The sequence below is a fragment of the Panicum virgatum genome, chromosome 1K, assembly GCF_016808335.1.
Source record: "Panicum virgatum strain AP13 chromosome 1K, P.virgatum_v5, whole genome shotgun sequence".
NCBI classification, from domain to species: domain Eukaryota; kingdom Viridiplantae; phylum Streptophyta; class Magnoliopsida; order Poales; family Poaceae; genus Panicum; species Panicum virgatum.
Window position 1 is genome coordinate 7,476,715 of NC_053136.1, and position 126,113 is coordinate 7,602,827.

At 46.0% G+C, this 126,113-nt stretch overlaps 10 protein-coding genes, 4 long non-coding RNA genes and 2 pseudogenes across 20 annotated transcripts; 3 read left to right on the plus strand and 13 right to left on the minus strand.

Annotated features, from left to right (window-relative positions):
- Nucleotides 1–10,232: 10,232 nt before the first annotated feature.
- Nucleotides 10,233–11,557, minus strand: LOC120648363. Its single transcript, XR_005664931.1, has 2 exons — nt 10,670–11,557; nt 10,233–10,544 (listed from the first exon to the last, which is right to left on the minus strand). It is a non-coding gene; the product is annotated as an uncharacterized LOC120648363 (long non-coding RNA).
- A 9,232-nt stretch (nt 11,558–20,789) lies between these two features.
- On the plus strand, nt 20,790–27,109 carry LOC120648370 (protein STRUBBELIG-RECEPTOR FAMILY 8-like). 2 transcript variants are annotated; one of them, XM_039925135.1, is made up of 16 exons: nt 20,790–21,343; nt 21,469–21,601; nt 22,126–22,197; nt 22,278–22,343; nt 22,423–22,494; nt 22,589–22,660; nt 23,474–23,545; nt 23,636–23,707; nt 23,783–23,848; nt 23,934–24,262; nt 24,705–24,961; nt 25,312–25,583; nt 25,666–25,801; nt 25,911–26,050; nt 26,131–26,287; nt 26,602–27,109. In XM_039925135.1, exons 1-16 carry the CDS (start codon nt 21,256–21,258, stop codon nt 26,758–26,760), a joined length of 2,163 nt encoding a protein of 720 aa, XP_039781069.1. In that variant the 5' UTR covers nt 20,790–21,255; the 3' UTR covers nt 26,761–27,109. The 2 variants fall into 2 exon arrangements, with proteins under 2 accessions (XP_039781069.1, XP_039781074.1); XM_039925140.1 differs by lacking the exons at nt 20,790–21,343; nt 21,469–21,601 and adding an exon at nt 21,842–21,974 and having other exon boundaries at nt 26,602–27,102.
- A 161-nt stretch (nt 27,110–27,270) lies between these two features.
- Nucleotides 27,271–29,127, minus strand: LOC120648385 (lycopene beta cyclase, chloroplastic-like). The gene has a single exon (XM_039925151.1). It carries the CDS (start codon nt 29,033–29,035, stop codon nt 27,557–27,559), a length of 1,479 nt encoding a protein of 492 aa, XP_039781085.1. The 5' UTR covers nt 29,036–29,127; the 3' UTR covers nt 27,271–27,556.
- A 1,205-nt stretch (nt 29,128–30,332) lies between these two features.
- Nucleotides 30,333–31,140, minus strand: LOC120652130. The gene is made up of 2 exons (XM_039929853.1): nt 31,041–31,140; nt 30,333–30,864 (listed from the first exon to the last, which is right to left on the minus strand). The coding sequence occupies exons 1-2, from the start codon at nt 31,138–31,140 to the stop codon at nt 30,584–30,586; spliced, it is 381 nt and encodes a 126-aa protein (XP_039785787.1). The 3' UTR covers nt 30,333–30,583.
- Nucleotides 31,141–33,298: 2,158 nt separating this feature from the next.
- LOC120648396 (alpha/beta hydrolase domain-containing protein 17C-like) lies at nt 33,299–38,274 on the minus strand. Of its 3 annotated transcripts, none has more exons than XM_039925161.1 (6): nt 37,698–38,274; nt 35,603–35,639; nt 35,290–35,526; nt 35,168–35,215; nt 33,709–34,203; nt 33,299–33,624 (listed from the first exon to the last, which is right to left on the minus strand). In XM_039925161.1, the coding sequence occupies exons 1-6, from the start codon at nt 38,081–38,083 to the stop codon at nt 33,460–33,462; spliced, it is 1,368 nt and encodes a 455-aa protein (XP_039781095.1). In that variant the 5' UTR covers nt 38,084–38,274; the 3' UTR covers nt 33,299–33,459. The 3 variants fall into 3 exon arrangements, with proteins under 3 accessions (XP_039781095.1, XP_039781104.1, XP_039781113.1); XM_039925170.1 differs by having other exon boundaries at nt 33,761–34,203; nt 37,698–38,268; XM_039925179.1 differs by lacking the exon at nt 37,698–38,274 and adding an exon at nt 37,262–37,691.
- A 1,989-nt stretch (nt 38,275–40,263) lies between these two features.
- LOC120648411 (biogenesis of lysosome-related organelles complex 1 subunit 2) lies at nt 40,264–42,805 on the minus strand. The gene is made up of 2 exons (XM_039925191.1): nt 42,585–42,805; nt 40,264–41,054 (listed from the first exon to the last, which is right to left on the minus strand). Exons 1-2 carry the CDS (start codon nt 42,696–42,698, stop codon nt 40,782–40,784), a joined length of 387 nt encoding a protein of 128 aa, XP_039781125.1. The 5' UTR covers nt 42,699–42,805; the 3' UTR covers nt 40,264–40,781.
- Nucleotides 42,806–44,760: 1,955 nt separating this feature from the next.
- LOC120648420 (disease resistance protein RPM1-like) lies at nt 44,761–48,603 on the minus strand. The gene is made up of 2 exons (XM_039925201.1): nt 48,331–48,603; nt 44,761–47,780 (listed from the first exon to the last, which is right to left on the minus strand). Exon 2 carries the CDS (start codon nt 47,690–47,692, stop codon nt 44,945–44,947), a length of 2,748 nt encoding a protein of 915 aa, XP_039781135.1. The 5' UTR covers nt 47,693–47,780; nt 48,331–48,603; the 3' UTR covers nt 44,761–44,944.
- A 4,053-nt stretch (nt 48,604–52,656) lies between these two features.
- On the minus strand, nt 52,657–61,134 carry LOC120648429 (annotated as a pseudogene).
- Nucleotides 61,135–62,616: 1,482 nt separating this feature from the next.
- On the minus strand, nt 62,617–65,572 carry LOC120648439. 2 transcript variants are annotated; one of them, XR_005664947.1, is made up of 4 exons: nt 65,311–65,572; nt 64,956–65,098; nt 63,506–64,783; nt 62,617–62,941 (listed from the first exon to the last, which is right to left on the minus strand). It is a non-coding gene; the product is annotated as an uncharacterized LOC120648439 (long non-coding RNA). The 2 variants fall into 2 exon arrangements; XR_005664948.1 differs by having other exon boundaries at nt 64,956–65,028; nt 65,311–65,571.
- A 1,018-nt stretch (nt 65,573–66,590) lies between these two features.
- LOC120652134 lies at nt 66,591–72,420 on the plus strand (annotated as a pseudogene).
- A 1,206-nt stretch (nt 72,421–73,626) lies between these two features.
- Nucleotides 73,627–73,986, minus strand: LOC120652141 (basic leucine zipper 8-like). The gene has a single exon (XM_039929877.1). It carries the CDS (start codon nt 73,984–73,986, stop codon nt 73,627–73,629), a length of 360 nt encoding a protein of 119 aa, XP_039785811.1.
- Nucleotides 73,987–76,681: 2,695 nt separating this feature from the next.
- On the minus strand, nt 76,682–81,750 carry LOC120648448 (serine/threonine protein phosphatase 2A regulatory subunit B''beta-like). Of its 3 annotated transcripts, XR_005664951.1 has the most exons (12): nt 81,182–81,750; nt 80,961–81,066; nt 80,552–80,651; nt 80,371–80,476; nt 80,151–80,241; nt 79,921–80,062; nt 79,635–79,782; nt 79,412–79,521; nt 78,478–78,634; nt 78,270–78,395; nt 77,217–78,165; nt 76,682–77,066 (listed from the first exon to the last, which is right to left on the minus strand). XR_005664951.1 is itself a non-coding variant. In XM_039925235.1 (11 exons), the coding sequence occupies exons 1-11, from the start codon at nt 81,593–81,595 to the stop codon at nt 78,025–78,027; spliced, it is 1,641 nt and encodes a 546-aa protein (XP_039781169.1). In that variant the 5' UTR covers nt 81,596–81,726; the 3' UTR covers nt 76,682–78,024. The 3 variants fall into 3 exon arrangements, 1 of the variants encoding a protein (XP_039781169.1); XM_039925235.1 differs by having other exon boundaries at nt 76,682–78,165; nt 81,182–81,726; XR_005664954.1 differs by lacking the exons at nt 80,552–80,651; nt 81,182–81,750 and having other exon boundaries at nt 80,961–80,988.
- Nucleotides 81,751–87,704: 5,954 nt separating this feature from the next.
- On the minus strand, nt 87,705–88,575 carry LOC120648466 (protein GLUTAMINE DUMPER 4-like). The gene has a single exon (XM_039925244.1). It carries the CDS (start codon nt 88,464–88,466, stop codon nt 88,017–88,019), a length of 450 nt encoding a protein of 149 aa, XP_039781178.1. The 5' UTR covers nt 88,467–88,575; the 3' UTR covers nt 87,705–88,016.
- Nucleotides 88,576–89,663: 1,088 nt separating this feature from the next.
- Nucleotides 89,664–93,408, minus strand: LOC120648478. The gene is made up of 2 exons (XR_005664962.1): nt 90,134–93,408; nt 89,664–89,970 (listed from the first exon to the last, which is right to left on the minus strand). It is a non-coding gene; the product is annotated as an uncharacterized LOC120648478 (long non-coding RNA).
- A 10,342-nt stretch (nt 93,409–103,750) lies between these two features.
- LOC120648487 lies at nt 103,751–107,859 on the minus strand. The gene is made up of 3 exons (XR_005664965.1): nt 107,163–107,859; nt 106,034–106,107; nt 103,751–104,824 (listed from the first exon to the last, which is right to left on the minus strand). It is a non-coding gene; the product is annotated as an uncharacterized LOC120648487 (long non-coding RNA).
- Nucleotides 107,860–110,536: 2,677 nt separating this feature from the next.
- On the plus strand, nt 110,537–114,502 carry LOC120648495 (probable LRR receptor-like serine/threonine-protein kinase At1g14390). Its single transcript, XM_039925260.1, has 5 exons — nt 110,537–112,573; nt 112,667–112,876; nt 112,951–113,000; nt 113,205–113,325; nt 113,415–114,502. The coding sequence occupies exons 2-5, from the start codon at nt 112,850–112,852 to the stop codon at nt 113,634–113,636; spliced, it is 420 nt and encodes a 139-aa protein (XP_039781194.1). The 5' UTR covers nt 110,537–112,573; nt 112,667–112,849; the 3' UTR covers nt 113,637–114,502.
- The last annotated feature ends 11,611 nt before the right edge of the window (nt 114,503–126,113 follow it).

Here is a 126,113-nt window from a genome sequence, read left to right on the forward strand (position 1 = left end):
TCCTCCGGGACGCGTGGCGTCACCGGACCCTTCCCAAGCGGGGAGCGGGTCCGGGGGCGTTTGCCGGGAGAGTAGGGCTCCGGACCACAGGGGTTCGGCTGCTCGGCCGTCAGGGCGTAGTTAAGGATAACTACGAGACTCTTGCCTAGACACAGCAAGAGGGGGTACCCCAGTCCTGGGGTACCGACATGCACATATAAGATATAAATACTACACACAAAATTTATCATACACTCATACATATAAGTTGACACAAAACAAAAGTTGTTACTACAATAAACCAAAATACACATAAGTTGCTATAGAAAAAGAACAAATTGCCACATAAGTTACTACCATTTCACAAATATCGTCAAAACATATGCAAGTGGGGTCTAGTTTTGTTCGTCTCGTCGCACAGAGCACAACGATATAATCGGTTCTCCAAATAGAGATAACATGGAGTAGATAAAATATTTTTATGAACAAACATTATTCAAACAAAAACATGTATGCATAGGGAGGGAGGGGGAGTACGTGAGGGACACATGGGCCATGTGCACATAAAGCTTTGATACGCAAGGAAAGGCCGACGGCCTGTTGGGTTGAAGGGTCGCGCCGTAGCGCTCCAGCGCGACCGATCGTCGATTAGCTTTTTCCAATTCTATATGCCAATGTAGTCGTCCTTCCGGGGAGAAAAATAACTGACTTTTATATTAGGCACGTGGGAGAAGTAAGATTTGGATTGCTTAACTAAAAGTGTGATGGTCAAATGTGTTGCCTCAAAGGAAGGTAGACAAAGTTGAAGTCGAGGCTTGAGGGATACAGGAGATTGGTTAGGCCAGTCTCAATAGAGATTTTATGGAGAGTTTTATGAAATTACATATTATCAATTTTGCTGACATGATAAGGAAAAAAGGAATAGAACTTCATGAGATGTGAAGAGAGTTTTATCACTATAAAACTCATCCGACACAGTTATGTAATTCTAAATCTAAATCACTGTACATAAAACTCTCACCGAAACTCACGTTAACTGCATGCCAGCTTCCTGGTTCCTACTTGGATCCCTCGCGTTCAGTGTCATTAACTATCATGCATGCGTGATCCCCGAATGAGCCAACTATCTAGTGTGTCCCCGATCCGTGGGTCCCAGTCCCACAGTACCATAGGACGCCATTCATCCACACTATCAATCATTCAAGTTAGAAGTTGGCAGCACCCTCTTCGTCTTAACGAAAAACATGCTTACCCACACGCGGTCGTGAAAAAAGAAGTCGACAGCACCGTTTACATGTTTGAGGAGCACCCTAAGTGGACAATTCTTTTTTCACAAAAGGACCAAAACTAGTCAAAGATTGTAGATTGCCACTTAATCTCCGTCGTTGAAATGGTGGTTTGTTTAATTAGCGGCAGACAGGGACTGGTACGCATGCAGGAATGTGGAGCCACGACATAACTAAATTGACACGTGTCTCGACATCAGAAACCATCCTGTTCTGCCCTAAAAAAAACCATTCTGTTCATACTACCAGCCACTCCCTCTGTTCTAAATTATAAGTCATTCCAAAAATCTTGAAAAATCAAAAAAATTCAAATTTGACCAAATTTATATGATAAGATAATAACATTTATGATACCAATTAAATATCATTAGATTCTTTGTTAGCTATATTTCCATAGTGCACCTATTTGATGTCATAAATCTTTATATTTCTCTCTATAATTTTGGTTAAACTTTGAGATGATTTGACTCTCCAAAATTCTTGGAATGACTTATAATTAGGAACGGAGGGAGTAGTTTTCTTGGGTTGGCACCGAATTCCGATTGTATATATTAATAGAATCGTTAAAGACAAGAATGAACTGAAGAGAAGTTTCTGTTAATACAAATTTCTATTAATACGAGTCGGCGGATTATTTGATAAGTTTCTTTTGTAATACTAACTACTCAGTTACAATTCTAATAGAAAACTAATACTTCCATTCGTAAATATAAAAATGTTCTAGTTTTATCTTGAGTTGGATTCTTGATCAAAATTATGAAATCTATTTTGACAATGCATTTATTTAAAATAACAAATCGTAACTAGCAAAGTGCTCATGCGTTTCTACGGGTAATATAAATTTTACCCAGATCTACATAAGATTATCAATTTTAGACCTACATAAGATCACAAAGTTTATGCTCTGTCACTCCGTGTACAAGCTTTGTTGTGACTGCGCGAGGTGTTGATTGTCCGGTTCCGATTGGGATTCAAATTGATTTGCTAGGGTTCAAATTAGAATTCCGATTGATTATTCAGATTCCAATTAGGATTCTAATTGAAGGACCAAAGAATCATTGATTGCTTTAGAAATAATGGAGATAGAGATATATTTGATCAAAATTAGAAAAATATGACTTGGAACACGACTAGAACATCTTATGTATTTCAAAACGGTAAGAGTACGCAGGAAGTAACGGTTGACTTGGGGATGCACAGGGGCCGCATCCAAGACGTCACTAGTGACGACTGTGCTCCGCTGTGCCACGGCTCTCATGATCCTCTGATTCCTCTCCTCGGGGCGTGCAGAAGAAGAGGAGATGAATGCGACGCATGCCAATAGGCTGAAGTCACCGGCCGGCTCAGATCTGAATTGAAGCTCGGCAAGCCACACACGCGTCTGAAACTCTGAATCGATGTCGTTAGCTGCAGGACCATTCTGACCTACCCATGCACAGATTGTTAGTTTAAACAATCCTTGTAACTGATAAGCGCATGCTTAAGGCGAGGATTAGTCATCGTCGGTGGGTCCGGCACGCAAAGCACGGTCCACGCCTTCAGATCAGGTGCCTGCTGTTTCTCGTGCTTGTGATTTGACACGGGACGCTGAGTGGTTAGTCACGGGGAGGTAGTTGTGCTGGAAATCTTCACTCTTCTTGAATATCTTCCATATTTTTTTTGATAGTACATGTCTGTATTTCAATTTCGGAAAACATACATGTAGACATACGGATACAGCCATGTACGCATAGGATACGGTGTCACAGCTAAACATCACGAAAGCCCCTAAAAAGAAAAATTACATCGGTGCCCCTATATCTTTCATGAACCTCCGTTGGTTGCCTTCCTCGCCGCCCGCCACCGCCGCTGTCGAAGAAGATAAGTACCCCTTGAACTGGAGAAGACCCTTCACGTGCTGGCTTAACAGGAGTCGAAACAGAGAAAGCTGTCAGCTGTCGCCCATCGATCTTCGACCGAGGCCATGCCCCGCCCCCTCGAGCTCTTGGATCTGAGCTTGGTATCGACGACTACCGCCGCCAAGGAAGAAAGGAGCTAGATCCAACCGTCCACCGTCCACAGCACTAGCAGTCTGGTCCGCACCCTTGAGGAAGAAGGGTAGCAACAACATCACCTGAAGACGATGAAGCAGCGGTCCCGGACTCCCCTACAAAACAATGAAATGCATATTGTGTAGGATGCAAACAATGAAATGGACTCCACTTAGCTTAATTAGCTCAGTGTATCTTGTTGGAAACGCCCTAACTTGATCAAGAAATGGATGTAGACGTTCCTCCCTGAATGTTCATGACCGGAACTTTTCGGATCCTCGATCTAAAAATACTAAATAAAGGCACAAACTTTCTACTTGCCCGAGATTTAAGTGACAATAGCTAGTCCACGCAGGACACGCAGTAGAGGTTAATGCTCTAGATTTTTTAACCCCTACCTAAAGTATGTGGTTAGAGTAAGATCAAGTGCTAGAAGACTAGCAACACCAACTAAACTCGGCAGCAGGCTATTGGCAACACTTTCGGGGTGCACGCAAGGTTAAAGAAGCCGCCGGCCGGGATATAGGTCAGATGCTACGTGTAGGAGCTAATGATGCACCGTGCCAAAATAAAGAGAGGCACACAGAGCGTTGATAAAATCTATGCGAAAGACGTGTGATGGAAAGGCGGCGAAGAATCGATCCACCTAAACGTACAAAAGTGCATGTTCTCTGAAGATTCTGCCCAACTTGGGAGATTTTTTTATGCAGGCTTCAAAAGTGAAAGATTGGAACCTCATGCTTCCCATACTGCTGCTGGAACAGCAAATGAACAGGCTGGATTATCTCCTCATCTCCAGTGTAGTGGGATCACTGTGCTTCTGTTGTAGACTTATTCTTTGTAGTACACAGGCCCGGTCCTGTGTTTTTGGTGGCCTGGGGCGGAACTAAAAAGAGGGGCCCATAACAATACTAGGGCAGATGCTAACAGAGTAACAATTGAATTTTGATTCAACAAAGGAGGATTAATGAAGGGGCTTACGAGTGCATGGAGATTGGAATTCAATTTGCCTCCAATCCGGGCGAGTAGATGAACAGCCAGCAAACGAGTCGACGAGTAGGAGCGATGGCCGACGGCGCTGAATGCGAATCGTCAGATGGTCGGAGGCGTCATTAGCTTGTAGCCTTTAGCGCTGCCTCTCTGGGCTCTTGTTTGCTGCGCGGACCTAGTCCAGTTGCATGTATAATGTGTATATGTATTGGGATTTGGGAGGCCCCAACGTTTTGGGGGCCCGGGGCGGGGGCACAGGTCGACCCCCCTCAGGGCCGGGCCTGGTAGTACACCTACATAATAATTAAAACAATGAACATAGTCTCCCTATTTATTTTTTTTCCGGGACAAATTGGCAACCTAAACCAGGTGTAGTCTTATTTGAACGGTGCCCGAGGGCGGCCTGGCAAGTTGGCAACAAATTAGGTAGTAAGAATCCTAGCTTAGCAAATCAATAGAGTCTTCACAATACTAAATGACTCTAAAATAGTGTCTTATTGGACTAAAAACTCCTTAGCCTTGAAAAATTCATACACAAGAATGAGTTTCCGCATATGTGCACCAAAATTATTGCTTTTGTGCGCTTAATTAATATATGCCCTTATATATAATGTATTTAATTTAAAAATGTTATAGCAGGAACATGGTCTAGGCAGGGGGAAGCTAAGGTATAGGTTATGATCAATGTGTGCCGATGCACCCATGGAAGTTTTTAAAAGTTTATAATTAGATCTAATTTTTCACCATATATGCACCATCTATAGCTCAACTCACAAGGCAATGGCACCTCCTTCAATTTGCTCTAGCTTGGCCAATGGATTTAGGAGAATATACCAAACATTACTAAGCAAAGCAATATATCCACTGAGCCGATATGTGTCGCAATCGTCAGAAAATACGACTGCTATTAACTAACTATATTTTAGTCATCACAATCCATGGAGCACTCCCATACGTGGTTTGGGAGAACGAGGACCTGTACCACCAGGCATTGGTGTTCCAAGCTAGCCAAAAGGAAAATGAAATTAAAGTAGCCATGAAATGGAGACGGTTCAACAAGAGTTCAACAACAAATGATGTAACATGCCACCGGCAATAAGCATTACTTCACTATTCGCAAAAAAAACCATGCATTTTCACATCGCATTTGCTGGAAATTCAAACTATATGCAATACTATACTCTAATTGCTTATTTGCAACCAATTGGCTCAATAAACTTCTACCACCACAAAACAATCATTAACATAACTCTTTGTCCGCTTTAGGAAGGGCAAAAGCCAAACATGAACAGATGATTAATCGACTTTTTCCGTATCCTTTTCTTCGCAGCTACTTTCATCGTATCTATCCATCTATCGATGTGTAAATCAAGACCTTTGAAGTGGCAAAAGCAAAAGGGTCGGCTCATTGTTCCCCTCGGACCATACCCATTTCCACTTCAATTTACTTTGCAAGAAAGCCCTGCCTCTAGCAATGCTCTTGGCCGTCCGTTCTTCACACACTTGACTCTGCAAAAGGGCAATGGATATGTACCAAAGCTACTAGCAGCTAGTTAACTAGCTAGGGAGCCTTTCTTTTTTTTTCCTAGACAGAGGATGGTGATTATGAGCCTTTCTCTTCATCTCTCCTTTCATATCATTTTGATTTCCAGTTCTTTTTTGCTTTATTTAAATTGTTTGATCCAGGATTAGCCAATTATTAAAATTCAAGTGCATGTTGTCCTCCTCACCCTCCACCTATGATAAAATTCATTTTATGTTACATTGTACACATGCATGTACATAAATGTTATCATAATTTCCTCCATTGATGGAAACTAAATTTCCATGCATTATGACTATCATGCACTAGAGGGCGAGGAAATTTACAAAAACACACACACACACACTAGTAAATTAACCAAACAGGAATGCACGTAGATATGGTCAATCGTGAGGCACTAACCCTTAGCATACAGTTATAGGCTTATAGCTATCAAGGAATAAATACCATGACTACCGATACCGACATTATATATTCTTTGAAAAAGGTATATTCAAGACTAGGCAACTCATATTCCGGGTAGGGTGACTGTTTAGTAAATAGTGTCATGGAAATTTAGTCTAGGGACACTAGCCGTCAGAATAAAATGGACCTTATATAGGAATAATAATGTTATCATAATATCTTTATGTATTACATGTCACTCTCTACACATTTTATGGTCATATATATATGACACGTTTTTCAAAGAAATTGAATACTCCATCCGTCCCATAAAAAGTGCAATCCTGAGTTTGGAAAATATTCAACAAAGAGTGCAATTATATACCTGCCTTATTAAGTGGTCAGATTTGAATTGCATGTCAAAACTAACCATATGTGGCAAACAATTGAGGGCATAAGAGTCTTTTCATGCCACCACTAATTTGTCGGAAAAAACCTAGAATTGCACTCTTCATGGGACGGAGGGAGTACTCGTGTTGGTTTTAGGCCTCTTTACATTCCTTTGCTTGAGAATAATAGATACATGCCTGTTGGCTGTTGTAATCAGCGCGCCTGATATATATACGATTCCTTGCACTACGATTTTTTATCTATATTGTTATACCAATAGCTATATATATTAGCATCAGCATATGATTTATAAGGATGAGATTATTATTCTCATACAAATGGCATAGAATCCATTCTTGATGTCCATGAAAAGATCACATAGGATAGAGACTTATTAGACACTACTACAAAATTCTATTTTGCAAGGCACTTGAAAATCGGCTTGGAGACGGGCACAATTTTTAACAACCTCGGTTAACCGAGGCGGGCAATATTAATATGACTGCCTCGGTTAATGTATATTAACCGAGGCGGTCATCCTAACGTAACCGCCTCGGTTAAAAGTTAACCGAGATGGGACAGTGTAACTCAACCGCCTCCGTAAAATAAGCACAGCCCACTGACCCAAATAGCCCAGTTACGAGCACATGTATATATAGCTCTTAGGGTTTGAAGTCCACATTTCTTATCCTCTCCCTCTCCCTCTCCCTCCCCATCCCACTCTCCACAGCCGCCGCCGCCCATGTCCTCGCCCAGATCTCCACGGCGGCGGCGCTTGGAGCTCTACCTCCTCCCCCCTCCTGCTGTCCTTCTCCGTGCTCGCCATCGCCGACCAGCTCATCGATCTCCTCATCCTCGAGCACGCCATGGCCGCGCGGGGGGCCCGAGCGCGGCGACTCGGCGGGGGCCCTAAGTGGCGGCGGGGCGCCGCGGGGGGCGGCGCGGTGGGGGTCCCGAGCGGCGAAGGCGCGGAGGAGGCCTCGAGCGGCGGCGGCGGCCGCAACCCGCGGGGGCGGTGGACCGCGGGGGGGGGGGGGGGCACGGTGGCAGATCCGCGGCCGGCATGGCCAGATCCGGGGCCAGCGGGCCGGATCCGGCGAATGGCGGACGGCTGACGCGGCGGCGGGTTCGTGATGGGCTCGGCAGGCCCAGATGGGCTTGGCGGGCTTTGCTTTTTTTTTAATTTTTTACTCGATTAACCGAGGCGGGAAACAAACCGCCTCGGTTAATGCCCCATTAACCGTGGCGGCGACTTCGAGGCGGTTGCAAAAACCACCTCGGTTAATGTCTTTTGCCCGCCTTGGTTAAGGTTTTTTGTAGTAGTGAGAGACTAGAGAGGGGATTATATTGACGAGAATTCATAATGTTCTCAACATTTAGAGGCTGTGCATGCCACATCGTTCGATGGCATCCGTTTGTGACAGTAAATAGTATTACAATAAATAAATACTCCCTCCATCCAACGTAATTATTTTCTAGTAGTGTTTAAATTTATCCACAAATGAAACCATATATTTCTGGTATAATCTGCCCTCACTCTCCTCATCTTAATAGTTGCACTACTAAAGTGCATGTACTCCTATTTGGGAACTGGCGTCCCAGTTTTCCAACCATAACTACGTTTTTGTGACTAATGTCACATCCTGAAATTTTTGGATTTCAGGATGTGATTAAAATTAAAAATAAATCAATGTTTTTTCTCATAATTTTAACTCGTTCCCGTTCCCGAGCCGCCCGCCCCCGCCAGCCGCTCGCTTGTGTCTGGAGCCGCGAGCCGAGCCGCAGCCGAGCCACCAGTCGCGCGTCGAGCCGCTCCCACCCACTGCCGCTGTTGGATCGAGATCCAACGAAGCAGATCCGTCAGACCCGAGCCAAATCTGAGCCGCCCACCACCCTTTTTGCATAAGAGCCCCTCAGTTTATAGCAAATCAACCATCAGTCCTAACTTGTTCAAAAGTATTCACAAATCAGCCCTACTTCTTTTGTTTTAACCCCTACACTTTTACGAAATCCAACCCGCTGTCCAGGAGCTCTAGTTTTGCAAGCTAACCCCTGGATCTAAGGTTTAAATATGTGTTAGTCCTTGGTTTATTTCAGTTAGACCCTTTATCTTTCAACTCCTTTATAAACAAGTCCCTAGAACCTTATTTTAGCCATATCTTTCACGTTTTAACTCTGTTTTCATCGATTCTCGCGCTCACGTGATCCTTGCAACGTGTGCAATAGCTTTATGACCTTGTTATCCTATGTGAGCATAGTTTTCTGTGTCTTGCAAATCTTTTCTGCTAGCTCTTAACCCTTTAGTTAATCGCGACTAGATCCCTGAAGCATCGTTTATCCTATAGAATCGACGTTTTAGTTTCGTTTTCCATGTTTCTTGCGCTCTCGTAGCCATAGCAGCGAGCCCTATCCTTTAGTATGTTCTTTTAAAGACTTTCTTTTGTTATGGTGTATTGTTCTTAGTTGTATCTTTTTGTTTGCTTTGTATGGTTGCTCGTTGATTGCTTCGAGTAGAAGATCGTTGTTCAAAGATTGAAAAATCAAGTTTTCCAAGTGAGCAAAAGCTGAAGAGCAGTAAGAGTAGCTTTTCGTTGGAAAAAGGCAAGTGTCCCTAACCATCTTTCTATCTATGCTTATATACAAGAGTACTTGATTTAATTGGAACATGGAGAACCACCCAAAAAAACCGTACAACCACAATACTATATGGCTCTGGTCTTGGCTAAGTAATTAGATGATTTATATGTCGTGCCTGGGACGTTTGATTGGTGGATTTTGGGTTATCGAGCTTTGAGAAGCGGGTGAAGGAAGCTTCGTCTTCTGAGGTACCGCAGAAAAAGGGACCAATGCGTACATATAGTGATTCTTTGTAAACGCCTCGTAGCGTCCCTATGCAATCACACCTCGAAAGTGTGGTATTGTGCCTAGCTAGCACATTGCGTGGTTGGGTTCAAAGTTCTTCGGAACTTTTACGCGAATTGTGGTGAAAGTGTACAACCTCTGCAGAGTTAAAACTAACCGGTTAGCCGTGCTCACGGTCAAGAGCGGCTTGGACCCTCACATGATTAATAAACTTAAAGATGGATATAAATCACATTCTGGTTATTTCTTGTGGCCTTGCTGAGTACCAACCATAAGTGTACTCACCCTTGATTGCTGCTGCTCAGAAGGAGAAAGTTGTGGTGAAGTCTTTTGAAGATGATGCTGAGTTCTAGTCATGTGCAACCCCCAGTCGATTGCCTGTGAAGTTTGGAGCATTCGTTTCCAGGATAAGCTGTATAACTCTGATAATCTTCTATTTGTTGTAATTCTCTTTTACGTGATACTGTTACTGATTATTCACTTATGATGTCTCTATATGTATGAAATTTGATCCTGGCATACATATAGCTATACATTCGGTTTTGTCCTTAAAACCGGGTGTGACAACTAAAGGGCCTTTAGTCAAGGTTGCTGCACCTGGGACTAAAAGTAGCTTTTTATGTCCCGATTGGGGTTCCCAACCAGAATAAAATATAAAAAAAAAGTTGTATCTGCAAGTTCCGTCGCAGCTCCGCCTCGATCACCACCACCTCCCTCCTTGAGCTCCACCAACTCCATCACAAAGATTGCTCCAACAACTCCATCACAAAGATGCAATCACACCCAGAAGAAACTTTAAATTGAAGCAAGAAACATCCTCATCTCACACGATTGCTATGCCCGCTTTGACATCAATGACTTTAACCTCTGGGTGAGCGCAGGGGGCTCCATAGGTGCTAGTGGTGTGGAATCGGCGGGTACAGCCATGCTTCCCGCTGGCAACGATGCATCATCTGTTGTTTTCTCCTGTTCAGGGGTTGAAGTAGTCCAAGCAACCTGAGGCTGCGATGAAGGGTCTTGACTCCAAGTACCGGCTTAGGCGCCAGACTCTTTCAGGCCTAGAATAGAGAGGAGGAGAACCTGTTGAAAATAGAGCAAATGTCATAATTGATTCCATATCTACGGCTTTCAGGCCCAGAATAGAGAGGAGGAGAACCTGTTGAAAATAGCAAATGTCATAATTGATTCTATGTCTATGGGCTTACATAATACTACTCGGAGATCTTCTGCAAGGTAGTTTACTGAGTGGATCTTCATAATAAGTTTCTTCGGCACCTTCAAGGCCTTGAGTGCTGGAGCACTGCCCAAAGTACTGAAAGATACAGGTATGCTAGCTGTTGTTCGCATCGGGTCCACTGACACTGGGGACACGCTACCCAGTATAGTATCATCCCCGGCCACTCGTTTCTTCACCCCTTGCCTCGGGGACTCGAGGATCTTTTCAGTAGCACTAGAAATCTAGCTCCTCTGACTACATTGGGGTTGTCGGCTTCGGGTTGGGGTTTGAGATAAAAAAGATAACAAAGACTGAAGTGAAATTAGATACCCAGAAAGGCTTCACAGAAGTAGACAAAGATGGAAATATGGACATTAGAATTTGGATTCAGATGATTAAGTTTGAGCTTACATAAATGGAGGACACGAAAAAAGTTAGAGGGGGATCCCCATTCAATAAAATGCACAAAAAGTATAGCTTCATTGGTATTTTCAAAGGGAAAGGCATCTTTACCAGGTACATATGCCATTCGACTACATCCTGCTCTTGGAGAATGCCCTCTAGAACTAGTCGTTGCAGATCTGTGTTGATGCATTTTGACAGCTTCCAAACTCTACCGGCGGTAGGGTATATGATACCCTGAACTCTCCCAATTTTTGGCACCAGAAGCTGCACCTCTTCCTCATTGCAATCCTTCCTTTTCTCGCCAATCCTCGATGTGTTTGGTTTTTCCCTATTTCTAGCATGAACGTCACAAGACACTTCTCTCACATGTGCGTAGGGGCCTAGGCGAGAGTGGGACGAGTGCAACTTGGCTTGAATTTGGGAGGACGAGTGATGATCTAGTAGGAGGCAGATTTTGTAGAGGGGATTCAGATCTTGAAATGGCGGAGGTGTGTGGGTTCTCATTGGATCGAGGAAGGAAAAGGGATAGAGCAGTAAAAGTGAAAGTGTGGAGGATTTACCCTAAGTCACTATGTGGTTAAATAGTGAGCGGAGGGACGAAAATATTATTCTATGGAAGCTGAAACATTTTTTATGGGGTAATATCTTTTTTAAGCAGTAATTTAGAATGTTTCATGAAGTTATTTGTTTAACCTTTTTTAGGGATTCTATCCCGAAAAAAGGGGGGGTTCGAATTTCTAAACAAATAACCTATTTTAGTCATCAATTCAATTTCTTACAAATATTCTACAACGCATGCCACGTTCTTTTGGATCCTTTTTGCAAATCTGGGATTTGAATTCAAGGCTCAAGAGTTCGAGACACGTGTCATCAGCGACTTATTTTTTCAATTATATTTGTAAGACAAAGGAATGGATATTCAAATTTAAATTGGACCCTCATCTGGGCCTATCTTGCGGGTGGGATCTCCTTAAGTCATTAATTACTTTTTTCTGAAATTAATTATCATTTGTTGTTCTAATAACGCATGAGTTCCATTGGTATGTATATATCTTCAACAACATCGGGCAATATTTTATCCTTGCGCCAGCACAAAGATTGTACAGCACTGGTTGGGTTGTTCTTGCTTTTGGCCGTTCTCCTATATATGAATAAATGCCACTGCTTACATGCTGTAAGCATGATTCACACATCATCAAATTAGCTCTTTCTGTTAGCTGATAGTATTAAAACAAAGCCATTGCTTGTACTACTCTTCGTCTTAGAAGTTAATCAAGGGATCAGGAGGGCCAAGTGCGGACATGCATCTGAATGGCGTTGTTTACTTAATCAGGTGCACAGCACAGCTGTGGCTCTGATGATCAGACATTGGCAATCCTTTTATCATCACGTGATGCCATGCATATCCCGAGGAAGCCAGTTATACATGAGTCAGCTTCTGGAAGCAGACGATGTGTGTTAGAATATTTTCTAAAGAAATACACACACACACACACACACACACACACACACACACACACACACACACACACACACACACACACACACACACACACACACACACACCACACAAAACAGCTATACCGTACCAGCTGCGTATAAAAGCCGGCACTCGCTCTGGCGTCGTCTCCGAGCTAGGGACACGGATTTGCTGCAGCTGTTACAGGGTAGCACACACGTACGTACTCGTCGGTCACATGCTCTTTTTTTTTCCTCCTAGAAACCCCCAAGAACAAAGAGAGTTATTTTTCTATATGGGATCTATATATAAATGCTGCCAGGTTTTTATATATATGGATATTCGAGACAGGGCCGGCTCTATAATTTTAGCCCCCCTTGAGCAAGTAATATAAGAAAATAAGGGCTCGTTGAACAAATTTTTAGTATCAAAATTATATTATATAGTATGAATAATAATAAATACTTTGCAATATATATATGTAGCTCATAAAACATAACAATAGTGTAACAAAAAACTAAAATAATAACCATGATGATTACCTCAAATAAATATGTAATGCTTCAGTGCCTTGTAAAAAACCATCTTCGGGCATTTCTTGGTGCAAAATCTTCAAGAACTGTATCAAGATTAATGTCATCCAAATTAAAGTATCCTTCTCAATGCTACACATAACCAAGTCATTCAATCTTTCTTGTAACATAGTTGATCTTAAATAATTTCTCAACGGTTTCAATTTGGAGAAACTTTTTTCGACCGATGCCCTTGTCACTGGAATAGTTAGGAGAATCTGATATGCAATGGAGACATTCAGATATATAGCAATATGCGCCTTTAACAAATTGAAGAAACTCAGTTGCTGACATCTATTCTTCTGGCAAACATACTTGCAACACTTTTAATTAAAAAAATCATCCAAATCAACATCAGACTGGAAGACTTCCTATGGACGTACGTCATGGCCTCATGGGCTAATTTGTGAGGGGCTTCCAAAGGCTTATTATACTAAATAAAAAATTATATGTGCTAATTACCTATATGGTCTTGGATCTCCCAGCTCCATGGTCCCCCAACAGTCCCACTACCTGTCCCTCTCTCTGAGCCGGTCCTACTTCGAGAAGAACAAAAAAAAATATTACCATTTGAAATTTTATGGATGCTAATGCATGCATTTATCATTTGAACATTTTTAGTTAATTTTTGAAGAAGAACAAAAATTGATTGCCAAAGCATGTGAGCCAGTCCTGATTTGGCGACTGTGAGGTGTAGGATGTTGTGTTGGTGCAAAGACTGAAAGCTATATGCAATGCTTCCTTTTTAAAAAAATTTATTAGAGAAACACGGCCATATATAGTCCCAATGTATTGGTGCAGAGACCAAAAGTTCTAATTAATTCCTTCGTATAATTATAAAGAAATTAGAGGCGTCTAGCGACTTGTATGACTGAAGTATACATGCATACTCCCCGAGTAAGCGCCTACTCCTAAGTATGTGGTGTAGCATAGCATGCATCTCACTTGGTCGTTTGTCTCATCACTTGCTGCGCCTCATCATTCAAGAAAGAGCTTTTTTTTTTGAGAAATCATTCAAGAAAGAGCTGGATCATCGTCAGTTTATAGTAATTACCTTTTCCAAATTAAAACCTGCAGGGAGCAGGAAGAGCCGAAGAGGCATCTATGATGATGATGATAGGTACCCAGCCCGTTGACGCTCGTGTCTAGAACGAAGCTTATACGCGGGCCACCGAATATTAAAACCCTTATTATCTTATTGTTAATTACCAGCTTAATATTAAATTAGTTTAGCCAAATAAATAACAACTAGCTATTAGCTGCGATGAGCTAATAAGTGTCACCAGACTGCATGCATGCTGTATGTGTATAATCTATCCTAGATAGGTTATTATTCCTGTGTGTCATGCATGACATCAGTCACGTTATTTAGTTGCATCCTGCGTATGTATGTATAATTAATTAATTAATTAATTAATTAATACACATCCATCCATTGACTTGTCCTTCCTCTAGAAGAAACTGCCGTCACAAAATAAAGGCGGTATCTGTGTGCGAACCATTTTGGGTGATTAGGAATTAATGTGCGTTAGAATTAAGCTAATAGCTAGGTTCCAATTAGTCATTAACAAATTAAACTGGATGGATACTGCACCAGCTAGCACTACTGCGTACGTTTAGTCTGCATCCAGATTAAGAAGAAATCAAAATGGAAAAAGAAAACAAGAAGGCTAGATGTAGATAGCTAGACGGGACGGGAGTGGGACGGGGAGTGGGACGGGACGACCTGAAAGGCTGAAAGCTAGCAGTGGGCGCACACCCCGGCCGGCCGAACACCATGATTGCATGGACTCCTCCGTCGGCCCGGCCAGCCGGCTTGTTGCCCACTCCATGCATGTCGCTCTCCGATCCATATCTGCTAGTTGCATGAAATGCCATCGTTCTTCAGATCATCTAGGGTAGTAGTGGTGTGTAGAGTAGTGGAGAGATGGAAGGGGATCGGAGCGAGGATGGCGACCTCACCTCACCTGGAACTGGAATTGGAAAAAGGAGGGTCGCCACTCACGACGACGGGCCCTGGTGAGCTGGTGGCTGTGCTTCATAAATCATAACGACGACGAACGAGCGTATTCCAAAAGGGGAGAAGCCGGGGCTCCTGTCCCCCTTCGGGGAGATGGATAACAAATATATCTATAAAGCCCAATTATAAAGGTGTCACGCGACCGGCCCATCAGAGGCTCACATCCGGCCGCCTATCTGCCCAGCAGCAGTGGGCCGCGCGCCGCTGCTGCGCAAGCAAGTATGTGCTGATGTGCAGCTTGCATGTCGTGCAGGTGGTGCTAGGGTCCTTTTATTTTTTTTCTCTTCAAGCTGCATCAATAATTAATACTTTCACTAAACTACTACAGTCAATATTTTAAAATACAATATTCAACATTCACTCAAATTTAATACAACATTTCTTATAAACTAGTTAAACATTTTATATGAAAATGTTGAAAGTGTATGTCCAAAATGTTGAATATGTATACTCAGATGTTGCAATAGTATACTTTGAATGTTGATTTTTTTTAGAAAAAAAATAAAATTAATTAAAATATATGCATATGTGATCTTGTTTTGTTGCATAAATTTCAAATAATATCATGGTTCAAACGGAATCCAAAACGTATTTACGGTTTGGAAGAAAAATGGAATCAAAGTTTTGAATTTACATGGAATTTCCACATCCACCCACCAACATCCATGCACACTCCCAAGGCGGACATACGCACGACCCTATACTCCATTGCTCGAATATTATCCGCTCGATTGTATCGTACGGATCTCAAACACTGGAAGTTCAATGGTCTTCGCATCTTCCGGAAGATGTATATGATTCCTGGGAGAAGCCTCATTGCTATAATGGTCCATCCCGGGTCGGCCCGCGAGTCACGGCCCATACGTCACCGACTCTCTCTCTCTCTCTCAGTCCATGACCTCCCGCAGGCCCAGCGGACGGAAAACGCGTGCGGCCCATCTCATTCTGGACCCAGTGGCTGTTGCGTTTAGGACAGTAGGACTGTAGGTAGTGCCTGTTCGCCGCCGCCGCCGGCCGCCCGTCGCGTCTCCTCCCCGCACCCCGGGGGAAGCACAAGCACAAGCACAAACTGCCGAGATTGACGAGGAACCAGATTATGACGAAGAAGACGATCTGCCACCGCTAGAAGCAAACGGACAGGAATATAGACCCACCCATGGAGCATATGATGCTGCAAGTTGACACTCCGGTCGAGGATATTGTTCTAGTGGAAGATGCATCCAGTGATGATGATGCTGACTCATATGTAAGCATGGTGACTGAAGATCCCCTCCTTGTTGTTGCCGTTACAGATGGCTCCACCCTGTCTACTATTGAGATCAAGGAGGAAGAGCCACAACCGCCACCAGATACTTCGTGGTTGGAGGCAACGTCCCCTCAAGACATCAATAACTTGAAGGCGGACAATGTTAGATGTCCTCCTATACATCACTCACCATCAACGATAGCGACAGCAAGACACGTGCATAAGGGGTTGTTTGGTTTCAGAGCTAAATTTTAGTCCATGTCACATAAAATAAAAAATCTTAGTATTTAAAAGTATTAAATAAAAATTAATTACAAAACAAACTCCAGAACCCTATGGCTAAACTACGAGACGAACTTAATGAGGTATTTTAATCCATGATTAGCGGATGGTTACTGTAGCATCATTGTAGCAAATTATAGATTAATTAAGCTCATTAGATTCGTATCGTGAATTAGCACTCAGCTGTCAAAAAAATTTATAAACAAATTTTATTTGATACTTCTAAATAGTAAGATTTCTTTTGATGTGACAGAAACTTAAAAAAAGTCTCTAGAAACAAACAATGCCTAAGTCTTTCAACAGATCATCGCTTCCTCGAAGCGCTCGTCTTGCCCAACGTAAGGTGCTTAAAGACTTAGGCATAATTAGAGATGATGGAAAGCATGATGAGGATGCAATTCAAGACTGTATTGACTGTTTGAACGAATTGGTGCCACCAAACCTACTCAAGTCAATAATGTGTTTGAAAGGCCGTGACTTCTGAGATGTTGTGGTTGGGACATCTTTGGCTCTTTGTTAAGCTTTTTTGTTGTTGTGCTTTTTGGTGTTGCTTCATGGGTTTTTGAGGTTTTGTGTTGGTAGTTTAACCTTTGTAGTAGCCTTGATGTCTCTTTTTGTTGCTTTTGTTAGTTCTGTGTTGGCACGGCTTGCGTTGAGGACCCAATCTGACCGGACATGATGTGCAGAGGCTCTGGCCGACGACCCAATATGACCAAGTAGAGTGAGTTCTAGCCTAGGTTGAGGTCCCAATCTGACCTAGGCAGCTGGGTGTGGAGTCGAGTTGAGTTGCACAACCGTGTTGATGTCCTAATCTAATCGGTTATTGTTTGAGTCGAGCTCGATAGGAGTTGTGCGATCCTTTGGCGGGTGGTGATGTCGTTGGTTGTTGTGGTACTCAATCTGGATGTTGTTTTAATATAATCGGCAACTCTTCTGTCTGGTTTGTTTCCAAAAATATGAACTGTATTACAGATGACTGGATCAGACACCGGTTATAAAGATCTACAATTTAAATTGCCTCAATAGTCCATATCACGATTAATAGAATAATTAATATTTGATTTAAAAATTAAGAAAAAATAGGGTATAACCATATAATAAATAGCTAAATTCGGGAATACGAGAATTAGAATAATTAGTAAATAGCTAAATTTAGGATTATAAAAATGAAAAATAGCATTAGCACTTGATTACAAAATTACCTTTATCTCTATCTCTACTATTTATAAAGCCAGCAATGATTTCTTGTATGTCAATCAGAATTCTAATCGAATTTCGGATAAAGTAATCAGAATTTCAGTCGGGATCCGGACAACAATGCCTTGCGGTCATGGCACAGACCGTAAATGGAGTGAAAGAGCAAAATGCTGATAATTTTATATGGATCTGTGCAAAATTTATATTACAGTAACAACGGACAATGCGCTAGTTATTAGCAAAATAGCTAAATTCGAAATTGATCCACTTGAGGCACTGCACAAACTCGCTTCCATCAAATTCAGATTGATCACTGCGGATAACGCAAAACAGGGTCCGGGGCCCTGTAATAGTCGCGGGCCTCGCTGCTTTGCTCGCATTGCCGCTGTGTCTTGGCATTAGCATTTTCGTCTTCAAGTCTCCAGCTCATGGTATATTGCATTAACTGTTTTTTCTTATCGAAAAGTACAAATTTTTTGTTCTTTGAAACAAATGAATACCATTTTACTTGCTGAGACGAGTGCATGTGCTCTGATGGGGTCATGGGAGCAGATTCATGCCTTGTTCGGCTGGCTGGCTGGCTGGATGGCCGGCTGATTTCGCGTGAGAGGAAAATACTGTTGGTTGGCTGGTTGGCTGAATCCGCCAGCCGAACAAGGCGTCAGAGTTTGGCTGGACACCCTTGCCCTCACTCACACTAGTGACCAAATCCATGTGTAATAAACACAGCCTTTGGGCTTGGGGCCACCTGTCTCTAACCACAGGCTGGCAGGCGGTTCTCAGCCTTCTTGATCAACGGCCGTCCCGTGCGAAAAATAAAATTTGGCAGCGTGATCTTTTCTGCTGAAAATTCAGCCTGGCGCAAAATTTGGACAGGATTGAAATGGTCTCATTATGAAGTATGAACTGTGTTCGGCGAATCAGGAAAGATCCAGTTCCTTACCGGCACCGTGAGAAAATGATGGGACATCCTCTTGTGTTCTTGGATCCGGTGAGAGAGATTTCCACATGCTGCTAGCGTTTCTGCAGGCCCAACGTTCCATGATGCTACAGCACCAACAATGCGCCATGTCTCGATCATTGGATCAGCAGAGGGACCAGAAAAACAGCAGGCCTGCATTTTCATGGATCCCATCCATCCCAGATCCCAAGCTGCATCCATGATCCACCCATGCATATCCATGTTGCTGCCTGACTCGATCCATGTTCATCCCAATGACCCATCTGCCAGTACCAATGTACCATCATCAGCTTCAATCTCATGCCCCTCTCCTGTCCCGGCTAGACTGAACATGAGTGGATTCATTCAGAAACCATCACCTGAGCGGCTGAGCCTGCTGGAGTGCTGGTACAACCACAAAGTTGGTAAGTGAGCACTGAACAGCAGCACCAGCTTCAAGAATCCAATGTAGCAGCAGCAGCTAGCAATGATTCTGTGCTTAAGTTTTGGAGGTGAGTCAGTTGGATCGTCCACTTTCACATCTGAATTGATTTGCCGGGTCCCGGACAACAGCACGGCTGGATGCGTGAGGCCAGTGATCATGGGAGGAGGCAGCTGCGGATCGAGCGGAAAGAGCACGGGAGCAGCTACTCAACGACCGCGGTTGGTGAGCAGTTTGGGCCTCTGCTGGATCACCAGCTACGACACATCGTGGTGCCGCAAGATCACATGATGCTCGTGCTGCGGTTGATCGCTGAGGGATCATGGCTATGCCTTTTAGGTCTGGCTGAGATGGGGGGTTTTGCAAGATCAAATTTGCAAAAATTTGAGCCCTCTCAGTCTCAGTTTGGCTTGCAGTTACAAGATTAGAAAAATGTTGTCCATGCATCATGATTCGTCCAATCGTGGTTCTGATCGTACGTCAACAGTGAGAAACATGTCGCTGCAGCATTGACTTGCCCAGTTCGTTCTTGACTTTCTTCTCCCCCTTGGAGCTGTCAAGGCCGTATCATGCATCTCCGTTCATGAGGAGTTTCAAAATGCCCATTAATCTCCTGTTGACCCGCTGAGAGGACGCCCCAAGATTTTGTACAAAATCCAACGGAGTAGTACTTCGAATTTCATGAGCAAGCACGGCCTCCTCTTGGCAGACAACCTTAAGTCAGATAGTTAAACGCAAGTTGATGAACTCGCCTCATGCTTGCGCCAGGCAACACTACTACCTGACTGTAGTTTAGCACCGGTTAAGTGCAAGGGAACACGCCTAACAGCAGGCTGTAGAAATAATACAGAATAATGCTGTTGAATTGTACTTCGAAGTTGTAACGAACAGCTCGATTACTATTCGGCTATTCGCTAAGCTGTGTGTTGGTCAACGGTCAACGCCCAACTTGATTTGGGCAACTGGGCATGGACCATGATCTACCAAACATGGTTTGGAATCTAGCAGGAGACATGTTTTGGGCAAGAACATCAGTGTCAGCTCTCATTTTTCTTTCCTTTTGTGCCGAACTCCTAACCATATCATTTGATGATTGCAGATGTAGCACAGCTGCAGGTTTCCAGGCCATTCCAATTACAAGTGAGCTGATGCTGATGCGAGATGTAACGAACTGCTTTCTGATCTGATGAAAGATTCTTAAGAATCGACATGGCCATATTTTTATATAAGTATACAGTAATTCTATAACCTGCATTTCCATCCCTGATTCTACAACAGTTTCATGCAAAAGGAAACGGTGACTGTGGCAGATCTGTGCTCATGGCACCCAGGACCCAGCAAAAAAAATAAGAATGTAAGCTGGATTAGTAGATGCATCAAAGGTGTGGAAAGTTGGGGAATCAGGCAAAGTCACTGATTCAGGTGGCAAGGAAGAAGATAGAACATGGATGGTGAAAGTGTTGTCCTGCTCAGTCAAAACCACAGCTCATGGTTGACTATACTGGTATAAACCATTGCCCATTAGCAGAGCATGCCCCCTCACTTCGTACTTCATCACCTTTCACCTACTCCCATTGCTCCCCCATTAATTTACCGGATCAAAAGCTTCCTTCCTTCCTCTCCTTCGAGGAGGAGAGAGAAAGACTGTGTGCATAGGAGAGAGAAAGAGAGGCAAGAACAGCAAGCAGCCCAGAACCCAACAAAAATTTAAGAGGGGAGAGATAAAAAATTGCAGTCTTTTACCAGCACCATCTCTACCACGCCGCGTCCAATCTTCCTGCCGGAGGCAGCCGTGCCATCCGCCGTTTCTTCCTCGCTTCCTTTCTTGGTACCGCGTGCTGCCATCCTTGGTGAGTGAGGGAGCAGGAGAGAGAAGGGAGCCCATTGGCCGCGCCCGTGGTGATCCTCGTGCTGGCCACCATGGCCGTGTCCTAGTAGGGGAGCAAGTAGCCGAGGAAAGCAGCTATCCTTGTCGCGGAGAAGGATCAAGACCGAGAGTGTGGGGACCAAGCATGGAGGCGCTGGCTGCCGCATTGGCCGCCGGCCTCCTCCTTGTTCTCGCGGCGGCGCCGGCGGGAGCCGACACCGACTCGGCTGACGGTAAGAGCCATGCGCGCGCTTCGGGTTCCGGCTGGGGTTCTTGGTTTCTTGGGATGGTGTGGGTTTTCTCCGCCCCCCCCCCCCCCACATGTGTGATTGATGATTCATTGATTCGTTCCTTGCAGCTGCGGCGCTGGGGAATCTCTACACTTCCTGGAACAGCCCGTCGCAGTTGGCCGGCTGGTCGGCCGGCGGCGGCGACCCCTGCGGCGCGGCGTGGCAGGGCGTCACCTGCTCCGGCGCCGGCGTCACCGAAATGTAAGATTAAGATCCCCGTCCGCATCAAAGGAACCATCTTGACATCTCGCACAGCCGTGTAGATTGATTGCCTTTTGAGTTCCATGATTCCTCTTACAACTAGATGGGTTCAGTGATGGAGATGACCCGTGCTTTTTTGGCTGGTTTCTGGTGTTTGATCCTTGTTGGACTTGAGTTTGTGGCTTGTGGGAGTTGGTAGGAATCTGCTGTTTGGAAGCACCTGCTGTAATATTGTCTGTGCAGCCTCAAGCTGAGACCGTATTGCAAGCTCGTCACATTTGCATCACTTATAAGTTTATTTGATCTTTGCATTCGTTCTTTGTAATGAGTAATAACAATTTGGGGTTACTATGCTGTGCTGCCATCTAAATTGGTATTTCTCAGCTCATTTCCTATTTCTCTTGTTTTGTTCTTTGTAGTTCTTCTGTTCATTGGTATGCCAGCTCCTTCATTTACTTTCTGGCCATGGAAATTCATGAAGCAAAACTACCACACTAACACATTCTTCTACCCATCTTATACAGCAAGCTTCCAGGGATAGGGCTGGATGGCTCCCTGGGATATGAACTCTCCAACCTGTTTTCGTTGAAGACATTGTGAGAGCTTCAACCTGCCTTTTATTCTTCAGTTATATACTTTTACGCACTATCTTGATCCACAATTTCATAACATGCAGGGATTTGAGCAACAACAACTTGCATGGTTCGGTCCCTTATCAGTTGCCCCCTAATCTCACATATCTGTAAGTGTCTTGTGTCAATCCTGATATGATTTGTTCTTTAGCAACCGGTGTTTGCAGTTTCATAGTGGTGGTAATGCAGGAATCTGGCTAGCAACAATTTCTCTGGCAATCTCCCATACTCTATAACAAACATGGCTTCAATTGAGTACCTGTAAGCTGCTACCTGGGGCAAACCTTGCTATGTTTGTTTGCACAAGTGCATTTTATGCTGGCAAATTATTAATTCACTGAAACTTCTGATGCAGCAATCTCAGCCACAACTCACTTTCTAATCAAATGGGTGATCTATTTGGAAACCTCAATGCACTTTCAGAATTGTAAGAATCTTCAAAACCTTTATGCATTGCAAAATTTATCTTTATCTAGTTATTTTCTGTCTCATACACCTTCCCACTTTCATCCCAATGACCAACAAGCAGATAGATTTTATTTTCTAAAATGTAGCATACACTACATGATATAGGGAAGCATTAGGAAGAATGGAAGATGTAGTTGCCTTCTCTTGAAATCCTATGGCTGTATGACATCAAATAAGAATGAAGTGTTTCCCCTCGGAAAACACAGAATGAAAAAGAATTGAGTGTGTCATTAGGCAATCTTGCCGTTATCACACCTTTCAGATACCTTTTGCAACACTACTTTGACTCAATTTCATGTAAACCATCCACTTCATTACTTCTTTAAATGCTTCATGTAAAACTCCATAGAGTGCCAGTTTGCTTTATAGTCGATATGTAGCAATGTGATGTATAAGCTGACCAGAAGATGAAATGCATGACCAATGTCCTTGATGGTGACAATTGGAATTTCAGATAGTTTCTTGTGTCTTTGTACTGTACAAGATCTACCTCCATATATTGGATAGATCATGCATTTTTTTCATAATCTAAATCTTTAGAGGGTCTTAGTTATATAAAAGTAATACTTCCAGTATCCCTTCCTGCCCCAGTAAAGACTAGTGAGCCATGATAGATTAAGTGAGAATTTGATGTGTGCATTTCATGCAATTCCTCCTTGACAAATTTAATCTTGATAATGGTCATAAGAAGTTACTTTTTACATGATGCTAACAAAAGTACTGTCCATTTGGTTTCTTGAATCCATCTTATGCCTTCTGTACCCCTTGACAGAGATGTGTCTTTCAACAAATTGACAGGGGACCTTCCCAATTCTATGGGTTCTTTATCAAATCTTTCAAGCCTGTAAGTATCAAATAATCTCTTTAAAGAAAGGTTCTAGTTTTTCTGTGTTAGCTTTTCGGCATGATAGATTCATGCTTACCCACTTAGCAGTTATATGCAGAACAATCAATTCACAGGTTCTGTCAATGTTCTCCGTGGCCTAAGCCCTGCCCTTAATACATTGTAAGTGGATTTTCAGACAATAGTTTGACTTCTATTCTTACTTGCTTGATATCTAATAGCCTTTTTTCAAAACAGAGACATTGCAAACAACAATTTCAGTGGTTGGATACCTAAAGAATTCAGCTCCATCCCCGATCTATCGTATGTTCCAAACATGTTTAATTTAACTTTTCTGTGGAAATTATTGTTGACATATTGTAATGACTCTCTGTAAATGCAATTGTAGACTTGAAGGAAACTCATTTGCCAATGGACCTGCTCCCCCGCCACCACCTTTTATGCCACCTCCCCCTCAAAGGCCACGGAATCGCCCTAAGCATCCTCAGGGGCAAGGAGATGCTCCAAAAGGGTCCGAAAGCCCCACCATTCAAAGTGACAAGAAGCAAGGCCTTGGGACAGGTCTGCTTGTGGGGATAATTGCTGGCTCGATAGTTTCTGCCTTATGTGTGCTTCTGCTTTTGGTATGCTGCATGCGTAATGTTCAGAAAAGAAAGGATGATGCCAGCAGTGAAACAAAAGATTTTGTAGATCCACTAACAGTGAACATAGAGAGAGGTATGGCACTTCTTATGCTGTCATGCCTTTATGTTGCGGTACTCTTCTCAGTTGATGCTAGAGAAATATATATTGTTCTGTTAGCTAGGATCTTATTTGTTAAAGAGGTGAAGGTAACTTTTGATCGGTGCTGTTAATGCACTTATTGTAATTGAGTTATGGCACGAGCTTGAACAATCGGAATTTGCTCCCTTTGCATGCATGTGCCCGATCTCAAGATCGGTATAATTGTATAATATGGGTTTGTAGTTAGGAGAGACATAATTGAGTAGCAGAAAACTGGAAAACTTGGAATTTTATTAATAGATTTAATGGTCTGATTGAGCTATAATGATGCTAAGTTTCTTGTTCTAAAGATGTAACCAGCACAATTGCAGAACCCTGATGTGCCGGTCCCTTGATAATTGTTATTTTAATTATTGTCTATGTTTTGGCTTTGTAGCTTCTAGCAGGGAAACCCCGGAGCAGACTCTTCAAGATTCCTCCATAGCAGCTGTGAAACTGCCACAACCTGAGAAAATGACCCCTGAGAGGGTTTATGGTAAAAATGGTTCAATGAGAAAGACGAAGGTCCCCATAACTGCAACACCTTATACTGTTGCTTCTCTCCAAGTTGCTACTAATAGCTTCTGTCAAGATTCTCTTCTAGGAGAGGGTTCTCTTGGTCGAGTTTACAAGGCTGATTTCTCAAATGGAAAGGTACAGTGTGTTTTGTACTTTTGTCGTAACAAAAATCAAATCTATACTCCTTGGTCCTTGCAGAAAAAAGGGGGAAAGAATCAAATATATACAGTGGGTGTATTGTATCAAAATATCAAAACCATTGTTGCTAATACTCATTCACAAACTATTTAATGCATTATTAATCTTTTTGTTATCATTGCTCAATATCAGACTTGTTACTTCATTCAATGCATTATGAAGCCAAATCCTTGTGTTTTTGTTATATGTTGAGGTAGTGGTGTTTTATACAGTTTTAGACCCTGTACACCACTATTTTTTCGTACTCATGCTCTGCACTACACCTGAGCTGTGTGCCATGATTACAGGTTCTTGCTGTTAAGAAGATAGACAGCGCTGCCCTTTCTTTACAGGAAGAAGACAACTTCCTTGAGGCTGTGTCAAGCATGTCCCGACTAAGGCATCCAAATATCGTGCCACTAACAGGATATTGTGTTGAACATGGGCAAAGGCTTCTTGTTTACGAGTACATTGGAAATGGGACGCTGCATGATATGTTGCACTTCACTGATGAGATGAGCAGGAAGCTTACATGGAACATCCGCGTAAGGATAGCACTAGGCACTGCTCGGGCACTGGAGTAAGTTATTTAAATCTTACAGCACTATGTACTCCAAGATTATGGCAGAGGATGCATATAATGTCTTCCATATCTTCTGTAGATACCTGCATGAGGTGTGCTTGCCATCTGTTGTTCATAGAAACTTTAAGTCTTCAAACATCCTACTAGACAAGGAGCATAATCCACATCTATCTGACTGTGGACTTGCTGCCTTGACACCTAATACTGAAAGACAAGTAAGTGGTACACCACGTCTCTTTTATTGAAGTTGTTTGCAAATAGCCATGCTTGGAATCTGTGGTTTTTACTTTGTCCATGGATTAACTAATTAGCTTGTTGGTACAGGTTTCGACTGAAGTATTTGGATCATTTGGATATAGTGCCCCTGAGTTTGCTATGTCCGGAATTTATACTGTAAAGAGTGACGTGTACAGTTTTGGAGTAGTGATGTTAGAGCTATTGACAGGGCGGAAGCCACTAGACAGGTATGTTATCTAGCATATATCTGATCCTGGTGCATTGCGTCCTATAGTAAGTCGAAATGACCCTTGGATGGTTATCACAGTTCTAGGGAGAGGTCAGAACAGTCCCTTGTTAGATGGGCTACTCCGCAGCTTCACGATATTGATGCACTCGCTAAGATGGTTGATCCAGCATTAAATGGAATGTACCCAGCTAAATCGCTCTCCCGTTTTGCAGACATAATTGCACTTTGCGTTCAGGTATATTCTTGCTTTGTGACACATGTGCAGTTATTGATCTGTAATGGCCATTGAATACTCATGACGACTTTAAAGAAATCTAAAAAAATCATGTGTGGGAAAACTGTCATGTGGAGTAGTGACTAATTTGCTAATTTTTCAAATGCTCATTCTACCACTGATTTGCTAATATTTCAAATGCTCACTCTAACAAATATATGTGGGTGTTTAACCACCGCAAAATCATTTGCGGTAAAATTTAATTGGACCATTTTGGCACTTATCTTTCTTTACAGGAGCCATATATACTAAGAATGTATCATTTGTTTCTGCAGCCTGAGCCAGAGTTCCGTCCGCCTATGTCAGAGGTTGTTCAGCAACTTGTGCGCCTGATGCAGAGGGCTAGCATAGTGAGGCGGCAATCAGGAGAAGAGCTAGGATTCTCATACAGAGCCCCGGAACGTGAAGGAGACCTGAGAGACATATCATTCTGAGTTCGAAGCAAATACTTCCATGATACAAGCGCAAAGCAGCTCCAAGGCTCAATTTGCTTGGGCAAGATCTGGAACGTGCATATGAATTGGAGAAGTTGAGCTGATGATGAGAACTCAGAACCGGAAAAGTTTGAGAAGATAATTTTGTACTTATTGATCAAATTAGTTCATTCTTCTATGTTCCTTTCATTTTACAGTCACTGTACTGCTGCTGGATCTAAACTAAGGCTCAAATCGATGGCGGTGTATAGCTGTTTATTGGTAGAGACGAAGGAAAAGAAATGTAAATTGCTTCCTGCTCAGCTCTTTTGAGTTTTAATCACTAATCTGGTTGACCTCGCTGGAGCCATTCACATTTACAGGATAAATTGCTTTGGTTTTTTATCCCTACTATGGTACGAATCTTTATCCTCTCAGTTCATTCTAATTCCTACCTCCTGTTCTTGAACTATGAAGAACAGGGTACATATCACAACTGCCAGTTTCATATTTTGTGGGAAATCGACCTTGTATTTGAAGACCATGATATCTGATACGTGGATTGTCATAACATCCATGGGAAAATTGCAACTATACAACTCTCAATTGTGACTGCAAATTGTAATCACCAATACTAAAATAACGTTGCAGCAGCAATTCCTATATCTGACAGAAGCTCCTAGGCTGGTGTTTCGTGAATCTTTCTTCGCAAATCTTAAATACACGGAGCATCAGCAATGCCAAAATCAGAGATCCAATGGGCCAAAATCAGAGATCCAATGGAGATCTTCAGTGAGAAATGCAGGCGTACATACCCTCACCCATCTCTGTCCTGTATCAAGTTGCCAATCATCTTGCCCAGAGGCCCGGTGCCCTTGGCCATGATCTCCAGCCTCGACGTGTTGGAGGCGTTCCCGAACAGCGCGAGCCCGAACATCAAGAGCTCCGGCAGAAACAGCCTGGACGACAGGAAGCCGTGCCAGTAGTGCGGCTCGAGGTTGAAGAAGGCGTCGAAGAAGCGGCGCGTTCCGTCGAGGTCCAGCTTGAGCAGGACGTCCATGCCGAAGCAGAAGAACTCCCTCTGCCGCCGCCTGTTGGCCGGCCACAGCTGCTTCCACACCTCCGCGGAGAGCGCGTCCCCGGCGAGGCCGACCCTGCCGTCGCCGGTGTCGAGGAACCGCACGATGGCGTCCGCCACGATGGGCGCGGTCGCCAGCGTGCGCGCCACCATGTACCCCGTGGACGGGTGCACCATCCCGGCCGTGCCGCCGATGCCGACCACCCTCTGCGGCAGCACGGGCAGCGGCCCGCCCATGGGGATGACGCAGCGCTCGTCCTCCTCGACGCTCCGGACGCGTATCCCCAGGTGCCTGAGCCGCGCCGCCATGCGCTCCTGGATGTCGTCCATGGCGAGGCCCGGGCGCGCGACGAGCGACGTCTCCTCGAGGAAGATCCTCGTGGGCGAGAAGGGCATGGCGTAGAGGAACGTGGGGATGCGGCGGTTGCGCTCCCTGATCTCCGAGCCCTCGGCGAGGTGCGAGTCGCGCCAGTCCATGAAGAGCATCTTGTCGATGTCGAATGGGTGGCCGTCCACCTCGGCGAGGATGCCGTAGGCGACCTGGTAGCCGGGGTTGTAGGGCTTGTCGTACTGCACGAGGCAGCGCGAGAAGCCCGTGGCGTCGAGCACGATGGTGGCCGGGATGGAGACGCCGTCGTCGCAGATGAGGATGGAGGAGGCGTCGTAGTGGACGGCCTTGGCGACCTTGGCCTGGTGGAAGGCGACGCCGTTGGCGACGCAGCGGCCCATCATGGCGGACTTGAGCTCGCGGCGCGCGACGCGGGCGTAGGGGCGGTCGAGCGACTTGACGCGGCCGTCGTCGATGAAGACGGAGGCCGACGGCCAGACGGTGTCGAGGCAGTGGGAGAGGCCCATGGCCTCGAACTCGTCCACCCACACGCCGTAGTTGTTGGGCCACACCAGCGCCGGGGACGGGTCGACGGCGCACACCGACAGGCCGGCCTCCGCCACGCGCTGCGCCACGGCGAGGCCCGCGGGCCCGCCGCCCACCACGGCGAGGTCCACGGGGCGGGCGCGGGACGGGTCGTAGCGGGGCAGGTCGAGGGACAGCAGCTCCGGCCGAGTGGGCGGGGCCAGCGACCGCAGCGCCGCGGCCGACGCCGGCCCGGCCGACGTCCCCGCCGCGGCGCGGCAGAGGAGGGGCGCGCGCGCTGCGGGCGGCGGCGGCGGCTTGCAGGGGTGGTGGTGGGTGCGGAGGAGGAGGGCGGCGGCGGCCATGGGGCGGCGGGAGGTGGGGAATTCGGTCGCGGTGGAGCCGTGCAATCCTGAGCCTGAGGTGGTGGTGATAAGCTGCCGGCTGATTTGAGTGGGGGCACCACTGTCGAATGTGGCATTCTTCACCTCAAGCACCTCAAATGTTAGCATTTTTGCAAAGGATGGCAATCCTTAGCATTTCTCTAGGGTTTTAATTTTCTATTTTTGGACAAATCTCAATCCAAGATGCATTGCTTTATAGCCTATCAAAATCAATCATTCTAGGTTGTTTTGATCAATTCAAGTGATATTTCAAAATTGTAGGACGGTCATAGAATGTCTCATTCCAATCAAGAACTACTTTTTCAACGTTATGGTACTTTTTAACTATGTATTTGTGGAAATTGATCAGAACCAATTTAAAACCACCTATCTGAAGGGAGTACGATAAAATTGCTCCCTCTTTTCGCGCTTCTTTCTAGCAATTATTATATAAAACTAGTTTTTAAAGATATTGTGATCACTTGATTGGTGCGCAAATTACACTACATCATCTGTTCCTAGCACATGTAGTGCATGTAAAATTGTACCTAGCTAGAAAGTACATCCACCGGCAGCCTCTTTGTGTCGTGTAAAGTTTATCATTTTTCATAATTACAAATAGTAAAAAGACATTTGTGATAGAATTGCAATCTGATTTGCGCATTCATCTAATTCTAATCGTTTTTTTTCCCTCCTACGAAGAAACAGCACGTGTGCAAAGTTTTCAAATTGTAGCTTACAAAGGAGAAAAGACATCCTTCGTCCTGTTTTGCAATGTACAATTGTGTCCAAATCCGCACCTAACAGGCCTCGAGCATGATACAAGGAAAGGAGAAGGGCAGGTTTGTGAAAACGTTGCTGCTGATTCCACCCGGTCGATCCTGCGCCGGCCTCTCGAGGTAAGAGACAACAGGTGTTGGGAAGACATGGGTTCCGCAGCCACCAGCACAGCATCGAAGAGTACCCCCACTACTTGTCACTTTTCAAACCGTCCAAAATGGTAGCAATACCATAGTCCCCCATCCATAATGCTTATCCAGGCCTTTGACAGCGAGATCTGCCTGGGCTTATGTGAGCTAAAACTGGCCAGCATCCCATGTCAAGAACAAGAAAGGTTGTCAGTAGCATGGACGAGTTCATGTTCGTCAGAACCCACAAGTCAGTACTCAGCACACACATACAAAAGATGGAAGCCGAAGAGAACATTGGTCAGGTCGGCATTAGCAATGCCCCCTTTTCAGGAGAGAGCTCACCCTGACTGCATGTTCAGACAAAATGGCCCCAACGTACTAGTACAGCTGCTTGATTACTGCTAGTATATATGGTTACTAATAAGGATCTAATTTCTAAACCTAAAAAAAAGGAAAAGAAGAGTTGTACAGGTAGTATATATATGTCACTACAGAAGATCCAAACCTAAAAGCTACAGACAGAAAAAGAAAAGAGCTGAAGAAGATCCTAGTTGGTAGAAAAAATATTCAGAGACGGGCTTAGTACTGAAAGCAGCAGGCACATAGCGAGCTGCCTGTTCTAGTTGTGCGTGGGCGGGTGCCTGTGGACGGAGTGGTAGTCGGCGGTGAAGGGTATCCGGCCACCGAAATGAACCTGCGACTGCGAGGAGATCGCGGGGATCCTCCTGGTCCTGATGAAGCGGCGGTGGCTCCTCACCACCACCTCATCCTTCGGCCTCCTCCCGATCACATCTTCCCCGCCGTTCGCCGCCGCCGCTTCCGGCGCATTTCCTAAGGCGTTCACGGCTCCGGCACGGCCTCGCTGCCCTTCGTCGTCGCGGCTCGCCGCCATTACCATCTCTGAAACCAAAAAAAAAAAAAAGTTGCATCAGCAGTGATCAGACACGACGCCACAATGGCAGCAGGTAGCATCAAAGAAGCACTCGATCGATCTTCATTCAGACCACGCGCAAAACACAGAGCTGTCTGAACTGACGAAGAAGCACCCTGAGATGGGTATGGCGCCCGGCGATTACCTCTGCGAGCGGTGGCGGCGACGGCGACGGGGCTGACCGCGGCCAGCAGGACGCCGAGCAGGAGCATCATCATCAGGCCGGCGCAGCCCAAACGCCGCATAACTAACCGTCCTCTGAATACGACTGATGATGTCAGGCTAGCTGAACAAGTCCGAGTTCTGAGCTCCGAATGGAAGCGAGAGGGAGGTCGATCAGGAGCGGAGAAGGCATGCGGAGGCGGCTTTAAAGGCGGGGCTGAGCAGGGGCGCGCAGACGCCATTGGTCAAAGCTTCGGGTTTCTCCACGCATCATGGTGTGCGCCCCTGTACTTTTAAACCCTTGGCGCATGGGGCTCTGAGACTCTGATACCAGCTCGACCAGTTGGTCATTGGCCTGATGGTAAAGTCTGTCGAATCCCTTGGCACTTGTCATCTGGCAAGCTAGCCTGCGCCTTCCGATGGCGGTTCAGAGTTGTAAAAGAGCCCCGAGGAGGAGCTGCCGCTGCCATTGCTTGGGGGTTGATTGAAGATCGTGACGCCGACGAGAGCGATTCGGTTCGATGCTCCCCAGAAACGATGGTCCGTGCGCAGCGTCGTGGATGACCCGTGTGGATTGATCTGCGGCCACCGGCGACGAGCGCCGCCGCCGCCGCCGGCCGGATTCTGAAAGGGCCCCGGCCGTGGGTTCGATTGCGCGAGGCGAGGCCGGGCCGGTGTCCTCTGCGTGCTCGCGCCGCGCCACGCGTTGGTGTGGGGGGAGGGACACACGAGCGTGGCAACTCGCGCCAATCATGGCGGCATGATTCCGGAGGCGACGGGCGGCGACGCCGGGGACGGGGTGGTGCTCGTGCCTGTTCCTGGTTACGAGGAGAGGTTGTCCGGGCGACCTGGCCTGGAAGCAGCACAGGTGGGGGGCGACCGGCGAGGAGGGGCCCCGTCCGGTCGACCGATGCAAGGCATCGGGTGCACCGTGTACGGTACGGCCAACCGCCAAGATTTTATTTTTATTTTTATATATTCTTGGATTCCCATCAGACAGTCAACTCGGTCTTTTTGGGAGGGATCCCGGTTCCGAGACGTGCAAGTGCCCAGGGGTCTTCCTCTTCCCGGCCGTGGCACAGGCGGCGCCGCAGCAGCACGTGCACGTTCGCCTCGTGCTGCCACTCGCTTGTACCCCGTACTACGTGCGATAGCAGTAGCATGATGTGATTGCGTACACAATGAATCAAAGATCGTCCTCTGACCGTCCCGGGCAACAAAAGTTGCTTCTTTGATCGATTAATTGGCGACAGGGGAGCATGATTTTTGTTTGTCCCTGATTACAACGGGCAGATGGTCCGGGACGGACGGCCTTCGAGTGGCCGCAGGAGGGAACAGGGAACAGATGGTACGTGCTAGGAGTTCCACCTCCACGAGTACATGCTGCTGCTGCTGCACTTGGGTGCGTTAATGCCTAGTCGTACTTGCTTAACTACTTTCAAGTACAGGTAGTTAGTTATCCGTCTGTTTTAAATTATAGATCGGTTTGCTTAACTACTATACATTTAGACATAATATATATCTAGATGCCCATTAAAAAATATAATCTAAAAATACTAAAAAAAGCTTATAATTAGGAGAAAATACCAAGAAAAAGCTTATAATTTGGAGTAATTTGGAGGTTTGAAGGACTTCGCGTGTCCAGTCCGACGGTCCACGAGACCACAAGTCCCCCGCCACAGCACCGGCACGTGCCCGCCGCGCCACAGCGGCGCGGCCACCGGCGGGCAGGGCACCGCGCCTCCCACGTCCTAGAAGGACTACACGAACAGGCCGGCAGCCCGCGCGCGGCGGCTGGCGCTCCCGCACTCGCACGCCGCGCCGGCCGCCAACCCCGAGCGAGAACCGGGAGGCGCTGGAGGGACCGCCGCAACACGAACGTGCCCGCGTGCGACGCCGCGCCGGCACGGGGGGTGCGCGTGCGTGCGTGTTCGCCCTAGGTTCAACCAACGCGCTCGGGGGGCACGAGGGCGTGCGCGGCGATCCAAAAGTCCGTCCGGTTTCCTCCCTCCCGGGCCCCCACGTCCTCGCCGTCGGTCACCGCGCCCACACCTGGCGGTGGCCGCCGGGCAGAAACTGTCCGTCGACAGAGCCCACGGCCTGCAAAAGCTCAAGCGTCACCGGGATCGTCCGCGTGTCATCGCTCACCATCGGAGTCGCTGCTACAGGAACCAACCAACCAGCGAGTGGAAAACATTTGGGGTTTTTGGGACCTGACAACCAGGGTGGGTCGTCAACAAATTATTGGCAGCGGGCGCCTCACTTATCAACAGATTATTATTTCACCTTGGAGAAAAGAACAATCCAACGGAAACAATACAAGCCTCATTGTATGCAAAAAAAAAAAACACGCGCACGCACACCTCCTGCTACAGCCCAAACCAATCACCCAATTGAATAAGTTACACGGCGGGAAAATACATACAGACGCTCCCAACACTAACCTTTTTTTTTTCTGTCGCTATCCGTCCCCCTCCTCCTCCTCCCCCCATCAGCTCCCAGAAGTTGCTGTCACCTTGAAACAGTCGATATTGCACAGCCTCACCGACTTCATCATGCCACCAAATCTGTTACACGCGCACACATATCCCATTTCATGACAACCACCACGAAAATTGAAACAAAACTGATAGCGCAACAGAAATTCGTACTGCTGTGCTATTCAAAGGGCACGATTTTGTAGGTTGGCAAGGTGATCTGTACCGGTCAACGCTTCTCCTCGGCCGATCGGGCTGGTCGACGCTGGCCCGGGGCTTCTCGGTGTGGTCGACGCTCTTCCTGCCCTTGTCCCGCCGATCCGTGCTGCCCCTTGCCTTCTCCCGCCGATCCGTGCTCTGTCTGTGATCTACGCTCGGCCTCGCCTTGTCCCGGCAGTCTGTGCTTTTCCTCGAATCCTCCGTTGTGCATTCGGGCTCCGTCGGGGCACGGTCCGACGGGCCCGAGGCCTCCATAGACTCGTCGATTGGAGGCGGGGGCGGCGATTTCTCTATGGCCCCCACAAACTTCTTCAGGTGCTTGATGTACTCCGGGTACAGTTCAAGATTACAGTGGTTTCCGCCTTTGATCCATAGCGGCTCGTACTTCACCTTAGCAAGTTCCCACAGTGCCCTCCCGTGGGAACAGTCAACAACCTCATCGGCTGTACCCTGAGACAAGATATTGTATTAAAACCACCGAGCATGTGCATAGTTTTCCTACATCTTGACTGGAATGAACAGGTTGTACATCATAAGGAAATTCTAGCGAAACTACTTCAATAGATGACTACTGAAACAACACACCATTAATAGTCATAATAAAGCCCTAGGTTTCCATGTTTACAGCCATAATACAATGAACAGGCTGCGCACAGGAAATTTTAGCCTGATACAACGATCTTTTTAGCTCACCAAACCTAGAAACTTTTTATCTGCGTTATTAAGTCTTTGAGCCAAGAAGTAGCATTGATGGTCCTGTATTTCATTGCATGAGGACAGCTGTAAGCAGGCATACATTTATGGGTTGCAATTCATTAACAAATATAACCATGAGGGGTCAAAGTGTAACAATTCTATTCCTCTTGTAAAGGCTCGGTTGGATCTTTGCTTTGTGGAGGGACAGTTATGGGGTTATATAGTAGAGGATAATGTATTATCCTATAAATTTTGGTGTCAAAAAATACATATTAATGAAGTGTTTTCAGAAGCTAGTAATGTAACTGATGCAAAAAAAATTAAATTGGTCTTAAAAAAATATCACCTAACACCTAGACAAGAAATTTAGGTTCCAAGATAAACAAATGGTGCCTGTTTGGATAGAATTCTTACTAGAAGCCCCTGGACCTATCTTACCATTCAAATACTGCATAGTCCACAGCTTGCCAATAAATTAACCACCAGGTAACCTATCCTATCATTCAAATACTGCATAGTCCACAGCTTGCCAATAAATTAACCACCAGATATTTCTAATGATGGCACTTGATTGTCATTCTCTTTTCTGACAAGCCTAATTGCCATAATCATGTGCATGCGTTAAAAAAATCAAGAAAGAGTAAAAACATTTATGTCCTCGAAAGTGCAGTCCAACTCTATATGACAAGGAATTGCTGTAAGACTGAAGAATACTCACATGTATCACTAGCACAGGACACCAGACTAATGGAATTTTATCGATATTCTGCAAATACAAATTAAATTTAGATTAATTAATTAAGTGATAAATAAAATTCAAAATAAGTCTAAATTAATTACCTTGTATATGTCAAACCAGTATGTATGTTTTACAGGATACATCACTCTTAAGCCAGACAAAATTGGGCTATGCAGGACAACTGCTCTCAAACGAGTTAATCGGGATGCTAAATCCAAAGTAGGACCACTGCCCACCGATTGGCCATAAAGAATGATATTATCCTCAGAAGCTCCATAGGTTTCTATGAGGCATCTGTATACAGCTTCTATATCAGCATAAGTGTTTTGCTCACTAGGCTGCAGTATTAGGAAGAACATAAAGGATTAGCATCATGCACATCAAGATTAAGGCTAGAACAATAAAGGTGTGTACCTTCCCAGAGGATTGCCCATAACCAGAATAGTCATAGCTGCGAATGAACAGTAGGTGAGGTATTAATATTTCATCCAAATAAGCTGAAAAGGTGCCGAAAAGAAGTTCATCCCGTGGTTTCCAAAACATAAGGTGCCAATAACAAAGAATAACACTTAACTACATAAAATTGGCAACATAGAATAACTTCAAATTCTGCATAACCTAGTGCTATCCAACCATTAATTGTTATGACACTTAAGAAGCTATGCATGAACACATTTGCCTGTAAGAAATCTCGATCCTTTAATGTTGTCATTAATTGATATAAAATAATTCTACTTAGCTCTAGGATGATAAAATAAAACTCAATAAAGGTTTCATTTTTGTTTAAGATGCTTCTTTCAGAATCATAGCTAATCTTCAAAAAAATCTTCATTTCATGAAAAATTAAACCTCACAGCAGATAGTGTTTCATTTCATGAAAAATTAAACCTCACAGCAGATAGTGTCTAAATAAGTTTATGCAAAGACATTTCAGTTTGCTGAACTGCGCTTAACGAAGGTCCTTATTAGTGTCCCAGGTTAGCTACAAAGCCCTATTGATGTCAGCAACAGTCCTGATGTTGAACTTATATTACTCAGCCAACACAAGCATCTAGTTTAAGTAACCACACAACATGATGTTCTGTTGCAAAAATTATGGGTATAGAGAGGACACAAGTAGGTTCAAAAGACAGGGCAGTAACAAAAAGACAAAACAAAATGTTGATTATATTAATAAACCAGATAATAAAGCAACAAAAAGCTTGAATTAAAGAAAAGGAGGACCAGGCAACAGACAATTCCTCCTAACCACATGGTTTTATATTAGCTACAGCTGCTAGATTCACTGAATCAATCAATGGTTCACATCGGCAATCAATCACCAGACAACCAATCATCAGGCACATTAGACCAAGAATGCTTTACTTGTTTGTTTTCCTCCCCTAAAACATGGACCTAAAGTAGAGTTGAATGGAAATTTAAAAACAAAGGTTCCTCAACCTGAGCTATTTCACCAAAACAGAAGAATAAAACAAATGGGCTAAAGGCCAGAATCTTTAACAAAGTATGCTCAACGTAAAGCATGGAATGGCCAAGCAAAAGGACGCGCCATTTCTACTTAAAGAACAAAAATACTATGATTTGTGTCTCCTACTTTCCACTTATGGAGAGTTACCAGCTATCAATAAGTAATTTAACTGTTTGAACATGGCCAAATATTTGCAAAATTATTCCTCAAATGATACTTTTGACTAGCAATTCACCATTGGAACTTTGCGAGCGCTACCAGACAGAAAACTGCAAGCATGTATGCATTAATTTCATACTACTACAAACACGTCATATCAGCATTGTAAAAAAAAAAAAGTACTTTGTTTGCACCGCACTCCACTGGCAAACCATTCTAAGTAAACCAACAAAACACAGGTACAATAATAACATCTAACAAATCAACAAAATTATGCGGAAAGCAAATCCCAAAAGTAAGCAAACAAACAAAACCAGGCTCCCAGACACTACGCAGAGTCCAGTGAATCGCGAAATAACCTATGAGGCCACCACAATTAGATACTAAAATTCAGGATCACTGTGCTAGCTAAGATTGAATAAATTCCATAGGTTTCAAGCACTCGCCTCAAGCAGATATGCCAGTGACCAACTCTTCCCCCGAAATCAGATGAGGCCCATGCAGAAAAATAGGAACTTCCACTAGAACTACAGCAAGCAAATCCAACAGGATAGAGCACTATCCCAGCATTAGAACAGTTCATACTCAGCTGATGAATGCTTCGAGGCAATTGTAAGCTTGCATCAGTCAGTTAAGCTAGGAGGCAGCAACCCTACTGATCCGCCGAGTCCCAACATTATGCATACGAGCCTCATTCCTAACTTGAGACGAGATTGTAGCTCCGATCCAGAGACGCGCGATCAGGAAGATCCAGGGCTACAATGGAATCCACCGTCCCAGCAGCACATAATCGCATGGGCGGAAGCATCGCGTCCCAATCTGGCCAAATCAAGCCCAATCGGAATCAGGGGAGAGCGCCGGAGCGGCGGGCGAGTGGCGTACCCCATGAGGTTGACGTTAAGGTGCGAGCTGAGCTCGACGAAGAGCTCGTACATCTGGCCGAGGTCGGCGGCGTTGCCGTGGGAGTAGAGCAGCGTGAGCTTGGCGCCCGGCTGGCGCACGTGCATCGCGACCACCTCCGTGCCCCGCTTCGTCCGCAGCCGCCGCGCCTCCACGTTGCCCCTCCGCGGCACGCCGGTGAGCTCCACCACCCTGCTGCCGCCCCCGCCTCCCTTCTCCCTCACCTCCTCCCCCTCCGCTGCCGCCGCCCCCGCCGCCGGCGCCGCGGCGGCGGCAGGGGGCGGCGGCGGTAGCTCCACCCCGTACGACGGCGGGTTCGGCGGGAAGAAGGCGAAGCGGGCCGCGACCGTCGAGGTGACGGCCCCCATCTAGGGTTAGGGTTTGTGGCTGGGCCGGAGGGGAGGAGGGCGCCGGGGGAGAGGGCGAGGGAGGGCGGAGGCGGAGCGCGTGGATGTTTTTCGGTTTCGCTTGGCGTCGTTGAATCGAAGGGAAAGAGAGAGGAGAGAGACGGCGCTCTCCGCTAGAGAGAGAGAGGCAGTGTTCTCTCGCAGTCGCAATTGTGTGTGATCTGGGCTCCAGTGTTTTTTTTTTTTGGCAGGGCAGGAGAGGCCCGGCAGTTTGAAGAGGACGGGTCTCCAATCCAAGTTTAGAAAAAAGAATGAATGAAAATGACGTGCAAATTAGATTTGTAAGATTTGGAGTGAAGCATAGACTAAAGATCTTAGAGATGGTATATACAAGTACAGTAGTGTTCGGCTGGTCTCATTTCGATTGATTCAATAGTGTTTTATAAAAGATAATAAGTCTAAATGAGCTGAAGTAAGCCAAAAGCAGACAAGACGAACAGAGAAAATCTACATGATAATTGTAACTGCATGAAAATTGTAACGGCTATTCGTTTAGACGAAAGGTGATCTTAATTAACTTTTAGTATGTCTTTAGTAGTAGTGGATCCTAACTTCTCTTTTCGACCCCTAGTATTTAACGATGGTTTTTTGATGCCCGTTAGAGGACTTGTGTATTTGTGGAATTGTGGTGGATAACTCAGCGAATGGTAAGTGCACTTTGCATAAAAAGCGTCAATCTTTATGGTACGTGGGGTACGTGGGTGTAAGGCATTCTGAGATTAATCCATATGAAAAATATGAAACCATTAGATTTAAGATGATTTTTTTAATACTGAGTACAAAAAGGGAACATGTGCTATGGAACCAGTGGCGGAGGCAGGATTGGGCCCAGGAGGGGCTCTCCTCTTCTTCCTTCTCCATCATCTCCTACCCTCATTCTTCTTCCTCAAATTTGTAGGAGGAGCTCCATTGGATTTCTAGCGGTAGGATGGGTTTGAGCCCCTCCAAACCCACCGATGAATCCACCCTTGTATGGAACATACATGATCTTAATATTTGAGAAAATTATTTTTAGTACAATGACGTTGGTTTAAACATGTGAGATGTGAAATATTAACCTCTACTTAAATCCAACATGCATTACTTCTTAAGATCAACTTGCACACTGATACATTGCTTCTTCTACGAGCAATACACCCTTATGCGCCATCTGCCATACCAATGCTGCCTTTGTCTTTGGCATTACCGAAAGCATACCCGAATAAACAGCATCAGAAACCAAAGATGCCAACCAAAACAATGCAATGATGATGCTAGGCTAGCAAAGCTCAGTAACCCTAGCACAAAAAAACTGAGTCGCTATAACAACTAGACAAGTCCTAAACTAGTAGTACTAGTACCACCATTAACGTACTACAATCATGCTACATCAAGGGGGGCAAATCATGCTCACATTTTACAAAAGCCATTTATGTGACGATATGCATCAGAAGAAAAGCCGACACCATCACGCAATATCCCAAAAGTTCAGGGGCCAATGCTCAGCCGCAGCGAGCAACCCAGCCTTGAGCTCGATAAGCTGCGAGCCTAAAAATAACCCACCTTAGGCCATGCCCCATGACACGCCATTATTCTGGACTGGGCAGGCGCTCCCCCATCGACCACAGCTGCCTCCACTCTCTGACAACCGGGCCACACCTGAGCCCGGTCCCACCGCCCAGTGTCAGGGGCCCCTGGACCCGGGATCCAGCGTGTCATGTGCCGACGGCGCTGTCACGTTAGATTAGTAGGCTGTCACCTCGCTAATAATTTAAACTTGTCGAGCGGGCAAGTGTCGCTTTTGGGAGAAGGGTCTCGCCCGCTGTGTGTCTGAAGGAACCTGCTTGTTTTGAATAAGCTCCTGCATCTGCTAGTGACATTTGGGGCAGGGAACACGAGGTCAAACCGACGGGTTCCCCGGTGCGAATGGAGGTCAAACCTGCCTGTGCTGGAGGGCACCGAGACGTCTCGGTAAGGGCCTTGATCCCATCAAGGCGAGAGAGGACCGAATTTCACTCGAATTCATAGAGTTTCGAAGATATTCAAACGATAGGATCGAGTTCGTCAGCGACGAGTCGTTTCAAAAAAAAAAAGATTCAGCGGCAATGATATCGTATGGTATCTCAAACTAACGCTGATGAAGAGTATGAGTCGAGGACATGGACAAAACTTGCAATTGGCAATCGGTCCAAGTTCCAGCACAATCTGCGATGATAAAAGAAGAATGAGATGCCAAGCTGCATGTGAAATCATCCAGCCCAAGAATTTCAGAGCCACGGGATTCAATTCCAGGGCCTCCACATGTCATTGACCAGTCCCGTGCAGCCGATTCCACGGATTGAAAAATCTGGAGGAATCTTGGTAGCATGCATGTACACTGCAAACTGCAGCTAGCCCGGTCCTTCAGAAATCAACAGGGACAGGTTTCTTGTGGAAACAGTAGGCAATAATGATCAGGGCCCGTAAATCTGGTCGATGTAGATCCCATGCATCAAGCTCCTGACAAAAATCCAACTGCTGGCTACTAGCAACAAATGCCCGACAGTTACTGCAGCACAAGTGCACAACTTGGGATCTGACAGCATCATTGCGATGCTGGAAAATCAGCATCTCCAGAATATAACATACATTTCTTGGATAAGCTCAAGTGTTGGCAAAAGAACCAGTTCTGGATTAGGAATCATTGGGTAGAAGAAGAAATGTGGTAGGCAGATTTTACTTTCTTTTCCAAGAGGGCAACATGCTTGTCGAGCATGGACACCACCGCCTCGAACTCAGTCACCTGTTGATCAATCGCGTCAATCTGCGATACGTACTCGTCAAAGCCCCGGCTTTTCTTGTTCAGCTGCTCCACAAAGACTCGCAGACCAGCAGCAACATCACCATAGTTGCTGTATTCCTGTGCTACACGGTCATTCATCTTCTCAAGCAGAGCCAGCTGATTGTTAGTCCCCTGAAATCAATGAGAAACATGCTGGAAATCAATTATTATTGATGTATGAACAAATCGAAACGGAAAGATGCTTGTAACCGCAAATGCCAGCATACAACATAACCAACACATGTTAATTAATAACCATATAATCCTAGCAAGGAACATTACTGAGGGTTCAACTTCCATACAATATATGAAAACAATCTGCCTTTCATTTCAAAGGTCAGATTAAGGGGGGAATTGTTCTCGTAATTTTAATGAATGTATTCATTCTTTTCAAGTTATTTTACCCTATTCTGTCTGAGTATATTGCAAGCCACCAAGCACATGTAATTTGTTACTCAATTCGTGGTATTAACATTTTCTGATAAAACTGAGACTCAATCTGTCACAAGCACAACAAAATTGAAAACAATATCATTGCTTGGTAGCAGCAGTAACATTAACATATTTACATATATAGAGCAGTAGTCTTGCAAATAACAGAACATTCCATGACAACAAGTTAATGATCTCGATCCTAATAACACTGTGCATCCGCTTTTGTTGTTCTGGACTACAGATCCAGTATGTCAAAGAAGATAAAATCAATGTTTCGTGAACAGAAACAATCTAGTTTATGTGCTTAGGCACTCAACAGCTTACACACTGAACAGCCATTCCTTGCCAAGTCAAGGGAAATGATAAGCCTCCTACTGTGGAAAGTAATAAAGTTGTAACTATTGAGCTAGGTCAAGGTAGGGATTTGTTGCAACTTGAGCCTACAAAAATCGAGTTCAGACCACATATCCTAGGTTCCCAAATCTCAAATTCAAACTCGTACTCACAGCCCAGCTGGTATCAATTTTTCTGGTCTGTGCCCAGAAAAATGTAGGATAAGAAAAATGAGCAACACTAGAAACTACTCAGTAATCCTGGGTCACAACTCACAACTAGCTGCTACAGCTAACAGTCCAAAGAAATTCATTCATTGGGAATTCATTTAGACACACCAGCACTGCAAATAGCAATAGCCTCTTCAATCAACTAAATTGTAGATACTCCCCCTTTGCAACAGGTTGGAAGCGTAGAGCCACCAGCCTACCACCCGGCAGCCACCATTTGAACCCAAGGGCTACCATAAATGGGAGCACAGTAAATGGAAACATCAGAAATGTCCAGTTCAGCAAACATCTAGATAGACAATACGCATAAAAATATAACTACGAATTTGAAGTCACTGGCTGCCATCAAGGTGGGGGAGTAAGATTCTACACTAGGGTTACCACAGACAATACGCGTAAAAATATAACTACCAATTTGAAGTCACTGGCTGCCATCAAGGCGGGGGAGTAAGATTCTACACTAGGGTTGCCACGTGATTTACTACGCCGCCGTACCAATCAGCACCAGCAGTCCAGCAATTAGCAATTTGGCGACGCGCACTACTTCTCATAAAATTGATAACCGGAAAAGAACACATTAGCTCGTCTAAATCCAGCGAAGTGATGACGCCACTGAAGCTGCACGACACCTAGGGGCTAGATTCGAGTCGAGGGGAAGGGTAACCTGGAGCTCGCCGCGGACCATGACGGAGACGTTGGCGAAGAGCTCGGCCAGTGACTCCGCGAGCTCGTCCCGCTGCCCCGCCGCCTCCACCACCGCCGGGTTCGAACTCGCCATCGCCGGTGGTAGCTTTCCTGCGCGCCGCTCCGTGCACCCTCTTTGCTTGGATGGGGAAGGGGAACCACGAACCAGGCGCAGCTTTTCGGTCTGGTGCTCTGGCAAAGAACGGCCCATACTATTTGTGGGCCCACGGTATTGGCAAAGAACGGCCCATAGTATTGGTGGGCCTAATTTTTGTGGCCGGCGTGGCTCTCGTCGTACTACTGTATAGTTGTTAGCGGCGCGGCTGCCGAGAGAGCGCGGAAAACCTATGCATCTTCCGGAAGTTTTTTCCCAACATAACTTCTAGTGTTTGTGTTTGAGATTCGTACAACTATTACCAACCATTGGATCTACACACTCAAACCTAAACCTTCCTTCTCCATCCATCACCATGCCCGCCGCCGGCGCCCCTACTGGGCCACGCGCGCCGCGCCATGGCCGCCCCCCGGCCGCCGCCACCGCCGCCCACGGTACCCCTGGCCGCCTCCGGCCGCTGCCGCGCGCTGCTGCTGCGGCCGCGCCGTGGCTGCCGCCGGCCGCCGCCCCCGGTCGCGACCGCGCCATGGCCCCCGCGCGACGCCGCCCCCGGCCGCCTCCACGCCATGGGCGCCGCTCCGCGCCGCCGTTTGGTCGCCGGAGAAGAAGGGTTCAACATTTTAAATTTATCATTTGAACATTTGAGATCTAGAATTTCAACATTTCGAACATCAAATGTTGAACGTATTTAAAAAAAATGTTGAACGTATTTAAAAGAAATGTTGAACAGTTTACATGAGCTAATTGGGCCAAATGAGCTTTAAAGATGAATATCTTATCCACCTTCCACAAGATGCATAGGAGCCCCCGAGAGAGCGGGGCAGAGTTCCACTAGAGAGAGAGAGGGGCAGAGGGCATCCTCCGGCAAAGCTTGGCGGCGGGAACCGCCGGAGACGAGGAGGGCGGCGGCGGGGGGGGGGGGGGGGGGGGGGGTGGACTTGCTACGGCGGGGGCAGAGGGCGGCCACGGATCTGGCACCGCCGGAGGCGAGGATGGTTGGGCGGCGCGGGGGCGAGGAGGAAGGGGACTTCATGGGCCGTTTCTCCGTGGGCCGCGGTCTTCAGGTGATGTTTCCATTTAGGTGACGCCTAGCTGCGCCCGCAGCGGCAGGCGGCTCGTGTCAGTCTGCAATCGGCTCACTACAATTCCTGGTAACATTCTCTACTCTTTTGATACCGACTAGCAAATATGTCCGTCCGTTTGCCACGGTTTAAGATCCCATACGTTGCAATTATTGTTGTTCGATATAGATTTCGTTGTGTTTTCACTTCTCATTGTATTCGAGTCCGTTTAGGTTACAATATAATATCGTTGTTCGGTTCTTATTATATACGCATCGGCATCGCCTCCACCTGTTAGTGATACATGCCGGACGAAACTAAATTTTTTGGTGGAAACCTTATGTGCTTTAGAAATATATATAATATAATAGGTAAAGAATGAGTACTCATTCCATTTTTTACATGGCCTAATAGGATTTTTAAAAAGCCAGCTATTAAACTCGGATTAGCATTAGTAAAATTGTGTGCTTGTGTGGCATACAAAAATTGTATTAATAGATTTGTATTTCACATATCCTTTGATACAATGTTGATTTTGTAGCAATTAATGATGTAAGAGAAATTGATGGTCAAAACATATTCAAGACTTTTTCGAAACCTAGCACGCCCTATAAGAAAATAGAGGGAATATAATAATCTACAATGCTGAGGGGCTTGAAGTATGAAGCTAAGACAAAATTGTAGCATGAACTTGATTTTACATGCGAGTACTTATTCCCCTTCCCTGCTGCAGACACAGTTTTGATAATCATTTTAAATCCACTTCTGTTTTGAAGGGGAAAAGACAACCATAGAGAAAGGTTCACAATGGGAACAAATTTGAGTAGTGGATCCATACCCTGTGTATAACTAGATGCCACAGAACAGTCCTTTTGCGGAAAACTGAATTGGCATTCAGGCTGTGCTGGTTCATTCTCACAATAAATGAACAAAGATAATATACCGTGGAGATGATCAATATTAGCAATAAACTGTGAAGATGAGCAATACTAGCAATATTTTGAAAATTCAGTGTTAACATTGCAGGAATAAACAAAAACTTGCACACCAATATTGATGGTCTGGAGGAAATATAACATGCAAGAACAAATACAAATCAGTGTATGTTAATAATACCATGACTTGTGTCTTGTGATAACTAATGATTGATCCACTAATAATTTCTCATACACGTATCTCTTGGACATGGTGCAACTTCATCCTCCAGTTGTCTCTTTCCCATTCTACCTTGAATTCAGGGGGCTGCATCGAGACATTAAGCTTCTTGAGGGATGAAACAAGTTCCAAACCTTTAGGAACTTCCTTGAGAGATGTTAGAGACAACAGAATCAGCACTTCAAGCCTGACAAGGGCACCTTCCTCAATAAACAGTCTTTTTAGTTGATGTAGTTTCTCCAAATAAAGGGTTTTCAGCTGAGGAAACCATCCCGCGCATAGCATTATGTCATCAGACCAGCATCCCCTGCGGATGCTCAAGAATATAAGGTTAGGCATGCTCGATGAGATTGAGGGCAGTGGATCGGCATTATTTTTACAAAAAGTTAATGTCAGATACTTGATATTGATACCATACTCACGGAACACTGGTCTCCTGAAGGTCTCATTGTCCCAGCATCCTCTGATAGTGAGCTTCTCTAGCTGTGTCTGTATAGGATTGAATGCATCGAAATTCAGAGGTTCATCTTGATCGCTGGCACTGATGAGCAAGCTATCGAGGTGGTGCATGTTTGAGATGGATGCAAACAGTATCGTGCAATCAGCACGACGTACATTCTCAACACACAGAAGCCTCAGCTCAGGCAGGCGTTTCAACAGCTCCACTGATTTCTTGGTTGCTTCAACAGTAATGAGAGTTTGCAGCTGTACTAAATCAAAAATTCCATCCGGAAACTTCACACCTTGGAAGTAGCGTAAATGCTGCTGTTTTGGGTCAGCCAATTTCTCAGCAAATATGTGCCTTAACTTCTTGAGCCTGGCTACCTCTTTTGGGAGAGTTTCAATGCCAGTTGACTTCAGGTCCAGAGTTTCCAAATTGGAAAGCCTTTTAATTGATCTTGGAAGGGACTTAACACGTGTTCTCCTTAGGCAAAGGTAGCGCAAGTTGAACAATTCCCCAATATTATCCGGGATCTTGTCAAGGGGCGAGTCTCGCAGCTCCAGAACAGCAAGGTATTTATAGTTGGAAATCAGTAAGCATAACAGCTGGTAATTTGCAACTTTGCTGGTCGCGATGAATGTTCGAAGATGTGGAAGATCCATTCTTGATCTTGTCAGCTGATTCACCTGATTAGAGGTTGACACTAATAATCGACGAACATCGTCCTTGTTCTCAAGTGCCAGGTTTGATATGTCTGCCAGACCAAATCTTTCCTTCCTAGAAAAGGAAAGAGCTAATTCTCGCACAATGTCATGCATCCTGCAGGCTACCACTCTGCCAATCTCATCGTTCTCCACAAGTTGCAGCATGCTTCGGTGGATCAGCTCAGTGAAGTAGCCATCTGCAACCTCCTCCAATGTACTTTGCCCTCTGTGTGAAACAAAACCCTCTACTATCCATAGCTTGACAAGCTGTTCACGTCTGAAAAGATAATCTTGTGGGAACATGCTGCAATACAAAAAGCAGTTCTTGAGGTGTCTTGGAAGGTACGCGAAGCTAATGCTCAGTGCACCCCTTACTTTGCCAAGGCTAGGGTTGTCCTCCAACTCACACTTAAACTGATTATCCATTCTTCTCCATGTTATCTCGTCTGGTTCCTGTACAGCTAATACATTTCCTATTGCACTAATTGCTAGTGGCAACCCTCCACATTTGCTCACAATCTGCCCAGACAGTTCCTTGAGATGAGAGGGGCACTTCATGTTGCTATTCTGGAAAGTCCTTCTACAAAAGAGTTCAAATGCATCATCAGCACCGAGTGGGTTAAGCTTCATCCTGTACGTTTCTTGAGCCAATGAAGCAACATCATTATTCCTGGTTGTGATAATTATCCGACTTCCTTTGTGGTCATCCACCAGCGAGTCAGATAACTCGTTAAAAGCTCTTGTATCCCAAACATCATCAAGTACAATCAAGTACCTCTTATTTGACAACACTACTCTTAATGCATCAGTGAGCTTATCACAGTGCATAGTACCAAGGTCGGCAGGAATTTTGCCTTGGTACTCGTTCAGCTCCTGAATCAACTGCCTCAATGTAACACGAATGTTGAAATTATGAGATACTGCAATCCATGCATAAGAATCAAAACTTTTCAGTCCCATCTCCCAGTCATATACCTTCCTGACTAGGGTTGTTTTACCTAATCCACCAAAACCCCACACTGATACTACTACCCGATTCAATTCCTTGGGATCTAGCCATTTGTCTAGCAGTTCCATATCTTTCTTCATCCCTACAATGTCATCTACTTTAATGGCATGAAGGTTCTCATTATATTTGGGGGATTGAATTTGAGTATTGTAACTTGTGTTGTCAAGTAATTCATTGAACATTTCTCTGTAGTCTCTTTTTAGCTGTGAAAGGTGTTTCATCTCTTCCTCAATGTCTTTCATTCTTAAAGCAATGCTGTGAAAAGCATTTGCATAGTAGGTTTTGTGTATCACCCTCTTGAAATACCCTTCTTCCTGTAAGAGAGTAATGTTATAGCAGTACTCATCGATTATGTCCTCGACACAATAAGCAACCTTCCGCACCCTCACTATCCAGCCTTCAAGAACTTTGTTGCTGTAGATTTTGGTCCCAACTTGGCTCAAGAAATGATGAATCATGTCCAATTCCCTCTCAATGCGATTTGCAATCCTTGGTAGATCTTGCGACAGGTTGGTTTCTTTCTTTATGAAAGCCTGCAGTGATGCTATTCCAAAAGACGTAACAAGCTTGCTAAGAGCTAGGAGTACTGCTGCCTCTGCCATATCTTGTCTTCTTCACTAATAATGTGATCGTTTGGATATGCTAGTTTAACCAAGGAGACTTCACCTCCATATATGTTCTTCACTGATGCTGTTGGGAAAAAAATTGAGCTTAATACTTTAGTGACCGAGGATAGTAGATTGCCTTTATTAACTATGTTCAGATTCACATAGCACGATAGATAGCTGTATGCATTACCATGATACAAGATTTTAATACATGAGTTCTGAATCCTGACCAACAAATTTAGGAACAAGGCTATTCTTTCAACCCTCGGAACGGGGCAGGTTTGTTTGAACATATAACTAGATTTGACTAGGGATTGTACCTCTAAGGTCCTTCTTTCTAACTATGTTTGCTGCAAATTTTTATTTTGCAAAGCCAGCTATCAGTGATTGGATTACAGCTATCAAAACAAAGTACCTGCTGATCGCACTAAGTGCAGCCGGCAAGGATGCATGCTTTAGCTGCTTTTTTGATGAATAAAGATTATATATTCAACATTTATTTGCAAGAACAAAGGAAGATGCAGTGAAATCACGTTTTATGCGCATAGAGTGGATACTATGAATAAATAGACAAGCGAGAAACCAATTCAATCCCTATAGATACATCCTGAATGAGAAATTTTTCAGCTCACCTGATGTGATGGAAGATGACAAAGGGAAGAGCACCAACCACCAAGGTAAAGACGAGATGCCTTGTAAATATGCCGAGTTCACTACGGGAAACACGAAGCAATATGCAGAGGCATCAGGTCAACACATCCTTCCATCATTTATAGGACTAGAAGGTGCTACCTCCAGTTGCGTAAACTTGACGTTCCACTCAAGGAAAACACGCTGTTTTCCCCGTTTGAAACGTCATGTTTGCTTGACCGGAGCTAGTAGCTGTCATGGGTTTGGAGCGATTCAGCTGATACTTTTCATCGGTTGCCTAACCGGCTAACCGGGTAGAGAAACCCCCAAATCCTGGCCCATGTCCGAGAGGACCAAGCCTTACGGCGAGCACAGCGAGGGGTTTTTTTACGGACTCCACCATTTTTTCATTAAGAGAAAGCCTAACCGGCTAACCGGGTAGAGAAACCCCCCAAATCCTGGCCCATGCACAGCGAGGGGGTTTTTTACGGACTCCACCGTTTTTTCATTAAGAGAAAGCCTAACCGGCTAACCGGGTAGAGAAACCCCCCAAACCCTGGCCCATGTCCGAGAGGACCAAGCCTTACGGCGAGCACAGCGAGGGGGTTTTTTTCTCCCAGCAGCCTGAAATTCGCTTCTGATGAGATTCGAACTCAGGACCTGCTGGGAGCGCGACGCTACCGGGCCGGGCTAGCCATCTCAACCGCCCGACCTTTCGCACTTTTCATCGGTTGCTTTTAATTAATTATTTATGTATCTGTGGTGTGTCCGGACTCCGGAGTTAATATCAGTGGATTACCCGTATATGGAATTATCCAGTTGCAATAGACTGCTGGAGGAATAATTAGGGGCATGTGTGTACTCCTGTGGGCTGGGCTGCTGCAGGAATAACGAAAAATTTTCAGTTGACACACCTCTGAAGAAACATTTGTTTGGTTGCACATTGTATATCCTATAATATGTGTTCATAATCATGCATATGTGATCTGTCGACCTTATCTGAGGTACGAATAAGCATAAGGTTTATTTGTACCTCAAGTCCTCAACGTAGCTTGATAGGCCGTGCCATGCTTGAGCCGCAAGTGGCGTTTTTTCTATTTTTATATTTTTTAAAAATATTTTTTATAGAAATATATTTTTAGTTTCATAATTTACAGTTTTATAGGGGTCTGCCGGTGAAATCAAAAATATGTTTCTGTAAAAAAATATTTTTAAAAATAAAAAAATAAAAAAGGCCCGCAAGTGCGGCACGTCCGGTGGTCCGAGGCACGGCCCATTTAACTGTCAGCCTACTAACAGCCCCTCTTATCCCACCTTAGTTTTTTCTTTCAGCAATGCTAGTGCTTAGACGTATGTCTGGTTCATTGGTCCGACGCTCCGACATATGTTGCACGAGATGAGCACGGATGTTACCATTATTGTTTCTTTATATTGCACAGTGGATGTTGTGAGAAATAGGGTGTTATTATTACGGTGGGAACTGTTCATCCTCAAATCGGATATCAAAGTCATTTGTATAATATTTTGTAACGCCATAAGTGTTGATTTTAATGTTGCAACTGTTATTTATTAATATTGTGATAAACTTTTTGATGAAAAAAATTATGATTACAATTTCGGGTGCTAGGAGTGCCGATTTTCTTTCCCTCCCTTACCGCCTGTCTGCAGCCATCCCGCCTTCCCTCCCACACAGGTGCGCCGTGCGCGACGGCGCGGTTGCAATCTGGCGTGGTGGCGCCCACCCCTCTCGTGTCCCTGCTCCATCTCCTCAGCACACCGCCGCCCCTACCTTCCCTCCCGTGCTGGCCAGCGATGGCACGGCCCCCGTTCGGCGCGATGGGCCCGCCCCTCCTGAATCCTGACCTGGCGCCCCGACCTTCCCTCCCTGCACGAACATACGGCGCCGCTGCCACTTCCTGCCGTCGCCGCGCGCCAGCATCCAACATTCTGACGCCGCCCTCACCTCGCCTCCCGCCCGTGCGAGCGGCGTCACGGCACGACAGTGGTGAACTAACACCCCGCCTTCACGGCCCAAATAGGCCAACCAGGCCAACAGGACCGGCACAACACAACTAAGATTCGTTCATGCTGCGCCTGGGCTGGCTGTTCAGCCCATGGGCTAGCACATATAGCCCGTTTAGTAAACGTGTCTAAATGGACCCGTGCCTTAATGGGTCATATTGGTCCCGGCCTGTTTGGCCTTATATAATGGTTCCTTGATCATATATATATATATATATATATATATATATATATATATATATATATATATATATATATATATATATATAGTTCCTATATAATGTCAACGTCCTTGCGTGAAAGCTACTCGAATGCAAGATTGCTATATTTATTTTAGAGTAAAATGCAATTAATGGGCCCATATTTTAGAGTAAGATTGCTACGTGCCTTAATGGGCCCTAAAATGCACCACCGACCCCTAAATTTGACAAGTATTATTCGGGTTCTCAAACTCTCAAAACACATATCTGAATCTCCAAATTTGTTAATTAATTCACGTGAGGTACAAATCACTATTACTCTTGTTAACCTGGACCTGACATGTGGGTCCCACATGTCAGACACCATCTCTTCCTCTGCCATCCTCTCGCGCGGCGCGCCCGTCCAGGGTGGAGCGCGGCGGCGGAGCCCATCCAGGGTGAGGTGCGGCGGTGGCCTGCACGAGCGGCGGCCACGGGCGAGGCGCCACAGGCGGTGGCTTGGCGCGGCATTCTCGGCGGAGCCACAGAGGAGGCTAGCGACGAGCGAATTGCATGCCCAACGCCTCGCTGGAGCGAAGAGGCCGACACGGCCGGGGCGCGATGGACGAGGTGCCAGCATCACCCACGCCGCCGTCGGATGGGCAACAACGGAACCGATTCATGCCGTCGAGGGGTGCACCAGGGCCGCCGCCTAGCCGTCGTCACGGGCGCCGTGAACGTGGGGTGGCGACGCCCCCGCGTCCCTCCCACAGCCGGGTGGGAATCGGCGGCGATGGGGCCCAGCCGCCCTCCGCGTGCATGCGGCTTCGGCGCCTCCGCGAACCTCGTCTTCCGCATCTCGCGGTGGCCAGCCAAACATGATGCGGTGGCGGCGGCCGGCGGCACGAGCTCCCATTCCTTTCCAGTCCAACGGAAACGGAAAAGAATAGAAGGGGAAACGGAAAAGAATAGAGGCGGACGTCGTATGACTAGAGAGAAGGCAGTGGAAGGAGGTGGATCTGACAACTGACATATGGGCCCCATATGTCAGTTTCACGTCAACACCTAGTCAGCTGACACGCTGGTGGTTTAACAAGAGTAATGGTGATTTGGACTTCACGTGAACCAATTAACAAGTTTGGAGACCAGATGTGTATTTTGGAAGTTTGGGGGATCCGGATGACATCCGCTGAGAAATTCAGGAGCGCATTTTACTCTTTATTTTACTATGAGGCTAAAGACTTCAAATTGAGTTGGGTATCAGTATTAAATTGAGACTACTAATTTCTGTTTGCTACAACTTCTGAAGCTGAAAGATTGGCGCCTATTGGCTACTCGCTACGTTAGACTCTTCTTTATCTCTACGTGACGAGTCTCGCGGACAAATCTCAAGTTAAGTATTGGGCCACGTCCACAAGAATTCTTAGCAGTCGGTTTGTTGGGATCACGTAGTTTTCTGGATTTGTAGTTTTCTGGATTTATTTTAAGATTTGTATGCATATATTCATAAGGTGAGTATCTGAGTGTCTCCATCTGCATTATGTTTTTTTCAAAAAAAAAAGCGTAGCAAAAAGTAGAGAGAGAGAGAGAGAGAGAGAGAGAGAGAAAGAACGTACTTCCTCGCCTGCCTCAACGACCCAACGGAAACGTCAAGACCCAATTTGACCATTTCAATGGGCTGAGCCCCTCCAAGGAGAGAGGGCGCGCCTGTATTTTCTAGTGTCACAGGATCTGGGCAACGAAAAAAAAATGCAGCGGAACGGTGGCCACGAGTGAAACCAATGCTTTCCCCTTTTTTTTGAAGTAAAAAAAATCAATGCTTTCCTGGCCTGCTGAACTTTATCGTAGCATGGCCCTCAAAAAAAAAACTTTATCGTAGCATGAGTTCATCAGAATTTTCTCCTTCTTTTCCTCTTATTTTTTTCTTAAATTATTTCTGAACAAGGAACGAGTTTTATGGTGTAGTGCCTCGTAATTGATATGCAATTGCAGTACAAAATGGATCATTCTACTGATGTCCAGCTGCCGCAAATTCGCATAAATCTCAATCAGTCGAGTCGACAAACAGAACCAAAGCTTACTCGTCCTTCAACTTCAATCACACATTATATCTCAACTCAGTAGCCAAACACAATAAAATTGCAATTGCGTTATTTTATATGAACATGTCTTTTTCAGGCAATCCATTACAAAGAGGATTGAATAAATATCCCAAGGAAACAAAAATGTTCCTTTCAAATGGCATCGACACAAGCATGGCTGATCATATCACAAGTGACTCATCTCATCTAGACGTTGAGAGATGGTATTTGTTCCGCAAACTAGACATGCAGCAAAGTGGATCATTTCAAAGCAACCAAAACAAAAAAAATATTGACCGCCATGAAATCACCTCGCACCGCTGCGTAGTATAGTGACTTGAGCTCAACAATCACTCTTAACTGTACAGAGGAGAGAACTTCTCTTTCCATTGAGGTATGGATTCTAGGCCTCCTGTTTCCTGTAGAAGATGTTAAGCGTGTCGCTGTACAGGGCCACAGAGTTTGAGACCACAGCAAGCACAATCATGGTTACAGCCAAAACCTTGTCACGCTTGGTTGAAACTCCATATGGGTCCCTTTAGAATCAAAAACAAAATGGCTATTAGGCGTAAAATTGCAAAAAGCCAAATAGGCCTGCAAACCATGAATACACATTTATATATCACTCGAAGGGCATTATAACAAGTTACCTGAGTATAATCATGGCAGGAAAGATGAAACCGATAAGCACAGCAGCTGTAGCGCCAGTGAATTGAAACGCATCCCAGATGCTCGGTATGAAGATGGAAGCAAGATAAATCACAGCAAGGAGGGAAATTGTGATGATGGTGAACCTTTGGTTGTCACGAGAAATGTGCCTTGCGGTGGGAAAGAGCAGCCCATCCAAGTTAAGCCTAAGGGCAAAGAAGACTATAGGAAAGACGAGCATGATGTGGACCGCATAGCTCACTCTCACTATATCGTTGAACACAGAGCTAAATGGAATGCGAAGATCGGAGTCAAAATTGGCGAGCACATCAGCCAGGGTAGCCTCACCAAAGAGTAGATATGCGAAGAAGCTTGTTGCAATGTAAACACTTGAGCAGAGTCCTAGTGAAGTTTGCACAATTGGTTTAATTTGAGTCTTGTCCTCTAGCTCATTGTCGATGCTGTGAACTGTACAAGCATGAAAAACACATGTTTGGTATTACAGAAATTAACTGTACAAGCAGGAAAATACACATGTTTGGTATCACATAAATGAATGACAGAATGAGCAAACCAAGTGAGCACTAGGAGACCCACCATTGTAGTGGCAGATGTAGGCAGTAACAAGAACAGGTACAGCTGTGAACAGTTCCAGACGGAACTAATTCCATCTATCTCAGGAAAAAGTTTGGGGATCTCCACAGTTCCTTCGATGAGTCTGACAATTGCAACTCCAGCAGTGATGACAACAAAAACCACAGCAAGAGCAACTGATAGCGCAGATGTGTATCTCAATGAATCTGTGACCAAGGATGTATCGTTTACTGAAGTGGTACCCTGAGCCCATAAAGAAAAGAAAGAGCATATTGAACCTTTTGTCACATACTTACCCAAACGCTTGAAGCTCACCAATGGAGCAAACACAAGAAGAGTTGTGGCAAGGAGAACAACAGGGCGAGAATTCCATACATGAGGTCCAAACCACCCCTCAAAGATGCCACTGTGATGAACACCAGTTGTTGATGTTCCTGATAGGACATCCCCTAGAGCAAAGATGAAGTAGAAGTATTAATAATAGTTTGATGTAACACACATCATCTGCTCAAACATATAAGAGATCCCTAGAGGATAAGAGGCAATTTTCTGCACTTGATGAGCGCAGGCGCAAACTAGATCAAGTACATCTTTCTGAACGTTACAATTGAAAGTTTACACCAACTTAAAATGGTATGAACAAAGGAAATCACATCAACATGAAAAAAGCTAAACTGAATATTCAGGGTAAACACTTACCTTTTTCATGTTAAAGCGCTCAACCTAATACACATAGTTATCATATTGAGCTTTATCAACAAATATGGGTCTCCTGTGAGAAAGCTAAACATGCAAAGCTGAGGAGATCATGAACTTTCGGCTACCTCTAGATTTTTTTTTTGAGACAAAGCTAACTCTAGATTAACAATGTTTGAGCAGCAACTAAAAAAGAGTGCAACTAAACATGCACTACTAGGCACTGTTTTTTCAATATTTTCAGATGCTTACCGATTATAATCATGTATACGATCAACACGCCAATATTGTTTATCACCACAGATGCCTGCAGTGCAATCCTCCCCCACTGCCCAAAAGTGTCACCCATCAACCACCCGTAGGATGTAATCTTGCCCTGGTGGCTGCACCTGACCAGCATGTCAATGGATGCCTCAGTGAGCAATGCCACAAGGACAATCATCAGAATACCAGGGATGAGGCCTAGCATCTTGATACTCGCTGGCAGATCCATGATTCCAGCCCCAACTATGGTCGTTGACAGATTGAACACTGCACCGGAGAAAGCTCCATTGAACTCGTGAACTGCATCCTCTTCAGCTTTAATTGGGAGAAGCGGCATGGTCTCATCTTGCATCGCCTTGTGTGACGCGAACAGAGCATCGCTCGATGATCCATTCCCAATCCCCATTTGTCTGACTCACCTGTATGTGAGAAACTTGAATTAGGACAGAAGAATTTCGGCCTCCAATTACCATATCCATTATAGCCGTCTTCAATCATTCCTTGCCTACTTATAAATTTGGAAATCAGAAGTCCTATTGATTTATCTAGCGATTGGGGAACTAGTAGTAACAACTACCCGGGAGACATCAGTGGTTTTCACACCATTATGAACTGCTAAAGCTGATCTCAGAAATAAACATCTGACTCATGCGCAGCGGACACAAAGCCTGATTCAATAAAGATGAATGGATGGAAATTTTACACAAAGCAACGAGCTTTGAGCTCCGTGAACATGATAATTCACACAAGGCACGCCAAAATCCAATCTCCCCAACAGAATGAACGCTCTCCACCACTTAACGAAGTTTCAGAACAACCGCCGACAAACATTCAGTCGTCTAAAAATGGAATTCTTGGTACTCCCCCCCCCCCCAGAATCCAAATAAGTTCACGAGCTCTTGTTGGGGAATCTTGTTGGGGCCGCCTCTCAGATAACCCAAAGACCAAGCAATGATTTCCAACCCCGGCACGGATTTGCATCAAGCGCTCAAAGAGATGAACTGAACACCGGAGATGAAGGAAAGAACATACCTAGCGGAGCACACAGAACCAAAGAGAAGCAGAGAACAACTTGTGCTTGTAAGGAGAAGGAGCTCCCCTCCTCCCCCACCTCCGGTCTTCTTATAGGCGAAGGTCGGCACGGGTTGGTGATACAGGAATAACAGGATATAATAAATATCTCTCCCCGCCTCCGCCAAGAACTGGCCACTGGCCTTGTTGCCGCCCCGGCTCGCCGCGGCGCCGTCCCTTTCAGAGGAAAAGACCCAGCTTTCCAGCTTGGCTTTGTTAGAACTAATCTTGATTCATGTATCTCTCTCTGTATGTTTTTTTAATAGAAAATGTGTACGTGAGATACGTGTATAGTTATTAGTTTAGTTTCAGTTCATGGCAAGGTGCCGACGTGCCGTGTGACGCGAACGTCCCCATGCGAAATGGTGTTGCACAAAGAGCAGAGGAGCTGGAGGCAAGAACTGATGGAAGGCTAACGTTGTGTGAAGCAGCGAAAGGAGAGACCAAGTTGTTAGCATGTGCACAGATCGTGGATGAGTACTAGTCTAGTTTGCATGGTCATTAGCAAGTAGTTGGAGTCAGTAGAGTACTTGGTCTTCCTAGCTTGTAGGGGGGATGAGAATTTCATGCAGCGATGGGTATTATTATTAGTATGAAGTAGACAGTAGCTCTTATTCTTCTGGGATGTCATCTGCACTCTCATTAAATAACATTTCAAAACTTCAATTAGGAACCACTTGCTAAGAACACCTGAATCCTGTATATTATTAGTAACGGAGAAGTTGAGTGATAACATAGAACATCTAATGGAATGGCTGACCATCCTACATTGCCATGAGTCCGTATACCATATACCCCGTCAAGTTCCTACAAATCATAAGATTTTCCATGAACGTTTGTAGTTATCAAGTCAAAATATGTCAATTTATTGAGGTGAAAATATAAGTATTGCCCATCAAATGTTTTACGAATAAAAGTAGGGAATACAGGGTGCCAATCAAAAATATCAGAGAACATGATGCATATGGGAGAGGTGCATGGTGACAACGTAACATATGCAATTTTGTATGGAATTCACCATTATATTATTAGATTAAGGGTAAAATTTCTTTTCACATAGAGTTTACAAACAGAACTAACAGAATATCAAGAAAGGAATGAACAAAAATTCCAGTGTCAAATAGGAACAATAAAACTTTCTTGTGTCATATAGGGAACCGGATTTTTATTCGGTGCAATATAGGGAATTTCTCAAACATTTGCAGGTGAAAACTGTTTTCAATTGTTTTGGTTGTTTGTAGTGTAGATCCGTCCGTGCAAATACCAAGTTTATTGTTTTTTCCCGATTGAACTATTAGCAATTTATGAGTTTGTTTTCTGTAACTGAACTAAATTATACAAAGCATAGCAGAAACATACAAATGGAAGTTTGCCTGGACATTTAGTTAGCTGCACATACCTAGGCAGCAACATAGCTGATCTGCAAACCAAGGTGCCCTTGTCCTCAATTGCTATCAAATCTTGAGGGGCAATAAGTCAGATAATTAGAACAGAATATGGCATACTGAAAGTGATCAAGCATACTGGTATGTGGTATGTCTACCGTACTAATAATTTTGTCTAATTAGTTAGCAATATGTCAAATACATACTTGGCACCAAGGCTGAGAATAGGATCACACGTGTCCTTTTGTCCTGTTCCACACCGTAATGTCACAGCTGCAGAATGCATATGAGGTTGGAGAAAACAGAGTTTTTATAGATACCCACTGGCTTTGGCCGCAGCTAATCTTAGGGGAGCAATTTGAGTTTTGAGAAGGCAAAGCGGGAAACAAAATATTTTGAAACTCAGTTTCTGGAGGAAAAATACCAAATTGTTGGTTCAGATTGTACACCCTGTGGAACAGGAAAGGATGCAAGTGAATCAGAGGGGGGATTGTACACCCTGTGCGGCATACATAAGTTCTGAAAAGTGCCTAAGGTAGAAGAAAAACTCAACAAAATGCATAGAATTCAGTAATTCACTAATAAAAAGCAAATGAACACAGCATATTTTCATATATTTGCAGTATGGGACAAAATTTCTCCCAGAAGGCATGAAACTAAAGCATTTGGGATGTAAGAATAAGAGCAGTTCCAAACTCGAGTTAGTAGCGCCATAAGTCAAAACTAACCAGGGAGTAGGAAGTATTGGTGAGGCATGGCATAGGAAGTAGAATTCAAAGACCAACACCTCGATTGGCAAAGGGGATGGGAAATTTATGGGACATTAGTTTAAACAATGATGATGAAGGGTCGAAATGCATCCATTCATCTTTAGACAGAAATACCCTTCCAATTATTACTCCCCTACATGGGTTTGAAATAGTGGTTGCAGGACCTAAAAACTCTGAATTACCTTCCTGCTGAAATCCCGAACACACACTGACCAAACAAGGAACTTTAATACCTTTAACACTGAATTTCCCATCCCTCCTATCAATTACACACAGCTAGACAAGCCAAAAGTGTTCAAACAAAAATAAAGCAGTTTCACGGACAAGATACATATCAGTCTTTGGTTCACCCTGAGATGCAATAGTAGTTCTCAGAAGGTTAAATGGATATGACCCTACATCCCGCTAGAGCTCCACATACATAGGATAAGTAAGGACTCAGCAGATTAAATAAGATTGTAGAGATGCAGATAATCACAATAGTGCTTCGATTTTTTGTTATGTCAGTGAGATGAGTTAAACCAGCTAACCAACATTGAAGGTACCACATTTGAAAAGGCATCAGTTATAGAGATATAAGTTCAGGGAAAGGTTCAGATTATTCAGATAACAACAAATTGTGCACAACACCAATTTGAACCACCACCACTTAAGTTAAAATAGGTTATGGTCATGGCATTGTCAACTCCTACAGACAACACAAACAAACAAAGCACAAATTCTGTGGAGGTCAACAGTTTGGTAAATGTACCAAAACTCCAAACAAAGTTCACTAAAAAATTCCAAACGAAGTTGTGAGCTACAAAATAATCCCATTATTTTTATCATTTAATCAGAAGGCTGAAATCATCAAAGATTCCAAAAAAAGCGGAATATGGCAATGCTCATATGTGCCTTAAGGATTGGAATATCTCTAAAGAGATAGCTTTGGATAGGAGCGCTTGGAGACTAGCTATCAATGTGCCTGAACCTTGAACTTATTTCTTTCGGGTTTCGTCTCTAGCCTACCCCAACTTGCTTGGGAAAAAGGCTATGTTGTTGTTGTTGTTGTTGTTGTATGGCAATGCTCATATGCCACTGAGATATATGAGAACACCTTTAAAAGGAATAAAGGCTGAACTGAACTCACCCAGATTTATGCAACAACGCAGGCCATCAGATGAGATCAAAGTTATGTTCTGAGTTCTTAACATTATGCACGGTAACCAAAAAATACAGTAGCCATTTGTTAGAGAACTTGGAAAAATAAAGAAAATGAATTTCGGTTCACATGATGAAATGTGGAAAACAAATGAGAAAAACTTTGAAAACTACCTCTCCATTTAGCCGTCGGAGCATGGAGGTTATAAGTTCTACCTCACTATCTCTCATCTCAAACCTGGAAAACTGACATTAAAAAACCCTCTAGCCAGCTAAAAAAAACTTGTAAGGCAGTAATTATTAAATAAATGGTGAAAACTCATACAATCAATCACTCAGGATAACATTGTTTAGATATGACAAAGTGCTCTTAAGAATATGTTTGTCCAATGAGTGCTGCAAAAAATCTGCTATCTGTCCAGCTAAATGGTTGCTATTGAATGACCTGCATATAAAAAAAAATCTAGTTGAGACAGTTCGAGATAGTACCATAGAAAATTCTCAACTCACATACTATTAGAAAATATTCCGAACATCCAGATGCAGTAAAAATTAAAATATGTGGTAACCTGCATTAGTTTGTAACCGTATAGGACAAACTAATGCAGGTTACCACATATTCAAGGAAGGAGATTAGACAAGGAATCTCCTGTACAACTAAACATGCTGCTGACTGCTGACTTAAACTAAAGCAGTCTGCATATAGAAAATTATTAACCCCGCCCATGAATATAAGTACATCTTTTCTTGCACACCCAAATAAAGAAGTCAACTGTTCTGGAACAGAGAAACAAGTACAGAGGAGCATAACATATGTAGTGCAATTCTGCTTTAGTTTATTCAGAAATTTTGATGTGCTCTGAGTTCTCTATCCCCAGCACATCTGGAGAAAACAAATGACAGATTAGTACCTTTTGAGGCAAGTGACAGCCACATTGTCCTAGACATATACCAGCAAAGCTTAATCATGAAAGTTGAATAATATGCAATTTAGTTAAATAGCGTACTAAAAAATCCATCAAAATGCTTCCTGAGGTAAAGAAATAAAACAATGGTGCTGGACTGTGTATGTACCTTGCCCAATTGATCTTCCCAGGACTTATCTTCCCTCGAACAATGAAATTGACGCGTTCCATCAAACACCTGGTAAGCAATGTACTTGGCAGGTGCATTTCGTAGCAAGGAACTGTCAGCTGCATCTAACCAGGAGCTCATGAACGCGATTGAAGCCATCTGTCGAATAGCTAATGGGCGTGAACCCTCTTGAATGGAGCAGCATGCCTGGAACCCTGTACCCAACTACATGAGGCCCTGGTCACCAAGGGAGTGACTATGGGGTGTCTGGATGGAGGTGGCTGGCACGATGGTGGCACCGCGGCGCTGGGGATCGACACCGCAGAGATGGCATGGCATCGCGGGGGGGCGGTCGGGCTGCAGTGACAACGCGGCTGTGGATGGACGCCGCAGCAACGACACGGTGGGATGGCGGGTTCCGGCGGTGGCGGCAAGGGGCAGCGGGGACGGCAAGTGCCGCAAGCAGCTCGCGCAATCTACGTGTTTGCGTGTGAGGGATGGATCGACAAGGGCAGGCGGGAAGCGTAGGAAGCGGGAGCGCACATGGCTGTGCATGAGGTGGAGGAGGGCCAAGCTTCTGGCGGCGGCGTGGCGCTGCCCGCATAGGCCGGCATCGTCCGAGCCAGTGCGCGAGGCGGCGGCGGTCGCGAACGCGCGGGGGCTAGCGTGACGGCGTCCACGAGCGCAGGGGTGAGAGCGGCGGCGGCGAGCAGCAGAGCAGGTGCGGGTCAGCGGAGGAAGGGCGCGCGGCGAGCGGGCGACGGGGAGGCGCAGGAGGGGGCGCGGGTCGGCGGAGGAGGGGCGGACGGGGAAGGAGGCGAACCGTCCATATGCGTGGAGGCAGAGGGGGAGACGCGCAATCCCGTCCCCGATCCGCCTCCATCTCCGCGCTGGAGATATATGGTGCAATGACGGAACTGGTCAAATCACCGTGCAATCAAACTAAAAAGGTCTTCAAAAAATTCTGAAAAAAATCATGAATGTACATCTCGGTCTACCCCATCTACATATAAATTTCCACGATCAAATTCATCTTACACTTGCAGTTACAAAAAAGACAAATTTTCTGACAATCATTAACGTTCAAATGCAGCCCAAATTTGTCTTTTTTGTAACTGCAAGTGTAAGATGAATTTGATCGTGGAAATTTATATGTAAATGGGGTAGACCGAGATGTACATTCATGATTTTTTTCAGAATTTTTTGAAGACATTTTTAGTTTGATTGCACGGTGATTTCACCAGTTCCGTGATTGCACCAGATTATCTGTCTCCCTCCGCGCTCCCGTCACCGTTCCGCTTCGAGCCTCTGCGTCCCGGCCACGGCGCTTCCACCCTCGACGCGCGCCAAGATCGATTCTCGGCGGCGTCGCGGGGGGCAGAGGCAGGGGCGCGGGGGCGGAGGAGGAGCAGCACGATGCGGATGGAGAAGGGAGAAGCGACGGGGTCGCACAGGTCACAGGGGTTGCCGCCGTCCCGGCCCTCGCTGTAGAAGCTCGAGGGGGTCGCTGCCGTCCCGAGGCAGGTGCCACGGCGGGGTCGCGGGGTGGCGCTGCTGCGTGGGGGAGGCGGCGTTGTGGGAGGCGCGTGGCTTGGGAGGACTGAGGAGGCGGTGTGATTGATGGGCGGGATCGGCGAGGATGAGGGGCGACAAGGGACAGCCGGCCAGGCAATCGCAAAGGCTGGCGGCGGGTACACGGAGGGTGGGTAGAGAAGAAGGCGATGTGGAAAACTTTTTTTTTCGGGCGGAATCAACTCGGGACGAGGTGTTTTTCGGTCTGCCTAAGTTCCAATCAACCATCAGCTCTTGCATGTGGGCCAACAGTAGGTGTTTTGTGAGAAGTGGGTAGATTTTAATTTGGTAAAAATTGCCTCTAATTATTTCAATTTTTATAGTATAGATGTGGCAGTGCTCCTGCCTTTTATTAAAAAAACCAACATGTCCACCACTAGATGGTTGCAACTACCAAATTCCGAGCATAAAAATCGTTCCGACCTTTCCCCATTTTATGTCCAATATAAAACTCAAAATATCTTTTATTGATTTCTTTACTGCATGACACGTCAAACTCGTCTAACAATCTTAGGCTCTGTCATGCAAGAATAGGCTATCGTACCGGAAAAGCGTACTACTACTGAAGGCATTTGAAGGCGGAAACTTGTCGGGCCTCGAGTCGAACGGGACCCACTGGCCCAGGCCAGGCCCAATCCGCTTTTCCGTGGTCCCAAAAAACCAAGCCGGGTGGGGCCGTCCGGGCCCAGAGCCGGCTTCGAGACCCATCCATCCATTCCTCCAAAGCTAGTAAGATGACCGTGCTAATGCCACGGGTAAATTTGAAATGTATACCAAACAACACATGATTCATAGTTCAAATTGAGAAATATTTGTTTCACACAAAGGACAAAGTTATTATGTTGATTACACAACCACATGCATAAAGCAAAATCACAACTTTATGGGATCATACATAGAATTTTGATGTATCATCTTAAGAAATGCTAGACAAAGAGAAGGACAGGCTCAAGGCTGTCGTTGCCCGTTGCCCCTACTTTTTGCAAGCTAATCAGAGCTTGAAATAGGCATTAGGAGTTCCGGACAGGATAGACTAATGCAATCACATATCTTCAGTTGGAGGAAGTCGAAGATTGAAGCCAACATCTGCTTCTCACCGAGTCATGATTACAAAGCCCTGCATCAAATTCACATTATCCTTAGAGACTCAAACAACCACAATATGAAATAATTGTACAACGATGTTAAATTTGTTGCATGCCACTATCCAATAACTGAAACTCTGCTAGTGCAGAAATTTGTTGCAAGAAAAGTGCATGTGTGGTAAAAAGGACTTTAGTAAAATCAAAGGCACAAGTAAGTTTTAAGATGGGAAAGTAGCATCATCAACAATATAATAATCTTGGGATGATATTATGATAATAGAGAGAAGTCAGTAATATCAATAATATAATCTGGAACGCAAACTCACATTATCCAACAAAAAAATAAGAGCTGCAACTAAACCTAGATTATACTCAACATTAATCACTAGTTGAGCACGTCCTTGTAGACTATATTCTTGGTGCTCTTCCCAGTGGGGTCTAATTCCTTTTTTGGTTTAGCCAAAATCCTTGTAGTAGCTCTTGATACACTCGTTGACAATGCAACATAAAGTTGTCCATGTGAGAACACAGGCTCAGGAGGATAAATCCCAACATTTAGGGGTGAATGGCACAAATTATTATTTTTGTTTACAAACCTGCCAATGTGGGCGTTGTTACAGAGGTAGTATGGCTTGATTCAGCCTTTTTCCATGCTCGGTATTCACGTTGTTTCCTATTTATTTCTGGCCTTTGTTCGTCCGACATTTCAGCTCGACGTTTCCATTGATTGCTGTTTCTTTGTAGCCTCCTACATTCGGCATCATCCTGCAAACCTGATGTGATATACGAAATTAGGATGGAGCTAGTTATCTGCAGTAACTAAATGCAGTTTGAACAAAAGCAATTACCTGTGTTTGAACATAAAGATACAGTTATTATCTTTGCCAAGCCACAAACAAAATCTCATGACATCAAAATCTAATTTATATATAGAAATCATTAGCATGACCAGTGTCATGTTTGCTCGATTCTGAGATTGAATCATCACTATGATAAAGCAGAACAGATGGTCCTTAACACGATTTTACAGGAAATCAGAGAGTCATGTGCGCACTCTCGGAGATACAAATCATAGTGAAAACCAGAATAATAACATGTAGTGCAGGAGGCTGGAATTGGAGGCTCCAGCACGAGCAACAATGGATGTTCAACCGCCAGAAGATGCAGCTGCATTGGATGTTCAAGCTGCCTAAAAATAACACCAAGAAAAAAGCAGCTGACAACTAAAGTGAGGAAGGACTCCATCCATAGTGAAGACCAAGAAAGACTCCCCAATGAAGACCAAAAAGGCAGCAACTAAAGCCAAAAAAGGCAGCAAAACTTGGAAACAATTCCCAAGTACAATGAACAAGATCTATTATCAGTATGCCATCCCTAGCTATGCATGTTTCGATGGAATCTACACAATCTACCATTGATAGAATCTCCAAGTTGCAAGGATATGACATATCCTATTCTCTGAAATCGAATATACAACCCTTAACTCAGGATTGCAACAATATAAATTTGATCACAATTGAAAGCAATACCGTAGGAATGCAACCCTAAACTCCGTTGCATGGATATGAATAAAGTAGCATGGCTTATACAATCAATTTGAACCATATGTGGAATCCATTAAAAATATATGAAAAATATAATAGACCACATCTGTACATTATGACATGAACTTTTGGGGGGGGGGGGGGGTTTCTTCAGGTCTCAAATCTGAAGACTGAAAAGTATAGTATACCAGATCTGTTGGATGTGGCAGTCTCAAGCAGTCAGGCTATTATGGTAGCATAATATAACAAAAAAGCAGGGTGTTAAAAGGTCAGACAAACATACTGTGACCAGGCTGACATGGCAAGTAGTGTTACTTCTTCAACACCTCCCTAGAGGCCGATATAAAACAACCACAATAATAAATCAGGAGGCATAACAAGGAAGGCCAAAAATAACACCTAAATTCAGCCTAGAGGCAAGTCATGAAAAGAAATGTGCCATCCAACGCTAGCAGTTGGTAATCTGGCAAAGCTAAATGATTTTAAGGCGTGCGTGGCTTACCAAAGCTTGCCTCGGTGTCGTCAAAAGACAAGGTTAGATTATTCCCCATTAGCACGACATTGGCAGCTCCTAGCTGAGCCATTAGACAGGCCTTAACACAAAGAATGATAAATCTACTCTTCATCTTGGCAATCTCCAAAGCCCTAGGGGAAGACAGCTCTTTTTTTAGGAAGTATGAGCACAGAAGCGATAAAACAGAGGTGCCCGTGCTATGAATTTATCATTAGTGATGCATCTGAATATCTCTTTCTCAACATAGCATATCATTACCAAATATTGGAGATTTAATTCCTGAATTAATTAAATTCATTACAAAATTGCTGGAATTGGTGTCAGAAGTTTTGAAGTTTCATACCCTTCTTGGCTTCTTCAATCTTCACTTCTTCAATTCTTTTGTTCTTCTTCAGATGGCAAGGCGCTGAGCGCCTGAGCCTGAGCCTGAGCCTGTGTGCTGCCAGCACGGGCGCACGGCAGGCAATCCAGGCGGCAGGCCGCAGGCCACTGGACGGCCGCCGAGCCTACGCAGCTCTCGTGCGGACTCCGGCGCGCCCGGCCACCTGCCGCCACATGGCCACGCCGGGGCGTCGGCACGGTGGCACGCGCCCCCGCCTCCACGGACTGGGACCATGGGTCCCTGCGGCGTCCTAGGTGCACGGCCGAGCGCCCGAGCGGGCGACCGAGCCCCTGCCGCGAGCCGCCGCCGCAATCGGTCTTCCGCACCGCAACCGGTCTTCGGCGAGCAGGGGCGGCTTGACGTCGGGCGGGGAGGACGGGGCGCGGCGAGCGAGGACGGTGGTGCGGGGCACGGGCTCCTCGTCGTCATCGCTGCAGGTGGGGCTACGACAGCCGGCGCGGGCAGCCACGACCCATGGCACGCACGTGGGGCTGCAGCAGTGGGCGCAGGTGAGCAGCGGAGCGCCGGCGCGCGTTCGTCCTTCCTCCCCGCCTGATCCCGCGGCGGCGGCGATGTGCAACTCCTTCCTCCATCTCCCAGATGCCGGAACCCTGTGTCGACGCAGATCCTGCCAAGGGAGTCTTAGATCCGGCGAGGGAGAGGGTAGATCCGGACCCCGGCGGCACGGCGGTCGCGGGGGGCCTTGCCTCGACGGCGATCGCCGCACGGCGGCCGCGGGGAGCCTTAGCCTGACGGCGAGCGCGGCAAGGCGGCCGGTGGAGGTCCCTCGGCCGAGCGCGCGTGCGGAAGGTGGGCGAGCGGGCCGCCGCCGGAGCTCCCACGAGCGCACATGGGGAAGACCCACCAGCGCGGAGAAAGGGAAGAGAAGGGAGAAAGAAAAAGAGGGCATGGGTGAGATCCACCAGCGCCGGGTGGGATTCGAACTCCGAGCGTTGCGACTTCGTCCGGCGGTGGAGGCTTCAACGCGGGGCAGGCTTCAACGCGTTGAAGCGTGGATGGGCTGGCCGTCGGATCATAGTGAGGACCGGTTGGGACTGCTGTGAGCCGTAGATTTTTATGAAGACGAATTTCTGGGTACAAATTTCCGAGTGCAGAAGGTCGCAGTTCCTCAGCGGGGGCAGTTTTCTGGGTGGCTGTAGCGATGTTTAATCGGTCCTTTTAGGGATGGAAAAAGGGTAAAAAAAGAGAAGAGGGGCCCATCCGCCACCGCTGCCTTCCCAATGGCGGGGTTCGCCGGCGACGACCCCTTCGGCGTCGGCTTCGGGTTCGGCTTCGACTTCAAGGACGACGGCAACTACTACCCATTAGACGACTACGGTGGCGACGGAGATGAGGACGAGGGACTGATCAGCGGCCCCGTCGACGTCGTCGACGACGGCGACGGCGAGGAGTTCTGCATCTCAGGTTTCACCTTCCGCGACGGCGACGGCGAAGGGGCCGGCGTCTTCATGGGCGAGGACCACGCGTCCCAGCGCCCGACGAGGATCCCATTCTCGAAACCCTAGGCCGCTCCTTCGACTCCGACGGTGGCTTGAGCCAATTGATCCCCCACCTCGTGTCTGCATTGGACGCCTCCGAGGAGGAGGAGGATGGGTTGATCGCAGGGAATTACCAGGGCGGCGGAGGGCTCGAGCTCTAGCGGGGGGCGGTCATCGAGGAGGCTGCCGCCATCGACGCCGACGCCGACGACGCCGGGATCGGGCTTATGCTGAGCGGGTTCAGCCTCGATCCGCGGCCGGTCGTTGGGGGCTTCCAGACGCTGGTGGACACCGATGAGGCGGTCACCAGCGACGACGATATGGGCGAGGGGGGAGGGCTCGTGCTGGGCGGTTCGACCTCGTGGCGCCGCGGGTCGTGAGGCCTGGCTGGATGGTGATGGGCGCCGCGGACACCGCCGACGCCGACCTGAACATCCTCGATGTGATCGCGGGGCATGTTGGGGAAGCCGCGCGGCGACTGCCGGCGTCCCGCGCGGCGGTGGAGGGCTTACATGAGGTTGCGCTCAGCGAAGAGGAGTCCTCGCATGGCTGCGCCGTGTGCAAGGATTGCCTCGCGGCGGGGCTGAGTGTCCTAAGGCTGACTTCAACAGCGATGGGCAAATGTATTTTTGCCTCTCCGATGCCGACTGTTCACAGAGGAATCGACTCCAACAGACCATGCAATCGCGGAAGGCAATTTGCATTCGAGGAGAGAGACGGTGCAAAATTGCACTCCCTCTCTCCTCGAATGCATCCGACTCCACGGGGCGAGGCGAGCGAGCGGCCGGCGGGCCAGGCGACGCGGAGCAAGGGAGGCCGGGCCTTCCTCCTCTCTGGCAGATCCCGACGATTGCGAGCCTCCTTCCCCTTCTCTCCCTCCTCTCCGATGGATCCCGGGCACGGGAAAGTGAGGTGGGCAGAGCTGCTGCCTCTCCCCCTCCTCGTCGTCTTCCTCGCCGCTGCGGCCCAAGCAGAGGTGGAGCAGACCCGAGCCACTAGCACACGGCGCGGTGCGGGTCCCGGATCTCCGCCGGTGCAGTGGCGCACCCGTCCGCCGTCCGCCTCCTCGAACTCGTCGGCCCCACCCCCAAGGTCCAGCTCGCCATCATAGTCACCCTCTTCAGCGCCGCGCTCTACCTCGTCCTCGCCTGCGCCACCGCCTCCACGCACCTCCTCGCCGGCGGCCTCATCGGCTTCATCTGGATCCAGTCTGGCTGCACCCGCCGCGGGCAGGCGAGCTCCGCGCAGCCGCGGCCTTGGGCGGGCCAGCTCCGGAGCTCGAGCCCAATCCATTGGTGCCGGCACAGGCCTGCTCTGCCACGGGAGAAGGGGACGGCGGCCCCGAGCAGGAGCAGGGGAGGGGCCGTGGCGGGAGAAGGGGACGGCGGCACGTCGAGCGCCGCTTCTCCATCCCCGCGGCCGACGCATCCGCCGTGTCCATGGCCGGCGGCGGAGCTCCGTGCACGTCGAGCGGGCAAGCTCCTCGCGGCGAGGCGAGGAAGCTCCTCACGGTAGGCGGCGCGTTGAGCGGGCTGGACAGCGGCATGGCGAGGGGGCGGGACCATGGTGCGCGCGGGTCCTTGGTGGCCCTCCTCCCTCGCCGCGCGGGACCATGGTGCCCACCCTCGACGGCGCGCACGCCGGCGGCGGAGACGGCGTCGCGGCGGCGGATCCTCAGCGGACTGGAGCGCGGGCGAGCGACGGGCGTGCGGGACTACGGCGTGCGAGTGGTGGCCGGCGAGCTGGATGGCGCCGAGCACCGCCGCCTCGCCGAGCTCGAGCAACAGCTCCGGCGGCCAGCTGTGGCGGCAGTGGAGAGTGACGAATGCGATTGCACTGCGTCTGTTGGAGCCGGTGGGATGAGAGGGGAATGGGAAATACTGTTCACGCGAGGCAAAGGTCTATATGCCTTCCGATTTTGCACTTAGTTGTTGAAGTTAGTCTAAGGCTCCCCTACAAGCACTACTTCCACGCCGAGTGAATTCGGCCGTGGCTCGCCATAAAGAACACTTGCCCGGTGTGCCGGTTCGAGCTCCCCACCGGTGATGCGGAGTATGATCGGCGACAGAGCAGGACTAGTATTGCATCCGTGGCACAACAGGCGGAACCAGTGCAGGTATGATATGAGTGGGCTTGTTGTGGTGAACATCTTGGTTCAACTCCTGGTAGTTGGTTTGGGCTGGAATTTATCCATATGGCAATGGACAATTTGGTTCGTTTAGAATTTATCCATTTAGCAATTGGCAAGCGTAGCTGTTTAGTACTTTATTCGTGATTACTATAGTTTCTACTTCCGAACAGTTCTTAGTATGCTCTGGTGATTTGCTGGTACCAAATGAATGCTTGAAGTTTACTGTCTTCTATACGACTATACCCCAACTCCAAATCTACTCAAACTATTTGTCTTTAGTAGTTCAATTAAGTACCAGTGCAGTGCATGTAAGGCCACCAAATATACAAACCGGATAAAGTATAATAATGAACTTTGAAGAAAATAAATCGTTCAGAATGCTAATGCTTACATAGAAATGCATGAGCAGAAAACCAGTAAACAACAATTGTTGTCAAGCCAACTAAAAGGTTGATATGAGAACCTGTGCTGGTTAATAGACTTTTCTATAGTGTCTTTTGTTTACTCTGATAGTGAAACTGGTGCCAAACTGTATGCTGATGTAGGCAAATCATGATTGCAGCATCTGCTACAGAAACATGGTTCAATTTTTCCCTTCACGTTTCAAAAATATATCTGCTGCAGAAATGATCACTACTGTTGTTTCAAGTTCCATCTGCTTTGGATCATACTTAGTTAATGTAATTTACTTGGCATCTAGGTTGAACACTAGCACATCACCAAGCAGTCAGTTTTGATTTGTATTCAGCTTTATCAGATTTCCGGAGGACCTCAGTGCCTTTCGTATTGTTATATGCTTTAAGATCATGTACCATATTGAGGACTGTGTGTCTGTATCGTTAGTTTCCTTCTTTCAGTTTATCCTTTGGTTGCATCGGAATATCACCCATGAAGCGAAGACAAGTAGACAACCGAGCCCCACTTATTTGCCTGGCTGCCACCTGTGCTTGTAGTGTCATGGTGCTATTTTATTGGATTTGTGATTTGTGAAATCATGAAAGCATTATGTTAGCTGACCCCATTTGGCCTGTTTCACATCACAATTCTGCATTGGCATTTTGTCAGCAAAATACAGTATTGTGCATTTGCTAATTTTTTGCATATCCAATTTGTAGCGAAATTGGCCTCTCATGCTATATTTCAATATATTGTTTTGGCGATTGATGACACACACAACACTTGGACTAATATGATTGTTAAGATAATCATTCTCAGGCTTTTAGGTTCAAGTGATGACAAAGAGAAGATAGGAAAAATAGTCCCGAAGGGCCGCCCCTACGGGGGTTTAGCGGACGGGGGTCGAGGGGGAGCCGCCCCTCGCGGGTCTCAGGGCAGCGCCCTGAAAGCTCTTCGGTCGGTAGCATCTGAAGAACCGACGCCATGGTATTTTGGTGCAGAAGAGAATCGAAGCCAAGTCAGCTTATAGGCATCGGATGAACCGATGGTTCAAAAAGGGGCATCGGTGCATTGAGCGTACTATGTTCCAGAGACGATGTCAAGCGCCCAGGAGAAGATTCTTCAGCACCGGATGAACCGGTGATGCATCGGTGCATTGGGCGTACTGTGTTCCAGAGACGATGCAAGTTGCGCAAGAGCCAAGTCTTCAGCACCGGTTGAACCGGTGAAGCATCGGTGCATACCATCGGTGTAATGACGTCAGCTGTCATGAGTTCAACGGCTACTTTGGGGTTATGAGTGACCGGATGAACCGACGCTACCCCAGTCAGAGGCATCGGTTCATCCGATGATACGCAGATTTTCTGCTGACCGTTGGAGCAACGGCTACAAGACTTGGTGGCCTATATATACGCCTCACCCCGGCCATTTGAAGCTTGCTGGAGTTGCTGGACATCCCACACACATTCAAGATCATCTCCAAGCCATACAAGAGCATCAAGATCATATCCTTAGCCCTTAACACACTTTGAGAGTGTTGTGTAAAGGATTAGCTCTTAGTGAGTGATATTGCAAAGCTTCGAGCCTTTGTGCTGTGGTTCATTAGCGAACCAAAACAAGAGCTTGGTGCGCCGGCACCTTGGAGCTTTGAAGCTCGCCGGCAACGTCATCGACCCTCCGACTTGGTGTGGAGCGGCGACGACACTTTGTGCGAGGGACGCGGAGACCCCATCCTTTGTGGAGAAGCTCCTTAGTGGAACCCGGGGTCAAGGTGATCGTGATTGTGTTCACAGAAGAGACTTGGTGGCCGAGTAGCAATACTCTTAGTGAATGATACAACAACGTGGATGTAGGTGTGCCTTTGTAGCTAACCGAACCACGGGATAAACACCCGCGTCAAGAGTTTGCTATCTCCTATCCCGCTCTTTAAGCTTCCACATTTAATACTTGCAACATTTGTGCCTTTATTTTTATAGAATAGTTTCTTATTAGGGAAGGCTATAGAGTGCATAACTCTTTTGGGATACGGGTTTCACACTAGAACAACTTAGTTGCACTTCTAGATAGCTTGAATTAGTTTAAGTTTTGTGCAAACTAGTTGGAGCCATATGTCAAATTTTTTATTAGTACCTAATTCACCCTCTCCCCCTTTTAGGTTAGAGCACCCGATCATTTTCACAATTGTTCCTTTTTCATCCATTATTAGATTCTTTTGGATTACCTCTTGCAATTTTGAGAAAAAGGCTAAAGAAGTAAATATGTGGACATTCAAAATGGTGTGTAGTGTTGTGTTACCTTGAAAATCTGTGAAGCCATTGATTTTCCTCTGCTAAAACCTTACTACTGGAGTTGAGTATTTGCTACTCCATTGCAGCATTGCTAAAACCTTGATGTTTTTTATCCATTATATGCCCTGGAACAAAATTAGCAGCCATGAGCCCATAAGTGGTTTCTTCAAGCAGTCTTGTAGGATGCTTATGCTGCCTCCACCATGTATCTCAAAAGTCAAAATGAAATGGCTAGGATTTCATCATCTGAAGTCAGTTTTGTCTTCCACATCTGACAAAGCTACTTTGATGCTTCAATTTTCGCTGCGGTGCTATGATTTGACAAATTCTTACATATATTGACAGAGTGGAGGCCCAAACACCGGGGATGCAGGAGGAGATGCAGCTGAATGCTCAGGAAATAGACCTGAGCAAGGCGCATCTTGATGGGGCGGTAGCAGAGGACTGGCTACCGGATGCCGACTAACAGGATGCTGAACTAACCAGCAGAGTAGATTGAACTCGTCACCAGTTCCTGTCAGCGACAGGGGCACTAAGAAGAACGACTTCAACGTTCACTGAGCATTAACTATATTTTTATGTTAATGTCAAGAATTATTCAACCTCTGCAGCTTGATCTGCTCAGTTCTAGCTAAAACTCAATAACCTTTTCACCACCTCAGTTTGGCATGAATGTAGCAAAAAAAAAATCTAATCCTTAGAAGTTCTGTCTCGAATACTGCCTTCCAATGGGGATTGGCAATGCCAGCGCCCAGTGGGATCCCCAGAAATGAGGAGGTTCCAGAGATCAGCTGGAACTCGTGAATTGACATGAAAACATTTGAATTACCATAGGAACTAGAGAGAGCTCGCCCGTTCTGAGACGGGCAAAACACAAGTTGTCAGTCAATCTGAGCCCATCCGCTCAGTGAGAAAATGAGCTTAATAACATTCTTAGTACCAATTCTAAACTCTAAGCCGGCCAGATTTAGCCTGATTTTCTATACTTTGTTTGGTGTGTAAACGCATCCTTTTCAGTTTTCACCCAGGCACTTTACTAATTGAGAGGATTTCACCCAGGCACTTGGGAAACAAAGTCTGGGAATAAAGAAAAGGGACCGAACCAGGATCGCCTGGCCCAGGTGCTTTCCTCGTATCTAATATTCGAATCTTAAGGCCCACAACTTTCTCTGACCAGTGACCGCCACGGTCAAAAGCTCGGGTCAAAAAGCGTCGGGCCCCTTCAAATCATAGGTGGCCCCGCGGCCTCCCGGGGCGGCGGCGGCAGCGGCGGCCGACGGACGGCGGCGGCATCTGCGCAGCCGACTTCTTCGCAAAAGAGGTGACCGGGAGGCACAATTTTACAGCTATAGATGAATAGATGATGCCTCACTCGTTACTTTGAGTTGGGGGCGTACAGGGCGAGTAATCCCTAGGCAGAGCAGGGAGCATTTGGAAACTTCTTTTTCTTGCTTAACTTGAAGCATAAAGCTTCATCAGGTTAACAACAGTAGCTGCGGAATCGGATTCGACTATGCTTTAATGGTTGATTAGTTATGCCCACAGAGGGCTTTCTAATTTTGGCTCATGTTGCTAAACTTTGTGGTCAGCTCACATTTGCCTTTTTTTTTTTGATACAATTGCCTTCTGATTTCTCAAGATCAGATACTCCTTGCATCTTGCAAGGGGCCCAGGGGGATCTGGTAAACAGGTCAGCCTGTTGGTAAAGCACCTAGCCAAATAATGCCCAGGGAAAGTGTTGTTAGGACCTGCAGTGAAATGGTCTCAATCAGATGATCAGATTCCTATCTACCCTTCTATTAAAGGAAACTCATGCCTTGCTATGTTGCAGCCAGAGCTCGATTGTGCCGATTCATATTAGTTGAAGAAAAGGTTCCATGAAAGAATATAGATGAAGCATGTAATCTCCTATATGTACTTATATGCTCCCTTTGAACAAATGGACCACTGAGTTAGTATCTATCTACACATACAACAGTTCCTCGAGGCTACTAGCCACTTCCATCTCATTGAGCCTTTTCTGAAAGTCAGCAGCTTCTTCTCTAAGTTTGGCATTCTCACGCACTATGCGAGCATGCCTAGCGATCATGTGGTTGAGCTCAATAAGAAGCCTCTGGTTTGTATCAAGGAGCTCCGCGACCTGTGATGACAGATCGTCCAAGCGCCTCTGCTTCCTCACGCGAGACCTCCTGGCAGACTCACGGTTTGATGCTAACCTTCTCTTCTTCCTCTCGTCGTTGCTGCGCCTCTCTTGCTTGTCTGCTGTCCCAGCAGGCATTGAGCTGATGGTGGTACTTCCACTGCAATTGTATGGACCAACCATGCCCAGTGGATCGAAATCATAGATGTGGAGATCATTTTGTGGTAGGAAAAAGCTAGTGAAGTCCAAGCCAGGGAGGCATGCTAAATTGGCTACACAATTTTGTTGCATGCTGAAGGGAGGGGCTTGGAGGTTTGCAGTGTGTAGAAGGAAACAAGCAGTGGTTTTACTCTTGAGCCACGTCTTGAATGAATGGAGGGGAAGGACGAGAAGGGATGTGTTCCTTTTAAATTGCAAGAAAGCAGCCCCTAAAGTAGAATACACTGACCCACCTGTGTTGTAAGCAAATTTGCTTTCTAACTTTGTGGCTGTTTGAGATTATCATCTTCATTTAATTAGATACAACCATTTGATGTTTTGTTGTAAGTATGTCAGTGTCACAAGGAAAGCTAGACTTTCTAAAAAATGTCTTTTGATGAGGAAATTCTGTCAGAACTCGGAAGTAACAACTGTTTGCTCTATTCCAGGTACAATCTGCAATACACCAACAGTAAAACTTTGTATGGAATGATGTCATACCGTCAAACGTGCATTTGAGACTACCCCAAAAAGAAAAAAAAATATAGCAAGAAAGTAGGCGAGAAGTAGTATATGTACACATCCTTTCTTCTTTATTTCCCATGCATACATAAATTTAAGCACCAGAATCTTAAAATCTGAAATGAAAAAATAACTGTGTCAGCCATTTAGGATTCGCAAGTACCATCACAGATTTACGGTGCGCAATAATACATTGCAACCATACAGCTATCTATTATTGCTTTGGCCAAGCTGTTCCTTGTGGCCAAGTAAAGCCATTTCCTTCTATGCTTTTTATGTGGAGATGTGACAATATCTTTCGCAAGGTAGCTAAGGTTAAATGAGGACCAATTGTTTCGTCCACTTTGGGGCATATTGCGTATGCGTTGGAAACTGTTTGGTCAATCTTTTGGCAACTTCTTTTTGGCGTATCTTTTCGAGATTCACAGAGAGCTAGTTTTACCTAAAACTCTAAGGTAGACGTGTTGTCATTTCTGAATGATATAACTGATACTGTGCTTTAGTAAGCAGTCATGGTTCTTTGTTGAGCTCTGGAATGGAGTTACAACTGGTTTTAGTTTTGTTGGATACAACCACACGAACACATCCTTATTTTACACATGGTATGAATCTGCTAGATAAAATTGGCATATAATTGAAAGCTTTTTCGTACTCAACTACTTAAAGTGGCAATGATTGTTTTACCAGAACTTATCAAATTGTCAAGAAAACTTGCATGTGTCAAAATGTCGATAGCAGAACGAATGGTTGTTCTTTGGACCGACTAGCAATCATATTATGTTGCTGTCAACAAAAAGGCAATAATCAGTGACTTTTGTTGACCACCCTCTTTTGTGCACCAGCCTTTTCTTTTCATATAGTTACAGGGGAAGGTGGAAGATCAGCTGCATTTCTCTTCAGTATGTTCCATACACCCCTGATAAAAACTTTCGACTCGCAGAATTTTTTGTATAAAACAACCTATACTTAATTTTGTTTTCTTATTGAAAACAGTTAGTGAATTATGTTTGTTAACGGCGTTCCTGAGCAATTTTGCATACATACCTTGTCACTGTCTGTTTTGTTACTTTTATTTTGACAGAGTGATATCTTTAGGTTCTTCTTGAAATGAAAGTATACTTTCATCGCACTGGAATTTATTGGCCAGAATAGGGGCTTGGATCGGTCAGGTCCTAGTCGGCAAGTGCACATCTCCTACAAGGCTAATCATCTTGCGTAAGGAAACCAGATACCACTAGCATGAACAAGGCTTGTCCTTACTTTGCATTTTTGAGTACCTCAGCACCCTAAAGGAGCTGATCAAAAGTGCTTTTCCGATGATGCTAATGGCTAGGTCCTTTAAGCTATTATTAGGACAATCATTTACTATTTCAATTATACAATTGATATTAGAGGATAGGGATGTGATTTGTGGGCTAAGTACCTTTGCCACCACAGTAGTTAGTGGTTTGAACTTTAGATGCACCTGTATCTTTGCTACGATTGCAAATTAAGTATGTAACGTGAATGGACATCATTTAGTATTGTTATGTGGCATACTGGCACCATACAATGGTTTTTGTGGATTCTAGAAAAGGAACCGAACCATAATCGCTAATAGGATTGCAGTGCTGAATCGGTCATTGCCCTTATGATTAATTTAACTAAAGCGTCACTTTAGTAAAGAAATGTTGGTGGCTACTTGAAGGCAGTGAACCTTGGATATAGTTCAAACCAGTATATTTTTCCACAATCCTTTTCTTTTCTGGTGGCAGGTTATGTGTCAGAAGGGTTTACCTCCCTAAAAGAATAGTATTGGTAGGTTGAGTTGAGTCCCGTAGTTTATTTCTTTGTTTTTTTAAAAAAGAGTGTCAGATGGAGACCCTTTCTTCATAACTTAAAGAGAATCTTTTAAACGGGATCTGTATCAACTCCACATGATGCTTAATTGGGATTCATACGCTCTGTCATAGAGGACATATGCATGTGCTTGTTGCTGACCAACTTTCCAGGATAAAACTCATGAGCAATATTAAATTCATCCTGCAAGAAATTGCAGTCCACATTTTTGTTTGCTTCCTCCCAGCTTACATATATCATATATCCTTCTCATCTTTTAACTGCAAAACAAACAAGGTCATGTAAGAGAATCAAGACCTTTGGATCCTGGCAACGTGTAGAAACAACAAGCCGACATTGTTTTCATTTGGCACTTAACGCCATGGTAGAAGTGTTAAACTGTTCACGTCAATTAATCATATTGCAAACTGTCTCAGTAGGTGGTGTTTTGCTGTCAGTTAGGCTGTTATCTTCCTAGTTGGAACATAGGAGGTGCCTAGTTGTATTATCCTTCGAGCTTCTTTCCACCGTTGTCGGAAGGATGCAGCCTTCTTTGCCCTTTATTTTGCTTAGAAAGAAGGCCAGGAGGACAATATGCCCTTCCTTTCTGTGACCATATGTTCTTTCGAGCAGGAGACAGTAATTGGTGGAGAAACGAAAGCAAATGCATGATCTTTGCAGGCAGCCAATCAAACCAGTGTCGTTTTCAACATCGGTCCTTCTCCCTGAAAATACAATGAATCACTGTTTAGTTTGATTGGTCTGACAACAGCTTTTCTTAGGCTGATAATCTACTAAAGATGAAAAAGAAGTGGTAGATAAGCAGCTTTTATTGCAAATTAGTAATTTTTCGTAGAAAGATGGTCAAAAAGCACCAGTCAATTTCCCTGCTGCTGCTGGATGTAGCATTGCTTTTGCCTTAGACTGTCATAAACAGTTCTGCTTCATGGGCGTTCCATCATCCTACATGAACCCACATCCATTCAGCAGAAAAATGGTTTGAGTCCATCACTGATTGCATATATTACTCTCATTATTGTTGGTATTTCAGGTATTACGTCTAAAAGGTGCATTATAAAATAATGAGAAATCTTGTATCATAGTATTACAGCTCATTGTTCTTGTGACTACTAACTAAACATAGATACAGGATACACAAGTAAAATGTTCTTCTTGATGACCTTATTCAACAACGAAAGAATACTTTGGTATATATCTAATGAAAACCCTAGGATAATAAAAATTGTGGTGCCAACTATTCACGATCTACCATACGATGATTGCATCCACAACAAGGACCCATGCTCTTCTCCTTATTTGTCACTAGACTTTTATGTGCTCTCATAATAATCACCAGTTGTTGTGCACTTGTTGCTGCCATGAATCAACTGATAAAAGCATAGCAGCAATACTAGATCAACATGGGCGTTGCTACAAAAAGCATTGTCACCAAGACCAAATGTACTCCACAACAAGCTAAATGGATGTATTTGTCTCAGCTTCTATGCCAAACTTGGATGGTGCCAGCAAGTGTGCAGCTGCCTCAAGTATAGCTTCTGTAGAAATAAACTATCAGATAAGTTCATATTTGACTGCCTTCATGGTTTCAACTTGAGATTATTAGAGCTGTATGCCTCTATGTGAATGATCTGATATCTTCCAAAATGCCACAACATATTCAATCTAAAAAGGAGATTCAAGTGACTCATCCCAAACATCTCCACTTGCATTTGAAGCATCTTCGCCATCTTCTTCCATCGCCAATCTTACATATTCTCTTCGTGCAAAACGATCCCAATCTGTTAATGATGGCTCTTCACGCATCTGCACTTGCATCAAAAAAAAGTATGTGGTGTTACCAATGATTAAAAAACAAATATATCAGATTGTCAACGGATGTCATAAGTATGAGTAGGAATTTGACTCACTTGGCGAATGAGGAATGGGTCCCTAGCTTCAAAGGCCATAAATTTGTTCAGGTTAAAGAGAATGTTGAAGAAATGCCCAGACAATTTGCACCTTCGGAAGTCTTTCAATGTCAAATAGCTCTCATTCTGGAACAAAAATAGTGCATGACTATCTCAGCATGAAATGTTTGGAACTAGGTAATCTACAAAAATCATAAATTCATACGACCTCAGGTCCAATCATGTCAATGAGCTGACATAAGATGTCCTCAAAAAGAACCGGTTCCTGGGCCATGCATTCCATGCGGTGAAGTTGTTCCTCAAAAAAGAACTGCAGTTCGTTGTGTGTGAGTATGCCATTGCCATCAAGATCTATACATTTAAACCTGAAGAGATGGCATCAATGCATTATTATGAGAAGTTGAACCTTTGGACTGCTGTTAATGGAAGCACAAATTAACATGACAATTTAGGTGAAGTGCAACCATTTGGGCCGAGGATCAAAGCCTACTGTAACAGACATATATGAATCTCCTTTATATTGGACTTGCTACTCAAGAATGAATTTTCCAACTTACTGTAGTTGTTCTCCTTTCTTAGAGTTAATCGAGGATTGAGTAAATAGAGTATGGGTCTATACAAAAGATCAATGAATGTCTCCAAAATTACACATTCATTCCTTAAGCATATGATTTATAGAAAAGGAAGTCATTGATAGAAGGACCAATAGTCAAGAATTCTACTGGGATAGGATAGGTTGACAATTAGATCAAGAACCACTATAGGCATGTCATTTCTTTTTACGCCGTTCAAAGTATGGGAATTTCTTGTGCCACTACCTTTTTAGTCTGACTCTTCATGTTGAAATTATTTTTAGGTTTATGAGTTACTCACTTCTCATTTCTGCTAATAGCCTCATGAAAAAAAAGAGAGAAAGTTTTGCTGTAAACAAACAACATCCAGCCTATGTTTTGCTATACCCTTGGAAGTGTTTAAAAAATTGTCTAAAACTAAAAGAGAGGGTACCGATGCTTCGGTGATAGGGAAAACAAATTTGAATCAAAACATTGTTAATGATAAAATTTATAAATACTATAGTACCGCTGAAAATAGCTGGAGTATCAGTGTATCACTCAGTTGAGGTATTAAAACAAACACCCTACCAATATTCCTGGCTTGGCCCTGTTGATTTGTCCTCTTCAGACAGTATAAAATGGACAAAATCTTCATACCCCATTTTCCCTTCAGCCTTGCTGGTAAATTTCCTAGGAACCTGTTATGCATCATTTAAAATTTTCAACGGACGTTCAGTATTGAAACAAACCTTAAGAGAACTAGAAGAATATGATATGGTAAGGGGGTGAGGGAGGGAAGAAGAAAACCAACCTCTGAGAAAATTCTATCTACAATCCTATATGTCAATGCATGGTTTCCATACTTAATAAGATTTTCTTTATCAATCAAGAAATCGTGGTCTGTGTCCAGCTCCCAAAACTTGCAATATATCACATAGAAATGCTCATATGAGAAATACCTACAGGGGAAAAAAAATCAATAAGTTCAATGTTGCGCAACCCTCAAAAATAGCTGCATTTTTCATAGAGCGGCACAGGAAAGTATATATGGACAGAAAGGTGCTGAAGTGTTAAGATTTAATTCAAATGTATCACACCTTAAAACTTTGTTGATATCTTCTTCATCATCAGCATGCCTGAGCGCACTGAGTAGATTTCCACGCTTCAGCTCCCTAAGTGATAGATGACCACTTCCAATTCGATTCAAGGAGTAGAATATCCTATATACGACAGTCTCAGCTGACAAATAATGGTGTATAAGTCAAAGACGATACAAGATGGGATTGTATACAATGTAAGAGAATATAGACGGGCAAATATAATCTACCATATCTTTCTTGAAATTCAGGTGTACTCTTTAAGAACTCCAGACCAGGATGGTTGTCCAAAAGGTCTTTAAGAACTGGTTTAAAATCCTCCTAAATCAATCAATAATTATGAAACATTGATTAGAGAAGTGCAACAATGATGAACCACAAGTGTGCTTTGCTGAAATAGTCCATTGCTCGTCTTTTACTGCACTTTTTTTTTGGACAAGAGAGAGTCACCTTCGTGAGGTAATTGCGATTCTGTTGCTTCAGAATCGTAAATACCTGGGTTGCACTGTCCATACTCATCAAATTGCTATTCACCCAAAAATCAATGAAGGCCTCCCTGGAATAGTGAAAGTAGTACAAAGTTTGTCATACAATAAGTTCGCACTGCAGACAACTAAAGTTTGCCAACAACCTTGCCACGAATCCTGTGCTCTCCTCGTCAATCTTAAAGAAAAGAGCAGTGGTAAAGAATGTCGGTAGCTTGCAGAGTTCCCTGGTAACCATCCGAAATTCTATCGTGCGGCCAAAAGAGTCACCCAAAAGGAAAAAAGAAAGAAAGAAAAGGATTAGCTGACACCCTCACAGTCAAACTGCTGTGATCAAGATAATTGTCAGTTTCATGAAAATCTCTAGCGGTACTTGCTTGCCATTACAAGTAACAGAATCAGGCATGACAAAACTGTCTTAGCATGGCCCCCTAATGTAGTTAAAAGTTGCTTTCACGAGTTCAGTTCATTTAATCAAATGCAACACGTACAGCGTGTCAAAAGGGGGAAAAAAAGAGCATTTGAGCTCCTTGGTACACATCCGATTCAACGCACCTGGAGCTCGAAGACCATTTGAATGGCCGGCGAAGAGCTGATCAACGGTAGAAATGCATTGCTTCTTCACCTCGTACGGCGGTGGTCGGCCATCTTGAAAATAGAACTGCCAAACAGCATTCGATTGATGAGCTGCCGTTCGTGGCATTTCAATTTCGTGCCGATTTGTCGAAATGAGAAGCGGAAGCGTGATCCGATCGGCGGATTCACGAGGAGCGTACCTGCGGTATGACCTCCTTGGCGGGGCGCGCGGCGGCCGGACGGAGCGGCGACGCGGAGCGGTTGGGCTGGCCGGCGCCGAGCCCGCTGGGCCTCCGCGAGAGGCGCGGCGACCTCGGGGAGAGCGGCGGCACGGCGGCGCCCCCCTGCAGCATCGAGGGCAGCATCGAGGCGCAGGCGCCCACCGCCCCGCCGCCGCTCGCCTTGGCCTTGTGCACGAGGCTGGCGACCAGCGCGGCGGTGTCCGGGAGCGAGAGCCAGTGCGCGAAGAGGCGGTCGAGGACGCCGCGCAGCGCGGGCGCCCCCGGCGCCGGCACCTCCGGCGGCAGCTGCAGGAGGTCCACCTGCAGCGGCAGCGCGCTCACCTGCGCCGCCGCGCTCAGATCCGCCGGCGCCTGCGCCGGTTCCTCCACCATCGCGTGTTCCGAGCGCTCCCCGCCGCTCTCGACGCGCCAGACGCCGATCCGCTCCGCTCCGGCGAGCGATCTCCGGCGCGATCCCGTCACGTGGGCGGGGAGGAGCTGGCGTCGCCAGGTGGAAACGGAAAGGCGAGGCCGGGAGCGCGTGGCGCGACGCGGTGGAAGAAGAGGACGCTCAGTTAACCGCTGGCTCCACGAATCTCGAGGCCACCTGCGCCGTCCGATCCATGGGCTGCGTGTCAACAAGCACAGGTTGCCCGGGTCAACGGCGATCTCGACAACTACACATGATGCCAGCAGTAGTGATGCGTTATGACGCTAGATCTGTAATAATCTTGTATTCCATTCTCTCTGTTTTCCATACAAGATCTCGCATCATAAAACCTTTGGAAAAGACTCTATTAGAACGAAATTTTTTTTTATAAAACAGGAGGAGAATTCCCCTACTGATTATATTATACGAGTGTTTTTATAGACATGTAGTAACAAATCAAAAAAAACAAATCAGGTCACTAGAATAAAAGTCATGCCAAGCGGCTTGATGTTGCAAACTCGAATAATTTGCATCGACTTCTAACATAACAATATACTTCACGATAGTTAACGAATCACGACTCGACTCGCGCGAGGAAATAACTGAAGAGGACAAACAAAACAATGGCCCGGGGAAACTTCTTGTGGCAATGGTGGTTCAAATCGACCGCCTCGAAAAAAATGAACAATGAAACACATACCATTTTAGGTTGAGATCAAGATTGTGATAATCCAAATAGGGTCCTCAAGCATCACTCGATCTTGGCAGATAGATGATGGGAGAAAGAAGTAGGAATGGAGGCGACAGCCAACCACAAATAGAGCTTTTTTTGAGGGGGTGGGCGTGCGGGATGTCGTAGATGGATGGAAGGGAAAGGAGGGGAGGGGAGGGGAAGTAGGACTCGAGGCCACCCGTAGACTCGGACCGCACATCCAATTCCTGCATATGCGTTGCAATAAACATATTTAGTTTAATAACTTCATGTATTTTCACATAATAATATGATCTAGTTTACATTAGTGTTATACTTGGTAGTTTGTGTATGATCGTACAGTCGTAACCGTTCAACGCCCGCAAAATTTGGAAATTTCGATGCTACAAGTGTTGTGCGTGTACAGTAGTTAAGCAATGCAAGTTGCAATCCTTAGGAGGACGAATATGTTTAAATTTGGTTATCTTGTTTGTAAAATCTCTATTTGATAAATGATAAACAGGCAGATCGAAGCAAATAAAAAATAGAAAAAAAACAAATTGGCCCATTGTAAATCTGGCCCAGTGCTGGCACATGGCAAAAAATAGTGCTTCGACGGCACGTCGTGCCATGGGCTCTACTTGCACTTGCACGTCGCCGTCTCCTTTGGGCTTTGGCCTATCCACTACAACACTTTTTTTCGCGAACATGGCTGGTCACGTATTTCATTAAGAGAAAAATAATAAAATAATTACAAACCATAACAAACAGAGACTATTAAGCCGGACACAGAGTATCATCAAGTAAGTGGCAGACGACCATAACCACAAACAAGAACATCAAGAACAACAGTGGATGAGACAAAACCGGACTCACAAACCTAGCCAAACCGCACAACTGAACCTGCTAAAAGAAACAACGTCACCAAAAGTACGAAGATCTTCAACACAAACAAGGTGGCAAAGCATTCACCCGGTCAATCAACAATGACGGCAAAACATCCATCCGAAGTGAACTCCAACCAAACGACAATGGTGGTAAAGCATCTGCCAGAGCAGTACGGCGGCAAAGTATCCGCCAACGAAGAGAGGGGCGGCAAAGCATCCACCAACGCAACCTGGGTGATGTAGAGGAAACTAAGCGAATGCAGGCACAGAAATGGATCCTCTCCGAAAAGAGCAGGCGACCACCACCGGCAAGAGCTTCCAAGACAACACCTCCAGGGCGGGAGCGATGCAATAGGTGCCGTTGTCGTCCGACCAACATGGTCTATATTTTCACCTGAAATCCTCACCGAAAAGGAGGCTATAGGGGGAAAGAGTGACGTCTTCAACAAGGTAAGCGACGCCCTCAAGCATCACCGTCACCAGCCCGCAAGCGGACCAAGGCTTTCACCTTCACCCCATTCCCTACCCCAAGCCGGCGGCCGGCAACCAAACCTGACGAGGGCGGCGCGAGAAAAGGCCCACCCAGGGCGAGCGGCGGCACGGCCACAACCCCCCGGCCACACAAGGCGGAGGCGGCACGACGAGTAGCCTCCAGCGACCCAGGCAGCGGTGAGATAAACGCGGCGATGACAGTGCAGCCAGGAGCTCCCGGCCACCCAAGGCAGCAGTGTTGCGTGGCCAGAAGGCCCCAGCCACCCAAGGCGGCGCCGGCGACGCGTCCATGGCCCCCGGCCACCCAAAGGTGGCGGCGGCGTGGCCAAGGGGCCCCCACCACCCAAGGGTGATCGGGCAAGACCCCAAGGGTGGCGGTGGCGCACAGCGCCCCACCCGAACCGGCGTCGGCGACGCAACCGCACACGAACTGGTGGCGGTGGCGCGCCCAATCCGGCGGCTGATCCGGCCATGGGGGCCAGATTCGGCCCTGGCGGCCGGCGGCAGCGAGGAACGGCGAGGTTGTAGTGCGGGAGGTGGGAGGGAGAGGAGAAGGCAGGGGGAGCGGAGCCGACTTCGGCTCGGCCACGGGCCGCCGCCGCCCGGACGGTTGCTGGTGGCTGGGGGCGGCGACAGGGGATAGGCTGACTAAAAAATCAGGAAATCTATTTTAACACTACAACAACACTGGAGAGAGAGAGAGGCCATCAGCCAGCGAGTGATCCGCGACCGGAGCGGCGACCGGCTCAGGCAAAGCTGCCTGCGCGTGCGAGACCCGCCGCCGCCGGCTGGTCGCCGCGTCGTTTATACAAGCTGCTTTTCGACTTGGAAAGGTCGCACGCCGGCGCCGGCGCGGACGATAACCGCAGCCGCAGTCACGTAGGTAGGTCTTGGTTTAACTTTGACGCGTCTACACACGCCCACACAGCTCGTCGGCCGGCGAAGGGCCGGCGAAGAACCTTGTGTGTTCGGGTTCTCTGCTATGTTCGCTCGCTTTCCTTCGACAAATAAAGCCTACACGAATGGGGGGAATATGTGCGTGCAGTACAAGTGTACAACAGGAAAAATTAGACTAGACCAAAGGAGGAGAATTCCATGAGCGAATGAGCTTTTCGGCACGCTGTTTCGATCAGAGCACGAATGAAACCATGGAGGAGCATGCATGCATGCATGCTCGATCTGTTCTCTGCTCAAGGAATCGAAGGAAAGCTAGTGATTCCGCTTGCAAACTGGTGGGCGGTGGCCATATTTTGGATCAGCTTATCACGTACACTACTACGAAAAAGTCCAATGGCGGACCCAAAAAATTTTATGAGCCTGACCATTTATAAATTATGCCTAACATTTATATTATATAGGCTGCTAATTATATAGACTTAATGGAAACAGAGTAGACGAGCCCGAGCCATGGCCCAAGGTCGCCGGGCCCTAGGCCCGCCACTGGATAGGCCAAAAGGTATCATCCCTAATTCTCACAGCTAAAAATAGTTGTTTGCAGGAGTAGACGGGTACCAAACCTGCCCCTAAAAATCTATTTTTAGAAGCGGGTCACCTCCTCACCCGTCCTTGAAAACTGATTTGTAGGAGCGCCCCCATCTGCCCCTACAAATGCATTTCCAGTGGCGCTCCAAGAAATATATTCCCAACCCACCAGAAAATTTACTGATTTGAATTTGAAATATACGATTATATTTTGCACTATTTTTTAATTTGGATTCTTGCCAATTTTAATCTATCAAACTAGTTTGTGATCGAGATATGGAACTTACGCTTACAAAATTAAATCATATGAAAATAAAACATTATTATAGAGTATCATTAAAGTGTATATTAAATAATGTTTAATTTCTTCTCTATTCCCTACGAACACTACTTAGAGGCGGCGTTGCTGCAAATCGGTTACGCTGAACCTACTGAGCTTCGTTCATATCTTCTGAGCACTAGAATTCGTTCGACTGAATTTGCATCGCCAAGAATTCAGTATCCTGCGACAGAGTTCAAAGAGATCGATCCGGCCGGGCCGTCCCCTGCCGCTATGAAAGGATCGGGTGCTCTAGCCTAAGAGGGGGAGGGGGTGAATTAGACACTCTAAAAACTTAGACATATGTCTCCAACTAGTTTGCACAAAACTTAAACTAAAACAAGCTATCTAGATATGCAACTATGATTGTTCTAGTGTGAAACCCCTATCCCAAAAGAGTTTAGCAACCTATAGCCTTTCCTATTCAAGAAACTACTCTATGAAAGTAAAGGCATACAAATTGCTAGTATGAAATGCGGAAGCTTAATGAGCGGGATAGGAGATAGCAAACTCTTGACGCGGGTGTTTATCCTGTGGTTCGGTTAGCCACAAAGGCACACCTACATCTATGTTGATGTAGCACTCACTAAGAGTATTGTTACTCGGCCACCATGTCTCTTCCGTGAACACAATCACGGTCACCTTGGCCCCGGATTCCACTAAGGAGCTTCTCCACAAAGGATGAGGGTCTCCACGTCCCCCGCACAAAGATGTCGTCGCCGCTCCACACCAAGTCGGAGGGTCGATGACGTTGACGGCGAGCTTCAAAGCTCCAAGGTGCCGGTGCACCAATCTCTTGTTTTGGTTCACTAGAGAACCACAGCACAAAGGCTCAAGGCCTTGCAATCACACTCACTAAGAGCTAACATTTACACAACACTCTCAAAGTGTGCTAAGGGCTAAGGATATGGTCTTGATGCTCTTGTATGACTTGGAGATGTTTTTTGGTGTGTGTGGGATGTCCAGCAACTCCAGCAATCTTCAAATGACCGGGGTGAGGCGTATATATAGGCCACCAAGTCTTGTAGCCGTTGCTCCAACGGTCAGCAAAAAATCTGCGTATCATCGGATGAACCGATGCCTCTGGCAGAGGTAGCGTCGGTTCATCCGGTCACTCATAACCCAAAGTAGCCGTTGAACTCCTGACAGCTGACACAGTGAACATCGGTTAAACCTATGCTTGCCCGTCGGTTAAACCGATCACTCACAGCACTCTGGCCTTCTTCTCTTCTGCTGACGTCATTACACCGGTGCTTTGCTCCGATGCATCGCCGGTTCATCCGGTGCTGAAGGATCTTCTTCTGGGCGACTTGTATCATCTCTGGAACACAGTACGCCCAATGCACCGATGCCCCTTCTTGAACCATCGGTTCATCCGGTGCCTATAAGCTGGCTTGGCTTCGATTCCCTTCTGCACCAATATATCATGACGTCGGTTCTTCCGACAACCATCGGATGCACCGATGCTTAGGCATCGGTTCAACCGGTGCTGCTGTTTTCTGCAGAACTCGTCCAATTCAGCGTTTCTTTGAGTTCTTTCTTCGTGTTTTGCTTTGCATGGCCTTTTTACTTTATCCCTGGGATCTAGAAATGTTCACTTAATAATACCATTAGTCCCATTGATTGCGTTGTCATTCGATCACCAAAATCACTCGAAATGGCATAAATGGTGCCATGTTCGTTTCACGCTACTACACTGCAGCTGTAGCCAATAATCGATCGAGAACATCAAAACATGGTGCTCGTTCCTATAAGGCAAAACATGGTGCGCTTAGCGAAGCAAGCTTTGGCAGCAGTTTCAACTCACTAATAATCACTAGCTTTGCCTGCCTTCCAGTGCACGGCCATCATCATGCATCTGTGAGTGCTTTCCCTTTCCGGGTTCGGAGTTCCGGATGAGGACGGACGCGACCACTAGTGCTCCCTGACTCGGTACTCGTTAGGCAGCAGGCAGAGAGACATATATGCAGAGAAGCTAAGCTACCGCTGCACCTTTCCTTCTCTTTAGAAAGCAAAGGGGAACAAAGCTAAAGTGACCGATTGATCGATGTGGTTATCTCCGTGATCATCACTGGCTGGTTAATTAATTAACTGATGATAATCCGCACTAAGTTATAATGCAGAGATAACTGTTAGGATCATGTTTGAGCAGAATTACGGTTTGTGGATAAACCAAACAGACAGTCTGCAGCCGTTTGCCCGGTTTCGCAACCTCGAAAACCTCCTTGATTATATGAGATAAGAAACAGGAAATGATCGATGCAGCCGGATGTAGCTTGCAAATTTTTTGATCTTCAGCTCTGCACAGCACACCGTACCTAATCATTACGTGCAGACAGCACTGCAGGTCACAAAAGTAAACTAACTATACCCAGAAAAAGCGAAAAAAAAAGAAATTAAGTCGCGATGAACAAAATTGCTTCTTCGATCCAGCAAGATCAATCTTAGCGCGTGCCGGCGCGCGATCGTTCTCTTTCGGCCAGTTGGGCGCGATCGAGCGGCAGGGGAAGCGCCTACACGACGGCGGCGTCGTCCTTGCCGCCGGCGCCGGCGCCGTGCGGCGGCTTGGCGTCGTCGTCACCGGCTGCGGCAAAGCTCGCGAACGGAGCGGCGCTGGCGAGGAACGACGGCGCGCTGTGGCCGGCCATGACGACGAGCACCTTGGGCGCCGCCGCGTCCTCCCTGCCGAGCGGCGCCAGCACGCGCGCGGCCATGACCTCCCCCTCGGCGCCGCGACCGGCCTCGTCCGCCTCCTTGCGGCTGCTGCAGAGGAGCACGGCCAGCGCCACGGCGATGAGCGCCATCACCACCGCGAAGCCGATGAAGAGGTACGGCGTCGGCGTCGACCAGAACGGCGGCGGCTGGAAGTGGCGCCCGTAGTCAGCCGCCATGGCCGCGGGCGCCACCGACGACGACGCTCCGCCGCCGTCCTCCATCGCCATGGCGATTCTTGCCAGCCTCATCTTCTGTTCTTGCGACTGTGCGAACAATCGATCGCGTCCTGGTGATCGACAATGGTTGGTGCTTTGGTGCTATCTGCGTGTGGGGATCGGAGGATGAGGTGAAAGGCGATGGATGGGGAGGGGTTTTATAGGAGGGGTTGGAAATGCATGGAGGCGGGGCCCGCTGCTGCCAAACTGTGTGCCCCCAGGTTTGTGTGACAGCCAGTGGTTAACCTGGATTACGGATAGATCATCGATCTGGGCTCGCTCATGGGTTTGGTATTTTGATTCGATTTGTGTTAGGGCAGGATGCTTGTGTGGTTTCTCCTTTTCAAATAAAGGAGTGGGGATCGAGCTGATTTTATTTATTTGCAGCTAGAGGGTAGCTAGAGTTGGCGCATGATTCCGTAGGGTTAGTGGGAGATATATTTGTAGATATATTAAGCAAATATGAGTATACTAGTACAGTTCAAGCTGGTAATGGTTTGGACTGCCACCGGTTCTAACAGTCTGGTTCTCGTTGTGGTTGGCTGTGGTTCAGTGGGAAATGGTTTAACATTCTAAAGTGGTCTAATTTGGTTTGGTTTTATTGGAAAATCAGTTTGGGTCGGTTTGGTCTAGACTTCAATCCGCTACTTCCTATCCTTTCTCTGTACGAGCAGAACGACGGCGAGGGCGAGCAGCCGCTGGCACCGCGCGCTGTCCGGTCCATCGATGCCCCAAAAGCCCGAGGTAGCTCGTTTGTTTGGTTAGAGGAATATGGTTTGGTGTGGTGCGGTTCAGTTCGGTTTTGGTTTCAAATCACTAGCAGATTAATTTGGTTCAGCTTTTGAGGAATATGGGTTGGTGTGGTGCGGTTTGAATGGTGAGCATATTTAGCAGTCGGATTGGTGTGGCTTTGGTCTGGATACCAGACCATTAACAGCTTGAAGTACAGTGCCCGTGCGTTGCTACGAGTAACACTGCTAGACTCCTATTAGAGTTCCGATTGATAGGTAAAGAAAACATTGCTTGCAGGAGTTGGCTAACTTACGGCCGGCCGTAAAATCAACCCTCCGTACGCCCGATCCGTTTTTAGAAAATAAACTATATTATTCATTTCCTGTTTCGGTAACCCCACCTACACCTCCTCCCCCCACGTTTCAACCTTGCGGGCCCACAAAACTAGTTGTTTTAGCCGCCGGTCACATCAACGAAGCAAAAAATGCACAGATAAGATGCATAACACAAAGATTGAAAAGTCTTTTATTCAGCCATCATCTACAAATTGGTTTCTAGGTTCCAGCAACAAGATAGATCCATGAAAAATACATTCCATCCAAATGCGAAAAAATAGCAAATTGCTTGGGAATGAGCTAATCCGCTTGAGGAGATGCAAAATTACAAGATGTTTTTCTGGGAGCAGTTGTCTTGGATTCAAGGTTCCTGCGAGAAAACATCTGAGCAAAGGTTTTGGGGCACATCCACCTTTGTGCCTAGTTGCTCTCGTATCTCCAGCACCATCAAATCCAGTGTCGTCGTATACCTGATTGAATGCATATTAGAAATTTGATTAGTGATTTTGATGCTGATTGAACCAAAAATATGCAAGAAATTTCCTGAACAAAAAAAACTGATATGCTTGTATAGAGAATACATAATTGCCTGAAAAATAGCACTGATCTGCTTGTAAGAAAGTATATTATTACCTGGAAAATAGTACTGATATGCTTGTAAATCATAGTGGTTAGAAAATGATCATCACAGTGAACATGATTGACATTAGAACATGATATTCCCTCCTGAAAAACACAGACACAAAAACAGTTGAATACAGAAAAAATCACAGTGCAGTGACCATTTAGATGCAAAAACAAGGATGATCATCTAAATATTCATACAAAATAAATCTTCAGAATTCATTCTCTAGCACCAAAAAAATATGGACCGGCACCACCATCAGATTTGTATGAACCTGCTATGGCACCAAAACAAGGCATTGAATCAATATTAATAACCAGCAAATTGCCTAAATTGATGAGGACAGCTAACCAGCAAAACAAGAAATTGAATCAGTATTAATAACCAGCAAATCCCCCAATTCGAGTCTTGTGTGAGCCTGTTCATGCCTATTTGTACAACTAACCAGCAAACAAACAAGAACTGGGGAAAATGCTTATTGGGAACCATATTATTGTCCATCTATAAAAATATTATTGCCTAATTCCTACATATAAATTGCTTAAATGCTTACCTAGTGTTGATATTTTTGTTGTTACATATGAGAAAAATGCTTATTGGGAACTATATTATTGCACATTTACAATAATATTCTTTCCTAATTCCTACCTATAAATGTTTATATGTTCTACCAAAATGCTAGTTGATTTTAGCATAAGTTGCATGCAATGCTTATGTACTAATCAACAAAAAAGTAGAAACTTTTCTAAATTACTTCATGTGAACATTTTAAATGCTAGGCAGATAGTATTAAAATGCCTATTGAAGTTTATTAAAATACTAATGATGAACATGCATACAATCAGTTTGATGACTGCAAGATAAAAAATATCTTCCATGTAGAAATGCAAAAGGCCAATGACCATACAGAAAAAAGCTAACAGGTATGCAGAAAAATAGACTTAGTAAAAGGAGACCGATGAATGCAAATTTAATCTAAAAAAACTGAAAAATAGACTCAGTAAAAACAGTGGTTACTGCCTTGCATGATACAAGAGCATAGGGCTGCCAAAAGAGATGATGAGCATGCTCAGCTGGGAGCCAGCCTCATTCAATTGTAGTAAAGCACATCATCAACACCATCATCATTATTTTTATTACTTTGTGGAACAAACAGCGGTTTGGTTAACTACTGGACTATAAACCCAAAAGCCTAAGCCCCAGATCATGACATTCTGTCCAAACAAAATAGTTTACTCCTACATATGCTGCCAATATATTTTATTTTTTGGTTGAGCATCGTATATGGCGATCAGCACCACTGGTCCTAGCCAATCAACCCTAAACTAAAAAATCTTTGAACAAGTGAGAAAGAAGACTTTGTTTTTTATGAGTAAAAAAATAGAATTGATAGAGAGAGAAAGAGTGTTACATGTACAACCCTTGAATATAGCTTCAGCACAACTCAAGATCCAACTTATGGTTGAAATCACTTGATTTGGAAACCCCACAAATGTACTAAATGGTTTAAATGCTTATTAGTGTGCTCAAGTAATACTCATTAGGTCGTGCATGAAGGCATCTCTGTTTTGCCACAATATTATACAAATTTAAAGGCCCAAGGTTTAGTGGTAAACAACCGTATTCAGGCTTATGCTTAAGCACAATTCTAAGAGATGGTGTGTTAACATGGTTAAACATATTTTATGTCCCCCATTTCCAATAATATTCGTCAAGACCAAAAAGATTTTCAGCATATATTTCATTGTTACCGCCGTGGAAATTATAAGTAATGACAAAAAAACTGAATAAATCAAGTATATGTGTATCAATACACTCATGCAAAAGCTTCGACAAATCTAGGAAATATATAGTACTTCTTCAGTCTGATGCCAACATTTAACTTTGTCAATGGAGATGTCGTGTCACAATTAATATAGTTCAGTTTCGTCAACTTAGTGTACTAGTGGTGCAAAGAACATCAAACCTGAGGTCGTATCCAAGGCTCCATTCACGAATCAGAAATGAAAAAAAAACTACCAGGCTTTCAGCTAGTATAACATATTTGAATTCACTAAATGGTAATTGTGATAAGAAGTAACAGACATTTGCTACATTGGTACACTATTTCTTTTTTATAAAAAAATATCCTCAGCAGCAGAATCAGTGGCATTACAACAGGATAAACAAATCAACTTTCGCAAACAGAGGATTGGTATCTTTTAACAATTGCGGTTATTGCACCAAAGGAGCCATCCTAAAATGAGGAAAAGCTTCTATGGCAATAGAGTGCTTCACAAGCTAAGCTGACATTTCTGGACATTTCTGGTCTGTAGCAAAAGATTTTAAATCCAACACAAGCTAACGAACTATGAACAACATCTTCCAAACTAAAACCTGGCTATACAATGCAAATTAGTAGTATACACGTCGAAGCAACTTGAACTACATGGTGACTCTTAAGGTTATGAGCCTAAAAGGAGGCTAGCTAGCAAGAGCACAAGCTCGGACCCGCCCAAATTTTCCAGGAGCAAAACCTATTCCGCAGGCACCCAAGCCACACGACCGCCTGGAGGCTAAATCCAACGTGGCTACCCAGCAGCTATCAGGATCTGCATACGCTTGGCAGTGGCACATAACCTCAGCACCCAATCTCCTCGCCAGCCTAATCAATCAAGGAGAAAAAACCCGCGACTGCCCCCAAATTCCTCTTCTCCACGCGGGAAGCAGATTAGGGGTGGGGGAATCAAGTGTTCCCCGACAGCTCGGGGGCAGAAATTCGAGCAACCAGCGCTACGATTCAGTCAGGCCCTCGAGGAGTCGCCGATTCCCCGATGAATCGAGCAGTAGAATCGAGGAATCGATCACGAATTAGCTAGGGGATCTAGGGTAGGAGGTGGGGGAGAGGTGAAGCGAAGAACCCACCTGACATGGTGTGCGTATGAATTCCTCTCCATGCACGCCAAAGGAGGGGCGGCGTGGGAGGGGAGGGGCGACGGGTGGGGGAGGACCGGTGGGAGAGGGCCAGTAGCCCCACGCCAAGCCGCTTGGCCCCGCTCCGCTCCGTGCAGCCCGTCCCACTCCACTCCGCCGCGCTTGCTCCGCATCGTGCCGCACCAGCCGTGCTACTCCGCTTGTGTAGGGAAGATGGCCACGGGGGGTGGGGGAGGAGGGGAGGCCATGGTGGAGGACGGGATAGGAGAGTAGGCAGTGGCGGGGAGGGGGAGGGGAATCGCTGACGGGAGAGGAGGAGGAAGGTGGGACGTGGGGGAGAGGAGTGGATGAGAGATGTCGTTAGGGAGGAGATAAGATCGAGAGGAAGCGACAAGGGGAGAGATAAGGATGGGAGTCGGTGGGACTCGCTCACGAGCGCGCCGCGCGTGGTCGCGGAAGCCGCGTGGGTGCCGTACGTTTGTGCTTTCGCGCGCCCGGCCGTTCCTAAGTCTTTACCTTAAAAATAAGCAGAGACAGAGATAGAGACAAAGATAAATTATTTTAGGTTTTTAGATATAAAGTAACCAACATGCCATGCTAGTGAACGTGAAATACATCAGCATTTGCTCTTCTACCAACGAAAACATCAATGCATTTTTTAAAGTTGTCTAGATTTTATTATTATGTTTAAACTTTGAAGCATATATACATGTGCCTCTGCGCGTACGTTGCCATCATGGAGGTAAATAACCATTGAAAGAGGAGCGTGTGCGGTCCGTCGAGTGACAGCTCTGCGTGCCGCGAGCGCTCGCTCCCAACAACCGAACGATTGTGGGTTGTGGCAGCGTGCGTGAGGCCGGCGTGCTGCATTGCGACGGTACACGCGTGACGCGGCATCTCTGCGTGCACGTGTGTTCGGACTCCCGCGACGTGCTGTGCTAGGACTGAGTGTTAAGCTCGGGAAACTTGTCGAGGAAGGAGAGCAAAGACGGACGAAGGAAACAATACATGCTTTAGTAATAGGTAGAGATATGCTGTATCATAGTACAAGTTTTTTTTTTTGCGGGTATCATACAAGTCATTATAACACCATGTTCCCATAGGAGTGAGTAGCTATTGACCATAGTGATATTTTGTGAGATAAATCTATTAAGTCTAATTAATGATGCTACAGTGAACATGTATTGATCATGGTTCAATAGATTCGTCTTGCGAATTAGCCCTAGACTTTTGCAATTAGTTTTATCATTAACTCATATTTAGTTCTTCTAATTGACATCGAAACATCCGATGTGATATGATAGGTCTAAAATTTAGCTCTGGAATCCAACACCCACTTAATAACATAAACTATACTATATATATATCCTTCTCTTGATCAGTACACAATAGGGTAAAAAAAAGAAAGATGTGACGTACATTGTCTTGTACGACGCCTACTGCACGTAATGGATTCCATTCAGCTCGCAGCCAATGCGATTCAGACGTCGATCGATGGCGATTGGTGAGATGCACAAACGCCAGCAAGTGCTGCAATATTTTAGTGCAAGTCAAGTCACTCCAAACAATTCTTTTCCCATACGCAGGCATCAATGCAAACTGTCACCGGGAGCCAGGGTTTACAAAACCGGTGGAAACCGGTCCGGTCCGGTTCCGGTTTGGACTGGTATCAAACCGGCCCAAATTCAAAATTTAAATTTGAATTCAAAAAAATGAAAAAATTTCAAAAAAAAAATCCTAAAAATACTTCAAGGTGCGACGAATCTAATGGTGTCAAATTTTCTCAAAAATTCATTCGTTTAACATACTTTTCGGATATTTAAAGTTAAACCAAAAAAGAAAAGAAAAAAAATGAGACGGCCCATTAAGACCCACTTGGTAAACCGGTCAAACCGACCGGTAAACCGGTCAAACCGGCCGTTATACCGTTCCAAACCGGTTACACATGCGATTTTAAATTTGGATTTGAATTCAAACTGGTCAAACCGGCCGGTATACCGATACGAACCGGTGGAACTGAGCTTTTTAAATTCAAATTTGAATTCGACCGGTACCGACCGATTTCCGGCCAAACCGCCGGGGTCCGGTACCGGCGGTTTGGCCGGTCAATGAAACCCTGCTGGGAGCAGTGTTTGTGCAATGGTCTCCGCGTCAGCCCCCAATTAGTAGCCACACCCCCACACACAGCTGTGGCTGTTGGTCGATGCCAATGCCATACAAGCAAGCGCGCACTAGCTGTCTAGTAGCACTCTACCTGCTAGCTCACATGGAGGTGGAGCCGTAACCCTGAAGCTGGCAGGAAAAAAAAAAGCACTGTGAAAGGGATAAGAACAAACCGTCAAAGCAAGATGTAAATTTAGTGGAAAGGGATAAGAACAAACCGTTAAGCACTGTGAAAGGGATACTTAACCGCGGAGATCGTCAAGGAATATTAGGCCAAAGCAACCCTAGAATGTTATGCCCAAGAGGTTTCCTTTCGGCTCTTCGTCTCCAGAACTAGCTTCGCAGAGCTTTGATTTAGTGGAAACATCTTAGTAAATCCAATCAGTTGGCGCAGAAGAAATGTATAAGAGATGGATTCCAACTTTAGACAGTAGTTGATGAGGCCGCTAAGGACAAAAGCGAAGCTACGAGAAAATTGAGGGTGATGGCGTGATGCACACACACATGTTTAATTTTAAGGGAATGAGCAGTTTAACACAATTATATATATATATATATATATATATATATATATATATATAATTGTGTTAAACTGCTCATTCCCTTAAAATTAAACATGTGTGTGTGCATCACGCCATCACCCTCAATTTAGTGATGAGTATATATATATGGAGAGTATATTCTATGGCCGACTATAGAATAGGTTATTTTGTGGCCACTCTATCCTACGCACCAGATGCACCTGATTTCCCCGGACGGTCGCTCCCCCTCCCGTCCAATCCGGCGCGGATGCTTCGCCTGTTCCGTTTCCATTCGCATGCGAGCCAACAGACCAAGGTGAGCGAGCAGCTGTGTTACAGACTGCACGAGCCGGCCAGCTTTTTTTCTATTAAATGACCGTGATTACGCTGCATTTACTTCATGCATGCCGCCTATTACTGCCTACACGGTGCATGTGAGTGTGCTACGGTTTTTTTTTTGCAGGCGTGCAAGCGAGTGCCCAATGGTTACAACAATGGCTCTAGTAATACTCCAATGGTCGGGCTCTGATGGCTAGCTAGTCGACGTGGCGGCACCAGAATCCTACCTCTATTAATGCAAAGCCTACCTCTATTAATCATTTACACAACCAAAGCATATGCAACATAGTGCTAGAGGGCATACGATTAATTGCCAAAGACTTTTTTTACAAGGGGATCAAATGCTTCACGCACTCATCCAAGAAGGTACTGTATTTATATATCTACAGTGGGAGATCCATATATGGAGTGTGTGGATCTCACACGGCTGGCCTAGAGCACTAGTTAGGGAAACACTACGTACGACAAGAATTTTAATTTACTGGCCAACAACGAAGGTTGCCAGATGATACCCTTGAAATGATGGCGCATAGGTAACGGATCCCTTGATTAGACCGCGTCTATTCGGCCGATTTCTAGTAGCGGACTCATAACTTTTCAGGAGCCCAGGTGCAGTAGAGTAGATCTAATCTTCTCTATATTTTTTTAGTACAGTATAATATAATGCAGAACATGTACAGGTACGTACACTAAGATTTTTTTAGCAAGACGTAAACAATAATAAGATAGGATAGGAAAAGTAGTAGAGTTGAACGTCGAGGAGCCCAAAAGCTGCCCCAAAGGTTATTAGGCCTTGAGTCCTCCGGTGATCTTTATCGTTTCAAAGCTAGCCCAATAGCTCCAAGGTTATTCCTTCTACTAATCTACTCATCTGTTGCTGTCTTAGAAAACCAGTGCACACGTACAAATAAAGTCGTCACAGGATCTAGGAAACCCTACAAATATAGTAGAAGGAAAAAAAATCAAACACCAGCAAGGCAAAAGCAACATACGCTGTAGAAACTTGAACGCTGATTAGAAAAAAAACAGGTAAAATGGTAAGTTTCATCACAATTATCTGGGTAACAATATAATCTATTATCTTATTATTTGACCAACAAACGGAGCCTCTACGTTCGCTCTCAAGGCCTAGAAATTCTCACATTAATAGGAGAAAAATAGAAAAATAAAAATTACCCACAACTGCCATTACGATAAAAATTAGCCTAAAATAACCCTGTGCCTAATTAAAAATCACTCACCAATGCCATTAAGAAAAAGTAAATATAAAATATCATTTATCTATATATCAGTTACAAATATATACTATTAATAAAAACTAAGGCTAACAACAATTAATCAAAATAAAATGAAAATAAGAATAATTATCTGCATAATATTATTAAATTTCAACAAATTAAATTGTTATTATAGGTAGATCATAGTTGAATTGTTTTAATCAACAATAAGACATAATCTATTATCTTAATACAATAGTGTTAAAAGAAGCCACCATGTTCGCCGAGAGAGTCTAGAAATTCTCACATTAATCTAAAAAAGAGAAGAATTTGGACCGTTGGATTTTATGAAAATCTAACGGTCTATGTTATTCTGAAGATTTTATATCATATAAAAGATCCATATAACATAAAAGTCCACCTTGGATTAAAAATTTGTATTCCTTATTAGATTCGGACACTATTGTTTTAGCGGCATAATAGGTCTAGCGGTAGTGCGGTACTAGGACTTTAGCATGCTAGCTCCCTTCTGGCCAGGATAAATAAAGAAAATAAAGAAAGGCCACGTCAATTCGACTATAACATGCAGGTCTATTCCAAGATCGTTTGAAACAAAATCCAACCTAATTAAATTGTGTTAGTTCTCCATATGTTTTGAAAAGAAAACGATAGGACTATACATGGATCATATTTTGTTAATTCAGTAGAAATTTATTTTCCTGTCCATGTCTTCGTCGATTTCAATCAGACTAATGACATTCTTGCTTGCGGTCGTTTGATGACATATTAGACTTGGACTCAAAAAAGGAAGAGAGTCCACATGCTCCGTTTCATGCCAGGTTTCAAAATGCAGCCAGGATGCCACCGTGCATCTGCATGTGAATAATGCAGGTCTGCTAGATAAACTAGCGCCACTAATCATGCATCGGCATCGGCTATGAAGTATTCCTCACAATTAGAAAATAAGATGCGGTGATGGAGAGGATGGAAACAGTGCAGGTTTAGGAATGGAAGGTAGCGGTGGTCGAGTGGTTGAGCGGTCGAGCAAGAAAACAAAGCTTGGATCACCGTGGCGACACGACCATGGATCGTAAAGACATGGGATGATGCAGGAGCCGAGAACGAATGCGTAATGCAAACGGGTATGCAGGATTCTACGGGCTATCCAGAACTTTGCAGGCATGCAACACAACATGATCTGGTGGATTAAGTGGCATAGCCCGTGCCGCTTGCAACCATAAACACATATATTCTCGCAATAGAATATAAATACAATTGCCATAATTAAAATCTATTATCTTAATACAATAGTGTTAAAAGAGGTCACCACGTTCGTCGAGAGAGTCTAGAAATTCTCACGTTAATCTAAAAAAGAGAAGGATCTACACTGTTAAATTTTATGAAGATCTAATAATTTATATTATTCTAAAGAATCCATACACATAAAAATCCATATTGGATAAAAAATTGTATTTCCTATTAACACTCGGACTCCATTGTTTTCATAAAAAGTCTACCAGTACTAGGACACCACCATGAAAGGTAACATGCTCCGTTTCTAGCTAGGATAAAAAAAGGAAACATCACCTCATAAATGCATGTTCGTTTTGTGAAAAAATCAATTTTCCACCTCTCAGGTCTGAGATAGACTCTAACACATATTATCACACTTATAATATATAAATAGAGCACAATACATCGGTACAATCAACTTTATCTTACAGGGACACATTCTCTCAGCCAGATCGCCAGGGATTCGTCAACTGAATTGTCCTGATAGAATTTTGCCGAAAGGATTAGTCCATCTCCTCTCTGCCAGATCGCCTTCTCTCGGCCAGATTGCTAGGGATTCGTCAACTGAGTCTCAAAAATTTGGAGAGCGTCAATCAGCTAGCACATGAAGTTTGGACCAAGACTAGCCCATCAAATGTGTTACTTGGATCCAACACGCTACTACAAAAGTTTGTGATATCCAAAGAACATCCACAATTCTTCACTTTTTTGTCAAATTTTGTACACTGCTCCAAAGGTTGTGTCTAAATATTTGCACCATTACTAAAGGATCTACTATGCTCATCCACAAGAGGAGAAAGGTACTATCTTAGAATGCTACTCAACACCATCAAATAAAGGATGCGCATCATACGCACAAATAACAACAATATAGACAGAGTGGTACACCCAACATTTAAAGCAGCACGGAAGGCGATGAGTTTTCTAGACGATGAGAATGAGTGGATTGAGTGCATAAAGGAAGCAGCTGCCCGGGCAACAGGAATACAACTACAACAGCTCTTCGCCACTATACTAACACACTGTGAAGTTGCAGAACAAAAAGTTGCTATGGGAGTTGGCCTGGGAAGCACTCTCAAAAGATATCCAGCACAAGCGAAGAATAAATCTAAACTTTCCAACATTGCAGTTGACTGCTTCTTAGAATAAAGCATATACTTTGACAGAAATATAGAAACTGATGAGACAATCAGGAAGGTCACTAAAGTATTGCTAAGCACAAGTGATATAGAAGAACTTAGAAAATAGATTGATGAATTAAGAGCTTAACTACGACAGCCCGGTTGGTAGGACGTCCAGATGGGAACCTCCAGGTCGGGAGTTCGACTCCTGCTTTGCACAAAAAAAATCCCCTCGCATGTTTCCATTTCCAAAGCATAGTTCGGGGTCTGGCCTAACTCACAAGGCGACGTGCCACTATGTATGGGTGGGGACAAGGATTCGGGGGTTTTCTTGACCTATGAGAGAAGATCTTCTTCTTATTACAATGTCATGTGGGTGGTCTTTCCTCCGCAGGTCAAGTTTTTTTTAGGGCAAAAACTTTAGCATTATGAACAATCTCAACCCTGAGCTAAAAAAACATACGACACTATAATGGAGTCGGTCGACAAAGGGCTAAGAAAATAAATATTCGTCAATGGCTATGGTGGTACAGGTAAAACATACCTATAGAGAAAGATCATGACGAAGCTACAATCCGAAGGCAAGATAGTACTAGCCATCGCATCGTGTGATATAGCTGCTCTTCTACTCCAAGGTGTCAGAACAACACACTCCAGATTTAGAATTCCAATTAACATAACAGATGAATCAACATGTGAAATCAACAAGCCAAAAAATGTGCAAAATCAAGCAAGGAACCTCTCTCCCAGAACTGCTCAAGAAGACCTATCTAATTCTGTGGGATGAAACTCTAATAGCAAATAGAAATTGCACAGAGGCACTAGACCAAAGCCTCAAGGACATGCACAGATTTAACAATGAGAACAATGACAAAAAAAATACTCGAAGGGATGACCGTTGTGCTAGGAGACTTCTGCAAATCCTTCCTGCTGTTCCCAAAGGGAGGAGAGAGCACATAGTCAACGCATATATCAAGCACTAATATCTCTAGAACCACTTTGAAATTTACAACCTCACAAAGAACATGCAGCTCAAATGTATATCTAACGATAAAAACAACCAGAGGTCAAGGATTTTGCTGAGTAGAGACTGAATATGGGTGATGTGATTACAACTCATCATAGAAGGAGACGAGTGGATCCAAATCCCAAGTGACCTGATGCTAGACAAAGCACCTATTTAGAGCTGTTTATTACTAACTACCAAGACCCAAAATTCCTTGAGAAAAGAGTATACATGCAAAAAAATGAAATGGTAGCTGAGATAAATGAGTACATAATGAGCCAAATAGAAGGTGAATAAGTGATGTACCATAGCTCAGACAACGTGTGCAAAGCATCTACAAACAGCAGCATGAAACCCAACGACATTTCTCATCAGCTTGAAGTTCCCTAGAATCCCAAACCATGAGCTTAGGCTAAAAGTCGGCCAACCAGTGATGCTCCTTGGAAACATCAACCAGTCACCAGCTTTATGCAATGGTACAACAATAATAATAAATCAACTTGGAAACAAATATATCAAGGCAAAAATAATTACAGGAACATAGGTGGGCCAAAAAGTATACATATATATCTCTCATCATCATGTCGCCAAGTGACTCTAAGTGGCCATTTATGCTAAAAAGAAGGCAAAATCCCCCTCGGCCTGCTTCGCAATGACCATCAATAAGTGCCAGGCCGGGTCAGTCTCTAAACACAGTTGGATTATATTTGCCTAAGCAGATTTTCTACTATGGTCAGCTATATGTAGTGTTATCTAGGGTCACACACAGGAAAAGGCTGAAGGTGGTCATGGGTGACTCTAAATGTCAGGGACAGAATGAAGCTAAAAACATTGTGTACAAGGAGAACTTCTAATCAATTAAAGAAATATAGTGTAAGCATCTTCTCGAATACATGTCAAATTTTAAATAACGACTCTTTGCAAAAACATATATTCCGATGCAAAATTACTTAAATATACATGCATCAATGTGAAGTGTAATGTGCACTATTGAAATGCATATTTCAATAAATTTGTCCATGTCGGCTTGCGGCTTCCTGCTCTGGCTCCTGGTGCTAACGTGCATGCTGCTGTTTAGTCAGGTTGGGCGGCAGTACCCAACGTGCCCAGCCATGCTTGGGGCAGCAATTAGGAAACTTGCTACGAAAAAACTAAAGAATCTCTTCTTCGGCTGTAAAGCGCCAACGCCGTAGTCTGGGCCGGAGCCAGCAGCCGCACCCGCTTAATCCACAGGCAAAGCCAACACAAGGCAAGCGGGACTAGCGCCTGCAACCTGGCGAGCGGTGGACCAGGTGCGGAGTACAGGCAAGGACGGGGAGCAAGGAGGTCTGGACGAGGAGGGAGATAGGCCACGCCCCCAGAGAACTCCTACAGACTGTGAGGAACACTGATCAATTTGGGTCCTCTGGATCTTAATTTCTGAATTCATGGTTGCTCTGGAAAAATTGTGGAGGGAGGGAAGGATGGGAAAGGGGAACGATAGAGGAAGATAGCTACCGGCCAGAATTATCCGTGTGCTCGCGTGACTATTAGTTAGTTGGGCTGCAAGCACCCGCCAAATCAAAAATTAAATACATTTAGGCCAAGTATTGAATAACAAAATTAATTTACAGTTAAAGAAACATATATTTAAAAGAATAGTTTTTGGATGAAATAAGACAATTAAACTATGACAGTCATTTACTACAGCAAAGCGCCAAAAAATTTTAGCTACGTGGTGGACACATATAGCTTTAGGAGAAAATATTTTTATCCATATTAAACTAACATAAAATAATTAAACAATAAACTTTGACAAATTTAAAAATTTAAAATGATAGCAAAAATAAAACTAGCTACCCGCGCTATTTGCGCGGGCCACCGTGCTAGTTAATGATAATGAATAGGATGATGTATGGTAAAAAATAGTATTTAAGAAAGGATACAATGACATATAAATTTTTGAATTTTCAATACTAGCCGCACAAATGTGCGGGCTAGGGCTATAGGCTAGTTCCCTTGAGGCAACAAGCGAACAAGGCAATGCAGCAACTTGACTGGCATTAATTTTGTGTAGAAAGAAGCCCGTAATGTCCAATCTGGCATCTGAATGTATGCAGACATGCAGTAAACTGTAAAATTGTGACATTTAGCCATTTTAATTCCTAAAGTCCTCTGCAGATAGTTATCCTTGATGCTCCAACCACAAATCTAGCACAAAAATGGAATGGAGATGCTTCCAGCTCTCCATGCTGCTCAAAACTGCAACAGGGTATAGTACCAATAGTCATTGCAAGAGCATTGACCATCCCTGAAGCAATGAAATCGATTGTTATATCTCGAACAATAGTTTCGCGACAGGTTATCCTCGATATGAGCTTGATGGCATACTCGTAGGTTTTTGGTGACCCTAATGTTCTCTCCTGGTTCAGTTGTAAGGAGGCTGAATGCAATGGCAATCATCGTCTTCGAGTGGGAGTGGGAGGAGGGGAGAAGCTTGAGGGAGCTGTGCCCCCGCGGTGAGTGCGGCCGGGAGGCGGACTTGATCGCGATGGGGAGTAAGGTGAGGTGGGACGGGGTGGGGAGGAGCGCGTGGAGGTGCAGGCCCGAGGAGGGAGGAGAGCGCACGCGCGCGGAGGAAGGAGCGGGGTGAGGAGGAGGTCTATGCGGAGGACGCGGCCGTGGATGTGCTTGACGGTCAGCGGTGGGACGTGGCTGCTGCTGGGGCTGACGCCGGTGATCAGGAGACCGCCGCCGATAGGACCCTGCCGGCCATCATGGTGCCGATAGGCCCCCTTTCGGCAATTCAGCGGCCGACAGGGTGCCTAGGCTGCCGGCACGGATGCTGTGGCACAGCGCGGCCGTGCGCGGAGGAAGGCCATAGGTCCTTTGGAAGGCACTGCCCTGAGCAAGTCCAGGAAGCAGAACCTCTCCTTCGCCTTGCCAGCCATGGCGAGTTCGATTTGCTTGCCTGATGTCTTGTCTCTTGTATGAATCACTCCATGGTTGCAACTTGCAAGCTTCTCCATGTCAGTGACAGTCAAAACTGCGAGGGTGTTGCCGCTTGATCTGATTTGGTTAAGAATTATTTCCTTATTTTAAACTGCAATGATAAACAAGGATTATAAAAATAGAAAATAGAAAATAAAAAATAAAAATACAAAAGATAAAAAGACAAGAAAATACAAAATAATCAACTAGTCTAGTCGTTGCAAGAAAAAAAATTAACAAGAAAAAATAAACAAGGAATAAATAAATAGACAAAGAATTAGAAAGGAAAGATAAATGAAAATAGAAAAAGGAAAGAACAAATAAACACGTCTAAGACTTCAAGACTTTGTTACAGACTTACATGTCTTCCACGAGTGGCTGCCTTCTGCCCGTCTTTCTATAAAATTGTGGGATGAATTGTTATCAATATATTATTAAATATGTTGTCGCTCTTCTATAAGCCAATAGACTTCTCTTCGTGGGCCGAAATCACGCCTCACGATTCCCTTCAGGCGATGGCAACTAGATTTAAAGCGCGGGCGATATATAGTCTTCACGGCCTGCGGCATCTCCCACCCTAGTGAGGGGGGTGCTATACAAGATCTTGTGGAAGATAGTTAAGCAAATTACCTATAAAGCCCACTAAAGTCTATTTATTTAAAAAAATATTGAACCAATTTTTCAAAAATATTGAACCAATATTTTGAAAATGTTGATTCAACAATTGGGAAATGTTGAACTAGTGTTTCGAAAATGTTGAATCAATATATTAAAAATGTTGAACCCAACATCATCCTTCATCTTCTCCGACTCCGGCGGCCGACGGCGGCAGCTCGTCGTGCTCGGGCAATGTGGGCCCTCAGGCGTACAAATACCCGGGTTTCCGTTGTGCCTTACTGTACTTGTCCCATGATCAGTCCGTAAGTACGCACAACAGCACCGGTATCACAACTGCACTCAAAAACATGTTAGTAATATTAAAATTTAATCAGAGCTAATAATCTGCAGCAGAAGCAAACAGAAAATATAGGACTTCAATCCTACAGTAGTGTGCCTCACCATTCCCACAGGCAACTGACTGGGAGTTAGTTCTAGAAAGAACCAACGTCGAAAACCCGCATCCTTCGGCAAGGAACTGAGACGGCTCATCTTCGAACTATGAATTTAAAAATTTTAGCAACAAGGGTGAGTACAATTTTGTACTCGCAAGACTTTGGATGTATATAAAAAATCCTATAATATATGCATGGCTAAACAAGGAAGGCTGACAGGTTCACTAGCACTAGGCTGTATTTTTTTATTTAGTGAGACTGCATACGTATATTTTGCAAAAAAATTGTTTTAAATAAATTAGACCGACATTACCAATCACGACTCCCCATTTCCCTTTTTGCGATCCTTTGACCAACTATATCAGTCCAACAACCTTTGAACCGGTGCATGTGTTGTCAAACAATACCCATACCAAATTTCCCAATCAAAATTCTAAAACCGGCCACTAGCTCAAGTGCTCTTGACCGTGAGCACGGCTATTCGAATAGTTTTACACTCTGCAGAGGTCGTACACTTTACCCACACGACATGTTTCGCTTTGATGCCAGCGCGGGGCCAACGCGCGTATACACAATTCCTTTGATGTGTTGGCAAGCTAACATGACAAAGCCGTTACATCAGCCGAACCCAAAATATGCTACACGACAGTCTGCCGGAGTATCGCGGCTCCGTACATCTGACCGGGTTAGCTACCCCGACACCGACGAACTCCTCGAGTTCTCGGGCGGCAGCATTCTCTCGGGCCAACTGACTTAATAAGCTAGGGTCATACCCACTTAGGCACGTATGGTTGCGCTGTAATACTTGATTAGAATGATGTCAATTACCGGTCCTTAATTTGACACGGGTGAGTAAAACCTTAAATGCGCCGGGAACGCATATGGAACCAAGTCATAACCATCATCTATTTTTTTCCTTCAACCATATTCTTTTATTCATCCTCGTACCAATATGACCACTAGACCACATATTCACCCGCGTCTACCATAGAGTTTTTATCTTTTAAAAGTAACCATATAAATGTATATTTCCTTTAAAAGACACCAACCCATGTGATGCTAATTAATTACCGCGCAAAATACTAAGCCAATTAAGCATATGACTCCGAGCTAGACGGACAACCCATAAACTTACGGCGACAAGGAATAAAGGGTACAGCTTATCAAGGAAGATAAATGCATTAAAATAGGACGTATCTACCCGACACAAAATAACATTTGGACTCATAAAAATCATCATCACATGCATGTATTTTTAGGCTTAAGAATTTAAATAGGAGCAAGAATGATCAAAGAGGTGCTTGTCTTGTTACCGATTGTTCATATTCTCAGAGTATTAGATCAGCGTCTCACTCGGCGTCTGGCGCGGTCATGAACGTCCCGTCATCTATGCGAATTGGACGAACGAAAACACATGCAAAAGAACCAAATAAACAGCAATAAACAACCAAATAAATACATTGAGATGATAGAGCATGATTTTTAGAAAAGCTTCTAAAATAAGTATTTAATTTAAAGTTTATTTGGGCAAGGATGTAAAAGCACGTGTTGATGTGAGTTCTTAAGGTTAAGTGTATTCCAAACATATTCTCTTTTTTTATTTTTCTAAAGGAAAACGGCCACTTGCATCCTTAATTAGAGCTCTTTGCCTCGGGTGTATGGGCATGTGTAGCCTTGCGCTCTCGGTGTCCAACATCACCTGGTTTGCGGCGACTTGGATTGTGCCCCGGGGTGTGCAAGAACAGCGGCAAGCGCGACGTCCTCCGGCAGCGTTCACGCACACGGTGCTCGGCATGGCCGGGTCGTGTCGTGTCCGCCCGTGACAAGGTCGGGAGGTAGCGGCCGTGATTTCCAGGTGCAGGCTTTTGGTAGCTGGGTGAGTTTTACGCCTGCGCGAGTCCATGGCGTTCCATGGCCACGGCACGGCTGTGTCACGCGCGAAGGGCTCGCGGCGGTGACACAATTGCTGCATTCTACGACGTATTTGATGTTTGGCTTCGGCGTTGTTCCCCGGCTCGCGGTGTCGGCATCAATCTCCGGCTCGGCTTCCTCGTGCTCGTGGCCGTCGACGTCATCATTGCTCCCGGCAGCAGCTTCAATTCATCATTGCTCCCGGCAGAGCAGCTCGGTTATTATGTTAGGGCGGCACAGAGGCATGGCCTTGAAGAGTAAAGGAAGGGCCTCGAGGCCAAAGGTGAGCGCGCGTGCGCGGTCTCAGCCTGGCTGAGGGCTATGGCCGAGCAGGACAAGGCAAAAGCTCCGCCTTGCGGCCGGCACGGGTCAGGGTGTGCTGTGCATGTATCTGCCTGGGCGTGTGCATGCCCAGAGCGTGCAGTGGCGAGCGCACGCACGACCATGGCGAGCAGATGCTCGTGGCCGTGACATGCGACGGCAGCAAGGCGGCAGTAAGGCTATAGGGTATGGCAAGGTCGTGCCGCTCACCGTGGGGTTCGAGGACGGCAAGGTCGGCGCAAGAAGGGGTTGTGGCCGTGGCGAGGTGACGCGGGCAGGCTCGCGGATCGCTTGCGGTTCAACGGGTCGGCGCCGGCGGCATGGGCATCCTCGAGCTCGCGGTGGTCGTCGTCGTGGTTGGCGCAGCGGCGTTGCAGCTTCCGACCCGGCAGCTCCTCCGACTTGTGGCCGGCGTCGGCGTCGGCGGCGCTGTTGGTGCTACTCGTGGCTTCAAACTGGACGGAGGAGAGACGAAGGAGCCGGTCCGCGACGCACGACGGCGGAGGTCGGCGGCCCGGAAAGGCGTGGCGGCTTCTTGCTGCTGCTAGCAGAGAGCAGGGAGCTCTGCTTTGCTTCCTGCATGGTCTGCCGGAGAGAGAAAGGGCAGCGAGATGGCGACAGGAGTTGCAGCTGCTAGTATTTGCTTGTTGGCCGAGAGAAGCGACTTGTTCTTGCGATGGATGAAGAAAGAACAGAAGAAGATCAGGGAGAGAGAGGATCCGTGAGAGCTGCTAGAGAAGAAAGACAGGAGGGAGAGATCGAGCGGAGAGGGCGGGGAGGCATGCTACTCGTTGTTGTGCTGCTTTGGTGGAGTAGAAGAGCGACTAGAAGAGAACTGTGATGCCGACAGAGAGAGGAAAGCTGAGAGAGTGGAGGTGAGCGGCGTGCTCAGCGTGCGCACGTTGTGCGTACGTGAGCTGGGGCTCACTAGGCTGGCACACAGAGGCAGCGAGGACAGTGCGAGCTGGACGGGGAGGAGCAGTGCGGCGCTGGAGCATCTTGCAGCCTTGAATGCTTATGTCCAGCTCGCGTCCTTGGCCCGGGCAGCGCGGTTGGACGACGCGGAGCTGGCGAATTCCGCGCGGCACAGGGGAAGGGAGGACGGGCCGTGCTGTGCCGAGGACGGGCGCTGCTATGCTGCGCTGTGCCCGGGGTGACGAGGCGTGGAGGAACAGCGCCGGGCGCTGGCGCACGCGGGCGCAGCGACGCGCGGCGCGGGAGGACGACGACGGCGGGGGCGACGAGCGAGCCTGACACGCGGGCTCGGGCAGGCAGCGACACGGGGAGGAGAAGAGGAGCGCGGGCTGGAGTGGGCCGCTGCCGCTGTCGGGCCGGCCCAGCGGATAGAAAAGGAAAAAAAAAGAGGAGAGGGAGGTGGGCCAGCTGGGTTTCAGCCCAAGCCGAGGTGAGCTCTTCTTTTTTTTTCACTTTCAAACCAAGAGTTCAAACTCAAATTTAAATTATTCTCAAAAACCTTGAGGAGCTCACCAAAACTAGTTTAGTGCTTTAAGATTTTATGTAAAAGTTGGAGAATTTATTTTATCACTCATCTTTTAGCAATATTTTTAAACATGTTCAAGGAGGGTTATTAATGCATAAAGTATGAGAAGAGCCAAATAAAAACCAAATCAAACATTGATTTATTTATTTGTCTTGATTTTATTTCTATTTAAAATTTGGGTTGTTACGGGCAGCGGGGATGCGGTGGGCCGCGGCGTGCTCAGGAGGCGGCGTGCGGCAGCAGCGGCGCGCGCGCAGCAATTGCAGCAGCAAGCAACGGCAGCAAGCGAGCAGCACGCAACAGGAGCAAGCAGCGGCGGCGCGCGGCGGGCAGGCGGGCGTGCGCGACGCGAGTAGGCAGAGGGGCAGGCTCAGGGGGCGGCGCGCGGCGCATGGTGAGGAAGGAAGAATAGGGTTGAGTAAGATCCAACAAATGAGATAGTTTGAACAAATTTCAAACACTGGAAGGTGGGGAAGAAAAAATCTTCCGGAAGATGTATACGATTTCCGGGAGGGAGTCCGAGGAGGCTGGTCATCTGGTTTCAAAATTGAAAAAAGTCCATTTTACAACCTTCAACTATCACGCTGGTTTGATTTTCAATCTCGATGTACAAAACCAGAAATCTTGCAACCTCCAACTATCAAAACCGTTTGGATTTCAACCTTAGCACTGTTCCAGGGCGGTTTTTCCTTTTTTTTCTCTCTCTCCAACTTTAATAGCAAGGGAAAAATAGTTAAATGGGTCTACAAATTATGAAATTTTTTAAAGAGGTAGAGTAGGTGATAGGAAACCTATTTTAACTATTATTTTTAGTTGGAACTTTAAAAAATAAAATATAAATATTTGAATATGGGTAAATTTTAAATTTCAGTGAATTTTTAGGGCATCAAAACATGCTCCAAATTTTACCAAATTCAAAACCTATAGTTCATTTTGAACATAGTTTATCATGTTAATTTCATTTCACTCATGTTTTGTGGAAATTTTTCAAAATCTATTAAAATAATCAAGTTTGGCGCAAATTTGGCCTTTTTGAACAAACTTACAATATTGGTATGGAATATCAGTCAAATAAAATTAACATGGTAAACTAAATTTAAAATGAACCTTAGGTTTAAAATTTGATAAATTTTGGAGCACTTTTTGATGCCCTAAAAATTCAATAATTTTAAAATTTTACCCATATTAGAATATTTATATTTCAAATTTTTTTGAGTTTCAACTAAAAATAATAGTTAAAATAGGTTACCTATCACCTACTCTACCTCTCTAAAAAAATTCATAATTTTTAGACCCATTTAACTATTTTTCCCTTGCTATTAAATTTGGAGAGAGAGAAAAAAAAGGAAAAACCACCCTGGAACAGTGATAAGGTTGAAATCCAAACGGTTTTGATAGTTGGAGGTTGCAAGATTTCTGGTTTTGTACATCAAGGTTGAAAATTGAACCAGCACAATAATTGGAGGTTGTAAAATGGACTTTTTTCTTCAAATTCAAGGAGAAAAAGTGGACTCGGCCCAAAGTTCGGAGAGGCAAAAAAAATTTATCTTTTATATGTGCCTCGCTTGGTAAGGTGGCTTGGGCCAGCCCAGGCCAGGTTGAGCAAATTTGGTGCTGTTTGATTGGCCTGGCCAGCCCACTTAGCCAGGCTTCACCGGGCCACCGTACAGGCCTTAGGCTACCCGCAGCGGGCGGTATCGTTCCCTGCAGGACGCGATACCGTAGGGAAGCGCTGCAGCGGCGTACTGGGAAGCTCCCGCCATCTCCCCGTTCAGACCTCCGTTCGCTATTTCCAGCGTCCACCGAGGGCGTCCGCCATCGCTGCAACGTGGCGTGGGGCCCGCCCGTCCTGCCACGCGCCGCTGCCGCTCCACCCCACCGAGGCCGCGCCACCGTGCTGCCGCAGCTCCGCCCCAACGCGCTGCTGCCGTTGCTGCTCCGCCCCAACGAGCTGCCCTGGAGCCCGCCGAAGGCCGCGGCGGCAAGGAGCTCCCTCGGCCGCCCGCTAGCCACGGCGGAGCTCGCCCGCCGAAGGCCGCGGCGGCGCGGAGCTCCCCCGGCCGCCCGCTCGCCCGCGCCCGGGCCCGCAGGCGCACGCTGCGCCGTCGGCGGCAGGCAAGCTGGGGTCGCGCGCCCACCGCCGTCGTGCCGCCCCACCACCGAGCAGAGCCGTCGTCCTCCCTCGATTCCGGCCTCCACGCGCCGCCCTCTCTCGATTCCTCCTGCAAGAAGCTGCGTTGGCCCCTCCTCCACCTTCGCCGCCGCTCACCCGAGCGATTCCGTCCGTTTCGCGGCCGGAACCGGCTCCTTTACCGCCGGCCGCCATTCCTGCTCTCCTCTGCTTCCTCCGCGCGCGCTGCCGCCTTGCCCCGCCGCCGGCCAGCCCTATCTCCAGCGGGAGCCGCGTGCCGCGCCGCCTTGCCCCGCCGCCGGCCGGCCCTGTCGCCGGCGGGAGCCGTGCGCTCGGCACGCGGAGCAGGGGAGGGTGACAAGGAGAGAGAGAAGGGAGGGGAGAGGTGGCAGAGATAAGTGTGGACCCAACTCGTCAGTGGCTATAGAAGGCGTGAGTAGAGTGGATTTGAGTAGGAAATGTAAATGACTAGAATATAGATTATGAAATATAGAGTATAACGAGTACGAAAAATATTGAAATAGAGGATAAAATTTTAATGATCAGAATAAAAATATTTTTTTAGAGAATAAATTTAGAATAGACAAGTACGAATAGCTTTAACATAGCTAAAAAAAGACCCTTTTTGGTCGTTTTTCTAGAGCCTGCCTTGGGCCAGCTCCCTCCCCACTCCCGTCACCGCTCTACCCACCGAGCTCGCACCAGAGCACTCGTCCGCCGTCCTTCGCGCGCTGCTCTTCTCCTCGCGCGCCGCTCCCCGGTCCTCGTGCTCCTCCCCATAGCACGCAGAGCGCCATGGCATCCGGTGGCGAGCAACACAAGGAGGCGGAGTACCGGTTCGATTCGGCAGCAGGCTCGATTCCTGGCGGTGGAAGGACAGGGTCGCGAGCTCGATTCAGCGGCGCGCTCGGCAGCGAGCTCGATTCCGGGCGTCGAGACCGCGCGCGGAGCTGGTGGGCGTCTTACTTCATCGGCGGCGCCAGCTCGGGGAAGCCGGTTAGGCTTGAGCCGTGGATTCGTGTCCGCGCTCGCCGTCGTGGATTCGCACGGGGATGCGGAGGGAGGCCGCGGCCGCGCTCACAGAGGCGTTGTGCGACGAAGACAAGTGCGTCCGCGTCCTCGTCGTGCTACTCGAGGGACGTCGCCTCCCCCTCGCTCGTCCCTTGCGCCACGCGGAGCAGCGGCCATGGCCGCCGGCCAAGCTCTCCGGCCACCGCTGTTCCCGCCGCGTCACGCGCCCGCAGCCTGGGCCAAGCCCACCACCATCCTCGTCGTGCCATGCCGCATCCGGCGCGCCACTTTCCCTGCCCCTTCTGTCGCCCAAGTGCTGCGTCACCGGAGCTGTGCCACCGCTCACCACCGGCGCGCCACTGCATGTCGCCTTCAGCTCACGCCGTCGTCCATGTGCACATCCACGTACCATCCTTCATGCCATCGCCTTCAGCCCACGCTCTCGTACCAACCTTACATGTTGCCACAGCGAGCACCGAGCAGAGAGCAGAGCTGCCAGCCGGGGGTACTGTAGCCATGAGCAATGCCCGCCATCTGTTCGACAGAAAGTCTCAAAGGGGATAAACTCACCAGCCCAAGGAAGAGGTGACTGTATGCAAGACAAGCCGACCAACCAAACACGAACTTATCCTAGCCAGACTCAGCAGCGCAGACAACCAAACAAACAGGTCCTGACTTGCTAGAGGCAGGCTTAGTTTTGCCAGCCAGACTCCCATAAGAAACGAACCAAACACACCCATAATGGTCAGCTTCAAGATGGTTCACGAGTACTGGTTAGATGCTTGAGGCTGAAGCCGAAGTACTCCCCCCAGAGCCTTGTCCAATACATGGAGATTATTTCTAAACTTCGGCACCGTCATTTGGTCAGCATCCTTGGTCACTGCATTGTCAGTGATCAGGAGAATCCTAATATTGCCAGCTCAGTATACCTCATCTCTGAATGTGTAACAAATGGATCTTTAAGAAGTCACCTTACTGGTATGGTTCTTACAGTGAACGCTGTCATGCATGTAGTTATATATAACTGAATATCTGCATGACTCCCAACTTATGTTTTGACTGATTTTACAGAGTGGAGGAAACGTGAAATGCTCAAATGGCCCCCAACGCGTTTCTGCTGCCATTGGCATTGCGAGAGGGGTTCAGTTTTTGCATAATGTGACCGCTCCTGGGATCGTACAGAATAATCTCAACATAGAACATATCCTTCTGGACAAGACCCTCACATCGAAGATCAGCGACTTCAGTCTTCCAATGATTTCAACTAGCAAGAATGGCAAAGTGAGTTCAAAATGATTGGTGAAGTTCCACATTGCTTGCCTGGTAGCTAAGCTGTACCTGTTCCTATCTCTCAGATTTTCTCAGAGACCCCATTTGCTGTCCATGAAGATAATGATATTGGCAGGTATGTTGTTCATGTTACCTTGTGGAAAGAGAGATGCATCTCCATATAATTAACTAGAACTGTATCTAGTGGTTATTAGTTAGGAATAAACACAAGCCAAATGATTGGTTGTTACTTGTTAGGTTACCAATCGGTTTCCAGAATGAATTAGTAATACAATTTTCTTGCGTTGAATAAACCAACCTGATTCTTTCTGCTCCCCAGTGCTCACAATGCGGAACAAGGTGATAAGCAAGACATCTACCAGATTGGCCTAATTCTCCTGGAGGTGATCACAGGCAAACCAACAGAATCCCAAAGCCAACTGGAGTCACTGAAAGCTCAGGTTAATCTCAAGCTCCATCTCCAGAGAATGCCACTGAGTTTGCACTTGAGCAACACTAGTATAATTTTGTTTATCGTGACGATTTGCAGCTAAGTGAGGCGCTGACTGAAGACCAAGATAGGCTGAAAGACATGGCAGACCCAGCGATCCATGGTACTTTTGCAGTGGACTCGCTGAGGACGGTTGCCGAGATAGCCCTCAACTGCACGGCTAGTGACCCAAGCGACCGACCTTCCATTGACGACGTACTCTGGAACCTGCAGTACTCCATGCAAGTAACTTTGACTGCCCTGTTTGGTTCTCTGCGCTAATGAGTGCTAGGAAACTTTGACCGCTAATTACGGTGTTAAATAAAGTCAGTTTACAAAACCAACTTCAGAACTCCTGCGCTAGGAACCCTGAAGAATCTAATGAGGCCTTTGACCGCGTAATTAGAGGATGGTTACTATAGCATCAATGTAGCCAATAATCGATTAATTACCGTCATTAGATTCGTCGCGAAAAGTTATATCCATCCCTAAAAATATTTTACAAATAGATTTCATTTAGCACTCCATGCATGCGAGATTCTTTTCTCGGCTTGTGTGCGCTAGGAGAACCAAACAGAGCCAGGATGGGTGGGCGAGCAGCGAGAGCTTAGGCTTGAGCGTCAAATCGCAGGCTTAGATAAAGGCGCAGTGATTTTGCTCCTATACAAATGATAAGTATGAAGCTCTATGCACCATCACGCTGCCTCTAGTTTTCCTTTTTCTTTGCGGAAGAGGGTCGTTGGTATATTCTCTACTGTATATATATGGGGACCTTACCTTTTTCAGGATTTTTTTATGGCACCTGTAAAACTCAGGCTCTATTAAACATCGACGCCATGGGCTTAGAGTTCGTCCACTCACCAGCACGCCATGAGCTTAAGACTTCGTCCACTCACCAGACATGTGCTGGCATTTTTGCAGCAGCACACAAGCAGTAGTTATATTGGGAATTACAGGCTGAATTCTTTGAAACAAACCCCTTACTAAGGTTAGCAAAAACTGAAAGAAAAAAAGATTTTAACTCCAGACGTTTGGCTGCGCTTCTCCAATCTTTTTGTATAGCTTGAGCATCATGTATATAAAGGATCTAGGTGATGCCTAGAGGGGGGTGAATAGGCGAACCTGTAAAAAACCTGAAAAATTCTTCGTAGCGGATTAGTCTGATGGAAATTCCGACACCTTTATAGGAAGTTCCGATGGATAGGAACTTCCTACAATTGTATAAGAACTTCCGACAATGGTAAGAATTTGAACGAATTACAAGTTTTCAGATGAACCTGGGAAAAGTGTTTGAATCAAAAGTTTGCCAATAGGTCATAGAGCAACCTGCAAGTGATCTCCCACAAAGTAACACTCAACAAAAGTAGATCGGGACAAAACGAGCTCAAAGTCAACAAGAACAAGTTAAGAACAATAAGAACAAGAGACACTCGATTTGTTTCCCGAAGTTCACAACCAAATGTGCTACGTCTCCGTTGAGGAAGGATTCAAGAGACGACGCTCAATAATCCCTATGCTCCTCACCCAAGGGCGAGATCACCTCTAAAGCCCAAGGTCACTTACTATGAGTTCCTCGGAGAGGAATGAAGATTACAAACTTCCAGGGGCGCACACACGCGAGAGGACGCTCCACGGGCGACGCCTAACCGTCTAGAAGCGAGCTTCAAGAGTAACAAACGCGAATCGACTTTTGGAGATGATTCTAGTGCTCTTGAGGTGGGAATGGCTGCTCTCAAAGTCAGATGCTCAAGCTCACACTCGAATCTTGCTCTCACCCAAGCCCTAGCTCAAATCCTCACAAAGTTTAGCTCTTGGAAGGATTGGGGAGAAGTTTTGAAAGCTCTAGGATGTGTTGTGTTCGTGGAGGCAGCAGCAAATGAGTAAGAGGGGTGAGGGGGTATAAATACCCGAGCCCAAAAATATAGCCATTACTGTGCTGCTATGTGGTTGTAGGAAGTTCCGACAACGTGGTAGGAACTTCCGACAAAAAGAAAACCTTTGGCCGAGAGCCCTTTATCGGCAAAGTCTAGCAACTTATGTTAGGGGGGCGGAACTTCCGACCCCTGGGTCGGAACTTCCTACCCCAAATTAATTCCAAGCCGAGCACCCTTTAACGGTAGAAATGAGCTACTTCCGGCGAGCTGGATCGGAACTTCCGACCCCTACAGAAAAAGCAGGTACAAGTGCTAAAGTGGGTGCATGGTGACTCTCATGAGATGTTAGTATTTTAATTAGCCACTAAAGCATCTCCAAGACATCTTTTCGCATCCATCTTAATAGTACGGTGTTTCCTATACTCAAATTAAAAATAGAAAACAATAATAGATCTTCAAGGTAGCTCAAATACCGTTTCAAAAGCACATGGCATCGTTAAGTGCTTTTTCTCATTTCAATGATTTTTGAACCTGCTCATCACTTGATAAACGCATTAGCTCCTTAATTGTGCGTGTCATTAACACCAAAACCAACTTAGGGGGCCAAATTCACTTTCAATATCAGTTAAGGAGTGCCATTGCAGCCTAATTTTATTCAAAAAGAACAAATCAGCTGAAATCAATACCTTACACAATTCATCAGATCATTCCTCTTGCATATATTCAATGATCCTGTCACAATAAAAGCAATTTGATGTATTCTTGTTTTGCTATTGCAAGGAAAGTTCTCAGCTGATTAAATTCCTGAACTTATATTGGGATGAAATTCATTTTGTATCAACAATAACATGCAATGAAGTTTCAAAGTATCCATTTGCTTGCTTGTAATACTAAGGGAGGATGCTATAGCCAGCTACAAGTATTTTGAAATTAGTTCATTCTTCTTTCATGGAAGAAAATAAGACAGAAATTTCTATTGCAGGAAAGAGAAGAGTTGAAACCATCAGATTACAAAGGGTACTGTATGATATATAAGAGCCGACAACAGAAATACCGAATAATAGTTTTCTTACTTTTGTCTATATATTTTGGTGCAACCCTTAGTGAAACAGTTTTGGAGATACCTAACCTTATGAATGAGATAAGAATCACATGAGTAGGCATACATTGGCAACAAATTTTTCAGAGTAGGCAGATCCAAACAAACACCAATTCATATATCTTGCCAAATGACGAATTTCATCTACAATTGAAACAATTCAATCTCACTTTCATAATCGCTGTAACCATATGTTCCCACCCAATTACATTGCGTATGATTTTTATCAATCACCACGTAACACGTAGTAATGCCTAATAACAGATATGATGAAAACAAAACTATTTCCACTCCATCCAGATGGGACACTCGACTCAAAGCACATATTTCATCTCCTCTATGCTCAAGCGAACTGGAAGAGCACGGTATGTCGAGCGGCTGACGACGGTACCGTAGTGGATGGCGACGGGCCCGGTCGGCGATCTTCTTTGCGCGGTTGCCCAGGATGATGGTGTTGGCACGGGCATCCCCCTCCTCGAGAAGGCCGGTGCGGCGGACGTCCACCTTGCTAAGTATCTACGTGTAATAATTTATCTAGATGCATAGTAAAAATTAATGTACCAAAAAGAGGGAGTAAGAATTATTAAGGTCGTCTAGCACCATTAGCTATTGTTGGAATATCGAGGTGGCCCTAATACCCACTTTGATGAGGACCGACACCCATGACACACCAACTCACTCTAGAGTCGGTCAGCCTCTCAAATTTCTAGTTACTTAGTGTATTGGGTCCTTTTGACGGCAGAGCCGTCTTTTTACTTCCGGGTGGCAGATCCTACCAACAGATGAAGCCGGCTTCCGGGTGGCAGAGCCAACCTACGATAAAGCCCAGACCCTTTGTGATCCCGGGTGACAGAGCCAACCTTCGATGGATCACAACTTATACACTAAGTAACTATATTGCTTAACTGGAAGACCAACACTTACAAGAACAACTCTTTATTGCAACACAATAATACTACACACGAGTATACAACACTCTTCTCTTTTAGTGACTAGCCTAGCACTCATCCTTCTCTCCTAACACTAGCACCTCTCATCTACCATGCTCATGGATGAATGGCATGGCATGGGAGGAGGTCACTGTTTATAGGGTTACAAGGCCATTGGATTATTGACATGTGGCAAAATCATAACCCTTGATCTAAATTCTACACTCTTCCATAAAAATATCTAGTTCTAGAAATATCTTTGATATATTTTATTTAGATATTCTAGAGAACTCCATGAAAAATATCTTATCCTTGAATTGTGGAGAAGAGTGTAGAAGTTTGACTTGCTTCCTTCAATAGCTACAAAACCATTTTTCTATATCCTACTTTTCAAAACCATTTGCTTTCTATGTACTAAACATTCTTACCATAGCAGTTGGTAGCTGCTGCGTGCTTGCGGTTATTGACGACGAGCTCCGGCCTGAATCCCCATAGCAGTTTGTCACTTACCATGATCAGCAACTGCCCCCGGCCTAAATGTGTAAGGATTCATGGCAGCAAGCTAATAATGCTGGCGAGCATGTAGAACGGAGCAGAGCCGTTTGAAGTGGCCGAGGGTCAGCAAGGAGAAGGCCAGGGAATGAACTGCAGAAGACGAAGCTGGAGAGTGAAAGGATGGGGCTGGAAAACGAGCGGCGTGGCTTGAGGGCTTCTAGTGAATACAGGACGGGAAACTACTAGAAACTACCATCAAGTTTAAAGCAGATGAGGCATTTCTTCTTTTTATGTTTTGGATACCGGGCCAAGTTAGCGCACAAAGCCCACGGAAGAACAAAGTTGGCCCATAATGACAAGGGCACAGCAGGAAGGGAAGCCCGAGAGCGTGGGCCGCGCGTGGGGTCGTAATAAAGCCCGTCGGCCCGGTGGGTTCCGGCCAGGTACAGTACGGCCGGTGGCCTCGACGGATTCCGTTCAGTGCGGGTGGGTGTGGAAGCACACACGACTCCACCAGTTGACTTTTTTTTTAAAAAAAAAAGCACACGTGAAGCACTGCACGCACGAGCTGATCGAGGAGGGGGAGAGACGCAGACGCCGCGGGATTCGAATCCGCCGGCCGACGGTGGTGGTGGTGGCGGCGGCGGCCTTTGAGGTGCTCGTCCGCGATCCGGGCGGTGGCCGGCCCGGCCGCGTTGTGCTGCGCCAACTTGGCCGGCGACCTAAGACCACCGCCCGGCGCTTGACTCGATGATGATCCAAGTCATGCATCAGGTGAGGTCGCGTCGATCGGCCTCGCCGTTGCTTGACTACTCGATCGACTTTGCTGCGTGCTGGGACATTCTACAGGACGGGATAGCAAGCCGGCCGGCCGGCCGGCCGATAGAGGAGTTATCCATTCTGGCTTACCAGATCGAGATGAGAAGCTGCATGTACTAGCTAGCTTTATCCATTGTTCAGGCCGTACAGTCAGCGATAGAGTGGCGCGACCTCAGTGAGTCAGCCAGTCAGATGAGGATAGATGGAGCGGCACATGCACCGCATGCCAGCCAACAAAAGCATCGTCGGCGAATCTCGAATCCTTTGGCCGGGCCGGGAGATGGACATTGAGGGGAAAGGCGTGTTCACCCTCCCGGCCAGGTGGTGCCAGAACGTGACGACGCCTGGTGGGCTCGATCGGAAGATATACATGATGCTACTGCTCGATCGACTGATGACGACTGCTCGCCGGCCGGTCTCCGTCAAGCCCGACGACGGAGAGGGATCATGGACGGGGACAGGGGAGGGACGTTTTGCATAGCATGGTGCGGGACAAGGCGATCTCGATCGCTGCACCTGCACTAGGAGGACATAATATATCGTTTGGATAGGCGAGGCTATCCTTGTAGACCTTGCGGCAATAATAGATGGGGGGTCGTCTTCTCAAAGGCCTTACTCCCCAGAACGGATCGGAAGGCCACGCGACGACGACGCGCCGTGGATGCGGTGGCGGACTTGACCGGAACGCGATGCGCCGCCGCCGGCCCGGCAGTGGCCGCCGCTCGGCGCGTCAGTTTCGTTCCTCTCGCTTCTAATTTCATTCGCTGGCCCAGGATTCATTCTCTGTCTGCAAGGTAAAATTTAGTCTTCGATCAGCGACTCTGAGCCCCGGAGACACGATAAGGGACCTACTCTATCTACTCGGGCCTGTAATGGACATCGATGCTCTGATCGATCTATCGCGAGTCCGCCGGCTTCAAACTGACCCGATCGAACATGTTCCGATCCCTCCTCCCCCGGTGACCATCGCGTCGCGCGACGACGCACGCGGCTCCCAGCACAGCTTAATTCAGAGCGTCAGGTTTTCTAACTTTCCGCAGCGCAGAGCCAACGACGCCCGGTCTCCGACAGTCGTCGTCCCGGCGTGCTTGCTAGCTAGCAAGGCGATCAAACATGAGGGCTTCTCCTTCCTCCTCCCTGCACGCCGTCGCTTTTCCACCAAGATTCCGTGTGGTGTGGACGACAGCTTGAGACCACTACTGCAACAAGGCTAATGGTAACGCTTGGTTAGTTGTGCTCAAGTTTCCTCCCAGGTGCTCAGGGCCTCAGCCACGGTCGTCGTGGAAAAGAAAAAAAGGAGTTTAATTCCTCCCAGATGATGCGATCCTGGCCCGTCCACATCTTCCTTCTCAAGATCTTCAAAAAGCTAGCGTACAAGACTGCTATTTTACAGCCATGATTGCTAGGTTGGTGGTAACGTATGGGGTAGTACTCACAACTCACAAGTAACATTCTGCTATAAAAAAAAAAACCTCACAAGTAACATCGCTTTTAATTGGTCCACGAGCACGGTTAGCATTTTTCACGGGGACAAAAAAAAAACTTTCCAAGTGCACAAAAGGACAATCTTTTACGGTAATTGCCAAATGGGCAGCCGGAAATCCCCTGTCCTTCGCTGCTCTACAAACAGTCTGCAGCCGGCTCTCCCCCGTCCAATGCCATCCAAAGCATCGACACAATTCTCTGCAAAAGGAAGAGCCCCGAAAGGACGACGCAGCGTCTGTCTGAAACTGAGCGTTGGAAATTTTGTCGCCAAGGACGGGGCCCCTGCACCTGCAGGCTGACTAATGAGCTCGTCAGATTCCAGAAGCAAGGTTCTGCTAATAGAAGTTACTGGGAAGTTGAGCCCATAGAAAGCGCCAAGTGTGAACTAGTAAAGTTTCCTTTCCGGAAAAAAACTATTAAACTAAATCATTTGCGACTGCAAGTTGTTAAACAGCATGTGGGGAAATTATCGAAAAAATTAGCTTGCAAAGAAATCTACGAGCAGGATGCTTCTGCAGATTGGAAGCTCATGAGATAAGATGGAATTGTTTACTCTTAACGTAAGTAGCATCAGCTGATGTCACACCCTGAAATTTTTGAATTTCAAGATGTGATTAAAATTAAAAATAAAACAACAATTTTCTCACAATTTTAAAATTTTCTCAACATTTATTTTTCTTCACAGAGAATTTAGTGTAAAAGAAAATAAATATTGGTTGTTTTTCAAATTAAATGATGTTGTTCTTTTGGTGATGCATTCATGTCACAAGCATAGTGTTGTTGAGTGTGAAAACCTTTCAAAACGTGTTCTATCATCAAAAGTTCTTCCCGGGAATTTTCCGGATTTTTCTGGATTCTTTTCCCATTTTCCCTAGAGAAAACTCTAATTTTTAGAGGCTCTTCCAAATCTTCTCATGAGCTCAAAATATTTTATTTGAGTTCGTTAGGTCCCAATATATTTCTAGGATTTTTCCTAGAATTTTCGGGCCATTTGGAATATTTTTCGGACTTTAAATATGAATTCTAAATTTTTCTAGAATTATTTTAATTCCGAAAATAATTAATTCCGAATTTTAAATGGGCTAAGTCTATCAAAAGTACATAAATCTCTAATGGACCTCAAGAGCCCATTCGTGTGTTTTCTAATGGGCTAAAGTCACGTAAACCCAATTAGCATGAGAGGGAGGTTTAGTACCACATTGCTAGTTGATGTGGGATGGTGAGACTTTTCTCCCTATATATTAAACCAACCTCACATGGCAACTCCACACAAAAATATAGACTATCCATAGGGAGGCTCCTTGTTTGGGAATCTCTAAAATAATTTTTTCCCCAGAATCCCACCATCCTCAGCATCCATGCATCTCCGGTGAAATCCGACACCACCCTAGTGCTCCGCTCGTCGTCCTCTTCGTCATGGTGTCTTCCTTCTCGCGAGTCGTCGCCATTTCGCCGTCGACCCCGTGCCTTCTCCTCGACAAGTTCACCGCCCCAGAGTTTCGCAAGGTAGCAAGGAGCTCTCCGACCCTTTTTTTCCCTCCCCTTCTCGCTCCTGCGTGCGCGCCCGCGCCCGCCGGCTCTGCTCCGCCGTCGCTCGCCACAGAGCCGCCTCCTACCGCGCGCAAAACCCTATCCTCCGCCGCCGCGCCGATTGGAGCTCGGAGCCGCCGCCGCGTGGCCGTTCTAACGCGCCCCCGCCGTCTTCGAACCATCTCGGAGCTTCGCGTCGAGGTAGAGGAACTCGCAGGCCCAACTCCCTCTCCCCGGCGCAGTCCGCCAACCCCCTCCCCCTTCCCCCTCTCCTCTCTCTGTCGCACGGGGCCCGCCCGTCGGGGGCTTCTCCTTCCTCCCGTCCGAGCGGGACTCCAACTCAAGGAGTCCGGCCCGAACACGCCGCCCCGCGCCCTTCCTTGGCCCGCACGCCAAGGCGGCCCTGCAGCCCCTATAAATAGCGCCCGCGACCCCCCCCCTCTGGACCCCTTGGAAGCCGCAGCCGCAGCTCTCTTCCGCAAACCCTAGCGCCGCCGCCATTAGAGCTCCGCCCGAGCTCAGACTCGACGAGGAGCTGCCGCTCCGCCACCTCCCCTCGACACCCGAGAATTCCCGGAGATCCGCCACAGGGTGAGCAATGTCGCGTTCCCTTTTTCCCCTCTCTCTCGTGTTCCCACGCCGCCCCAATCGCTCGCCGGAGCGAGTGCCCGCGTGCCGCCGCGGTGCGCCCCGCTTCGATCACCGTAGCCCCGAACCGATGCCCTAGATGAGTTCGTCATCGTCTCCGCTCGCTCCCAGTCCAAACGGCGTTCGGTTTCGTGCCCGGACAGCCGGGATTGGCCTACGCCGGCGACCCGCCGCCGCGCCCCTCACCGCCGGCGACCGTGCGCCGCCACCGGCTCCTCCCGGACCCACCGAGCCAGCGCCGAGCCGCGAGCTGCTCCCCTGTGCCTAGAGCCGCGCGACCAAGCCGAGCCGTCGCCTTGCATGGCTGCTCTTTTCGGGAGGTTCGAAATTCGGATAGGCCCGCCCGGACGTCGAGGCCACGGCGATCGACTTGCATGGCTGCCCTTGCCCTGGGGACAAGAAGCAAGGGCAGGCAGGTTCGATCAGGAGTAAATTCCCGCAGCGCTACGAAAATTTTGAGCATCGGAAGTAAATTCTGAGCCCCGGAGACACGACAAGGGACCTACTCTATCTACTCGGGCCTGTATGGGCATCGATGCTCTGATCGATCTATCGCGAGTCCGCCGGCTTCAAACTGACCCGATCGAACATGTTCCGATCCCTCCTCCCCCGGTGACCATCGCGTCGCGCGACGACGCACGCGGCTCCCAGCACAGCTTAATTCAGAGTGTCAGGTTTTCTAACTTTCCGCAGCGCAGAGCCAACGACGCCCAGTCTCCGACAGTCGTCGTCCCGGCGTGCTTGCTAGCTAGCAAGGCGATCAAACATGAGGGCTTCTCCTTCCTCCTCCCTGCACGCCGTCGCTTTTCCACCAAGATTCCGTGTGGTGTGGACGACAGCTTGAGACCACTACTGCAACAAGGCTAATGGTAACGCTTGGTTAGTTGTGCTCAAGTTTCCTCCCAGGTGCTCAGGGCCTCAGCCACGGTCGTCGCGGAAAAGAAAAAAAAAGGAGTTTAATTCCTCCCAGATGATGCGATCCTGGCCCGTCCACATCTTCCTTCTCAAGATCTTCAAAAAGCTAGCGTACAAGACTGCTATTTTACAGCCATGATTGCTAGGTTGGTGGTAACGTATGGGGTAGTACTCACAACTCACAAGTAACATTCTGCTATAAAAAAAAAACCTCACAAGTAACATGGCTTTTAATTAATTGGTCCCCGAGCACGGTTAGCATTTTTCACGGGGACAAAAAAAAACTTTCCAAGTGCACAAAAGGACACTCTTTTACGGTAGTTGCCAGATGGGCAGCCGGAAATCCCCTGTCCTTCGCTGCTCTACAAACAGTCTGCAGCCGGCTCTCCCCCGTCCAATGCCATCCAAAGCATCGACACAATACTCTGCAAAAGGAAGAGCCCCGAAAGGACGACGCAGCGTCTGTCTGAAACTGAGCGTTGGAAATTTTGTCGCCAAGGACGGGGCCCCTGCACCTGCAGGCTGCAGCGAACTGTTTCTGATTCTCAGAGCAAGTATTATGGGCGGCGCGGAACGGGCTGGGATCCAACGTGGAGGAGTGAGAAAGGTGGAGCGGGCGCTTGGTATTTCGCTCGCTCGAGCCAGCGAAATGGATGTGTTGTCTCACTGCAGCGCAATGATGGTTCGTGGGGTCCGCCGCATGCGACGCGCTCCCAGCTGGCAGTCGGCGATTTCTATAATCCTTGCTCTCAAGCCATGTTTGGAGCACCGAACATTCCGTGACTAATGAGCTCGTCAGATTCCAGAAGCAAGGTTCTGCTAATAGAAGTTACTGGGAAGTTGAGCCCATAGAAAGCGCCAAGTGTGAACTAGTAAAGTTTCCTTTCCGGAAAAAAAAACTATTAAACTAAATCATTTGCGACTGCAAGTTGTTAAACAGCATGTGGGGAAATTATCGAAAAAATTAGCTTGCAAAGAATTCTACGAGCAGTATGCTTCTGCAGATTGGAAGCTCATGATATAAGATGGAATTGTTTACTCTTAACGTTAAGTAGCATCAGCTGAGTATCTTACGCAGTAACACATTGTATTCGGCAGTCGAGCATCACTTGCCACTTCGGCCAAAATTAGGACGGACTATTGAGGAGCCATCAAACCACATGATCGGTGTGTTCGTGTGTGCTCCACTGTTCTTCAGATGTATTCGGAAAGCTAGCAGACAAGATATCTTGTGTATACGTTGTGCATCAGCAGCAGAAGAGGAAAGGCAGCAGCATATGCCACTGGAACAGTGGAACTTAACTTTCTCTCTGGGACGCATTTTGGCAATCTCTTTCACAACATTCGGATTCACTGCCCTGCACTACTTTGGTGAAAACCATGGACCGTACAGTAAAAACACATAAAAATCAGCCTGAGCAAATAACTTAATTATATGCTGACTGCTATCTGCTATGAATAATCCATCAGTGTAACGAGACAGATGATTTTTCTTTTATCAGCTCAAAAGGAGATAGATGATTCCAAGCAACTGGCACAGTCGATGTGATGGTCCTTTTGTTTTTTTTTTCTCTTTCACTACTAAACACTGGGTCCAATGAATTGTCAGACATCGATCGATCACGGCCTTGTTCTCATCAATCAAAAGTGTCATTTGCCACGAAGGAAAAGGAATGAAAGGGAAGGCTTGTTCGCCCGGAGGATTTGATGCCCTAACCCCACAGGGAATTCCTTTTTTCACAGAGCATAGAAAGAAAGGATGAGAGTTCAGCGACAAGTTTTTGTGACGCGTATAATCTGCCGCAAAATTTGAATACTGCAGGTCACATTTGGTTGTTCGCATTCGACTTCCCCGCCATAGAAAATTTGTGGGGCTGCGATTCCTGAGTCAGTGGCTACAGGATATCCTGGTCTTTTACAGCACAATCTTTTTTTTTTAAAGACCCGGACGTTGTCCAGCATTCATTAATAAATAGAAGAAGAGTTTACAGTGACGCCAGTGGCGCCCATTACAACTTCCTTCCCATGCAGGATGCTGGAAAGGCCAAATGAGAAAAGTGGATTACTCCTAAAAAATATGAGCAACTAAAGAATCTAGGTGTTTGGCACCTGCCAAAACCCATGTCCGCACATCATCTCGGAGGAAGGAGATAAATCTTGATGGTGGCAATTCCTCCAGTTGGAAAATTCTCCTGTTCCTTTCTCTCCAAAGTGACCAGATCACCAGCAAAACCAGCGTTTGCAGTCCCCGTTGTTGTGTTTGACCGGCTGTCAGCAGTTTGAACCAAGTCTGTAAGTCATTACCCTCATTCCAGTTGTCAGGTGAGAGTGATGTACAGTTCGCCCAAGCTGAAGTTGCGTTCCAGACTTGCTTAGAGTAAGTGCACTCGGCCACCATGTGAAAAGCAGTTTCCAAGTTTCTTCGGCAAAGCGGACAGAAATAGGAGTTAGGCCATTCGCGCAGTAAAAGTCTGTCCGCCGTCCAAATTCTATTTTGAAGGAGAAGCCAAAGGAAGAACTTGCACTTGTTAGGCCCCCACGGTTTCCAAATGGCCGAGGCGACTGGTGACTTGATTTTTCCTTCCAGCTGCAGAGCGTAGGCAGATTTCAAATTCAAATTACAGCACAATCTTTTAATTCTCAGAACTGCAGCACAAAAATTCAAATTCAAATTTGACTCTGAAAACAGGGATCAACCAAAAGTTTCGAGAAAAAAATTATCGCCGGCCCAAACTACTGATAATTTTGGCCAAAATTTACTTGAATTAGAATTGATCGTTTCTTTGTCTGGTAGCTAGTAAGGCTCAAAGGTACACTTAGAATCACTGCTTTCTCTTTCTCCAGCATGTTAGTTACTGTGAAAAGGACTAACAAACAGGCAACACATCATTATCTGGAAACTTGTCATGGTTACAATATATGTAAGTTCCATATAGTAAAACTAAAGGTACCATTGCTCTAGCTA

Bases quoted from the DNA above. Each gene is read 5' to 3' on its own strand.
- LOC120648420 (XM_039925201.1), bottom strand. From the start codon at position 47,692: ATGGCAGAGGCAGCAGTACTCCTAGCTCTTAGCAAGCTTGTTACGTCT.
- LOC120648396 (XM_039925161.1), bottom strand. From the start codon at position 38,083: ATGGGGGCCGTCACCTCGACGGTCGCGGCCCGCTTCGCCTTCTTCCCG. The intron at 35,527-35,602 runs GTACACACCTTT...CTAATACTGCAG, and splicing joins ATGGGCAATCCTCTGGGAAG to CCTAGTGAGCAAAACACTTA. The intron at 34,204-35,167 runs GTGAGTATTCTT...ATCTTGTCTCAG, and splicing joins GTCCTGTGCTAGTGATACAT to GGTACAGCCGATGAGGTTGT.
- LOC120648370 (XM_039925135.1), top strand. From the start codon at position 21,256: ATGGAGGCGCTGGCTGCCGCATTGGCCGCCGGCCTCCTCCTTGTTCTC. The intron at 22,495-22,588 runs GTAAGCTGCTAC...CTTCTGATGCAG, and splicing joins ATGGCTTCAATTGAGTACCT to CAATCTCAGCCACAACTCAC. The intron at 23,546-23,635 runs GTAAGTATCAAA...CCCACTTAGCAG, and splicing joins TTATCAAATCTTTCAAGCCT to TTATATGCAGAACAATCAAT.
- LOC120652130 (XM_039929853.1), bottom strand. From the start codon at position 31,140: ATGCGGCGTTTGGGCTGCGCCGGCCTGATGATGATGCTCCTGCTCGGC. The intron at 30,865-31,040 runs GTAATCGCCGGG...TTTTGGTTTCAG, and splicing joins CGCCGCCACCGCTCGCAGAG to AGATGGTAATGGCGGCGAGC.
- LOC120648448 (XM_039925235.1), bottom strand. From the start codon at position 81,595: ATGGTGGAGGAACCGGCGCAGGCGCCGGCGGATCTGAGCGCGGCGGCG. The intron at 79,783-79,920 runs GTGTGATACATT...TTTCCCCTGTAG, and splicing joins GATATCAACAAAGTTTTAAG to GTATTTCTCATATGAGCATT. The intron at 78,396-78,477 runs GTCGTATGAATT...TTTTTGTTCCAG, and splicing joins TTGACATGATTGGACCTGAG to AATGAGAGCTATTTGACATT.
- LOC120648466 (XM_039925244.1), bottom strand. From the start codon at position 88,466: ATGAGGCTGGCAAGAATCGCCATGGCGATGGAGGACGGCGGCGGAGCG.
- LOC120648411 (XM_039925191.1), bottom strand. From the start codon at position 42,698: ATGGCGAGTTCGAACCCGGCGGTGGTGGAGGCGGCGGGGCAGCGGGAC. The intron at 41,055-42,584 runs GTTACCCTTCCC...CATTGATTTCAG, and splicing joins TGGTCCGCGGCGAGCTCCAG to GGGACTAACAATCAGCTGGC.
- LOC120648495 (XM_039925260.1), top strand. From the start codon at position 112,850: ATGATTTCAACTAGCAAGAATGGCAAA. The intron at 112,877-112,950 runs GTGAGTTCAAAA...CCTATCTCTCAG, and splicing joins CAACTAGCAAGAATGGCAAA to ATTTTCTCAGAGACCCCATT. The intron at 113,001-113,204 runs GTATGTTGTTCA...TCTGCTCCCCAG, and splicing joins GAAGATAATGATATTGGCAG to TGCTCACAATGCGGAACAAG.
- LOC120652141 (XM_039929877.1), bottom strand. From the start codon at position 73,986: ATGGTTGGTCCATACAATTGCAGTGGAAGTACCACCATCAGCTCAATG.
- LOC120648385 (XM_039925151.1), bottom strand. From the start codon at position 29,035: ATGGCCGCCGCCGCCCTCCTCCTCCGCACCCACCACCACCCCTGCAAG.